The sequence below is a fragment of the Peromyscus leucopus genome, chromosome 4 (genome assembly GCF_004664715.2).
Source record: "Peromyscus leucopus breed LL Stock chromosome 4, UCI_PerLeu_2.1, whole genome shotgun sequence".
NCBI classification, from domain to species: Eukaryota; Metazoa; Chordata; class Mammalia; order Rodentia; family Cricetidae; genus Peromyscus; species Peromyscus leucopus.
Genome location: NC_051066.1, coordinates 76513734 through 76657912, shown reverse-complemented (window position 1 = coordinate 76657912; position 144179 = coordinate 76513734). Strand labels below are relative to the sequence as shown.

General features: G+C 46.7%; 1 protein-coding gene and 1 pseudogene across 1 annotated transcript; both read left to right on the top strand.

Moving 5' to 3' along the window:
* Positions 1–50094: 50094 nt before the first annotated feature.
* Prr5l (proline rich 5 like) lies at positions 50095–133486 on the top strand. Its single transcript, XM_028895025.2, has 9 exons — positions 50095–50670; positions 75464–75745; positions 77115–77195; positions 89943–89991; positions 102741–102798; positions 109618–109709; positions 115340–115480; positions 121363–121489; positions 132289–133486. The coding sequence occupies exons 2-9, from the start codon at positions 75582–75584 to the stop codon at positions 132687–132689; spliced, it is 1113 nt and encodes a 370-aa protein (XP_028750858.1). The 5' UTR covers positions 50095–50670; positions 75464–75581; the 3' UTR covers positions 132690–133486.
* Positions 133487–140212: 6726 nt separating this feature from the next.
* LOC119087812 lies at positions 140213–143370 on the top strand (annotated as a pseudogene).
* Positions 143371–144179: the final 809 nt, after the last annotated feature.

Genomic DNA, 144179 nt, shown 5'->3' with positions numbered 1-144179 from the left:
GATATAGGCTGTGGTAGTTTGAATGTAGTTGACCCCCATAAACTCATTCGAGTGGCACTGTTAGGTGTGGCTTTGTTGGAGTAGGTGTAGTCTTGTTGGAAGAAGTGTGTCACTGTGAGTTCGAGGCCAGCCTGTTCTACAGAGCAAGTTCCAAGGCAGGCTCCAAAAGCTACACAGAAAAACCTCAACTTGGAAAAAAAAGAAAACCCAGGTCAAGGAGAGCAATATACTTTCCTGAGTCTACCTGTTAGGTTTGGATGTAGTGAATTGTTTAAGATGACCCTGGGGTGGTCATTTATTCTAAAGAGTTAATTAGATGAGTTATTAATTCATATACAGACAGAGGATAACAACATGGTCTGTGGAGAGTTCAGCCCAGCACCAGAGACAGACAGCATGGTGGGGTTTCTGAAGAGAATCTCTGAAGAGAAATGGCAGAGAAGGGGGCCTCTTTTTATGCCTTTTTGGAGCTATGTGGAGGTATACAGCAAGAGCTCACAGCCAGGCTTTCTGATTCCTAGGCAAGAGACAGGGAAGGCGGTGGGTCCTATAACCTGCACAGTTTAAGGATTGACCTAACTGGGGTGACAGGAATGAAGACAGACACACAGAAAGGCTGTGATGGAATGGGCCAAAGTCAGCCTGGAAATTCACAGACCTTAACTTGCAGCACTTTTATTATATACACCTGTAGTGGCTGGTTTTGCATGTCAACTTGACACAAGCTTGAGTCATCAGAGGAAGGAGCCTCAGCTGAGGAAATGCCTTGATGAGATCCAACTGTGATCTCTCTGTGTCTCTGTCTCTGTCTCTGTCTCTGTCTCTCTCTCTCTCTCTCTCTCTCTCTCACACACACACACACACACACACACACACACACACACACACACACACTGGTCAGGGGATTCTCTCCTAATGAGAATTTGAGCTCATTCTGAAGGGTAATTTTGTGTCATCTCTTTTCTACAAATCTGCCTTCCTTTATTTCTGTCTCTCTTTTTATTGAAAATGGAATATTTTCTCATACAATATATCCCGATTATAGCTTCTTTCAGTTCCTCCCTACCTTTCCCGTCCTCCAGATCTATCCCCTTTCTTTTGTCTCTCACTAGAAAAGAACAGGCTTCTAAGAGACAACAGCCAAACATGGCAAAATAAAATATTGTAAGATGGAACAAAAAGTATTATACTGAAGTTGGAAACAGCAACCCAACAGGAGGAAAAGAGTCACAAGAACAGGCACAAGAGTCAGAGATGCGCTGTTCTCATAGTCAGGGGTCTCGTAAAAACATACCAAGCTAATAGCTGTAATATATATGCAGAGGACCTGGTATAGACCCATGTAGGCCCTGTGCTCACTGTTTCAGTCTCTGTGGCTCATACATGTCTTGCTTAGTTGACTCAGAGGGCTATGTTCTCCATCCCCTCTGAATCTTACAATCTTTCTGCCTCTACCTCTGAAGGGTTCCCTGAGCTCCTAGGGGAGGGATTTGATGGAGACCTCTAATTTAGACTCTCTTTCTTCATGATGTCTGGCTGTGGATCTCTGCACCCGCTCCCATCTGTTGTCTCTCTGATGACAACTGGAGAGGGTACCAATCTATGAGTATAACAAAATATCATCAGGAATCATTTTATTGATTTTTTTTAGGCCAGTAGTGTTTGGTTTTACCCTAGGTCTCTGGGATATCTAGTCTCTGGTTCTTGGTCACCCAGATGTGTGTGTGTGGGGGGGTGGTTTCCTTCTCATGGAGTGGGACTTAAGTCAAATCAGATATTGGTTGGCTATTTCCACAGGTTCTGTGCCAGCATTGCTCCAGCATATTTTGCAGACAGGAGAGATTGTAAGTTAAAAGTTCTGTGGCTGGACTGGTGTCCAGGTTTCTCCTTCGGTAGCCTGCAGAGTACCTTCCCACACCAAAGAGACTAGAATGTAGGGGTGAAGTCTCCATGTAGACACCAGCTTGATTTCTCCATGTTCAATAAGTTGTGTGGATGATGTCCTTGGCAATGGGGCCCCCACTGTCAGTTGGTGGAGAGTAATCCCTTGTCTTAGCATCAGCCTAGATTGTTCAGAGAGTTCAATGGGACCCCCAACTCTGCCAACAATTCAACTGAATGTAACCCAGTACCTCCACTTGGAAGACTTGCCTGGCAACAAGAGATGTCCAGTTGAGACTCCATATCCCCCATTACTAGGAGTCCTCATTAGGATGACCTTCATATATTTTAGGTAGTTTCCACTGTTCTTTGTTCCCACACTACCCACATGCCCCCAATCTCAGCTGTCTCTCCTTGTACTCTTTCCCTCCACCCCCCACCTGATCCCTCCCACTCCCATCCCCACTTGCCCCCATTCACCCAAAAAATCTAGTTCCCCTTCCCAGAGAGATCTGTGTGTTCCCCCCAAGATCCCTCCTCTTTACCTAACTTCTCTGGGTCTATTGATTGTATCTAGGTTATCACTTACTTAATGGCTAATATCCACTTATAAGTGAGTACATACCATGTTTGTTTTTTGGGTCTGGGTTACCTCATTTGGGGTGATTTTTTTTCTAATTCCATCCATTTGCCTGCAAATTTCATGATGTCATTTTTTTAACAGCTGAGTAAATACTCCATTGTGTGTATGTACCACATTTTCTGACAAGACGATCAAATTTAGATGACATCTTAACTTGATGCATCTTAAGTGATTTGATGCAGCTTAAGATGACATCTTAAGTGCTCGCTTCGGCAGCACATATACTAAGATGACATCTTAAGTTACAGCTTGAATGCAACTCTCTTTGCACAGGATTTATAACTGTTAGGTTATCCTGGGAGGCTCATTTGGGCTGGTAAGACCAGCTAGGAAACATTGCTCTTCAAAATTGTATGTCCTCACCTTAGCCCTTGTACTAAAACCTCTCTTTGTCCTCACCTTAGCCCTTGTACTAAAACCAAGTAAAAATTTCGCCATTTTGCAGACTAGGAAACAGGTCTGGCAAGATTAAGGCATTCACATGCTGTCACAGAGCTAAATAGGTTACTCAATCCTAACTCCACATGATTGCAGCTTTGTTTTCCCATAGAGCTGTATTTTGCAAATGGTTGTACATTGAAGGGCCTTGTTACAGATTTCCTATCACCCTCAAACAAAGCTGATAATATTTGACAGTGAACCCAAGACCAGGAGGAAGAATCTCAGCCAGGAAACTTCTGTGAGTTATGCAATAAATAACTACAGACAGACTGAGTTGCCTAGGTTGTTGAGTTATAAGAACAACAATGATTTCTAATTTATTTATTTATTTTCATTATTTATGTGTGCATCTTTGTGACTACATGTGTACATGTGAGTGTGGTTGCCCATGGAGGCCAGAAGAGGGTCTCAAGTCCCTTGAAGCTAGAGTTACAGGCAGTTGTGAGCTACTTGATATGGGTACCAGTGTCTGAACTTAAGTCCTTTGGGAGAGCAGTATGCACTCTTAACCACTGAGTCATCTCTCCAGTCCTGAGAAGTGAAATTTTAAAAGAAGATTTTTTTTTTTTTTTTATAAAACAAGTATGGCTAACTTGTGGAAGATTATTTAATGTATGCAAAATATTTATACTTGATCTCAACTAAAAAGCTGAGAAATGATCAAAATAAAATTTTAAACTACCTGTCTTAGTTACTGTTCTAGTGCTGTGAGGAGACACCATGACCAAGACAACTTATAAGAGAAAGTGTTTGATTAGGGACTTACTTACAATTTCAGAGGGTGAGTTTGTGACCATCATAGCAGGAACAAGTATCTGAAATGTTCAAAGAAAGTTTCTAGTTGCTGAACCTGTTAGGTTCACTTTTAGGCTTCCTGAGCTCATTTCTACCCATCATAATCCCAAAAGACTAAATCTCATTATTTTCTTTGAAAGTGAAGCTCCAAACATAAGCTATATCGCTGACAAGCTATATGACCTTGAACAGGCCATTAAGTGCCTCTGCATCTTAGTTTCCTTACTGGTGAAATGCAGAAAACAGGGTATCATAAAGATGATATATAGTTGGGGCAATGGTGGTGCATGCCTTTAATCCCAGCACTTTGGAAGCAGAGGCAGGCAAATCTCTGTGAGTTCAAGGCCCACCTTGGCTACAGAGTGAGTTCCAGGAAAGGTACAAGCGCTACACAGAGAAACCCCGTCTCAAAAAAAACAAAAAACAAAAAACAAAAAAAATAGATTTAAGGGTTGGGGATTTAGCTCAATGGTAGAGTGCTTGCCTAGCAAGCGCAAGGCCCTGGGTTCGATCCTCAGTTCAAAAAAAAAAAAAAAGATGAAATATAAACGAATTATTTAAAGCTTTTATTCTAGTTTTTGGCTTCAAGTAGCGTGGTGGCTAATCTTCATTGTCAGCATGATTAGATTTGGAACCATCTAAGAGACACACTTGTGTCTGTGTGAGGTTGGCTGAGCAGGGATCCACTCTGAATGTGAGCAGCACCATCTCATGGACCACACTAAATAAAAAGAGGAAAAGGACTGGGATGAGCATTAACCTTTCTCTCTCTCTGATTCCTGACTGAATGTGACCAACTGCGTCACACTCCTTTCTTCTGATAGACTATGCCCTCAAACTGGGAGCCAAAACAAACCCTCCTTTTCTTCTTTAAGTTACTATTACCAGGCATTTTTTTCACAAAAACAAAAAATGTAACTAGTATAGAAAATTCCATCAAGGAGTGGGACAACTACTGGGAGAAAGCTGATCATGTGGGTCATTGGTCTTTGGAGCTGGTTTACAGGAGGAATGGGAAAGACTTGGGGGCTAAAGGCTACAGAAGTCCTAAAACGCCATAAGCAGAAATGAATGGACCATTCTTGTGGGATTTGGGGGAAAACAGAGTACCAAAAGAAATGCAGGTAGTAAAGAATGTGTTCCTGAGGAGAACAAGGACATTCTTGGGAAATGGGCTACACCACATTCTATATTCTGGCACAGAGTCTGCCTGAATTCTGCCCAAGTCTGGAGAATTCAAGTGAAGCTGAATTCCAAACCAGTGAACCAAGTCATTTGCACGGGAAATATAAAGGTGGTAAGCTTACGGGCTGTAGCATGGTTAGTTCTCACTGCTCTTATCCAGGTTTGCAGTGAGAAAGTGGCAGAATGGAGCAGAAAGAAATGCGGTGAGGAAGGGACTGTGAGCAGTTTGAAGTCACAAACAAGGAGACCTCGGAGACAGCAGCTACAGTGAAGTTCAGTCAAGGAGAGGTCTTCTCACTCTTCACCAGGACAGTAAGAAAAGTGCCTTCCAGGCAAGACTGACTGCCCATCAAAGGCTGTGGTGGTAAAAATGCAGGTCTACCTGAACAGAGAAAGACTGAACCAGGAATGCCAGTCAAGGGATTTGCTGCTTGAAAATGACTGCCTACGGGGTGTTTCCCCGGCTAGCTACCAAGGCATACAGAAGCCACTATAATTGTGATAGAAGATGGCCAGATAACACCCCAAGCTGGCAGAACTTGGCAAGGCTGTTCACATGGTTTTGCAGGATGCAAAATACAGGAGTTACAGGGTCGTGGAGGCTTCCACCAAGGTTCTGGAAACATGCTGAGCCAGATAATGTGTTGCGTGTTTGAATTCCCTGCAAGAAGGACCTGACAGATAGAGTGTGAAGCTAAGAAGATGAAGCTTTGTTTGCTATGGAGAACTCAGAGTGTTTGCAGTACTGGTACCATGGAACATCTGTGGAGAAAACCTGTAGGCATACGATGGAATGAACTCAAGAGAGATGCTATGTGTGCTGCAGGTGACAGACCTGGATGAAAGGAGGGGGAAACACCCCACAGTGTTTCTGCCAGGTAATTCTGCAAACCTCAGATGCTTGGCCTCTAACCAAAGGGTTTGCTCTTTTCCCTTTGGGGTTTTGGTTTTACTCTGGTCTGGCTTTTCCTAGCCATGCCCCTGCCTCTGCTTTTTAGAGTGGAATTGTTTATTCTGTGCCATTGCACATTGGAAATATGAAAGTTTATTATTTTTGTAGAGTGGCTCAGACTTAAGAGATTGCCCTGAGTTTTCTTGGACACTTGAACAGTGCTGGGACTGTTAATACTTGGAGGACTCTCACAGATGACTTAAACACATTTTGCATTATGAGAATGCTACAGGCTCTTGAAGATCAGCGATAGAGCGTTATGGACTAAAAGTAACGTATTTGGATGTCAAGTTGATAAGGGGTTGACATGACAGTTAATCTTCTTTGTCAACTTGAAGGATTTTCCAGATTTATGCAAGGCAGGAAGATCCACCGTGACTATGGATGGCACTATCCCATGGGCTGAACGAAAAGGGAAAATGAATAAGTAGAGTAAGCCCCAGAAGTCACTGCTCTCTGTTTCCTGACAGGATGCAGTGTGCCTGGGTACTTCATAGTCTGGCCACCATGACTTCCTGAACTGTGGTGGATTATATCCTCAAAATTTGAGCCAAATAAACCCTTCCTTCCTTCATTCCGTACATTGTTATTGTCTGGTACTTTATGACAGAAAGAACACAAGAGACTAATACAGATAGGCTCATTCTTGCTTGGTGTTTGGGTTTTCTCTCCCATAGACTTTAAGAGAACTACACATAGAAATAGGTAACAATCATCATTTAGTAACAGCATAATTTATAACAATGATACAAAGAGCCCCCCACCATTCACACTTCCGCCTCACTCCTACTGAGAATATCCTCCTGTAACAAACATAGGCACACACCAGTATACTACCAAAAGCCACGTGCTCATCAGTACTACGTGCGACTTGGAAAAGGCAGTGGCTAGGAGACTTCTCAGGCATTAAGCAGGCTTGAGTCTGAGCCCAGCTCCTCTGTTGTAGCCTGAATGATTTTTCCTAACCCACCATAACTAATCCACTAAGGAATCCTAAAGCCATCATATCCCTAGTACCGTGCCCTCCTACTCGTCTCCTGCCTCTTCTCTGTAACCACCACCACCTCCTGCTGGATTCATAGATGTCTCTAGCTGCTCCTTCTCCTTCCTGTCGTGCTTTGACTATTTGAGACGATCAGTCAGTCGGCTTTGTCTGAGAGCAGTAGAAAATCCAAAATAAGCACAACATAGAAGGTTTTTCTCCTCATAGAAGAATGGAGGCATCTCACCAAGAGTCCATTATAATGTCTAAAATTCAAAGGACTGACAGTTCCAGGTCTTGGTGAGGATGTGAATCAACTGGTGTGCACATTCTCCAAGAGTGTGAAATAAGTACCTAGCGCTCGCTCCTGCTGCCTGGTCTCTCTCCAAACCTCTAGCCAGTTATCTCCCATGTATTTACTCGGGGTTCTGAAAGTCTCTGGAAATGTTGGTAGCAGTTTGGTTCACACTAGCCCTAAACGGTGAACTAGGCTCCCTATATCAAACGTCTATCAACTGGTGAACTGGCTAAGCCAGTGGTAGTGAATATGTAGGAGAAGATTCAACTTGGTCATAAAAAGGAATGGACTTGATACAGAAAAATATTTGTACATGGTGAAAGAAGCCAGACACAAAAGGGTACGTACTTTATGACTCAATTTAAAGTTCTAGGAAGTGAAAGCAGCCGATAGAACGTAGTAAACAGGGTGGCTTGGTGTGGGGGGAGAGGGGAGGGGAATTGCGGAGGCATAGGGTGTTTGATGGTGGTGGTGGTCTTTAGAAGGTTTTATGTATAAAACTCAGAACATAACAATCAGTATAATTTAAAGACCTTTTATGTGTGTGTATAAGTGCCTACATGTATGCATGTGCACCACATATGTGCATGGTGCCCTTGGAGGCCTGAAGGAGTCGTCAGATCCCCTAGTGCTGGAGTTGTGGGTAGTTGTGAGCCACTTGAGGAGGGTGCTGGGAACTGAACCTGGGTCCTCTGAAAGAGCAGCCAGTGCTCTTAGCTGCTGAGCCATCTCTGCAGCCCCAGTCAGTACGTTTGGAATGGATGCTGTGTTCTCGTATGTAAAAATGGAATGCTGCTGGTGTGTTAGTGCATGCCAGGCAAGCACTCCATCGCTGGGATGCATGCTCAGCAGTTCATATTCCACTGAATCACTTGTCCTCCACCCCGAATCTTCATTTAAGTCACCACCTATGTGAGGAGCTGAAGTCTTCCTGTAAATATTGCCTCAGTGCTGGGGTAGGAAGCGGAGTGAGTAAAGCTCACAGCCATAAATGTCACTGGAGAGTTCATCAGTTGCTATTTCCCTATGAGGAGGACTGAACTACTGAGTTGGAACAGGACGTGTGTGTGTGTGTGTGTGTGTGTGTGTGTGTGTGTGTGTGTGTGTGTGTAACAGGCTCAGGGGACAGCAGCTGCATGCTATGATGTGTTGACATTGTTCCTTTAATGGGCAGGACAGGCAGTGTTGCCCTGCAGGTTATTCTCGAGTGTGTGGTATTGATTTTGAACGCAGATACAATGGAGGCTACTTACAATAGTGCTTTGATGGGATAATTATAGGGCAGTAACAGACTCAAAAGCCTAGGTTCTCCACTGGGCAATACCTGCTCAGCCAACTGTACCATGAGTAAACATGAAAGCATTTCTTTATTCTGATTTCTTTATACAACGTGCCCTTGATTAGTGAAGCTTTGCCTCAGTGATTTCTATCATCAGTGGGCTCTCATAAATTTGTAAAGGAAATACTCTTATTTTGTTGAAGAAATAAATAGAATACTGGAAATGTGAACAGGAGAAGAGGTTGGTGTGCCTGGAAGAAAGAACAGGAGGAAGGAAGGAAGGAAGGAAGGAAGGAAGGAAGGAAGGGAAGGGAAAGGAAGGGAGGGAGGGAGGGAGGGAGGGAGGGAGGGAGGGAGGGGGGAGGGAGGGAGGGAAGGAGGGAAGTAGATCTCAGTTCCTGGAGAGAGCTGCAGCCCACACAGCACCTCCCCTGGGGTGTGTGTGTGTGTTTGTGACTCAGCCCAGTCCACTCATAGCTGGCATCATGCAGCTTTCCCTAGCCACCCACATGGTTTATTTAATAAGATAGAGTCTAATTTTAAACAAATGTATTTACAAAAACAAACTATGTGGGTCAGGAATTTTTCTGCTTCGTTCTTTGAGATGCTTAAGATAATACATAGTAGGGGCTGAAGGAATGTTTGTTGAATGAATAAATTTCATCATCACCTACGGGGAAATGTATTTTGCTAAGATGTTATAAATATACAACTGTTATAAACATAAATATTTATGATCTGATCTCTGGTAGAGTTCTTGCCCACCACTGAGACATTCCCCTAACCATGCTTCACCTTACTCCCCAGCCATCATAACTGCAGAAACCATCTCTTCACTTTCTTCTTCTTCTTCTTCTTACTCACTAGACGTACACCTCTGCTCCCTGGTGGTTTGGTCCATCACTGTATCCCTGGCCCTTTGCACCACATAGCGAACATCTGGAAAGGTGTGAGTACCTTGCTTAACCTTCAGCACAACCTGAGCATGGAAATTACTGCATCATTTGAAAATATCTCCCTGTGTTGTGTGGTATTCTCTGCTCCAGCTACAGCCATCTCACCTGTCAGTTTAAGACAGACTGATAAAAATATGTGACTTTTCTTCTCGGTATTATTGAAATGCACTGTAAGTGAGGGGACAGTAAAGAAACCACCAAAAATGGCTGATTTGGGGGGAGAACAGCCAGAGGCATTTAGAAGAGTCCGGAGCAGAGAGAAAAAGAAGCAGACTAGACATGGCCAGGGCTAAGGAAGCCGGCTATGAAAAAAATCACGCAAGTTATAAGGAGGATGAGCAGCTGTGGGGAGGGAAGCAACTGGAGCAGCCTGGGAGTTTAGGGTAGAGGAGGAGGTGAGAAGGGCCAGGATGAGGTGTGGAACAAGTACAGGCAAATGGGGGCTGTGGTGGTTCCAATGTAATTGCCCCTCGAAAGTTCATAGAGAGTGGCAATATTAGGAGGTGTGACTTTGTTGGAGTGGATATGGCCTTGTTGGAGGAAATGTGTCACTGTGGAGGCAGGCTTTGAGGTCTCATATGCTCAAGCCATGCCCAGTGTCTCAGACCACTTCCTATTGCCTACAGGTCAGGATGTTGGACTCTCAGCTCCTTCTCCAGCACCATGTCTGCCTGCACACTACCATGTTGCACCATGATGATAATGGATTAGACAGACCTCTTGTGGTAGTTTGAAGAAAAATGCTCCCCCAAAGGGAGTGGCAATATTAGGAGGCGTGGCCTTGTTGGAGGAAGTGTGTCACTGTGGGGGTAGGAAGTGTGGCACTGTGGGGGTAACCTCTGTGGAGGTTTCCTATGCTCAAGCAACACCTAGTGAGGTAGACCACTTCCTGTTGCCTACAGGTCAAGATGTAAGTACTCTCAACTCCAGCACTGTGTCTGACTGCATGCTATCTTGCTTCCTGCCGTGATGATAATGAAAATGTAAGCTGCTCTAATTAAATGTTTTTCCTTTGTAAGAGTTGTTGTGGTCATGAAGTCTCTTCACAGCAATAGAAACCCTAGCTAAGACAGGGGCTAAAGGAGCCTGGAGGCCTGCATGGGCTTTGATATGGAACCACTTCTGGTATATGTCAATGGAGAGCCATATGTCCCTTCTGCCAGAGGCAAGGGAAATGACTCCATTTGGTGGAAAGGAGCGTTAGCTTTTATCTGACAACCAGAAATCTTTCTGTAGTCCAGTTTGAACTGACTCAACTTTGGAACAAGTCAATGGGCCTGACCTTTTAGGGAAGATGGGATGTTCTTTGGATCTGATATACGTTATCTGTGCTCTATGGTGTCCTCCCAGATCTGCATGTTAGATTCTGATTTCCAGAGCAACAGTACTAAGAACCAAGGTGGTGATTGGATGGTTGGGGATTAAACAAGTGGATTAGAGTCCCTACCAAGGGGCTGGAGGGAGCCTGCTTGACCCTTTCCCCATCTACCCAGCACTGCATCTGCTGACCCCTTGACCTTGAACTTCCAGGCTCCAGAACTGTGAACAACTGATTACTACCATTTAAAAATTACTCAGTCTAAGATATTTTGTGAATGGATCAAGATAATATTTGTGTATGTTTTTTAACTTCTTAAAACAACAACAACAACATTCAGTTCATAAGATGGGCCCCAAATAGTTTTCAGCCCTTGCTCATTTATATCTCTCGTCTTGATGACTGCCCTCGGCCTCTCCCCCCCCCCCCCCCCGCTCTCCTTCTGAATTCTCCCTCCCACCTTCATTACTGTGAAGTTGCCGCCATACTGTTCTGCACCGTACTTTTCTGCATCGCGTTTTCAATTTGCTACTTGTCTGTTCATAGACCTTGATGGTTGCATCCTGCTCAGGGTTAAAGAACAGTCAGGGCGTTGTTTGTCAGTTAGGAGTAAGTTCAGTCATAAGTCAAGACTAGATCATAACACTGGTGTATAGCCAAGAACTTCCCTTTCTCTCCTGAGTAAGTCTGGAGGCAGTCTGACCTACCACTAGTAAGAGTCACTCCAAAGTTGGTTCCTTTCCCTTCTGTCATCCTCAAAATCCTGCCTCAGCTACCGCCACTGCTGCTGACTGTCAACCAGAACCAGACGGTGAGACCCTATGGCTGAAGACAGTCCAGGCTTTGGTTGAAAAACATTAGGAAATCAAGTGGGGACTGAACTGGAAGCTTCCTACCTGCCCGTTATTTCGCCTGGTGCTGGAAGACGCTAGGAGCTTGCTGGGAGAACTGTCCTCAACGGTCTTCCTGAGCTATGGACCCTGTGTGCCGTTTTACCAACTCAACAGGCACAAGGAACTCACAAGCACAATAGTGGTGTGGCTGCTAAAAGAATAACAAGTCACTTTCTGGTTGTATTTGAGGCCCCTGTCCCAGGAGGGAATTCACGTCTAGTACAGCAAGAATGGTTGAAAGCTGTGGCTAGAGGGATCATAGGCCCTCATGAGAAAGACACTGCCTAAAAAACAATGTGTGTGCATGTGTGCGTGCGCACATGTGTGTTGTGTGATATATATAGGAGTGCATGCGCGACAGGTGGAGGTCAGAGTACCACTTAGTGAGGTTGGTTCTATCTTGCAACCTTTACTTGGGTTCCTAAGATCAAACTCAGGTCACCAGACTTGCACAGCCAACACTTTTATCCCCTAAGCCATCTTGCTGGCCCCTTGCTTTGATAAATGGATACTGTACTCATCAAATTGCTTCCTAAATGTTCATGCTTACAGACTAGTGCGGCTGCTGGTTTGGTGAGAGAGGCTTCTGTGTGCAGTGGGTGGGGGTTACTGCAGAGACCCATAGCTGGACGGAAGGTTGAATAAGTGACTATTGAACTCTCAGTCACAGCTGGGACATCTACATTACCCACCCCAGTTCTTAGCGAGCGTCTTGGAAGGGGGTTCAGAAGGAACGTAAGAGCCGGAGGGTGCGGTGGAGTACTGTGAGATGATGTCTCCCTGGCGTGACATGCCTGCTGCCCTCTTGAACTTTCAGCTGTGATCCCTTGCACAAGATTGGGCCTATTAGCATTCCGTCATGGGTGAGGGAGAGGCTTCTGAGGGCCCTGTGCCTCCCTGAAGATTTATGGACAGTTAATGATTGCTTAAGGAGGGAAGGACATTGTCTCCGGTGGTGTAGCCTCTGGTAACTCACCCATACACATGCAAACAAGCCCTCATCTGTGCTCTTACTAATAACCTTAGTCAGGCTCAGCAGAAAGAAGAGCCCTCCCTCACGAGCTGAGATGACTGCCGACATTCCAGCCATCGTGTCTGAATTTGTACATAGGACTTTCCCTCAAGCTCAACCGGTCACGTGGCAACACTCAATCAAGAGAGAGACAGGGAAGTAGAGTCCCTTTGAGACCAATATAGCAGGTTTTGTTTTTTTTTTTTAACATTTATTTATTTTGTGCCACAGGACAACTTGTAGTAGTTGGTTCTCTCCTTCCAATCATGTGGTTCCCAGGATTAAACTAAGGTCGTCGAGTGGTAGTAGGTGCCATTATCCACGGAGCCGTCTTGCTAGCCCCCTATAATAGATGTTTTGTTAAAGATAAGGAAAGGGGCCTATCCAGGAGTTTTTCTCACAGCCAACCATTGACAGCCCTTTGCAATCAAGCAGCTTTCCAAAATTTCCGAAATTCTGTCACCTACCTGCAGTTGTGAAATCTGTCCCTTTAAGCTCTCTTCCTTATTGTTCCTGAAAACGTGGAGCTTGTCACTGTTTCCCGTGTTCACTCCCACCCCGTAACAACTTGACTTTAGCGCCCTTGTGCCCGCAGAACTTTTGTCTGAAGCGCATTGACTTGTACAACTATATAATGATGCTCAGAGAGAGCAAGTTGCTTACCCAAAGTCACACAGCCGGGAAGGGGTGGAGTCAGGATCGAATCCTGAGCTCAGGCTCTTACTGCGTTAAAAGGGTGATTAGAAAAGAAGGGTGACTCAAAGATCTGCTGACTTCCTTCATAAAAACTACGCCTGCCACTCTACCCAAACATGAAGCTTTCTCGGGATGGGATGCCCTTGACCCTGGCTACTGCAGGCCCCTGCCAGCTTCCTTGGCAGCTTAGCCGTCAATCTCGGTCCTCACTTCCCTTTTAACAATCAAATCTTACTTCGGCTGTAACTAAAAGAATTCAGGCATGGTAGCGCCTCTTTAATTCCGGCACATGGGAGGCAGAAGAAGGATCTCTTCGTTTGAGGCCAGCCTCGATAAAAAGCAAGTTCCTGGACAGCGAGAGCTTCACAGAGAAACCCTACCTTGAAAAGCTGGAAAAGAAAGAAAGAAAGAAAGAAAGAAAGAAAGAAAGAAAGAAAGAAAGAAAGAAAGAAAGAAAGAAAGAAAGAAAGAAAAAAGGCAGGCAGAGAGAGAGAGAGAGAGAGAGAGATATGAAATTCATCAGGAGGCTCTGTTTATCTTGGGGTTACAGAGCTCATATCCAACACTTGGGGTGGCAGGATGGAGTGACCCTGAGCCGAGGCAGCAGCCACAGCATCTGGCTCTATCCCCGACTCCCATGCTGTCTTTAGTTCAGTCCTGAGTTTTATTGTCAGTGTTTACACACTGGAACCTGTTGCAGAGTCTGGATTTGGGGCTGCTCTGGGAACGTGTGAAAGGGGTTGGGAATCGGGGGTCGGCCTGCCCATGGGCTCAGGCTGCCACGTCAAGTGCAGCATGCTTTGTCTGGGGCAGCACAGTTTCTTCTTCTCCGTTATACTGGACCACCTGCAGCCACATTAGTTTTCCTTACTGGCCTGCCTCAAATGACAATAATGGTACAGAGTGTATTTGTATTTAACGCTGTGCGCCACAGTGGAAGAGGTACTGTTATTCTCCCTAGGAAATTGAGGACCACATTAATAGTCGGTGCTGGGTCGCAGTACCTGGCATTTTGGCTTCCAAGTCTGCTTCAAAGCCCTAAACTACTGCCTCTCTTTGCAGGCCTTGCAGTGTGTGCCCCTGCTTTGAAAGGACAGAGAGCAGACAGGGGACCTGCCTTGATGCCTTCTGTGACCTAAGGCCCCCACACTGAAAACTTCAACCACGAAGCTCTTTTCCTAGGCAAACAGCAGGCCAGGAGGAAAAAGCTGTTTTTACTTCTTGCTCTGAGCAAAGTTGAACTTGAGCTGAGAGCAGGGTAGTGAAAGGACCAAGTGAGACTTGGCAGTGTCTTTGGGGACTTTGAGCCAGCTGTGGTGAACAGACAAGCTTATCTCTCTTGGAAAAGAGAGAGAGAGAGAGAGAGAGAGAGAGAGAGAGAGAGAGAGAGAGAGAGAGAGGAGAATTTAATTCTGTTCAGCCTGTGTTTTAACTCTCACTTGAAACATTAGCCCATAAATAAATGCAAACCATTTGGAATCCCGACTGCCTTCGGAGAGGCAGTGCGGCTGGGTCACAAAGAGGAACAGAGACACTCAACATCTTCACGTCACATCCACAGTGGTCACCAGGCTACCTGAGCCCCCTGGGCTACCCAGTTCATAGTATGACAGATGGAGCCTGTTGTACCAAGAGAAATGCATTTCTCTTGACAGCCTCCAGAAATGGAGCCATTTTAATATTCTGGTGCCTGAGGGAGAGTCGCACTTGGCAACCTCCATGGGTCCGAGGCAGGAAGACTTATGGCTGCTGTGGGTGTGTGGCATGGTACCCGCAAGCTATAAACTGAAGATGCTCATTGAACACTTCCCCTTCCCTGTGCCCAGAGCTGTGCATAAAACGACGGGTGGTTAAGGTGGTTTGAAGAGTCTACCACAGTGCTTGAGGGTGGGCTTAAATGGGTTGAAGTTAGCACCCTCTGGGCCCAACTGGGACATGTGGTCAGAGTGAGCTGTATTAAATTCTCCCTGAGCTACAGAAGTCAGGATCTGGCCAAATGACTATGAATAAGTTAGTCTGTGAACCCACGGTCACTCCTGCTCCACAAAACATTCCCAATAAGCACCAGCTCTTGCTCTTACCTCCCTTGCCATTCTCTTGTGTAAGTCACTTCCATCTGAAAGAACCAACCAGGAAACAGACTGAGGAGTGGGGGAGCTGGAAGGAAAAGCTCTGCCCCATGAGAAGAGGGAAGATATCATTATAGCACACTATTCCCGTAGAAGTCCAGGTTCCAATAAAAAGAAACAGCTTTTTAAAATCTCCAGGGAAGCAGGGCATGATGGCACACACTTTTAAACCCAGCACTTGGGAGGCAGAAGTAGGTGATCTCTACGTTCTAGGCCAACCTGGTCTACAGAGTGAGTTCCAAGACAGCCAGGGCTACACAGAGAAACCTTGTCTCTAAAAACCAAAAAGAAACAAAAACAAAAAATGGAGCCTCGGGCACTTTAAGGGTATGCAGCGTTACCTCACACTGGCCAGTCCCCAGTCCCCTGCCTTGATCTATGTTCCTCTGCAGAATGAGAAGAATGCCAATTAGTCCTCTTATCTGAGCCAAATATTTCCCGCTTTGATTTCTCTGATAAAACCTTCCTAAATGGAGAGCTCTCTACATGCCAAAACGGGGCTCTGTACAGAATTCCTGAGGTGTAGAAGATCTGGGGGGATAGTGGAGTGGAATGCTTCCTCCAGCCCTGTGAGCCTCTGGGGGCAGCACCCATGCTTGCCCATTAGGGTTCTGCCTGGAGACCCACTATCGCTCCCCTATTGACCATGGCCACACTTCAGAATGGAATGGAAAAAATAATTCATCAAACTCTCCCTCCAAGATCAGGTGATTTGGCCACTTTCTTTTTCCCATGCCATCTCTGTTTAAAAGCTTGCAGGTGCTTTTAAATTCCAGCCAGGCGTTGTGAACTGTACACCCATGGAAACTCCTTCAGGACAGATGAATGGAGTCCAGGAAGTGCTCTACTGAGTTGAACACAGGAACAATGTTGTTTCAATAGAGGGCATTGTTTTTTGTGAAAGAGGAGTCCCCCTGTTTGTTTTTTTTTTTTTAAATAAACATTTATGTTTTTATTATGGGGAGGAAAGGGGCATTCATAGTGTGTGGAGGTCAATGTTCAACCTGCTTCTTTCTACCGAGTGGGTCCCAGAGATGTAACTCAGGTCATCAGGCTTAGTGGCGTGCACCTTGACCCACTGAGCCATCTCAGCTATAAGAAAGAAAAAAAAAGGGATTCTGAAAGCTCACAACTAAGATTTGCAAGTTAATGTGAAGGGCTGATATATTGAAAGGCAAAGACCCCACGTGATTCTTCTAAGAGCAGCCTACGATCAGCTCTATAGTTGACTCAGAATTAATCCAGTTAAGTCAGAGAACCATTCCCAATTGTTTCAATAGGAAGAAAGGAAAGAAGAAACGAAGGAAAAGAGGGAGGGAGGAAGAAAGGAAGGAAAGGAGGGAGGGAGAAAGGAAGAAAGGGGTATAAAAGACAGAAGACAAGGAGGAGAGAAAAAAGAGATAAAAAGAAGGAAGCAGTGAAAAGAACGCAGAAAACTATGGCTCAAAATCTTTAAGGGAGTACAGATCCAAAGCATAAAATTCAAGTATTTAGCCAGATAGAATTTTTGCGTAAGAGTTCATACCACATAGTCTGTTGCATGCTTGCTGAGGGTACGGGGGCTGTCTTTCTTGTTTGCAGGTCTGTGATCTCCCTGAAGCACGTGAGCACATACTGTAAAATATTTATGTATGTATTATTATTTGAAGTTGGACCCCACAGGCAGCTCCCATGCTAAGCAGCATTCAGCCAATATTGCATCAGAAAAAGAAATCACTTTACAAATAGGTCATTTTAAATGCTTCAGATACCTTAACCTTTGAGAGATATCGGCTGTTTTGCTAATGAGCACATAAACATCAAAAATGAATTTTCACTGGTGAGATTCATAAAATACATAAGAAGACTTGGCCCCCTTTGTGGCTATTTGGATAATTTCTTCAGTGCTGGAAGCGGTGCCCACAAACCTGCCTCTGGATTGTGGTTCGATACCTTGGAGACCTAGTGATGTAAAGTGGCTGGTTTAGCAGCTAAAAGAGCAGAGCGCATGGACTTCCTAAGTGTGCAAGACAACGTGTAGAAACCACATCATTTCTGCTCATCTGCATGTTGTGGAAGAGTGGATGCAGACCTGGTTTTAGGTTGTGGGGAATAGCCTGCCCACTCTGTCCTCTTTTAGAGTGGCATCCATCACTTATCAATAAGAGCCCAAGAGCAGGGCACGTGGGCGATGTGCGTGGTCCTCACAGAGACATCAATCCCATTAGGACTGTCATCTGCTGCTGGAGGGAGCAGGTCTGCCTGCACAGCTTGAGTCACTTGTCCTCAATGAAGATGAAAACTGTAGTTGTTTGGTCCTAAAGCCTTGCTATTTCACCATGCGAGTTTCCTGTCTTGCAGGACAACTCAAAAATATATGAGCATATAAAATAGCTTAATCTTATCATTCGAAGAAACCATAGGAGGCTTTGCCATGTCCCCTCCAGACTTATTCACATACATATGTAGATGAGACTGTACAGTTAGTTGTGTGATAGGTCTTGCTGACTTACCATGGCATAAATACCTCTTCACACCCTTCAACATCACGAGATTGCCTTTAAGGACCCACTAGCCTGGCCTATGGCTATCCTGAACCACCTGCTTGTTAGACACCAACTCCGTTCTGATTCTTGGCTACCATGAGTAGTAACAATACAGTCATCTCTGAGAGTCATCTCTTGTTTACTTTTCTTCTTATTTCATCAGGGCAGATTTCTGGGAAGGAAATTACTGGATCAAAGGGCAAGAACAGTTTAATGGACATCGGGAGGCCCGAAATAGACTGTGGAGTACTTTGCCTTATAACGAAGTTGAGGGTTACTTTCCAAGACTGATATTTAAAACCAGTCTAAATTAAAACAAGGAGTATTTTGACCATAAGCAGGCTGGATAGCAGATTCATTGATTTCTATCCAGTAGGGGGCAGCACAAATACCAAGGGACACCCTCCTTTCCTGTTGAAGTTTGCCTCTTAGTAATATTTTTTATCATGATTGCTTTGTTAAAATTTAGCAACAACACGGTCCGGTCAAGTTTACAGGCAGGAGCCAGAAAGGAAAACCTAGTTTGCAAAGATTTATGGCTTTCAGGAATGTTCCGGAAGACTGTTCCAGATGGCAAAGTGCTGGAGATAAAAGGGTCTTTCCCCTGTGGGCTTGCACTGGGAGCTAGGAAAGCAGGTCATGGTGGGAGCGGCAACCAGAAGGAGGGCTGGTGAGACCTGCAATGGTATTCTCTGCCCAGCAAGAGGTGGGCTGACGGCTCAGAAAAGAATTTATCTTCCCAAACAGGATGGCAGGAGGAAGAAGGGAGCATGTGACTGCCAGCCTTCGGAAGACCTTTGGAATGGCAGACACAAGGTCAGTGACAGGAGGGAAGTGTGAATGAGTCATTGAGAAGTGTGCTGTGTCTCACCCTCTGGCAAGAGTCCTGGGAAGGTTGGTGAGGAGGGGCAGTGGGGCAGGACCTCAAGCCTGGTTGACAACCTAGAGATAGTACCGTGGTAGCATCTTTAAGACATCGAGCACACAGGTTTACCACAATTCCTATGGAAAAACAGATGTATTACCTGTTGGTTTCAGGACTCTGACCCACAAGGCGGTCAGGAGTAAGTATCTGTGAAGATTCCTTTCATAATTCTTTCTACTTTGTTCCAAGAGACCTTATTCTGCCAGTGACAGAAAAGGTTGTCTGGATGTGGTGGTGTGTGTCCCAGGTTGGTACTGGGAGAGTTTCTTAGAAGACATGAATGGGTCAGGTAACAGAGCGCATGCTCAGCAAAAGCTCTACACACAGGAGACATCCAGGAAGCACCAGGTGACCATGAGGACACAGGTGCCACTTGGAGACAGACTTTGCTTCCTCAAAGTCTAATTCCTCCTAGCCCTCCAGCTAGGGCTGGCTCAGACTGCCGCTTCAGTGAATTTACAGTAGGAGCTGCATGTCTGCAGTGAGGCTGTGTTTCTCTTGGGGCCCCTTGGATTCCTTGAGCACATCTAGTCCCATGGAGGCAAAAGCCTGAAAGCAAGCTAGTGGTCATTGATAGTGAAATTTGAGAATGTTTCTCTTACATTGTGAAATGATAGATGGAGGGCTTCAAAAATCATTTCATTAGTATTGCATATATTTGTTTGTTTACACATCTGTGTGTATAAACACAAGTGTCTGTGTAAAGGATAGAAAGAAAAAGAGATCGAAGCTAGGTATGGTGGCATATTCCTGTAATTACAGCACTTGGATGGCTGAGGCAGGAGGATAGTTAAGTTCAACACTCACCTGGGTTCCATGTAGAGCAAAACTTATCTCTCGAACAAAACAGAAAGAGGGGAGGAGAAATGGAGCAAGGGTAAGAATAGAGAAAAGGAAAGGGACATTAGACCTGTGCTCAGTGACCGAAAGGGTGTCCATGATATTTTCTGATATATCTCAACTACTCCACGGTAGTTGAGAGAGGAGGGCACAGGTCAAAACAAGCACTTTCTGCATTCGTGCATCTCTTTTTGCTTTGGAAAAGCTTGATATATTTCAGTGGGAAACAGTACCTGTGGCCAAACTTGATGATCCCCACCCCCAGGACCCACAGCGTGGCATAATGTCCTCTATCCTTTACACAGACACCCTACACAGATGCATAAATGGCTGGATCATAACTATTTTAGACTTTGTGTGACCCACGGCCTTTGTCATAATGATTTATCTTTGTACATCTGGCAGAAAGACAGCTATTGCCAATATACAGAAGAATAGATGTGACCGTGTTCCAATAAAACTTTATTGATAAAAGCAGTCAGTGAATCAGATTTAGCCTGCAGACAGCTTTGAGAAGACCTCTGTGTATTGTCTATGTGTTTAGGAAAGGCTTCAAGTTGTTCATACTTTGCGGAAAACAAAAATGGGGGAGTGTCTTAGTTAGAGTTCTATTGCTGTGAAGAGACACCATGACCACGACAACTCTTGTAAATGAAAACATTTAATTGCGGTAGCTCGCTTACAGTTTCAGAGGTTCAGTCCATTATCATCACGGTGGGAAAATGGTGGCATGCAGGCAGACATGGTGCTGGAGAAAGAGCTGAGAGTCCTACATCTTGCAGGCAACAGGAAGTGCTCCAAGTATCACACTGAGCAAAATTTGAGCATATGTGAGACCTCAAAGCCCGCCTCCATAATGGCACACTTCCTCCAACAAAGGCACGCCTACTCCAATAGTGACACTCCCTTGGGGGCTCTTTTCTTTCAAACTACCAAAGGGAGTGATGGGATGATTATTGTCTCCTTTTTCATTCCTGTTCCCTTTGATATGAAATGGAACATATATGTTGCTTTTGTAATCTCTTCTTTGAACCCCCAAAATGATGTGATTGAACAATTGCATTTCTCAGCTGTAGAGAAATTCCTTTGCCCGTGGAGTGGGAAAGTGTTGAATACCTTTAAGGGGAGTTTGTTAGCCACAAACTCCAGGAAACCTAGCCACTGCTGTAGTCTTGACCCAATTTTAGAGGACAATCACTGGGGTGGTTTGAATGAGAAATATTTCCCATAGGCTCCGGTGTTTGAAAAGTCCTCAGTTGGTGACGCTGTTCAGTGAGGTTTCAGGTGGAGGAAGTATGTCATGGGGACTGGCTTTGAAAGTGTATAACCTTGTCCCACTTCCAGTTCCCTCTCTTCACTTTGTGCTTGTGGTGGAAGACGTGAGCTCTCAGCTTCCTGCTCTGGCCACCGTGTCCGCAGCTCGCCGCCATGCTTCCCTGCTCCCTTCACCCCCATGATGGACACTTACCCCCTAGAACTGTAAGCCAAAATAAACTCTTTCTCTGTCAGTTGCTTTTGGTTGTGGCATTTTATCACACAATGATACAGTCACAGCAGCATGAATGATGTGGATAAATAGTGAGGCACATCCCATTGGTGTGTTGCCTCCCATCAAACCACATCTGGGGCTCTCTTGGTTGAGGTTCCTGGGATGTGAGGCAGATGTGGACAAACCAGGTAATTTCTCAAGACAGAGACTCTGAAGGTGAAGGGACACCCTGACAGGAGGCTCCCTTAGCCTGCAGAGGTGAGGGCAGCTGCTCCTCTCTCTCTCTCTCTCTCTCTCTCTCTCTCTCTCTCTCTCTCTCTCTCTCTCTCTCTCTCTCTCACACACACACACACACACACACACACACACACACACACACACACACCCCAATTGCTGTGGGATAGAAAGGAGACACATCCCAGCACCAGGCACATCTCAAGCCCTGTCATCCCCTAGTCTTATTAAACAGCCACTATGCAATGCCAGAGAGAATAGGTGACACATGTCCCTTTTCTAAAATATTGTAGAATATTGTAGAGCTAAGGAGTAGAGGGGGAAAAATCTTGCTGTAGCTCAGAGTCTGTGCTTTATGGTTCACAGACATGAATTTGCAAACTTGGAGAAGTTTATGAATCCCTCCATCCCTTCCTTCTCCTCTCATAATACTATGGTGATGATGGTAATGATGTTGGATAACAATATTGGCTAGAGATGTAGCTCAATGGCAGAGGTCCTACTTAGCATCCTAGAGGAGCTAGGTTGGATCCTAAGAACAACAATAACAAATAAGAATGGGCATCTCTTCAGGTTGTCATGACAATCAGATGAGTTGATCTACATCCAGCTCCTCTCATGGTGCATGCCACAATAAATAAGTGCCTTGTCAATGTTGGCATTTGCTGGCGTGGCTCTTAATGTGGGTATTACTGTCCCATTCCTTTTGTCCTTTCCTCTTCACCTGTGATGGGCAGGTCTCTCTCGTTAGCCTCACGGTACTTTGCCTTGTGGGCATGGATACAACCAAGCCGATTACCTGATGGTGTGGCTTTCTCTGGGCTCAGCTCCTCACTAGTCTCCTGCTTCTGACTGCAAGGGATGCACAGTGCTCTCTAGGATATACCCACAGAGTAGCTAGCAGGCTATCAATTGTGGGGAATGTAAACCATAAAGCCTGGGGTTTTCTGCCTCACCTCTCTGCAGGTCTAAACCTTCCCTTTTCTTCAGCCAACTCAGATCCCACCTCTTCTGTTCACCCAGATGTCTTCTCTTGAAACTTCCAGACACTTCTATCTACCTTGGCCATTGATAGACACAAGCCATTGCTTTGTACCCTAAATGGTTGTTTGTATGTTCTTCATGGCCCCAACATCTTAGAGAATTAAAATTTTGTCTTATACATTTTCATACACATAACCAATTAAGAGCTACTAGTGAGTGCTAAATTCAAGATCAGGCTGTTGATATAGTGCTAGCTATGTTTACATAGAAAGGACATTTAAATCAAGAAGTGATGTACAGTTTCATCCCAGTATATAGAAGGTGGAGGCAGAATTGAGAGCTCAAGGCCAACTTGGGCTACACACTGAGACCATGTTCAAAAACAGTAATGTTTTTAATACGACACTCACATAAGGTAGAATTGGTATCCCTGCTGTGTGGTAAGCAGGGTTCAGGAAAGTGCTAGAGTGGTATTTAAGAACCAGTGCTTTCCAATTCCCCCAGCTCCACGCAGAGTAAGTTCAGGGTAATATGCACTCTTCAGTGATGAATAGGAAATTCATCATTTAAAAAATTCAAAAAATTACTATTCTATTTGCAACAAGTTGGGATTAGAAAGATGGATCAATGGTTAAGAACACTGGCTGCTCTTCCAATGGACCTAAGTTTGATTCCTAGGACCAACAGGATAACTTACAACCATCCGTAATCTATGCCATCCTCAGACATGAGACATACCTGAGGTACAGAGACACACATGTAGGCAAAAGACCCACATATATAAAATGATAAAAATATTTTTTAAAAAGTATTCTAAGAATGCAATACATTTTTAAAAAGTGTTTCTAAATCCATCTGAGCTCGCTGGCCCTCCTTGGCATCTGCTTCTCCAGCAGGCTGTGGCTCACCTGGAACTCCACCAGGGCCACGGAGAAGGGAAGCAGGAGGCCAGAGTTTCCTGTGGGGAAGTCCAGGCCTGAATGTCCTGTTTCCTTCTGCTCAATTGTTCATGGGAGGGAAGGCAAGCTGAGTGTTCTTTCTCCGGAACCCCGAGGTACCAGCTCTTTCCGAAGCAGGAATAATGAGCGTGTCTGCCTTTTATGGGTATGGGGGTGAGGTGAGGTGCTGGGGGCAGTGGTACATGTCTGAGCAATTTCCTTTGTGTCTGCTCAGTGGCAAGGTTTAGCTCACTGCTTCCTACCTTTTAAAAAAGATTGTGCGTGTGTGTGTGTGTGTGTGTGTGTGTGTGTGTGTGTGCATGTGTACATCTGTGTGTGTGCATGCTTGTGTGTGTGCGTGCTTGTGTGTGTATGCTTGTGTGTGTGCATGCTTGTGTGTGTGTATGTGTACATCTGTGTGTGCATGCTTGTGTGTGTGCATGCTTGTGTGTGTATGTGTGTATGTGTACATCTGTGTGTGCATGCTTTTGTGTGTGCATGCTTGTTTGTGTGTGTGTGTGTGACATGTGTGTGTATAGGCTAGAAGAAGTTGGACTCCCTGCAGCTAGAGTTATAGACTTGTGAGCTACCCAGTGTGGGTTCTAGAAAATGAACTCAGGTCCTCTGAAAGAGCAGCAAGTGCTAACTGCTGAGCTGTCTCTCGGGCCTCACTTCCTAGCATTTTTAAAGCTCTTACAAAAGAAAAACCAACACTTAATCTGCACAAAGCTTCATGGAGTAGTCCAAAGCAGCTTCCAGGTTTCGGAGCTCATACTCTTCTTTAGTAACCAGAAAAAGTCCCCCAGAGGACTGAACAAAGCAGAGGGGCAGGACCATCTCTACTCTGAAATCTGCAGCTGGCTTTCCTCCATCCCACCGTGTGTGAGGATGCTAGAGGTTACTCCAGTGCTCTCCAGCACTCTGCCTCCCGAGTCAAAACGTGAATTCAAATATCTCTCAGTTCTATTTCCCAGACTGTTCTAGACTAACAGTCGCCATCTTAGAATCAATGTCATGACTTGTGGGTACGCACTAGCACAAGACCTTCGGCTCTGAGCTTCAAGATGCTAAGCCAGTCATGCAGGCCCCCCCCCCATGCCACAGAGTTCCCAGGAAGTCATGGAGAATGCCAATTGGTGGAGCTGTTGTGGAGACTAAATAACTGAATCCTTACAAGGCGGCAGAACCACAGCTGGCCCATGGTTCCGAGGCAACAGCAAAGCATCTTCAGCTTGTAAAGGTGTCTGTCTGTCTCTGACTGGCTCCCTTCTGTGCTGCTGGGCCCTTAATGGCCCCTACCTTGAAAAACAATTTCTTTCCAACTCTTTTGTGATTTGGGGACGCTTTCAATATGCCTGTGACTCAAGCTGAAAGAGAAAAGATAGAGCGATTTTGCCATTGTGTTGTGGTGACCATTTACCTTCCTTTATTCCTGCCTCTTTCCCATTTGAACCCGAGAAACCTTTGTACCCAGTGATTTCTTACCTTGCTTTTCCAAACAAAAGATCATCCTGTTTTCCAAGGCCTCCCACCGCTGCGGTAGATACCACCCTCTCATGTGTACACACTGCAGAAACAGCTGTGACCAGTGAATTTTTAAAATAATGTTCTTTGCCTTTTTACTGCACAAAGATGAACCAGAGCTTTCAAAGAATTTACTAATCAGATAGGAGGTGGGAAGCATACTGATAAACAGGCCTTTAGGGAGGGAGGTTCTGTGTCAAAATTAATAAATAATTAAGATAAAAAGGGAAGTGAAAGCCCCAACTGGCTTACTGTTATAAGGGGAGAAAGGTCATTAACTATCACACTGTAACTTCAGACATGTATGTCAATCTCCTATCAGCATTAGCATGCCAAAACGTACAGACAGACAGACAAAACCCCTCTTTGCATCACCTCTCAGCTCTACCTCATGTCATCTTCTTCTCTACCTCAGCGATGACAGTTTATTTCCAGCTGTGTTCAGCCATGGCGTCTTCTCTTTCTCTCCTTATCCAAACCGGAGCATGGAGAAGGCATGTCCTTCCTTTAAGAAAGGCCTGGAGACCGGCTGTATTGCACCCTCTGCCTCTACTGACCTGCTTCATGTCACCAGCATCCTTGCCAGGCAACTGCAGTGGCTTCTCTGGGACTCTCCCTGTCTCAGTCCCTCTTCCTTTCCTTACCCAGCTCAAAGCCCTCCAGCAGCTCCAGTTCACAGAGCTTTCCATGGTCCTCTACCCTGAACTTTTGTGACCTGGCAAAAGCTTTAGCACCCCAGGCGCCTGGCACTTGCTATTTTTCCACCCGGAATATTCTTCCCCTGGATTCTCAACCCCCATATCTTCATGCAATGCTGCCTTTTCAATGAGGCATGCTGGGATCACGTGATTAAAAATGATAAACTCCCTCTCTTCATACTCCAAGTCCCCATTTCCAGAACATGCTTCTTTTTTTCCATAATGACAAATGCCTTCCAACACTCCTCTCAATTATTTCGTTTCTAGCCTGTCTTCCCCACTTGAATATAGACTAGGAATTTTTTTTCAATTTTTTTTTTTTAAGTGTAGGGATGGATAATTTGCCTGCATGTATATCTGTGCATCATGTGCATGTCTGGTGACCTTGGAGGCCAAAAAAGGGCATCAGATCCTCTAGAAATGGAGTTACAGATGTTTGTAAGCTGCTGTGTGGATGCTGGGAATCAAACCAATGTCCTCTGGAAGAGCAGCCTGTGCTCTTAACTGCTGAGCCACGTCTCCAGCCCCTGAATGGGATTTTTGTCCCTTCTGTTCTGTTGTCTTTTTTGCTCTATTTGTGCATTTCTATCCAAGCCCATCCACAATAGGCATTCAACAAATATCTCCTGAAGAAACCAGTGCCTTTCAATGTCAGAACGTTCACAGGGTTTGGCTGTATAGAAGGGCATTTACTTTCATCCAAGGCTAACAGTGCCTGGGTGATGGGATTAGGGATAGTTTTAATTTCTGATTTTTGACTTTGCTGAATATTTTCTAATAGTCATATACTTTGCAATCACATATAAGCATAAAAGAGTTGTTAAAAAAAAAAAAAACAGCAGACGGGCTGGAGAGATGGCTCAGAGGTTAAAAGCACCGACTGCTCTTTAAGAGGTCCTGAGTTCAATTCCCAGCACCCACATGATGGCTCACAACCATCTATAATGAGATCTGGCAACCTCTTCTGTATACATAATAAATAAATAAATCTTTAAAAAAAACAGCAGAAAATGTCACAGGAGACATGTATGCAGACATGTATGTTTGATCTTCTCTACTGACTGTTTCCTTAAATAAAAACATTTTAAAAGCTGGACCTTGCCAGGCATAGTGGTGCACATCTCAAATCCCAGTATTCAGGAGGCAGAAGCAGGCCGATCTCTATGAGTTCAAGGCCACTCTAGTCTGCAAAGTGAGTTCCAGGACAGCCAGAGCTGTTACACAGAGAAACCCTGTCTTGAAAAACCAAGAATAAAAATTTAAAAAGCTGGCACTCAGGACTAAATATGGTGGTGCACCCCTTTAATTCCAGCATAGGTGGAGGCAGGCAGATCGCTATGAGTTCCAGGACAACCATGGCTACGTAGTAAGACCTTGTTAAAGTGTGACCCTAATTAGTTTTAACAATAAAAACCTGGAGTCAGATATTAGGGTGAAAGCTGAAAGAGCAGAGAAGCAGAGCAGCAGTCACTAGGAACGTCTTACTTCTATGAATCCTCAGCCCAAATGGGGGCCGAGATCCTGTCTCCACCTGCTTCATATTCCTGTCTCCACCTCCCTAGTGCTGGAACTAAAGACTTGCACCACCACCAACGGCTGTTTCTCTTCTTGACTGGTTCAATCTCTTGAAGCTCAGGGTGACCTTGAACTCCTGATCTTTCTGTTTCCTCCTCCCAAGTGCTAGGATTAAAGGTGTGTGCCACCACTGCCTGGCCTCTATGGTTAACTAGTGGCCATCTCCACCCTCTCATCTCTAGGCAAGCTTTATTTGTCAGAACACAAACAAAATATCTTATAATATCTTGTCTTGTCTCAAAAAAATAATAATGAATAAAAAGATAGGTTCAGAGATGTAGCTTAGTGCTTACTTAGCTTGCATGGGGCCCTGGGTTTGATTCCCAGTTCTGAATAAAACCCGTCTGTGATGTATGCCTATAATCCCAGAACTTGAAAGTGGAAGAAGAATCTGTTGTTCAAGACCATCCTCACTACATAGCATCCTCAAGGTCGGTCTGGGCTACATGGGACCCTAACTTTAAATATTAAAATTCAGCCGGTGGTAGTGGCTCACACCTTTAATCCTAGCACTTGGGAAGCAGAGGCAGGCAGATCTCCAAGTTTGAGGCCAGCCTGGTCTACAGAGGGAGTTCTAGGACAGCCAGGGATATATAGAGAAATCCTGTCTCAAAAAACAAACAAAAATTAAAATTAGCCAGGCGGTGGTGGCACATGCCTTTAATCCCAGCACTCGGGAGGCAGAGCCAGGTGGATCTCTGTGAGTTCAAGGCCAGCCTGGGCTACAAAGTGAGTTCCAGGAAAGGCACAAAGCTACACAGAGAAACCCTGTCTCGAAAAACAACAACAATAACAAAACAACAACAACAACAACAAAAAACAGGTTAAATAAAACAAAAGCCTAAAGTTGTAAAGATTTAATTAAAATATATAACATCATTTGTTGAGAGCTAATTTATTAGTACTTATTTACCCATATTGTCTTTGGGAAGCTGATTTGCTCATTTGTTCCATGACTGTGTATGATTTTACTACCAAGCACCGAGATCTGTATAAGCGGTTGGGGGATAAGAACGAATGAAGTGGATCCGGGAGGATTCATGGTCAAATGTGACAGACCAATGAAGGATCACCCTGTGCCACTTCTAAATTCCCACAGGGAATAAAAGAAGGGAAAGAAGCCAGAGGTGGTGAAAGATCAGCAGTGGGAGTGGCCAGAAAGCCAGGAGCGTGTTGTTCAGCAAGGGTAACAGACACAGATCCAATGGGATGAGGGCTTGGTGCTGGATGTGCCTGTGTTGGAAGCTTGGCTCACTGTGGCTGGGGTTGATTCCATCTTGCCTTTGTAATGAAGATCATAGTGGTACTCACCCACGATGTTTCTAGAGACCTGGTACTATGGTGCTGGGAGAGGCCTCTGCAATGCCAGGGGCCTGCAGAACACACCACAAACCTACAGAACGGTCACCTCCTCATTTGTATTGTTCTATGCCTAGGAGCAAAATCCTGCTTTCAGCAAAAGCACATCCAAAGGTTAGGGCAAGCCGTTAGAGTAATTTCCTTAGTTTGGATCATCTGATTGTTCTTTATTCACAGCCTGTTGGTGGTACCCGTAGTTAGCTTCAAGGTGTCTTTAAATACTACTGAGCCTGTTATTTCCTATACACACAGAGGCGATGAGAGGAATGCGCTACTTAAAAGAGACGCACTCTCATAATGAAAGTGGAGGTCAGGTGGTTTTTTTTTTTTTTTTTTTGAAAGCGAAAAAATGCAGAATGCTGCATGTGCCTATGAGGTGAAGCATTGGATGGTGGCAGTGATGCCACTGTGGCAGGTAGTTAGAAATGAGCTGGCACGTAGCAGCAGCCAAGACGCTGCTCCTATTCTGACTCTTACCGGGCGGTGCAAAGGGGCAGTCTTATAGCACGCACAAACACTGAGCTGTGCACAAGACAGTTACAGGACTATCTATCGCATGGGCTTCGCCAAGGCTAATGAGGTAGGTTTATAGGTACGGGAGCCTCTAGATAGGGCTTGCTTCTGGGAATAAGCTAGTCCACTGGGGCAACAAGGTGCCCTAGGCAGTCTGGCTCCACAGACCCTGTTTTCAGCCACTGAGCTATCAACAGCCTTCAAATACCTGACCTATTTTTAAGTAAAAAGAGCGTCTGTGTTATTACAATGGCTCTCTCATGATGACAGAAGCTAGGGCACGGACAGCAAGAATTTCAACGACGGGAAAGCCGTTTGACAAGTGCATCATTGACCCTTGAGTGGGTGATTTCTGTAGAGCGCTGGGAAGGCAGCCAGGCTGCAAGGGTTTCCAGGAGTCCATGGAGGGGAGAACGGGCAGAAACACAATGCATATATCACTCCTGGGAGGTTGGCAGCGGCAGATAAGAAGCGAACAGAATCACCACCGCAAGAAGCCAGCCACGTGGTTTGCTCCTTCCCTCTCCTGGGGTGGTCGGCATACCTCGGGAATAAGGAAAGGAAGTGGCTGCTGTCGGGAGAAGAGGATGAAGATGCTCGAAGGGAGGCAGGGTGACTCGGATACCTACGGTGGGATGGTGTTCAGCACATTCGCAGAAGGGTTTTTTCCTATGGGTTGAGGGAGACATTTTAGGCTTTGTGTGATGATTCCCAATAAGTCCAGGGTAGAATAGTCTGGAGCTGGTGATTTGGATCGCCAGTGGTCTGGACTCATGATGCTGTGGAGCACACATTCTCCTGGTGTGGCTGGTCCGTGATCCATTTGTTAGGTTTGATCCCACTGCTGTTGTCTTACAGACACGTGGTCTTGGGTGAATAAGTCACTTCATGTCCCTGCGTGTGTTGCCACATAAAGTGGCAGATTTGACCCAAGGATCAATGGCACTCCTGGCAGTTGCCACAGTCCCAACTTGCAATGTGAATGGAAGGGAGTTTACTGTTCCTTAGTGTGCGATATTTGTCTTAGTAAGAGAGAGAGAGAGGCCACAATGATGTACCTTGATGCTAGAGAGAGAGATGATTTGGTCAAAATTAACAATCTGCATTGCATTTATAAATGTGTGTGCTTATCAAATTTTGTTGCTTTGCAGTCTGAAGTCTAAGGTTGTTGTTCTCGATAGTATAAAAATCTTATGTCCTTGGAGCTGTTGGGATGGCTCAGCAGGGAAAGCAACTTTCTGCCAACCTAGGTGATCCCTGGGACCCACATGGTGGAAGGAGAAAACAGGTTCCTGCAAATTGTCCCCTCCCCTGCACAAGTATGCTGTGATGTGTGTGCCTCCTTTCTATAAAAATAAATTTAACATAAAAATTGTTTTTAAACTGATGTCCTTTAAAAAAAAGATCAATTAAAAAAATTATGTGTGTGAGAGTTTTGCCTGTATGTATGTATGTATGTATGTATGTACGTATGTACATCGTGTGCCTGCCTGGTGCTCTCAGAGTCCAGAAGAAGGCCTCAGATTCTCTGGAACTGGAGTGACAGTTGGTTGTGAGCCTCGGTGTGGGTACTGGGAACTAAACCCAGGTCCTCTGCAAAGACAGTGCTTTTCCCTGCTGAGCTGTCGTTCCAGCCCTGAATCTTATGTCCTTCACCAGCCACATCCACATGTTAGTCTCGGAGAAATCATGACCTACCACAAGCCTGTTACTGCAGAGCGGGGAATTGTCGTTCCTTGATTGCACAAGCCCACCTCTTGTTGGTGGGATCTCTGGTCTCCCTCCATGCCCAGTTCTCAGGAAGGAGACTGGTCTGTGTCACTAGCCATCCACCGTTAGCAGTATTTAGGAAGCAGATTTTTCCCTGATGACCAGAGCTATAAAATTCAAGTCAGCTTAGACTGGCAGCCGTGTCCAGCTTTTGAAGATTGTCATCTCCAGAGTTCTCTCTCAAGGATGGAGCCAACAAGGTACAAAAACAAAATTGAAAAAAAAAAATCTGATACTGTTTTAAGTAAGTTTATGATGGTTTTTGTGTTGGGCCCCATTTACAGATGTCCTTGGCTATGTGTGGCTACATGCCACCCACAGGCTGCAGATTGCCCACGCTTGGTAGAGTGCCTGCTATGGGAAGGTACCAAACAGGAAAATGAGGAGCTTAGATATCTGTTGTGTTGATCAAAGCCTGTGCCCACAATCAAAACACAGAGCAAGAGTCTGTGACAAGTATCTGCCTATCTAGGGTGTGTAGCCATTTGAAACATAGCTTGAGGGGTGTGGAGGGATGTGGTTACTGGGGACTAAAGGGCTGAAAAGGTGAAAGGTCTCATTATTGGACACTCTAGGAAAAGCTACATAAATTATGCTTGCATAGGGAGGTATGTGTGTGTTGAGTATGCATGCAAGGGTCAGAGGAGGACGATCACTCTGTCTTATTCTCTCGACACGTGGTCTCTCAGTGGCCCTGGAACTAGGCTGCCAGCTGGAAAGCTCCAGCAATCCTCCCGTCTCTGCCCCCACAGCACTGGGGTTACAGGCTCTCATATAGCTGCACCCAGGTTTTCATATGGATGCTGAGATCCAAACTCAGGTCTTCATCCTTGCACAACAAATGCTGTCTCACCAAGCTGTCTCTCAAGTCCAAGTTATGCTTCACCCTCTGTGCATGGTGTCACGCTAAACACTGGTTCATAAGTGGCACAGTAGCGCCCCATCCACCGCGCGCGCGCGCGTGCGTGCGTGCGTGCGTGCGTGCATGCATGCATCTGTGTGTCTGTGTACCTGTGTCTGTCTCTCTCTGTCAGCCTTTCTCTGTCTCTATCTCTGGAAATGTGAAATCTAGCGGTCTTTTCCCAAGTTAGACATTAAAGAGATACGCAGAAAGATATTTTGTTTTGGCAAGTGTAATTATATTTTCATAAAAATATTATTTATGTTTTTATTATTTTAAATAAATTAATAAATTATCATCAAATAATTTTCTCTACCACTCCTGGGTGTAACTGTAATAGAACATGTATTTGTCATGGGCAAAGCCCTGGGTTTCATCCTTAGCACCAAATAAACACATAAGAAGTTTATTGTTATTTAAAAAAAAAAAAGAAGTTTATTGTTTATGTTAGTTCCTGATATGTTTAGTAACAAGAGATACAACTTGGAAAAACTAAAGTCTTCAGAAATTGTAATTTTTAAGGTGTTCTTTTTACTAGAGGGAAGAATCCATCAAGAGTCATCAAAAGAAACAGTGTGATCGTACTTGTTTATTTTTGTGGGTAAACTGACAGAGGCTCCCTTTACCATGGACTGGAACTCCGCAGGCTGTCCGATGGCGTGAACGAACATGTGTACTTGTGTCTGCTTCCTTCCCTCCTCTCTGGAAGTTTGAGAACAGCAGGATCTGGATTCTGTGGGGGCATTTGGAGCTCTCTAAGATGGCAATGCTGCTGGAGTGGCCATCATGGTTCACACAGAAACCAGCTGTCCATTTCCCAAGGGGAACAGACAGAGGGAACCACACAAGGCAGAATGGGATAAAGTGGCTACTGAGGTTCTTCCTGTGGCTGAGATATCCAATAGAGTTGTTCCTTTCCAAATCCACAGTCACTGGGCTGAGGTCATAGGGAATAGATAGATAAAGTGGGTGTGAGGAGGCAGGAGATGCCTCTGGCATCCTGTCAGTCTGCAAGCCACTGGCGGAGTCCCTAGAAATTCTCACTCGATGCATTAGAAGAGGAGCAGGCCACCAGCTCCAGTGTGCCGAGGGCTTGCTCAAGCAAGGCATGCAGGAGGGCAGGGTGGGAATGGGGATGGCTGGTTCTCACTCCTGTACTCTGACTCACTGAAACTGGTCCCTCCCTTCCCTTGGGGGGCCCCTGTCCTCTTCTCTCAGCTCCACAGTTCTGATACGACTCCCTCCCACTTGTCTCTTAAAATTCATCTGGTAAAGGGATGATGGGATGCTTGACGGTTCACAGTCTCACATGTCACACTGGGAAAAGAAAGAAGGGGGTTCCTGGGTCAGAGCCTTGAATCCAAGGAACATTCCTGTAAGGCAGGGCATTTTAGATGCTGGATGAAAAGAATAGATGTAGTCAGTGAAGGCTGTCTTTCTAGCGCTTCTCAAGGCATACCTGTGGCTTACAATCAATCCTATCCATCTCTCTCTTCCTCTCCACCCACCTTCCCTTCTGCATTCCCGCTCTCCATTCTTTATTCTGTAAAAGGCTGTGTGCGCTCTCTGTCATGTCCCAGGCACTGTCTTGGCATTGGGAACCAGAGATAAATTACACCGTGTGAGGGGAGTGGAGAGGAGCAGGTAACCTGATGATTGCAACAGGCTAAGGGAGATACCGAACGGAGAGGGTGTGGATAGTGCCGGGCAGCCTGGGATGGAGGCAGAAATGGGAACAATGCTTTTCTCCAGCTCTGGGAGTAAGAGTGTTTGTGTGTGTGTGTGTGTGTGTGTGTGTGTGTGTGTGTGTGTGTGTGTGTGTGTGTGTGAAGGCCAGAGATCAACCTTAGGTATTGTACCTTAGGTGCAGTCCACCTTATTTTTTGGATGGGATCTGTCACTGCCCTGAGACTCTATTATTAGGCTAGGCTTGCTGGCCAGGAAACCCTAGGAACCTCCTGTCTCCACCTACTCAGCACAAAGAACGCAAGGAAGGGGTGGTGGTGGTGCACACCTTTAATCCTAGCACTCAGGAGGCAGAGCCAGGTGGATCTCTGTGAGTTCAAGGCTAGCCTGGGCTACCAAGTGAGTTCCAGGAAAGGCGCAAAGCTACACAGAGAAACCCTGTCTCGAAAAACCAAAGAAAAGAAAAAGAAAGGAAAAAAAAAAAGAACACAAGGAAGGACCACCAAACCTGGCTTTTTGTTTGTTTGTTTGTTTGTTTTGTTTTTGTTTTTGTTTTTCCGAGACAGGGTTTCCCTGTGTAGCTTTGCGCCTTTCCTGGATCTCACTCAGTAGACCAGGCTGGCCTCGAACTCACAGAGATCCGCCTGGCTCTGCCTCCCAAGTGCCAAACCACCAAACCTGGCTTTTTTTTTTTTTTACAAGGATTCTGAGAACTGAACTCAGGTCTTTGTGCTCACGTGGCAAGAGCCTTACCAATTGAGCCATCTAGGGGTGGTGGTGGTAGTATGAGAATAAAGCGCTCTAGGCTCAAGAGAGTCCATAATGTACCCAGGATCTGGTGAGTGGTGTGGTGCCACGGTCAGCACGGTTTGGATAGTGCCACCTTTCTCAAACACCAGACAGCCCGAGTGAAAAAGAGAAACAGGGAGAGGAGAAACAGGGAAGGGAATGTGAACGTGGTCTGTCCGGCCGTTCCCGTTGGCATACCAGGAAACAGAAAAAATTCAAAAGTTCGTGCACCATGACTGGTTCTTCTGGGTACCTCTACTTACATTTCTGTTCTGAGTTATGTAGCTTCTGTATATGACACACATGTCCCACGCTAGGACTCCTATCAAGGTCCCAGTCTCTGGGGCTGGACTGCCTGTTTCAGGCTGGGTTTGCAGATACTCAGCTCAGTACCACTTTCCGCCTTAGCTGGGATCGAAGCTCCCCACTGCTTCCTTTGAACTTTGGCTCCTGCTGCAAACAAATGACCCAACTCCCGGGGTCCTGTCTCCCCCACCCGCCCCCACGTCCTCTGCTGCAGTTTTGAAAGAGCAGGCATTGATGTGGGGAAAGTCTCCTGCACAGGAGAGACCGGGCTCAGCTCCTGGAACAGCAAGGAACCCACCTTTGTCAAATGCGCTGGACAGAGGGAGTTGGTCCCCTCACAGCCAGCCTGTCTTCCTTCATCTGACCCTGGCTGACAGCGAAATCTTCTTGCATCTGCTAGACCGAAGAAAACCAACCTCATGCAAACAAAAACCAAAACCACCCAATTGGTTATGAGCTTGCAGAAGGGCCAATAGGATCCCATCAGGCTAGGAACTCGACATTGGACAGTGATTAACCCACGTACTTGTTCAGCTTGGGAACTTTCAGGACCACAGCTGTCCCTGCTTTCCTCTTGGAGACCACGTTCAGCCACGTTTCATCTCTCCATTGCCTCTGCCCTTTGCTTCTCTCGAGGTCTCTGCCACTGGACAGGAAGAATGGATTTAGTGAAGAAGAGAAAAGCAGCAGTTTGAGTCTAAACTGCACCTTTTCAAATCCCGGCTCCGCCACTGAATTAGAGGCTAAAGTAATTATTTTCTGTGCCCCTCGGTTTCCCGGCCTGTGAAGATAGAACTCTACCTGTTTCTGGGGAACGGCTGTGGGGAAGGGGCTCTCTGAAGTTCTTAAAGTGTGCCACTCAGTAAGTGCTCAATCAAATTTAGCTATTGTCATTACCAAGCACCAAGAAAAGGGGTACCACACACACACACAATTTTCATTATGCAAGCTACAATATGGGCCTTTTGGAAGTGGGGTTCATGTAGTACAAGCTGGCCTCTGACTCAATGTGGAGCCCAGAATGAACTTCAACTCCTGGTCCTCTGGCCTCCACCCCCAGAATGCTAAGATTATAGGCATATACCACCATGCTTGGTGCAAAGCTGAAATGTGACCAGGGTTAGTGCACTGAGCAGATGTGACCAGCAAAGAACATTTTCATGTTACCACAAGTCCTGGTGGCCTCTGAGGTGCCAAAGAGCTCAGCTGGTCTCTTTGGAGGCCTGGTGCTTCTTGCTAGAGGTGTGATGTTGAGCAAGCTGATAAGTCTAAACCGTAGTTAACTTCCTTCTCTCTTTTCATCTCCTAACTTTTTTTTAATGATCACTCACTGAGCACCTACCCCATGCTACCCCCCATTGCACAGCTTCATGCTGGGTGTGTAACATGGGCCTTGAGGATTCAACAGTTACTTACTGTGGATGCACACAGAGTCGGGGTGGAGGGGGGTTGGGGTGGGCGGCTGAGCTGGGGCTGGCATCTCGTGTGCACTCAGATGTCCTTAGACCACACCACGGCCGGGCATAGGCTTTCCCAGAATGAAGCTGCTTGGCTCTTAGGAAGAGGAGCCTAAGCAGGACAAGGGGGAGATTGTTCAAGGTTACTCATTCTGCTTCTGCAGGGGAAAGCAAAGCAGGACTCTTTCTTCCTCTGTAAATTTCTGATACTATCAGCAGACTAGTCATCCAAGAAATTAAAACACAGAAAGCAGGGGCTACCAAGTAGACTCAATTAAGATCTCTCCTTGATCTTGTACCTTCCTCAGCCCTTCACAAAGCACATTTGACTGACGGAATTCTTTTGTCTTGGACAACGCTTCTCCTGCTCTGCTCTACTGAGTGCTTTTTCTTTAAGCTGTTAAGAGTGTTCCAAGTCCAGAAATTAAACTGTTGAATGTTCCTTTTCTGAAGACTACCTCCAAGGTCTTAATATTCTAATTCGTACTATATGCAGTCCCCCCCCCAGTCTTTTATAATCTAGGCTGACCTGCAACTTGTCATGTATCCGGAGATGAAATTTTCCTACCTCCACCTTCCTAGTTTGATGTTACAGGCATGCAACCCCCATACTGGGTTTATTCAGTTCTGGGCACTGAACCCAAACTTTGCACACTCCAGGCAAGCACTGGACTTACTGAGCTACATCACCAGCTGTATTCAGGATTTCTGAGAATTATTTAAGTATCTTGTTCCAGTAACAGTGGCAAAATCTTGCAGTATTACCCTTTCTCAGAAACAGCCATCTAGGGGGAGCTATCTCGACTTCTTTGGTGAAAGGGTGTGAAACACCAGGTTTCAGGTGGCCCAAGTGCAATCCCTGGGAGGAGATGTTGAGCGATGAGCTGGTCTGGGTTCCTACTGGGACAGGAGGACTATCTGCTCATGTTGAGAATAAACAGAGAGCTCTTTGTGCAGTGGCTGTGCACCCTGCCCAGCATGCTTCACTTTGTGCCAGCATGGGTAGATCCAGTTGGTTCTTGGGGACAACATCTTTGCTTTGATAGCTTTCATTTTCCGTTGCTATGAAATTCCCCTCATTCCTCACATCTGTCAGAATGGGTGATGCATTGGATGAGAATACTTCTTTTCTCCAAACAGTTCTATAAACTGCCTCTTGCAGAATTGCATGGTAAAGATGACTGAAGTTGGGAAAGACTGAGGAACAGGAAATAAAATAATGCGATTTGTGATTATTTCTATTTCCAATAGGCTATGAGACCTTGTGAAAGGGCTCTGCCATTTTTTAAAAGCCCAAGGTGGTTTTCTGTGAAATGGGGGTAAGAACATCAGCCATTTCACAGCTTGTCCAAGGAGGGAGGTTCTGCTAGCAAAGTTCCCTCAACGGTGTCCACATTGTTGCATGTGTGTGATTAGTATCAGCTATACTTGTTACCTCTATTTCATATTTGTGTGTGTGTGTGTGTGAAGTGGGATAAAAAGAGGAGAAGGTGGGGGTTGGAGAAATGGCTCAGAGATTAAGAGCCCTGGCTGCTCTTCCAGAGGACCAGGGTTCAATTCCCAGCACCCACATGGCAGCTCACAACTGTCTGTAACTCCAGTTCTAGAGGATCTGACACCCTCACACAGAGTATATACAGGCAAAACACCAGTGCACATTAAATAAAGAAATCTTAAGAAAAGAGAAGAGAGGGAAAGGAGAAAAGGAGGAAGAGAGACACATGGAGTGTATATTACACAGAGAATACAAAAATTAATATATTAATCACATCTCTTTTGCTTAAAGAGACAACTTAACAATGGAATTCTGGCCAGAGTCTTAAAAAAACAAACAGACCCGTATTACAGCTTCTATGTTCATTAATGTTCTAGTTTATATACCAATCTGTAGAGAACTCAGCTTGAGTTGATCCCCTAGATGTATCAGATGGATCTCTGTGTGTCACAGTACATAGCATACTAAATGGTGGCTATAAGGTGGTGTATGGGACTTAGATATTAAAGGAAGAGGCCCAGATTGCCTTCAGGGAGTGTGTGTGTGTGTGTGTGTGTGTGTGTGTGTGTGTACATGTGTACTGGTGTTCATGAATGTATATGCATGCATGTGTGTGTGGAGGCCTGGAAGTTCACATTGGGCGTCTTCTTTAGTCTCCATTTTATTGTGAGGCAGAGCCTCTCTGATTCCTGCTAGTGTAGATGGCCAGCTTACCCTAGGGATCGCTTATCTCTGCCTCCAGAGTGCTGGGATTGCAAAAGGGCCACTGCACCAGCCTGGCCTTTATGTGGGTTTAGAGGATCTCCAGCAGGGCCTTATCTACTGAGCCATCTCCCCAGTCTCCTTAAGGCACTTTGCATCGGGCTTCTGACTCACCGAGATGAAAGCTTCTGGCCGGAGTTCCACCCCAGTAGCCACACAACTCCTCCTGTCTCTCTTTGCTTTCTTCCTCCTTTCTGCTCCTCTTTCCCCAAACAGACCCAGGCAAACATGAACTAACGCTTTGCTCCATCTGCCTTTGTATGTAACTGATGCTCAGATCACTATCTGCTGTCATTTTCATGCTGTGGTTACATGAGTTTTGGAAGAATGGGGAAAATATGAACGTCCTGCTTTACTTTGAAGATGACTATTTTATTTACATTTTTTTGAGGCAAGGTCTTATATTATAGCCCTGGCTAGCCTAGAACTCACTGTGTAGACCAGGCTGGCCTCAACATCACAGAGATCTACCTGCCTCTGCCTCGCAAGTGCTGGGATGAAAGGCGTGCACCACTATACCCAGCCTCTCTATATTTTTGGCTGACTTATGGAGGTCTCCTTAAACTTCATTTATTATTCAGAATTGTAACACATATTAGACTGTGAAGAAAAGCTAGAATAAACTAAAAATATAGTACACTGTTAGACTGATAACAGAACTGGGGTTGTTTATCAAGGGAAACAAACATGGGCAATAGACACAAAAAGTTTTCTCATTTGGGGTCAGGAATGTGGCTTAGTTGGTAGGCTGCTTGCCAGGCAGGTAGGCCGAAAGCCCTGGGTCTGATGACCCCTGACATGCATAAAACTGCATGTTAAGACAACATTTATGAGGTAGGGGCAGGAAGATGAGGAGCTCAGGGTCATTCTTGGCTACACACTGAGTTGGAGACCAGCCTAGGCTATATGAGAACTCTGTCTCAAAATTGTCTTCTTATTTTGAATGTCATACCTAATATTTGCTTTTGCCATTAAAAATACAATGCTGTGTGTCAAGGACCATTGCAAATATTTCACATATGTCCCATAAGCTTCATCTGGACATCACTAAAACCCCGAGGAAAGCAATTAGCTATAACGGAGGCCCCGGTGAAGTTAGACTATTATAATTCTTGCTGGGAAGATGGGGTGTGGTGGTTGGAGTGGGAGAGAGTGTCCCTAGGAAGTGACAAGATCAAGGACGACCGTAAGAGTAAGCAGTGGCTGTAGAGCAGAGGGCAAGGCCATTGAGAGAGAATTTGAGGATCTGATCTGCCATGACGTCAGAAAGGTTCTTTCTGTGGATATTCAAATCATCAAGAGGTGTGACGTGAGCCATTGTTAAGGAGAGTGACCATAAACCCGAAATAACAGCTTGAAGGAAGGATGGGGATAACTCTGGAGTCAACAGTGACCACAGAAAGAAGAGACCATGGATAGAGTGGCCTGGCAATATCGTGTCCATTCTGAGGGAGGGACTGTGGTCTGGCAGGAGTGTGAATAACCAGGAAAACAAACATTTTAACTTCCAGCCCAGTAGTTCGAGGAATGCTGGAGAGGAACCAACATCATTTGGAGGATTTGTGAGGAAACAAGGAACAACCAGGATTCTAATCAGGACAGTCATTCTCCAAGTGCTCCAAGACCCTAGGCCATCTATCCCTAGGTCCTGGGCAGAGATCCTTGAGAGTAACACTACTTTCACAGAAATCTGAAGGTGCTATTCACCATTTTCATGCCAATTCTTTCACAAGTCTGCTGCTGTTCTGGAGCCACGTGTGTGTGCCAGTGCAAAAGGCTGAATGTAGAAATGGCAGAACCCAGCTGTCCTCTGTTAAGCTGGATTGGAGTCTCAGAGATACAGCAACCACTTCCCAGTGTTATCATTCTGAATAATCTTATCTCTCATAAAATACATGGTGATTTTGTTACTTTAAACTTACTCTATTAGTTTTAACTTTTAATTTTAAATACAGGAAGTATCGACAGATACTAGACAAATAAAAGCTTTTTAGGATCCTGAGTCACTTTTTTTTAAATGATTGAAAGTGTCCTAGATCAAAATATAGAGTGTCCTAGGTCTGGACATAATGGCTGGTAAGAAGTTGATGTTTACAGGATTTTGCTGGTGAGGAACTGTTGGACCCAGAGAACAGGGACGGGGCTCTTGAGAACAAGGAAGGGCTGGGGAATGGATCACAAAAGGGGAGAGAGAGAAAAAATGATAATTTGATTATGCCATTTAAGGGACCAAGAGACCCTAATTTGGCCTTATGGCTTGTGCAGATTGGCAGAGAAAATGAGTAGAGTGGTCAGGAGGCCACAGGGTCCCAGGAGACAAGGACCACACGGCACAGCACAACAGCCCCTGCTGGGGGTGGGTGGGACCAACCCAGGAGAGGTCAAACATCCCAACTATGTGTGGATTCCAGTTTCTGGTTTTGATGTCGGTGTCTTTGTTTGTTTGTTACAAGGTCTCACTACATAGTACAGGTTAGCCTGGAACTTAAAAATCCGGCTATGGCTGTCTCCCATGTCCTGAGGTTAAGAGCACGAACTACCATACCTGACACTTTAAAACTGCATTTCTCTCTCTCTCTCTCTCTCTCTCTCTCTCTCTCTCTCTCTCTCTCTCTCTCTGTGTGTGTGTGTGTGTGTGTGTGTGCATGTAGGGGTCAGAGGATAATTTTCAGGTGTTGTTCTTTGTCTATCCTATGTGGGTCGCAGCGATCAAACTCAAGTTATCAGACTTGGAGGCAAGGGCCTTAAACCACTGAGCTATCTCATGAGCCCCACAGACAGAACTTTAGTTTTAGTTTCAATTAATGACTAAAATTAAAAAAAAATAGCTATGTGTGTGCACGTGTGTGTATGTGTGGTATTCATGTGTGCACATTACTTGTGTGTGTGTGAATGAAGGTACAGGCATGCCAAGGCACACATGTGATGGTCAGAGGACGGCCTTGGATGTCGGTCTCGCCTTCTACCTTGTTTGAGACCAGGGCTGCTTCTTGTTTACTTCCGAACTGGAGCCAGGCTAGCTGGTCTGAAAGCGGGGATTCTCTTGTCCTTACCTTCTACCTGCTTGTGGCAACGCTTCCAATACAGATGTTTGTGCTCGGCCCCCAGCTTTTGTGTAGATCCTGATAGCTGAGACGGGACGAGCATTTTCACCCACTGAGCCCTGGCTTGCGTTAATTTATTATTGTTGTTGTTGTTGTTAAGACTTGCTTATTTTATTTTGTGTGTATGATTATTTCGCCCGCACGTATGTATGTGCACAATATTCGTGCCTGGTGCCTGCGGAGATCAGAAGAGAGTGTTGACCTTGTGGCACTGGAGTTACCCATGGTTGTGAGCCGCCACGTGCATGGTGGGAACTAAACCTGGGTCCTCAGCAAGAACAAGGGCTGGGCCAGCTCTCCAGAACCGCTAGCTTACACTCCTAAGAGGCAGTCTGGATGTCACAAGCTCATCTTCTCTTGTGATAGTGTTACCGCCATTTCCAGCCACTTGATATATGTCATGGGACCACCCACTGTTCCACGTTAGTGTTGGAAGTGTGGTGGTTCTTGGCTTAGGCGCCTCGAAATGCCTTCTGTGATGGTTGAGGGAGATGGAATCTCCTTTGTGGATGAACTTTAGTATGTATTTGGAATGGCCGCCCCCCATTGGCCCAGCCTTAATGGATAGGTGTGTGTTGACCTCTATTGTAACCCAGCATTTCCACAGAAAAACAAAACATTATCTATGGGCACTTGTCTTTCCTCATACACCTAGCATACCAGACAGTCCTGCATCACTGAGGCTACACTAGATCACAATCATCGGTGCTCAGTCCCTAAGCTTCCCCATCTCTTTCTTCCTGGTTTCTCACAGCCAAGTCCTAAAAGGACCACTGCGGATCACCTCTGCTCTTTAACTAGTTCATCCTGTCATCTGGTGAGATCATTCTGGGAACTAAACTCGAGTCCTATAGAAGAGCAGTAGGCACCCTTAACTGTTGAACCGTTTCTCCAGCCTAGTGAGAGCTTCCTGGAGTGGTGGCACTTGCCTTTAATCCCAGCACTCAGGAGACTCAGGCAGGGGGATTTTTGAGAGTTCGAGGTCAACTTGGTCTATATCTATATAGCAAGTTCCAGAACAGCCAGGGCTACATAGACCTTATCTTTAAGAGGGAAATAAGATCCATAATTTTGACTTTATGTGTAGGAATGTTTGCCTTCTTAGATGTATGCTTGTTAGTGACTGGTGCTCATGGAGGCCAGAAGAGGGCATCGGATCCCCTGGAACTAGATTCACAGATGCTGGGAACTGAACCCAGGGCCTCTATAAGAGCAGCCAGTGGTCTTCAGTTAAGCCATCTCTCCAGCCCTCAGTGAGAGCTTTCTAATGCAGAAATAAGATTGTGTTACAGAGGGCTGGAGAGACGGCTCAGCAAGTAAGATCACATGCTGCTCTTGCAGAGGACCTGTCTTCAGTTCTCAGCACCCAGATCAGGTAGCTCATAGTCGCCTGTGACCCTAGCTCCAGGGAATCTGATGTGCTCTTCTGGCTTAAGGCACTACACTTATATGCATAAAATCACACACAGACGCGCACATCAACACATAACTACAAATAAAACCTTAGAAAAGACTGTTACAGTACTCCCTCCCTGTCCTCAGAACCCTCTTGGGATCTCTTGCAACACTGACCTCCGGCGTTTCTTCAGACAGTCTTCTTTCTCTTTAAGTGGCTTTTTTTGGTTATGCCAGGGATGTGGCAGCTTCTTCTTCAGGCTGTTGTGTAACAATTTCCTCCAAGATTGAAACATTATATCCTACAGAGAAGCTCCTTAAACAGGAAGGTAAACAACTCAGAATAGTTTCAGGAAGTTCCCGAAACTGACCAGATTCACTAGGCCCCTCCCTGCCAGAGTAAACAATAAAAGCTCAGAGTCCCGCCTCAGAAGAGCACAGCCAAGCTGCAAACAAGACCCTGAGACCAGACCAGTGCCTGGAAGAGCCAGAAACCAACCAAGCTTCCTGGAAGAGGTTTCTATCAGAGTCACTCGGAAAGGACACTTTTCAAGCTATTGAATTGTGGGCAGGCTATGCAGTCTGCTCCAGGTTCCCAGCTTTGTGAGCTATCACGTGTGCTGGCGTGGGGGCTTTGGTTTGCACCTGTCTTTGAGTTACTTCTGCTCCTGTAAGTAACGCCTCAGTCATGGTCTTGTAAGTAACCGCAATAAAATTCATTGGTTCGTCAAAGTGGACTTGGATGGTATCTGTCCTTTGGTCTGTTTTGTGGTCTGTTGTGCGAACCCTGTCCAGGGTGAGTAGACTTGAGTGTTGCATCTCTCCAGGACAGACGTGGTCAGGCAGCACACGGGTGGAAGTAGCCTGTTGTGGCACTCTGCCTGTCAGCCATCTTTGTACCACTATAGCGCACACCCAAGACGATCAGTTTATGATGAGAGCTTTCCTTTGGGTCCTGGTTTCATTGGTTGGCCTTGTTGTGTGAACAGGGAAAGAAGGGACTGGGGTCGGTCCTGCAGTCCTCTTCCGGGGCACATTCTCTGAGATCCACCACTTTCTATTTGACCCATTCTCTTCATAGCACCACACTGAGGATCCAGATTTTACCAAATGGTCCCTTGTGGGACACTCAAGGTCCAAACTGCAGTACTACTGATCATAAAACCCTTCCATGACTTCCGGTGGTGACTGGATGACCATCAGGTCCTATCTGATGTGACCTTGACTTTGTCCCAGAATTCATTCCCCCCCTTCTTCACTTGTTTGTTATCTTTCAAATATGTGAGTGTTCTTCTCTGCTCCTCATCTTCCCAAGCTTATTGCTGACTCAGGCCTCATAATGTTCTCAGGAGTATGTCTCATCATATTAGTCTCACTCCATAGTTACCTTCTCTGAGAGATCATCCCTAAGGACCACACATAAAGCCCTTCTCTTTTCTCGTCACCAGCGCTCTGTTCTCTCCTTTTCACAAAATTCACCAGCGTTGAAACCTGTTATGGTCTGAATGTGTAGTATCACCCACAATTTCATGTCTTTGCACATCCCATTCCCAAATGGTGGTGTGATCTCCAGAGGTTGCGGATCCTTTGAGGAAGGAAACTTGGCTGTGCAAGTGGGTTCCTGTAGGTCAGCCTTTGAGGGTTATAGTGCAGCCCACCTCTAGTGGAGTGCTCTGCCTCCTGATCTACCAGCTCGTGAGAAGCCTCTGCCACATTCCTCCATTGCTCCAGCCACCCTGCCTCCCGGCTGTGATGGACTGATGTCCCTGAAACCATACGCCAAAATAAATCCTTTCTCTCTCAAGTTGTTTCTGTGGTGTTTCCATCACAGCGGTGAGAAAGTTACCCAATAGAAAAAGTGATCCCCTTCACTTGTGTGTGCTTGTCTCCTGGCCCTTGAAGGTAGGAACCAGGCCTTTGTGTTAATTCTTGCACCTCTAGTACTTAACACAAACCAACAGCTGGACAATGTTTTGTCCGATCAGCAGAGTTGGGATTGTGTAAAGGAATAATTGAAATGAAGGGATTATTTGTGTAGGATCTCTGTAATTCCATCTGTAATACCTACTTTTTCAAGCAGTCTCAGATTTAATTAATCACCAGATGTCTTAAATAGGAAGGAGGACACATCTTAATACCGAAAGAGAAAAAAGAAAGTTAAAAACCAATTTCTTAGAAATGCTCTGATGCTATCAAGGAAAAGGTAGAAGGTAATTTTTGTTGTTTGGTTATACCATCTAAATTCTACCCCCTACCCCAACAAACTTGGAGGTACTGAATTTTTCTGGTGGATGTTGGCAGGAGGCAGCGTGTGTGTGTGTGTGTGTGTGTGTGTGTGTGTGTATGTGTGTGTGTGTGTGTGATAAACCTTCCCTGGGTACCAAAGGTCACTGATTTTATACCTTGCAATTAGGTCAGATGCAGAGCACATTTCTCATATGGTCCTGTTTTTATGGCCGGTGAGTACTGAGGATTTCTAAGTGCTTGCTATATTCTATATGCAGGTTGGCACCTATCATGAATAACCACTTTAACTTTATTTTTATGACTGGAGCTTTGAGGCCTGCCTGAATGTACACATGGTTCAGAGACCTACCTATGTTCTTATAACCTCTGAGCCAAAGGATCTTGGAGTTTTAGCGTCTCCTTCCCCACATAAAAGGCAATCGAGGGAGGCTGGGGAGATTGCCATAAAGCACTTGCTTGTACAAAACTGGATTCGAGCATTCTATGCCTGGAATCTCAGTGCTGTGACAGCAGAGACAGGAGGATCCACCTCTAAAGCTCACTGTCTAGCTCCAGCATCAGTGAGAGACCCCATCTCAAAATAGGGTGGGGGCTGGGCGGTGGTGGTGCACGCCTTTAATCCCAGCACTCAGGAGGCAGAAGCAAGCGATCTCTGTGAGTTCAAGGCCAGCCTGATCTACAGAGTGAGATCTAGGAAAAGCTCCAAAGCTACCAGAGAAGCCCTGTCTCCAAAAAAAGGGTTGGGGGGAGCAACTGAAGAAGACAGCCATCATCAACCTCTGGCCTCCGCACACATGTGCACACATGTGCACATATGCATGCCTCCTTCCCCCAAGTGCACATACACACACACACACACACACACACACACACACACACACACACAGAAGAGACAAGACAAGGTCTGGAGGGATGCTGTTCCTCTCTGGAATACTTGCCTGATGTCGTATGAGACATCAAGGACACTGAGGTGGTCTAAACTGGAGAGCAGACCTGTATCACTAAAATTGGAGACAGTGTGACACTCCTGTTGGATACCAAGTCTGTAAGGCCTCGCGTAGTTTCATGCTGTTGACTGGAGTGATTCCTGTTATGATTCAGAGATGAAAGCAGGTGATGAAACAAGAGAAAGGTCTGGTGTTGACTTCACAGAAGCCCTGTGCTATTCTTTTCTCGCTTGAGGATGGTGTTGGACCACTCATCTGACTGTGGCCTGATTAGGGCTCTTCTGGGGTAGGAATGAGTAATAAGGCTGGGTGGGCAGGATTGCCACGAGAAAAAAGGAAACGCAGAGCAGCAGGCCTTTGGAACTGAAGGTAGTTTGTGTGCCTAGGGGCTGCCCCCACTAAAGGCCTTTGCTTCTTCCTGCCTTCCACTTGCTTCCCACTTGTCTCTGTCTCCTCTGTGGCTGCCTTTACCTTAGTAGTCCTCAAATGATGTCACTACGGGTAAAGCCTTGTTAGAAAACAATGGGCTCTCTTGCCAGGGGGAAAAATGTCTGAAGCCCATGACACTCTGTTGTATACTCTGCTTGCTCAGAGCTCTGGCCCCTCCTAGCACAGGCGGGCATCCCTCCCTCTCAAGCAGCAGTGAGAGAGGTGGGGAAATGGATGAACCCATTCCAGGAACCAGAGGAGCAGGGAGCGGCTGGGATTGTGGCACACTTGAAACTGGGTGTCCTCTCCAAACAGGGAGAAAACCATTGCAGAGCTGGTCCTGTGGCCCTGCGGACCTACAGTAAGGCTGACGGACATCACTGCTCCCAGGTCTTTCACGGCAGGCTGAGATCTCGGTTTTTAACACGACGTTTTCTGATTTTAAGAAAATGGAACAGCAGCATGAAGTTCAGTTAACACACATCTAACTAGTCCAGCTGTAGACAGTCTGCAGCTTCTATAATCTAGAGTTCTGACAGAATCATGACCTTTCACCTTTTCCTCCTCCTTCCTTTCTCTCTCTTTCTTTCTCTCCTTCTGGTCCTGAAAATGGAATCTAATTTACCCAATATATTTCGGGACTGATTGTGTCAAAGGGCAAATCTACGGCTTGGCTGAACCTAAGTTAGGTTCCCACCCTTAGTCCTAAAGGGGCTGCCTCAGAATTACCCTTTCCTCTGAAGCCTGGTTTGGGGCAAGTTCCATCTGAGAGACTGACATGGCAAACTCTACAGGGATATGCTTGATAAAGAACTAGCTAGCACCCCACCACCACCACCACCTCCAAGGGAGTGTTTGAATGGCATGATCTGTGTTGAATGCTCCCAACAAGACTCTGTTTCTTAGTTAGAAAAGGCAGCGCTCACTGGAGATATGTATATAAATTTGCAAAGTGACAAGCACTAGAGATTGACATTAAAGAAGTCCTGATTTACACCAAAATACCGGCTTGTCGTTTAAAGAAGATTCTGTTTACAAAATTAGCAACACTAAGTTGGGTATAGTGTGGTGGTGTGGATGTGGCTGGCCTGTAAGGCCATCATTCAGGAGGAGGAGGAAGGTGAACCTGGAGTTCAAGGTCATCCTAGGCTAAGGGAGTTGGACACCAGCCTGGACTTTGAGAGTGCTACCTCAACAAACAAACACTAAATTAGCAAAAGTTCAGGTTAGAACCTCTTTAAAGCCGGGCGGTGGTGGCACACCTTTAATCCCAGCACTCGAGAGGCAGAGGCAGGCAGATCTTTGTGAGTTCGAGGCCAGCCTGGTCTACAGAGTGAGATCCAGGAAAGTCGCAAAGCTACACAGAGAAACCCTGTCTCGAAACACGCCCCCCCCAAAAAAAAAACCCAAAAAAAAAAAAAAACAAACAAAAACCCAAACCTCTTTAAAGCTTGCTCCCAATCTTTGGATCCCTTTTCGTGGCCTCTCCCTTTTCCTTTACTGTGAATACTTCCCAGGAAGGTACTTTTTCCACAGGGAAGAAGGTTTCCTTCTTAGGCAGGTCTAGTAATTAATTCTCACTCCCCCACCCCATACATTGCACAATTCCTTGCTCATCAGAGGCAGTCAGTGTGGAATGAATTTATTCATGGATTTATTCCTGCAGTATATACCATGGAGATACCATGTGCCTGGTGCTGGTCTAGGAAGTCGGACACTATCGTGAACAAAAGGGATGGCTTTTAGATGGTTCTTTCTATATGTTGATAGACAGGAAGGGCAAATTAACTTAGGAAATTAATGTATGTGGTATGTAGTATATTATAAAGTAATGGGTGCTAAAGGGGGGAAGGAGTGGAGTGAAGGGCGTTGGGAAGAAGAAATGAATTGCAATTTTATTTTTATTTTGAGACAGAATTTCCTTACCCAGCCTAGGCTGACCTGGAACTTCAGATTCTCTGGCAACTGCTTCCTAATGCTTTGTTTACAGGCAGATAGAATACAGTAGGTCTCCTTGAACAAACAACCGTAGGGGAGGAGCCCTGGAAAGGGAAATGCCTGGGCTCAAGGCTATCCTTTCCTTACAGCAGGGATAACAGTAATAATAGCATTCTGTCTAGAGAGTTCCTGTAGAGATTCTAGGTACTTCCTCCTTGTGAATTCCTTAAATCCTTATCAATGACTCTGAGATATCTATTATGTTTATTACCATTTCAAAAGAGTAAACTGAGGCCCCGCAGCTCTTCAGTAACTGGATAATATCCCGAGGCTAGGAAGTGTGTATATATATATATATATATATATATATTATATATATACATATATATATGGTGTATGGAACCCTGCCTTGTAGCTGCAGGCTTTCTGGCCTTTTCCTTTTCCTCCTCTTCTTCTTTTCTCTCCCTCCCTCCCCCCTTTTGAGACTTGGTCTCTCTGTGTAGCCTCGAAATGTAGACCATGCTGACTTTGAACTTGCAGAGATCCACTTCTGAGTGCTGGACTTACGGGCCTTTGCAGCCAACATGCTGGCCAGGCCAGCTTTTGATTCTCCGTCATCGCCTAGCTCCCCAGGTTTTCCACCTCCTGCACTATGCTGTGCACCCCACCCCACCCCATACAGCTACAGAAAAGATTCTTTTTTTATAGATATTTTTATTTTCTAATTAATTTAATTTTACATATCAGCCACGGATTCCCCTGTCATCCCTCCTCCAACCTTCCTATAGAAAAGATTCTTAAGAGCGAGATTTAAGGACCATCTGGGGGGTTCTTCTCAGAGTCCTTTAGATTTCTCTAACATTCCTGGGGCTCAGAGACTCCTCCACACCCACACCTTAACACAAAGGCTTCATAGGGTTATGGTGACCAAAGCAAACCCATGCTTACTTTTAACCAAAAAAGGGCACATACATCTTTTCCTTCATCAAATGTCACTGTGGTTTTGAAGTTCACATGTTAATAATATGAGGTCGGACAGCGCTTTTAAAAGTAGTTCCTGCTCAACCACAGAATAAAATTATGCAAGCAGGGAGTCCTGCAAACAGCTGCATAAAAGTTTTTTTTTTTTTCCTTGAGACTAGGGCTTATATAATGCAGGGTGGAATAGAAGTCATTGTGTAGAGCACGATGCCCTAAACTCTTGGTCTTCCTGCCTCTACCTCCAAAGTGCTACATTGGTTCTCAGCCTTCCTAATGCGTCGACCCTTTAATACAGTTTCTCATGCTGTGGTGACTCCCAACCATAAAATTATTTCGTTGCTACTTCATAACTGCAATTTTGCTTCTATTATGAATCATAATGTAAATATCTGATATGCAGGATGTCTGATATGCAGGATATTTGATATGCGGACACTCGGAGGGGTCATGACCCACATGTTGAGTACCGCTGTGTTAGGATCATGAGTGCTCTACTACCAGCTCAAATTCTTAGCACCGACCAAATAACAACATCAAAATAAAATAATTTTACATTGTTTTTAAATGTTCGAATTGGTTGGTTTTCTGTGGTTTCAATTCTGAAGACCTGTCGTGTTCGTGACTCCTTCGCCTGGAAAGAGAATCCCAGATCCAAGTCGTTTGGCAACCAACGCTAAGAGAGGCAAACAAGTGTGGAATCGGTTTGAGAACCTTGCGCCTGCGCGCCCCAAAGCAGCAACAAAAACCTTGTCAGCCTCACAAAAGTTCTGCAGATCTCCTCTCCTTTTTATCTGATTGCACAAACACCTCTGGGCTCCTGGGCAGTTTCTTATCTTGTGGTTAACAGTGGGGATGCCAATCTCCTCTTGGGCGAGCTAAAGGTATCTCTGCGTTTCCTTGACTTGCAGCATCCTCCTCTGCTTTTTAGGACCACGAGCTTGCATTTCCTGAAATTGTGGAAGTGGATTTAAGCGCAGGGTCCCCCACTCCGCCTCCCCTTGTTGCTGGAGAGGAGGCGTGGGATGGGGTGAAGCGAGGCAGGGGCGTTGGAGAGAAACTAGAGCGATGTGCACCGGACAGGAAAAGTGGGAGGAGGTGGGGGGAGGAGAGGAGGCGGCCGTAAGTTGAGAGAGGAGGGAAACAGTCACCAGCCACTCCGGGAGCTACTCCGGAGAGGAACCCGAGCTGGATGCGACCAGGCGGAGGGCAGAGCTGGGAGAGGAGGACCCAGGGAGGGAGAGCAAGGCGAGAACCATCCAGATCGCTTGTTTCTCTCCAGCAAGAAAACTTTCCTGGAACGGCGGAAACTTTTTTCCTGCGCGCGCTGTGTCTGGGACGGAGGCGTGTGGCGGCTGTCCTCGGCTCGGCTCGGGTGACTCACGCCGGGGACCCCAAGGGGGTGAGTGGGGAAGTCCCTGGAGGGCCTGGAGTCATCCGTTCTGCAACTTCACAGTCTTGGAAAGGAACTCGCCTGGCGTGATCTGGGGGTGGGAGTGGGGGCACGGAGACAGAGAGTCTGAGAGGAGACTCCGCGTGGTTAAGGTGCCTTCGCATTGAATGCTGAGGGAGGGAGGTAGACCACCAAGAAGTGGATAGGGAAGGGACAGGCCACCCTTGGCGTAGTGGGTCACGGTGGGCGAGGAAGCGCTGTGAATGGCTTGGGGGAATGCTGCCGATCGTGGGACCCATAGTGAGCTAGGAGGCAGATAAAGAGTACGTGTGTCTGTTTCGTCCTCCCATGGCCCGAGGGGCATATCTGCAGAGCCAGGGTTGCTCACGGGGCGACTCAGACGTGAAACTGATCCTCCCAGCCTTCCCCTTATTTTCCTGGAGGGAGGCGTGGGAGCCGAGGCAGCACAAGGCGGCCTCTTGGTTCCGTGCGCTGGGCAGGCCACTGTAGCTAGGGGATAGCCCGCGGGAGACTTGGCCCCTGGTGGCGGGAAGCTCCGGACAGCTCGCTGCGGCTTAGCGCTGGGCAGCCACGGTGTCCCCTTTCCGCTTCGTCTTTCGCGCCCGCGGGGCGTTGGGCCGGGATTTCCTCCACGCGCCTCGTGTGCACACAGCGCGTTTTTGCGCGCAGGGGGCGCTGTGGGACCCGCGACTCAGGACGAGAGGTTCCCAGGGCTCGCGCCCAGTCTTCCCTGGACTGTGACCTGAACCATGCGTGCTTGCGAAGGGTCCTTCGTAAATAGATTCTAGGGTGTCACCTTCGTGGGCAATAGGGGTTTCCCCTATTTCTATGCTCGCCCTGCCAGGGATCACATGCCCCCGCCGCCTCTTCCTCCGCGGTGCCAGAAGCCCGCGTTTTGCTTGTCAGCACTAAAGTGGAGAGTATTTATAGACGCCACTGCAATCCTGCGGTGTGCAAGGTTTCAATTACTGCGCTGCGTCGCGCCCCACAAGACGAGATGCTTACGCGCACCGGCTTAGCTACAAGTCTGCTGCGGAGACCCGCATGGAAAAAAATCTCCAGGCATCCAAAACTTGGAGTTTTGGAATCCTTGCCCAGGCGATACATGCAAATTCAGAAACCCAAGATCATGATCACAGCAGTCCAGGACAATTAGGCTTCATCCTGTCCCCTCCCCCTGCCGTCTTTCAGCATGGCATCGATCAGCCTTGGAGACTGAGCCTTCGACAATCTCTTAGTGATCTTGACCACCTAGGGTTTGAAGTAATAGTATTTCTTGCCTCCACATACTGCAAAATGGCATTGTTAGTTCTGCTAAATTGCTCTGGAGGTAGGCGCTGTTACTGATTACACCAAGCTGCCAGTGAACCAGGATAGAAATGAAGCTTATGGAAATCAATTTAGCCACATTTTAAACTTAGCTCTTAGTGAGGTTCCTTATACACCTGAAGAGAGTAGGATGGTCTGCCAGGTCGAACTGGGCAGAGGGGTCCTCTCATTGCTCCAGAAAGGACCAGCGTTGCTGTGGAGAGTAGTTTCTGTAGCGTGTTGCCTTTCAGAGATGGCAAGCAATGGTTGACCAGGCTGTCAAGCTGTCTTCTGGTTTCTCCACTCCCACCTATTCTAGTTTTTTAAACACACTTCTAACAGTTGGACCCATCAATGTGTAAATGAAAGCTGGTAGTAGAAATAAGCCTGCTTGCATTAGGTCTAACCTGAGTCTAGCTGGTTTCTGAAGCGTTGAAGCTCATTTCTTTCAGATCTTGGAGGGGCGTGAATATGCATTTATTTCAATGGGTGTGGTTTTAGCAGTTATCTTTAATGTTGAAACGTCAAGAAAAACCTGCTTCTGAAAACAGGGAAAACTGTAAACACCTCTTCATACTTTATGATAACACTTTGCACTGAGCCTGGTATATTATATGCTCACCAAAATGGTGGAGCACTACTGCATGCCCACTAAATAGGTGAGCACACTGAGGCTCAGAGAACGTAAGTAGTCTGTCTTAGGTTATGTGTACAGGGGATGGAACTCAGAATAGATTGCCACTCTAGGTTTGGAGGCTGCAGATGTCTTCCCCTTCTCTGGGATTCCCCAGATGTTCACTACATCATCATATAGTTGATGACATTTGTGTGTGTGTGTGTGTGTGTGTGTGTGTGTGTGTGTGTATGTCTGTATGTACATGCATATTGCATTGCATATGTGTGTGTCAATGTCGGTGTCTTCCTCAGTTGATTTCTGTTTTCTTTTTGGAGTCAGGGTCTCTCACTGATTCTAATTGGCTAGTCAGCAAGTCCCTGGGATCTTCCTTTGCACAGCTGTACCAGTGCAGATTACAGCACGCCTTCAGGTCTGGCTTTTTATGTGATTTCTGGGAATCCAGATTCGGGTTCCCCTGCCTGTGTGGCAAGCACTCTACCAATGGAGCCGTTTCCCCAGTCCACGGGTTGTGTTGTTTCCAAATGGCAAGGAGCACACACTCACTGAAAAAGCTCTCCCTCTTGTCTTGGAATACCATTGCCGTGTCTACCTGAGAACTTGCAGAGAGGGCTTACTGGAATGTTCTGTCTTCAGCTTACTCATTAACTTAGTGTATGTTCAACATTTAATCTCCTCATCTGGAGAAGGTGCAGCTTGGAGCAACCCTTGTGATGCTTCAGCTCTGTTCACGCTACTCTGTCCTGGTGATAGGACTGTTTGTTCCTGTGATACAACCCTTGTACCAGGTGAAACAAATGCAAAGTCCTTTCTCTCTGTCTCTCTCTAGTCCCTTTTGCAGAACAGACTAGCACAGGATAGATTTGAGAAGTAGCATGTGAGTGTCTGTGAAGGAGCTCTTACAACGTCTGTCATCTTCGAAGGGCTCTGTCGATAGAGCTACCTGCCTCTATGCAGACTGTAAATATGTTAGCGGCAGGGCTTCTAAATAATGTTTGTCTACTCACACAGCTGAGAGAATTAATACCTCTGCGGCTGGAATATTTTTTATTTTTTGGTTTTCCGAGACAGGGTTTCTCTGTGTAGCTTTGAGCCTTTCCTGGAACTCATTGGTAGCCCAGGCTGGCCTCGAACTCACAGAGATCCGCTTGGCTCTGCCTCCCGAGTGCTGGGATTAAAGGCGTGCACCACCACCGCCCGGCTTTGTGGCTGGAATTTGAAAGGAAGATATTTTGTGTATTTTGTCCAGGATTCGGGGTTCAGAATTTGGAAATGAGGGTACCCCAGTAAGCAGAAGGCATTTGCTTTTACAAGGGAAGATTCCACATGGGAGTCAAGAAGGTGACTGGGGACATAGATGACAAGACAGTGACAAGCCATCAGAGATCAGCTTGAGATAATTCACAGTCTGGCAGACTCCCAAGTTCTCGAGATGGTTGTAGTGGTTTACATGGAAGTTTCTGAATCAGTTCCAGCTACGTGGGGGACTCTACAATGGGAAAAAGGAGGTCATCGGACTCCAAGGCCTGAAGGGCTAGTTCTGCGGAAGGAAAGGAAGACAGAGAGAACAAACTCTACATTGGTTTGGGCAGGAGTGGCCCTCGGTCACACAGTCAAATAAGACTTGGTGAATGACATGCCAGATGCAGCTCTGGGGCGGTGGGGTGGGGTTGGGGGTGGGGAGAGAGCAGTGGGAAAGTGAGTCCCCCACTCCTGGGAGTGCCTTTTGTTATTCTGCACCAGCCAGCTTATAGGCTGTAGATGTAAGGGAGCCTGTGAGACCTGTTTCCATTTTAATTGGACTTGGCCCTTTGAGGGAACAGTCACTCAATCTCTCTTTAAATATTCTTTTCTTATGCTTTGCCAGTTTATAGCTTTTGTAGATCAATGCTTGGATTTTATTTAGGAGAAAGAGAAAGAGAGGGGGAAAAAGCCCAGAGGTTAGTGATGACCAAATTGGATTAAATTCTGTCTAGCAGCTTTTAAAGAGATGCTGCTTGCTCTCTAATTACCATTAACTAGGAATTTAAACACTCTATTAAATTGAAGCTGGCTTTGAAAAAAAAAAAAAAAAAAAAACCCTGCAGTATTTTTTTTAGCTGTGACATATTCTAGAATTTTAGAAACTTTTACATAGAGTATAAATGTATAGAGATACTCACTGTATGTGTTTATCTGTCTATCCAGGTCTTACATTCCATAGCAAGTAATGCATGACATTGTTATAAAAATCAGGAGCTCACGGCCAAGTTCAGCCAGTTTCAGCAGCCTCTGGAGAACCCAGTTCACTGAGGCAGCCTAGGAGGGTGTTGGAGTATGATGCACTCGCCAGACGACACTTCCTCTTTTGACTGTGGTCTACGGGTGGACCTGGCAAACACTTGCCCGGCTGCTGTCCCGCATAATTCCCTGTGCAGTACGCTTGGTGTGTAATTATGTGTTACATCGAGTTGCGTATGTACACTTGCCTTTCTCTGTGCTCTCAGGCTCCCTCTCGGTTCTGAGATGTCAGTAGAAGAGCTTCACACACACCGTACCTCCTCAGGTTCCCGCTCACTCACCGGCAATGCCTTCTGGGTCTCACTTCTCTTATTACTTCACAGAGCTTTTTTTTTTTTTTTTTTTTTTTTTCCCAGCCTTGCTGGTGCTTTGGACACTGGCTGAGTTCTTGGTTTTGTGGAGGGAGCTGGGTTGCTCATGAATCTGAGGATTAAAGAAAAGACTGTGTTGGGTACCTTTGTCTGTTTAGGGGCACCGGGATAGTCATCAGTTTAAGCAGAGCCCGGAACAACAGCTAAAGTTTTGTTTCTGTCTCCTTGCTCAGCACTGGGACCCAGTCCTACCTCTGGCTCTGAAATGTGTCTGTGTTAGCCTGCTCTGAGCGGCCTCAGACCCTGTCCCAACCTGCTCCTGACCTCAGCAGCCTAGCTCCTCAGGGTAAATCCTTTCATTCTTGCTGTTGAGTGCTTCAGAAATCCTTTGGAACTGACTCATCCTTCTTTGGGGGGAGACCAAGTCAGGCATTTGGAGAACTCTGAAGCATCGGGCAGCTGTCTCCCTGCTCCGCTCATGGAGTCCTTTGGCTATTTTCCTTGTGATATCTGCAGGCAAAATTAGTGGGTGGACTTGGTAATCCTGGTGTTTGAAATGATTTTAAAAAACAACAAACAAACAAACAAACAAAAAACTTCACCTACCAGCAGGATAATAAATGTCTTTTAGGCCTCAGAGAAACCCTCATGGCATGCCCTTACACATACACACACACACACACATACACACACACACACATCTGCCAAAGGTCAGTGTCAATGCAGAGTTGTTATCTGAGCCCACTGTTGGTCTTTACTGGCATCGGGGAGACCACACAGGTTGGAGAGTTGAGGTTGGGAATCTGTTTGAGGCTCTGCCTTGAGAGAACACTGAACATGGCTTCCCAGTTGTTCTGGACTTCACCTTTGCTGTCCACAAATCTTGTCAAACTGACCTCCCACAAAGGGTCATCCAGGTTGGCCAAGGATGAAGTTCAAAACGCACATAGATCTGTTGTGTGGTACTATTCCTGGAAGGATATGCACAAATGTCTGTTCACATAGGGAATGAATGACCACGCAAAGTAATGATATCTTCAAAGTCCAACTTGTTGAACCAATCAATGAGCTTATGAGTTCCTTACGGCATGGAAGACTCAAAGACAGTTGTATCACCAAAAGCCTACCCCAGCATGGGGAACCCTGGAGCTCTCTGCATGACATTCAGGCAGATTGACAGGCTGGACAGTCTCTTATTCTTAGCAGTCTTTCTTGGTTATCTAAGTTTGTTGGGGTGGGTGGGGCTTGTGAATCTAGAGAGTTTCAGTAACGTCCTAAGACTTGGAAGTTGCTTACTTCTTGAGTCTTAAGGAGCCCCTGCCCTTGATGGGATGTTTTAATTCATAAGAAATTGCTGCATAGCAGGGTCACAAAGACATCTTAGGACATTACAATCTGTGGATCTAGTGGGTCCCATGTAGACCCATGTAGTCTACATAGGACCCTGTAGCACCCCACTCCAGAGTGCTATCAGTCGTGTAGCATCTCAGAACATGTGTTTGTGCCCAGACGCCAGGGTTTGAAGCGAGGTTTCTCCTCCTTGGCTCTGCTGACATTTTGAGCTGCAGAGTTCTTGTGCTGGTGTGAGATGGCCTGTATCTACTGGATACTCAGGGTGTCCTCTGCTCTGGGCCCCACAGTGGTAACAATCCATAGCATCTCCATACATGCTGGCTGTCCCCTAGAGAAATTGGACACCCTTGCTTTGGTTGAGAATGTTGGCCTAACCCTATGTTATCAATGCTAGATGTATGCATACTAGAGTCATCTGGGACAAACCAGTACCAAGCCTCAGGGTTAATGTCTCAAAATCCCCAGGAGAGGGTCCAGGAATCTGCTTTGTTGCCCTTTATTCATGGTACTGTTCTTGGTTTCAGTTAACTATAAGCAACCTTAGTATGAAAATGTTAAGTGGGAAATTCCAAAAAAAGAAACAATTCATGTTTAAAAATTATGCCCTTTTCTGAGTAATATGATAAAGTCTATGCCGTTCCATGATTTGCTGCTTGGGTGACTCATGCCTTTGTCCAGTGTGCTCTCCTTTGATGGGTCATTTCTGACTATAATCTAACATTCTGCCTCCGGCTGTCTGGACCGACCATCTTCTGCAGTAACCTTGGTGCCCGCTGCAGTGAGAACACTACTTTTGGATGTTTGCTGACAGACCCTGAACTCTATGCGGTAGTTTCTTTAGTCTTCTTTATGGCCCAGTGGCTTCCTCCGCTTAGGTCCTGGCACACACTGGCGTGCAGTTGAGTTACATAGACTTTGGCCGACTTGTGACTTCTGTGAAATTATTGCCTTGAGATGGCTCTGCTTTGCCGAGCCTCTCCCCTGACCTATTACCTGGGGAGGTGACTTTCTCTTCACTGCTTCTCTTAGGAAAGAGCATTTTATCTCTGAGGGAAGACCTACTTTTCAAGGAACAGCACGTTCAACATGGAGCACATTCCCAAGCACTTCATCATGCCATTGGCTGCCAGGCAGTAGCGTTTGACCGCTCCTTCACCGTTTTATATTTATTATATGTCAGAAATGTAATTGCTCCATAATGGTGCGTCTCAGCTACTGTCTGCGTCTAGACTTTCTGGCTTACCATTGAGGAGGCTTTGCAGAGTCACTGCAGATAACATTCACGGGCCACACCCAAACCATGTGCATACCAAGAAAGTTGATGTTTAAGTGGGGCCATCAAGGTGAGTAAATAAGAAGTGTGGTATTTCCCACAGTTTCACTTAATTTGCACCAAAGAAGGGGGTTTGGGGGGGGTTAATTATGCAGTGGGTTTCTGGTCCAAGTAGTACTGTCATAGTTATACTTGTAGGTGAAACTAAATTACCAGTGTCCTGTGTCTTCCAGATAATTGGTGACCTCTGCTGATTCAAGGTCAACCCCTGAGCTTGTATCCTGTTTGCTCGGATGTAGAAGAGTGTCCACACTTGGACTTCTAGATTCTTGGTTTGGTTACCAGGGAGTTGCTGAGAGTTGCTCATCTTTCCCATTGGGCCTTTTCAATCTTGTTTGTAAGACCCAGTGTCTGTCCCCAAGCCTTTTGTGGTAGAGACTTTTATTTTGTTTTCGTTTGTCCATTTTTGAGATAGGGTCTCACAGTGTAGCACACACGGACTTGAACCTCTCAGTGCTGAGATTACAGATGTGAGCCGCCCCACAGACTTTCAAACCTTGGTCCTTAAGAAAAGAAGTGTGCTCTGCTATGCAGTCTGCCTCTTTTCCCTACTAGGTTTATAAGTGCCGCTGGCCAATCAGCGGACGCAGAACTCCTGGCCCACGTGGTTCTGGTCCACAATGTCCCTGTCAATGGTAATGCTTAGATGGGTACATGCTAGATCCTCAGTGAGGAGAATTTTTCTGGCCTCTCTGTAATGCTGTTCCTGGGGACTTAGAAAATTGTTCTTAAGTCACTCATTCAGAAGTACCTCAGGTGCTTTTAGGGTACCCAGGGCTGTGCTCAGTATCAGCTTACAGTGTAAGAAGACAGGTGGAACCTTTGCTTTGAAGGACTTTCAACCGTTCAGGGCTGGTCGGACTCAGAACAATTGATACAAAGACTGTGACTTGCTAAGTAAGTGGTCTGGAGAAGCAAGGGCTTCTCCGGTGAGGGAGAATGGATGAGGTGGGAAGCTCAGTGATGCTCACAGGGGGAAGGAAGGGCGGTGTGCAGCTTCATGGCAGCCTGTGCAGCCAACGAATGCATGTGTAAAGCAGAGTGTTTGCGAGTCCAGACACTGGGGTCCTGTAGGAGCGCTCTTTAGGACACGTTTGCTAGTTTTCTGCTTTTGGGCAAGTGACTCTCCATGCCTCAGTCTCTTCATCTTACATTGTAGATATTACAAAGCAGGTATGATCTGATAAAGCCAGCTCTTTAGATTTCGGTGGAAATGACCAATGATAAGAAATGCAAATTGGCCGGGCGTTGGTGGCGCACGCTTTATCCAGCATCGGGAGCAGAGCAGGCGGATCTGTGAGTTCGAGGCAGCTGGCTACCAAGTGAGCTCCAGAAAGCGCAAAGCTACACAGAGAAACCTTTCGAAAAAAAAAAAAAAAAAAAAAAAAAAAAAAAAGAAATGCAAATTGAGGCCTGGTCCATCACAACCAGTCTTTAGTGATAGTTAATATTAATCAACCAAGAGTAAAAATGACAGTAAATTACCATGTTAAGCATTTTATTTGATGAAACAGTCTCACTCTTTTTTTTTTTAATTGTCATTTCTTTCTTTTTCTTCCTCCTTCTCCTTTTCTTGAATGTTTATTTGTTTTGATTGTTTGATTTTTTTCCAGACAGAGTTTCTCTGTGTAGTCCTGGCTGTTCTGGAACTCACTCTGTAGACCAGGCTGGCCTCGAACTTACAGAGATCCACCTGCCTCTGCCTCCGGAGTGCTGGGACTAATGGCGTGCGCCACTGCCTGACAACAATCCTACTCTTAATAGCAGCCCCTTTCTGACCTGGTTTTCATCCGGTGGCTCTGAAGTGTGGATTTGGTTTCTTGCATTGGCTCGGAAGGCTTTGCTTTGCTTTGTGTCTCTGGGATAGCTGGGCTGCTGCAGGCTCCCCGTCTCCTTGAGTCTCTGTGTATAACAGAGAGAGATGATACTGTGTTTCAGCGGAGGAGTAGATGATGGAGTGAGCTCAGACAGAGTGGATCTGATGAAGTGGTGCGTTGGAGCCCATCATAGCTGGTTGTGGGCCGTGTTATGTTAGGGATCAAGTTCTTATGTGTGTGTGGGGTCTCTCTCAGAGGTGCCTACTGTCGACACCTCTGTGTAGGGTCAGCAAGTAGGAGATCGCACAGCTAGCCAAGCAGAAGAAAATCCTGGCTAGTGGGAGGCCAAACCCTTAGTGAACTGATAAAGTCAACAGACCATGGGAAGAAAAGCGGCTTGCCCTGGTCTGAGAATGCTGGGGGCCGTAGCTATGATGGATAAAACAAACACCCAGTGTTTGGTCTCTGAAGTGCCCAGCCAGCTGAATAAGTTTGATTAGTAGTTAGCAGTTAGAAATTCCGTGAAAAAAAAATCTCATTAAAAATATCTTAGGTCTAGGACATGGCTCAGTGTAGACATGAGGACCCAAGTTCAAATCCTTAGCAGCTATGTAAAAAGCTGGATATGGTCTTAGAGGAGTAAGATAGAGAGAAACAAATCAGGGCTCCCACTGTAGACTTCTTCCTCTGTCCTCTGCTTGTGTGTGCATGAGTATACAGCCACATAACCATGTGAGCACACCACACACACACACACACACACACACACACACACACACACACACACACGGCAAATTCAGGGAAAGTTCAGGAAAAATTGGGTTTATAGACAAATTTCTAAACAGTCTTACTATATATAATATAATAATATTTAGGGGTGAAAACCTGAGAGATCAGGAGAATAGGAGAAACCACAGCTAACCTTACCTCACCAACTCCGCAGCTTCCAAAGGTGAGCTACTTCCTGTCTACCCACGCCTATATGCCTTGCTGTTCTGCCATCTGATTTGCTCTCTCTGTCCAGCTACATCACTTCCTCTTCCTGCCCAGCTCTGTCACTTCCTGTCTGTCTGTACAGAACACCAAACCTCCATGGTTAACTAGTATTTGAATTTAAGGTGTGTGCCACCACGCCTGGCTCTGTTTCCAGTGTGGCCTTGAACTCACAGAGATCCAGACAGATCCCTGCTTGCCAAGTGACACAGGATTAAAGGCGTGTGCTACCATTGCCTGACTTCTGTATAGTGACTGGCTTTTTCCTCTGATCTCCAGGCAAGTTTTATTTTATTGGGAGACACAGTATATTAGGGAACATCACCACATGGGCTAATATCCCAATATCAAGAGCTAATTGGGTTGTGCAATGACTGTCTTCTTTGACCTGGGTAGGTGCTATTTAGTATGACAAGTAGGTTGCCCCTTGCTCACCCCTGTAGTGAGAGTTGGCCAGTTTTGGTCAGTTTGTGATGTATGATGAAAAAGAAGCGGGGTGGAATTGCTTGATCTTTCCTCTTCTCTTCCATCAGCGATTTCTCCTAGCCTCCCGGTCCTTCCCCACAGCAGCCCTGCTGTGGGAGAGCTGCTGAATAAACTCAGTGAACGTGCACATGAACAAGCAGACTGTCATTGTTAGCCCTGACTCGAGATCAGAAGCCAAGTTCTGGTTCTGACCACCTTGAACAAATCACAGACCCTTTCTTCATTTTCTTTTCTTTTCCTTTATTTTTTTTTCTCCCAGGGCCTTAGAAGCCACTGTTGGTGTCTTTGTTGTTTGAATAAATAATCCAGGTTTACATTTCAAATTCAGAAAGTACAGAAAAGCATACAGAAAAGAGACTTCCCTGGTGTGCCTGCCACCCGCTGAAGCCCTAAGGGGAACAAGCATGATCTGGTCCAGGGTTCCATAGTCAATTTATGCTCTGAACTGAAATATTAAAAAATGACCCCCCGTGTGGTTCTATGGTGATGGCAGAACCATATGCACATAGCTGTGTGCAGTCTTCTTTCTCTCCAAGCCTCCCTGGATAGATCCATCACATCATAGTACACCCAGTGGGTGGGGTACCACACGGCACCTGAGACTACGGGTCTTTTAAAAAGTAACAATTTTGGGCTCTCACACAGGTGAGGGGACCGTCGGGTAGGTGCCGCTACTTAGAATGAATGTGTGATGGGCAGGTGGGAAGGATGGAAGAGCTGAGCGGGCGGGGCGGGGGGGGGGGCGTGGGGGGGCGGGGAGGGGGTGTGGTGGGGGGGTCAGGTGTGAAAGAAGACTGAGGGTGACAGGGAAGCATGCCATTGCCCAGTGGGGTTGGCGGGGTGTTGTACAGCAGCCTGGAGCTTATGTAGATGCAGGCTCAGCCCCTGAATACACCTCCCAGCCTCAAGATAGCCCTGGCTCTGGGCAGTGATGCAGGCCTGAGATGAGGAATGGTTCAGTTCCCAGATTAGACCTCCTCAGAGGACCGACGGTGGTCTGTGATGCCATTGAGGGCCATGTGTGGGTCAGTGGTCCTGATGCAGCAAGGGTCCAGGTTGATGTCTGAGGCCTGTGATACCACCTAACACCATGGTGGATACCTATGATGGTCTGTGCTGGGGCTTGAAGCCATGTTGGTGTCCATGGGCTGTACCGCTGCTGGGGGCCATATTGGTGTGAGTGGCCTTCACTGCCACCTGAGGCCATGGTGACGTCCATGTTTCGGGCTGCCACCAAGAGCTCTGTGTGGGTCCTTAGCCTTACTGCAGCCAGGGGCAGTGTTTGTCATCTGTGCTGTTGCAAGAAACTCTGTGGAGGACCATGATCCGTCCTTCCACGGACTGTAAAGGGCAAGTTGGTATTCTATTTACTATGTGATTTTGATTGTATGTTAATAATAAATTGCAGAGTCAGATCAGAGCTAAAATTCATTCTTCTGTGTTAGTTCTCGAAAGAGCTATTTTTTTTGTGTTTTTTTTTCTGCTTTCATTGTTTAAAAATGTGACTGCTCGTACTTCTGATGTACAGCTATTTAGCATATGTCTCAATGCTGCTGTTCTGAAACACAGAGATCTATGGTAAGGCGTGTGCACACGCACACTCTGTCTATAGCTAATAGCTTGACTGGCAACTTTATTTATTAACATACAAAAAATCACAATAAATTAGAATAAAAAAAGTTACTTGGCAGTGATGCTGATGATTGTCGACACACAATTAAGAAAGAGGGACATGGATGGCTTCTGTGACAACCCCTGCCCGCCCCCTCAACACCTCTCAAAAGTAACAGCCTAAACAGGAAGCCATTGAAGTGAACTCTTATAAAGTGTGATAAGGATGCTGAAATGTAGCTCTGTATACTTGATGACTTCCGGTAGGGGTGCTGGAGGGAAAGGACTCAGTTCTATTTGGGGACAGGCCACCGAGAGTTTGACCGTGCTCCAGTGAGTCAATAGATAACACAAATTGGACTTTTTTTCTTCTTTTTTTCTCGAGAGGGGAGGTCACAAGGGCTGGGGGGCCATGGAAAGACTGGGAAGTGAGTGTGATCAGGGTGCATGCTGTCAAATTCCCCAAAGAGTCAATAAAAATATTTGTTGGAAAAAAAAAAAGTAGCAACTTTGCACATGTTTACAAGGCTAATGGTGATAAGACCACAAGGGTGGTGAGGAGGAGGCTTTTTGGGGGTGATGAGAACTCATCAAGGGTGAGGGGGAAAGAAGGCTCTCCTGATTAGAGGATGAATTGTGGATTTGAGCCTGGAGAATGGGATGGGAGCTACTTTACGCAGAGGGCACAGCACGTGGGAAGGCCCTGGGTGCGGAATCTTGAAGGTGGTGGTGGAAGTGATGTGGCCACTGAGTTGGTACGCGGCAGCTGGAGGTGAGGGTGTTAAGATGGACCTAGGATTTATTCTCAGAACCGTGGGGAGTCTCTGAAGGTGTTGATGTGACAGAGGGACATAAACGACAGGAGTGCTGTGGGTCCTTCATTGTTGGATTCTTGTCCCATCACGCTTTCTCATGAGTGTGTGACCTAGATAAATTTGCCAGGGTATAACCCCACATCTTTCTTTGTGTGATGGGGATGGTTAACAGAACCTGACTCCTGGTCACTGGAGCGGCCAGTGCAAGGGCTTTCATGGACTTTGGGTGCTACACAGTATGAAATGTGTGACACATTTTGATTTGAGTAAATGTGAGTATAAGTGTCCCTAGTTGGCTACCTGTTGCTATGATAAAGACCATGACCAGAGGCGACTTAGGAAGGAAAGAGTATACTTCATCTTACAGTCCGTCATGAAGGGAAATCAGGACAGGAACCTGGAGGCAGGAACTGAAGGAGACCACAGAGGATTGCTGTTCATTTAAGGCGGCTTACTCCTCACGTATTGCTCAGTTTGTTTGCTTATATACCCTAGAACCACCTGCCTGGGGGTGGCACTGCCCATCGTGGGATGGGTCCTCCCAATCAACCATCAATCAAAAAAAAAAAAAAATGCCCTATAGATTTGCCTAGAAGCCAGTTGAATGAAGGCAGTTCCTCAATTGACATTTCCTCTTCCCAGACAACTCCAGCTTGTATCCATAGACAAAATGCTAACCAGCACAGCAGTTATGGTTGTCTTGAGGCCTCTGCTCCTCAGTCTGTTTGTGAGAGGAGGATGTGCACAGGGCCAGTGCCTGCTGTCTGGCAGGCCCCTAGGAACTAGCTCTGCCCTTCCCATCATCATTACAAAGTTGCTCTGCCACAGTCAAAAGGACAGGTCCGCCGAGTTACAGTGACTGCGAATGTGGGGCCCAGTCCTAGCGAGTCCCTGCCTTTCAGGGAGACACTGGCTCCTGTGTTCAGGATGCCAGGCAGGAGCTGCTGAGCTCCGAGGAAGCATGTGAACTGGGCTCTTTTCTGTCTGCCTTGGAACTGGATTCTTCTCTTGTTCCTGGGGTTACATCAGACTGGGTGGCTCTGTCTTTGACTTTGTTATTTACACTCAAAGTGGATTTTTCCTGGAAGCCTCCAGTCATTACCAGCTACACACTTCTTTATTTTGAGCTGTTGTGTCATGATTCTACTTCCTTTTTTTTCCCCAGAGGCCAAACTGGAGCCTTAGAGGGTTGCATTTGCATGTTCCATTAAGTGTAATATCTTCTTTTGCCCTTGTATTGGTGTGTAGGGTCCCTGTATCATTCCCCACCACTGGGCCCTGTCCCCAGGCCCTCTCCTTAACCCTGACCTTATGCTTTGTATCTTCATCCCCAGACCCTATCTTGTTCTTGTCTTCATGCTCTATTTCTCCAGCCCATTCCTAGGCCCTGTCCTCATCCCCGTCCCTCTCCCCATTCCCATCTCCACCCCTGCCCTCATGCTTTATCCCACCCCTGTGCCCCACCCCATCCTCATGCCCCATCCCATCTCTAGCCGAGGCTTTTCTGAATCCCAGCCAATCCTGCAGCCACTTGTAAATAATCTCCCAGAGGCTCATATTAATTATAAATGCTTGGCTGATGGCTCAGGCTTATTCCTAGCCTTTACATCTTAAATTAACCCATTTCTATTAGTCTATGTATTGCCATCTGGCCGTGGCATTACTGGTCTGCTGGCATGTTGCTCCTTGGGCGGCTAGCTGGTGTCTCTCTCTAGTCTGCCCTTCTTTCTCCCTGTATTCAGTTCGGCTTTCCCACCTAGCTATATTCTGCCCTTCCATAGGCCTAAGCAGCTTTATTCACCAACCAATAAAAGCAACGCATATTCGCAGCATGCAGAAGGACATCCCACATCACCCATCCTCATCCCTACCCTGTCCTCATGCCCTACCCCCATCCTCATTCTTACCCCTGTCCTCATGCCCCATCCCATCCTCATCCCCACCCTCATCCTCATCTCCATTCCCATGCCCCCTCCCCATCCTCATCTCTGTCTTTATGCCCCTCCCCATCTCCATGCCCAATCCCTGCCTCTGTGTGCCATCCACAACCTGTTTTCTTAACCCCAAACCCCAGCCCTGCCAGCTGTGGGGAGAAAGTGGGGCAACAGATTCTTTTCCAAGAATCCCTGTCATGGACCTCTGGTTAAGAGCTTGGCAAAGAACCTATGTGGGGCACCTAGAGAGCCACTCGGCCAGTGATGCCTCTCTGGGGCTCAGTGACCCTCCAAGTGGCTTTGTGAGCCACACACCCTAGCTGTGTCCAGAACTGAAGTGGACCATTGAGCACCCAAATCTACTAACTTAAAGCACTGTTACATGGCAGTTTAGGTAGCTTGGTCCTTAGAAGAGAAATTGTCAATGCAGAGACAGACACTGGACTTGAGCTTTCTGTGTTGGTGGTGGTGATATGGGCTGATGTGTGTCCCCATGCTGAAGCTGTAGCCACTGTGTGTAAAGAGCATGGTTAGTTGAAACAGGGCTGTTCCAGTCGGCCTAGCCCAGTCTATTAGTAACCCATAAAAGGAGCCATTGAGTAGCTGGAGACTCAGGCTGTGAGAATATGGAGGGAAGACCCATTGAGAGGGTGGACAACTGCAAGCCAGAGTGAGAGGCCTCAGGAGAGACCAACCCCATTGATTCCTGGGTCTTGGATTTCCGACCTCCAGCACTATCAGGAAGTCCGTTGGTGTGGTATAAGGCAACCTAGCTGCGACGTTGTGTTTGATCCGATTCAGCAGATGAATAGAGTTGTGGGGGTGATGGTGGTGATACTCATCAACAGTGGACTGCATTTACCAGACTCTTTCTGGATGTCTTCTTTGCATCACTACGCCTAGCATCATGCTTGTTCTGAGTCATCTGCCCAGGGTCCTACAGAAGTGGTAATACCACCCTGTCTGTGTCTCCTCCCCCACCCTGGCCCAGGAGAATAAGTTTTTATTAAGGATAATGCATATTTGAGCACACATAACACAGATGGCAGATACAGCTTCTCCAAAAGACAGAATTGGCATATACGCTTATTAGGACAAACAAACACCAAGAAGATAAAGAAATCAAGTACCAGAGGTAAGATTGAAATAATGGTAAAATACGGGCTGGAGAGATGGCTCAGAGGTTAAGAGCACTGACTGCTCTTCCAGAGGTCCTGAGTTCAATTCCCAGCAACCACATGGTCACAACCATCCGTAATCAGATCTGGTGCCCTCTTCTGGCCTGCAGTCATACATGCTGTATACATAGTAAATAAATAAATTTAAAAAAAAGAAAAAAGAAAAAGAAAAAAAGAAATAATGGTAAAATACAATAATGGCCATTTGCTTGTTTTCCCCAACCTAACATTTTTATTATTTATTTGGGAATTTTGTACAGCGCACTCCTATCACACCCACTCCCCATCCTTCCCAGGTCCACCCTTCTACCCTTGCATCTCCCTGCCAAAAAACAAAACAAAAAACAAGTCTAATTTGTGTTGCCCATATACTCATTGGTCAGACTCCCAGTGGCCAGCCATTTAAAGAAAGCTGACACCCCCACTCTCACCCCCGCTCCGCCCCTTCCTGCTGGAAGCCATCCACTGAAGAGCTACACGTCAGCGTCTTTATCATAATTTTTAAGCGTCAATAGCTTCCTTTCTGGATTGTTCCTTTTGGGGCAGGGGAGGTTGTCTGGAAGCCTTCAGTGTCTCTCAGTCTCAGTTATGAGTCTGCACTCATCGATACCACTGCAAAGGAAGCTTCCTTGTCCAGAGCAGCTGGTGGCAGCTTGGATCACGGATATGAACTTGGTCCCCAGTGGCGGCACAGATCACACATTAACATGGTCTTTGGTGGCAGCACAGACCATGGCCATCAACATGACCTCTGCTGTCTGTGTTTTGTGACTCAAGCTCCTCTCTGCCTTGTCCATTCCCTGGACAGTAATAGGAACCATGCCCTGTACTTCCCAGCCAATATCTCTGATCGTCACAACATTTCATCTACAAGGAAACTCTCCCTGTTCCTTCTTCTTGTTGGGCACTGTAGTTCAGATAGTCTGAGGCTATGCATGCAGTAAGTATTAGGTTCCAGTAGCTGCTGTAACAAGTTACCACAACCTTTGTGACTTAAAACAACAGAAATGTATTTACCCACAGTTCTGGAGAGTCAAGGTCCAGAGTCAAGTTATATTGGAGCCCTGTTCCTTCTGGATGTTCTGGGAGACCGTTGTTTCTTTCCTGGTCCTGATTCTGAGAGGCTCCTGGTTTCCTTGGCTTGTAGCTGCATCACTGCTGTCTTTGTCTCTGCCTTCCCATCTTTTGCTGTGTTATCTGTCTGTCTTTTTGCTCCTTCGTCTTCACTCCATTTTTTTTTTTTTTTTGAAGTTGCATGAATTGCATGTAGAATCCACAGATCCTGGATAATCACTTGCTCTTAAGAGCTTAACTTCATCATAGCTTCTGCCATATCAGGTAATAATTAATGAGTTCTGGGGATTAAGACATAAAAATAAACCTATTGTGGTAGCAAATACCTGTAACCCCAGCACTCAGGGACTCAGAAGTTCAAGGTCATCCTCAGCTTCACAGTGCATTCAAAGCCAACCTGGGCTGTGTAAAATTTTGTCTAGAATATATGCTCAGGTCATTCTTTCTGCCTGCCTGTGAGCAACAGAAAGAACCATAATGGGCCAGGTGGTGGTGGTACACGCCTTTAATCCCAGCGATCAGGAAGGCAGAGGCAGGCGGATCTCTGTGAGTTCGAGGCCAGCCTGGTCTACAGAGTGAGTTCCAGGACAGGCTCCAAAGCTACACAGAGAAACCTTGTCTCAAAAACCAAACCAAACCAAACAAAGAACCGTGATGTTCCCCAGGCTAGAGTGACACAGCCTTTTGGTGTCTTATCCACTGGAACCAGAGACATCATCACCCCTTTAGCCCTTTCCTATGTGCTATTTCTGGACTGCTGTGTGGGTGGATGTTAGAGCCACAGAGTGAAGCTGGCTAAGAACCATCAGACCCAGCCATCAGAAGCACATTAGGGCCCCAAGACCTACAAATGGACTCATCCTCTGCAATCCCAAAATTCTGGAATCTTCCTAAATGTCCTTCCATAGGGCAATTCCTAAATAAAATGTGAGTTCCCCTAGGTGGGTTGGTCCATCTGCCATTCTAATAGTAAAGCAAACCAACAAAGTGATAGGAGATGACTGTAGTGTACTAAGAGGAAGAAAGAATTACCCACCCTTGTTAAAATAGTGTGTCTATTAAAAGTGAATAAGGGCTAGAGAGTTGTCTCAGTCAGTAAAGCGCTTGCCACACAAGCATAAAGACTTGAATTTGCTCCCTAGAAGCCATGTAGAACAACCAGATGTGCTGGTGTGTGCTTGTGATTCCGATGTTAGGACGGCAAAGACAGGCAGATCCCTGGGACTCACTGGCCACCATTCAGTCTAGCTGAATGAACCAAGTCTAGGCCAATGAAGGACTCCCTTTGAATGAAGGACAAGGTGGTATGTAAGCTGCTAAGAGAAAAGCTATCAACAGCTATGAACTCTGTGAGCCACAATAATGACTGTCCTGGCAGGGTAGGCCTGTGGATTATTGCAGCCATGGCATGAATGTTATGGGAGTAACAGACTCTACCTTCTGATTGTATCTAAGGTATCCATAGTCCACAGGATCTGACTCACATGCCTCATACTAGAAATCTGGTCCCATATCCAGACAGGGGAACTGTTAGGCCTCAAGTGTAAAACGACCAGGTTTTTTTTTTTTTTTTTTTTTTTTTTTAATGCTGAAAGCCTTTTATTGAAGGGAGAAGGTCTTAAATACAGACTTACAGCACAATGGGAGAACCCCGGAGGGCAGAAGTTCTCTACCGATGTTTTACAATCTTGCATCTAAGCTGTTAGTGCCCATTATGCAGGATACACAGACAAGGAACTTCCCTTAAGCGTTCAGGAGGGTGGAACCCGGCAGGGAATTAGCAAAATGACCAGTTTTTGCTGAACGGACATAGTATCCAACTGCCTTCTAGAGATGTGTATCTTTAGCCATAGATTAGTGAATCTCAGTCCTCGTCAGAGAAGCAATTTTGTGCAGTAGATGGTGTTAATGCAGAAACCCACAAGTGGCCAACGTGTAGAGAATACTTGTGGAGTGATCATTTGCACATGGGACATCTGCGTCACATTCTGTCTCCATAAGCTCAGGGACAACCGCTCTAGAGGGGAGTGGAAAGATCGGAAGAGGCAGAAACTGAGGAAGAAACAGTATTTCCTAGACATGATAGAATCCCCGCGCTCATGAATTCATAGCAGCTTCAGCTGCCTGCACAAGACCTGTCCAAGGTCAAGCCAGTCAGCGTGCCAGCATGGACGAGGGGAGGGGAGCACAAGTATCATTCCCAGCTAAGGACCTCTTGAAAGCTTCTTGGAGTTCTTTTAAAATCAAGGTGGACTGTTCCTGAGGAGGAGTGTGACCCCTGATGGTGACTTCAAGCCTCCATAGGTGCATACTCCTACAGATTTAGACACACGAACATGGAGACACAGACACAGTTAGGTGAAATCAAAATGCACTCCTCAGCTGCCCAAGCCGTGTATTAGGGGTTTAGTGGTTCTATGTGGCTACGGCGACGTCATCGATAGCATCAGGATGTGGACTCTCAGCTTTCGGGTAGCCTTTCACTTTTTCTGTTGCACACATCATTGCAGTAGGTACCTATTCCATGCATGGCCTTGAGGTACCAGCCCCTAGGGTGTGGCCTCGGGGCTAGCTTAAGACCTGAGGGGGCACGTAGACCTTGCTCTCTCTCTCCCTCATGGGCTTGGACAATGTGGACTGACTCAGGTGGCAGAAGCAGCGTGGGACTAGAGGCAGCAGGGGCCTGCCCTGCCATCAACCTCCAGGACTCTGTGATGATTTTGCCTATCCTGTTTAGTGAGTTTTTCTCCCCAGTTTATATCATAATAAACTCCCTAATACACTTAAGCAGACTCCCTTGGATTTCTCGCTATACACCATGAATCTTTTCTTGTTATTTCCTGTAGAAGCAAATATGCCCTTACCCAGAAAGTGAGAGCATGGCTTTCCAAGGCAGTGATGTATTCCTCAATCTGCTGGCCGTTCTCTGTCATAATTGAAGTGTGTGTTTGTGTGCATACACACTTTTCAAGCGTGAATCATAACGAGAAACTTTTGAAATATTTAAGAAACAAAGACAAAACCTATCACCTGGGATGGTACATTTGGGGACCAGGATTAAAGGTAGAGCCTTTCTTGATCGGCCCTGGGCTACTTACAGCCCCCCAGTCCTGGTTGAGTCACTCGGCCTCAGTTTCTTCATTAAGGGTGGAATCCCTGCTCTGCCTGCTTCCTGTGGTTGGGTGTGATATGTTTGTTTGTTCGTATGTATGTATGTATGTATGTTTGTATGTATGTTTGTATGTATGTATGTATGTATGTATGTATGTATGTTTGTTCGTATGTATGTATGTATGTATGTATGTATGTATGTATGTTTCCTTGTTTATAGAAAAGAGTCTCTGGTAGCCCATGCTGGCCTTGAACTCCCTATGCACTTCCGATCCCCCATTTCCACTTCTGCAATGCTTGCATTACTGACATGTACAATTACGCCGGTTTATGGGGTGCTGGTTCATGTTACATGGACACTCGGCTGGAGCTGCACCCCTAGCCCAGGGTTGGGGGAAACTTAGAAGCAGGGGATGTATGAATTAGGGCAGTGAAGCCTCAGTACCTAAAGCTGTGTGTGTCACCAAAGGCATGAAGAGACAAAGTCCATTTCTGTGATAGTGTCAGGGTCCCGGCTGGAGTGGATGTGTCTTAGAGTCTGGGGAAGCCCCTAGCAACCAAGAGAAGCATTGCTATTTACCCCTGCTGTGGGGGCTGGGCAGTCTTGATCCATTACCAAGCAATATTCTTTTATGGATTTGGTCAGGACTGTGTCACACTTGCTGCTTGTTGGGCACTGTTGTAAAAAGTGCTTTACAAATACTTCCGGTACCCCGAGGAGTCACTGTTGGTGTACCCCTTTCCTGGGCAGAAAAATCAAGCTTCAGAGGTCAAGTACCTTGTCCAAGGTCACATAGTGGGTAAGAGTGTCTGTCTTGTCTGTCTGACTGACGGCAAGTCTGCATTTCTTCATGGTGTTCTTACTCTTACTCTGTTCCTTCTGTCCCAATCATGTGTGGCCGTGGAGTTGATTTGGGTAGATTACTTATCTTGGGGGTATGAGATTTAGGTTTTGATATGAAGGCTGGTGACTGACATTTCAAACTCAGTACCATTGATTCTGGGATTCTGTCTGAGTTTAGTAGTGTGGAAAGGGGAGATGGGCTGTGGTGATAATGTGTTCCTCAATATATCGTACACCCTAATAAGCTTATCTGGGGTCAGAGAACAGAACAGCCACTAGATAGACATGAAATGTGCCACAAAATGGTGGCACACATGCCTTTAATCCTATCACTTGGGAGACAGAGATCCATGCAGATCTCTGTGAGTTTAAAGCCACACTGGAAACAGCCAGGCATGGTGACTCAGACATTTAATCCCAGGAAGTGGTGGCAGAAAACAGAAAGGTATATAAGGCGTGAGGACCAGGAACTAGAGCTGGTTAAGCTTTTTTAGGCTTTTGAACAGCACAGTTCAGCTGAGATTCATTCTGGATGAGGACTGAGAAGCTTCTACTCTAAAGAAACAGGATCAGCCGAGGAATTGTCGAGGTGAGGAAGCTGTGGCTTGTTCTGCTTCTCTGACCTTCCAGCATTGACCCCAATACCTGGCATCAGGTTTGTTCTTATTAATAAGACCATTTAAGATTCGTGCTACAATGGACTGGGAAGGCGGGCTGATTTAGACATGGCGGTGACTTGCCTCTAGCTAGCTGGGTACCCTCAGGTTGGTTACTTAACTTCTCTAACTTCAGATGGCACTTTGTGAGGGCTGAATAAGTCACCTTGGTGACAGTGCCCTGTATGCTATCAGGCAGCTTGCCCACGGTTCATTCATGTTTAACTCCACCTGTGTCTCGAGCTAAGACTTGTGTGTTCAGAGTGAGTGAATCTCCTGCCTGCCTTCAAGGTCTTCCCACCATGGCCTCCTGTAGCTGCAGAACTTCTCAGGCCTGGCGCTGGGGAATGGAAGTTCTAGGCCGTGTTGGCGTAATCCTGTGTTTGGAGATTTTGGACAAATCTGTTTGCTCATTTGCTCCACATTTGTTGGTTCTAAATGGCTGCACTCCTAGGCCCTGTCTGTCTCGTCTTTTCTGATTCGTCATATCTGGGTCAGGACGAGCCAGTGCTTGAAGGGCCGGTGCCTTAGCAGGTGTACACACGGTGTGCCAACCTTTCTTCAGGCCCTTGTCGGCATGTCCTAGAGCATCCTCCTTTTGGTCTCCATGCGGCTGCTTGGCTGTGTGACAAGCAGAGATGGTGTGGACCACATCTTCTCTTCATCTTGTCAGTAATTGAGAAGGAAAAAGTGTGGGGGCTGGAAACAAGTCAGAGGGAACTAACTTCTTGCTGTGTGTGTCCTCGATTCGGGGTGTGGGCACTGTGGTCATTGTCCCTTGGGCTCAAAGTTACCCTTGTTTATAATGGTGCAGGCTGTGCTCCTGGAGCTGTCCCGTGTGACCAGGGCTGCCTCGGGTGCTGTGCCTTTGGAAACCTGTTGAAACCCTCTCCAGAACTTAACAGGCTTTCTGCAACATTTATTCGTCAATTTTGATAGCTGTTGCTTTGCTAGGTGTGCAGGGTTCCCAGTCAAAAACTATTGAAATGGCCCACGACACTGCTTCCCTTAAGGACAGTAGTTACAGGGTTAGGAAGTGGGACGAGCCATCCTTCTTCTGGCCCTCTCGGTCTTATGAACCAGTGTGAGTAGGCCCACTGCCCACACAAAGCCACCAGCACCCTGTGCCTTCCTGACAAGTTGCATTGTCGTGGTTCTGGCTGTGGTGTCTCTCTCTTCCATGTCCACCAAATGTGGGACTTTCCTTGCCAACCTGCAGGCTGACAGTCTTCCTTTGCTTTCTTGCATGGTCTCAGGGACTTATCTGAGTTAACTTGGCCCCAAGTAACAGTAAAAAACAAAACAAAAAAAAAAACAAAACTAAAACCAACCAACCAAACCAAAACAAAAACACTCGGTGAGTGAAATCTGCTAAGCCCCCAAGAGAAAGTGCCTTTGGCCGTTTCCTGCAGCACTTCAGTCCGCTGAGGTGATTGCAGCGATATGGTTCCAAAAGTGATGAGAGAGAGTTAGCACGGAAGGAGCTAACTATCCCTGAGGCCCAGGGCTCTGTCACGCTGCTGGGCATGTCAGCTGATCTCATTTCATCCCTCAGGTCCTGTGACGTTGGTACATTAGCACCTGAGGACATTACACTCAGTGTCTGAAGTCATGAAACTTGGGAGGGCCCGAGTTAACTCCTGAACCCCAGAATCAAAGCTCGTTGCAAAGCCATTGCCTTCCTTCCACCAGAGTTACCAGAGCTTGTGCTTTGCCACAAGGAACAAGATTTTTGTTTGTGTGTGTGGAACTGGACATTGGCCCCAAAGAGCTTAAGGCGTGCATACATGCTGAGCAAGTGCTGTTCCTCTGAGTTACATTCCCAGCCCTCTTTTTACTTAAAACAAATGTTTATTTACTCTGTGTGTGTGTATGTGTGTGTGTGTGTGTGTATGCTGTGTTGTGCACTTGTGGAAGTCCGAGGACAGTTGTGGAAGTTGGCGCTCCCCTTTTATCACATGGGTCCTAGGGATTGAACTCTGGGTTGTCAAGCTCGGTGGCAGATATCTTTACCTGCTGATCCACCTTACTGACACTTTTTATGGCCTTTTCCTTTTTATTTTTCGATGGGGGTCTAATTAAGGTATCCAGGTTGACCTTAACACACTCTGTAGCCCAGGAATGCTTTTGATTTTGGATTCTTCTGCTTTAGCCTTCTGAGTTGCTGAGATTATAGGTCTGCACCAGCCCTGCTCAGGAACAAGATTATATAACCTGACTGAATTAGTTGGATTTAGAAATGCGTAAAGCAAAAGGAAGATCATTCTGGTAAAGGAGACCAAGAATTGGCTTAAAGCCTGGAAAAGGGCCTGGGGAAGGGTGTTAGGACAATTACATGGGACCCCTGGGACAGTCCCATGGCCGTCATCTTATCTCCCAGTCCCGCAGTGCCTGGAGCTTATAGGCTCAATAAGTATTTATTGAATGAACAGGTACAAGAATAGTCATTTAGCAGAGAGTATGAGTCTCCTGAAGGGCAGGACCTGGGCCTTAGAGATTTTGAGTGCTTGACATGTTACAATGATTGTTACACATCGAACAGTAAACATGTCCTGATGGACTGAGTAAACACATGGCAGGTAGGAAAGGGATGGCAAGATGTACCTGAGGGAAGGAACTTATGACCTGAGAAATATTGAACAGCACATAGTGGCTGATGGGACAGAGAGTGGAAGGTCTTTATTGTCAAGGAAAAGGAGCGTTTACTTTTTCTTGAGGCATTCGCAAAGGCTGTCTTTCTGTTAGGGCTTGGTGTGTATCTCAGTCATAGAGTGCTGGCCCATGCTCCAAGCCCTTGGGTCCATGCCTAGCACACACACACACACACACACATACACACACACACACACACACACACACACACACACACACACACACACACGCAGAGGGGGGAAGGGAGGACAGGAGCCTCAGTGTCAGGACAGGCTCTTGCTGTGTCTCTCTCTTAATTGATTTTAGGATCATTTAGCTAGAGAGTCTAGCCAACATCCTTTAGTTATTTGTTTTCAGTCAGGTTCTCAGTAGAGGCTGCCTCTCATTTCAGGTGTTGGCTCAGAGTGGGCTTTTAAAGAAAGCCCAGAAGCAGCGTTGGGAGAAGCCTTTTCTGTGGGTGGCCAGAAACGTCTGGTCCTGAAGACACAGCGCAATCCTCACCTGGACTTATGACCCGAGGCCTTGCTCCCCTCCTGCCCATTGAGTTCCACAAGATGGGCTCCTTCCGCCGCCCCAGACCACGATTCATGAGCTCCCCCGTGCTCAGCGAGCTGCCCCGCTTCCAGGCTGCCCGGCAGGCTCTGCAGCTGAGTTCCAACTCTGCCTGGAACAGGTAAGGGCCTGTGGGTCCATCAGCACCAGCAGGGAGGGGTCTGGGACGATCTGGGGGTGGGCCGAACATCTGCCGCTCAGAGGGCTTTGCTCATGAAGTCTGATCATGGTGCAGGTGGTGAACGGGGCAAGCGCCCTGTCTTCATAGAGAATGGAGCTCACTGTGAGTTCTAGCCTATCAGGGTCAGTTTTGCCAGGCTGGGACCATGGAGTTAGAATTTACAGTTACTGTTCATGCCCTTAACACCCTACACTGGGTGAGTATCTAAGGGTGGGGTCTTTCAAGTGACCTCATATCACCCATTTCCTCTTTAGGAAGTTTTGGTGCATTTCTGTGCAAAGCTCAATGAGGGGGGTGTGCCACAGTCTCTTCCACCTGAGCCACTGGTGCTTGGGAGAGGAGATGCAGCTTTGCAAGGTGTCCAGCAGAGCTTATGACCCAAGCCCTGAGCAGATCAGCCAATCAGCACTGCCCTGTAAGTCTGTGGGCTACTGGTTTCCAAATCTGTGCTGGCTTCTGGATGAATGAAAGCATTACTGAATTCTCTGTGTGCTTTTTCAGTGACTGGCCATCAGGCACACTCAGCTGATGCAGCTCAGCAGGCCTGCCTGGAATGTTCTGGCATTCTGAGAATCATTGTCCTTTGTCAAGTTCCTCAGCGCAGACAAGATTATAATGAGTTCTTCGCCTGATAATTTGGGCGGAGGTCCCGGGAGTTGAGTGGAGTTGAGGCCCGACTGTGGCCCTTTAAGAGCCTAACTCTCCGGGTGGTGGTGGTGGTGGTGGTGGTGGTGGTGGTGGTGGTGGTGGTGGTGCACACCTTTAATCCCAGCCCTCGGGAGGCAGAGCCAGGCGGATCTCTGTGAGTTCGAGGCCAACCTGGTCTACAGAGTGAGTTCCAGGAAAGGCGCAAAGCTACACAGAGAAACCCTGTCTTGAAAAAAAAAAAAGAGCCGAACTCTCTGCCAGTATACTTCCCTCCCTGGGGTGAAATAAAAGGGTAATGAAGGCCCATGGAAAATTCTGTTCTAACAAGGCTAACAGTTGCAGTTTCTATGTGAGAAGATGGTGACTTCCGGGTTGTAAGAGCAGACAAACAGGGTCAGCTCCTGCTGGCAATGGATGCTTTCTGGATGTTTGCAGGCCCCAGTGATGGCACTTCTCAGAGAGCTGATCCATTGCCTATCTCCATGTGAGCAAGGGAAAGAAGCTCTCTGGGACTTACAAGGGGCCTTTGAATTCTTTTGCCTCAGTCTCCTTAGTACTATTGGGGCATTAAGGAGAGGGGCAAAAGATATGGCTGCTGTTTGAAAAAAATGGCCCCTGGAGGCAGACCACCTAACTGGGATGTGTTTCTGTCTCTTTGCAGCGTGCAGACAGCTGTGATCAACGTTTTCAAAGGGGGCGGCTTGCAGAGCAATGAGCTGTATGCACTGAACGAGAACATCAGGTACCTGGCTGGCCTAAACCAGTGCTGTGTTTCCATTAGGAGGCTTAGCATCCTCCCCACCCACCACCTTGCCTTGCTTAGTCCTTGCTGCTTCTCTGCTTGCTGTTAAATTGTTCTTGTGGCTGTTGTGTTGAGACTTTACCTTCCAGACTTCTCATTCTGTTAGGATGCCTATGCTCATGTATATTATGCACTTCGTGCTGGGGGTACAGGTTGATAGAGGGTAGCTGGTGCTGATTCTGTAAACATTTATTGAGCACTGTATTAGGCAGTATGGCTTAGTGTTTGGAGCCAGATTACTTGAGATTTATACTTGTTAATAAAAGATATAGCAACAAATACTAGAGTATGTCCTTGATGGCCAGGTGCTGCAGCAGACATATGTGGACCCTGCTTTCCTGGGTTTTGTTTTTGTTATTGTTTTGTTTTGAGACAGTTTCAGGTAGCCTACACTGGCCTTGAGCTAACTATATAACTGAGGATGGCCTTGAACTCCTGATCCTCCTGTGTCCACCTCCTGGAGTGCTGGGATTACAAGTATGTGCTAACCCTAACCCTGGCTTATAAAGTGCCCAGGGCCTCTTGCACAGTGGGTGAGCATGCTGTCCACTGAGCCGCATCCCCACCTCACCTTCTTGGAATGTACAGCCGGATGGGAAGATGATCATCAGTCACCCAATCACGGGCTGTGTGATGACATGGCTGGTATGTTGAAAGCATGTTTTTTGTTTTTTTTTTTTTTTTTTTTTTTGTTTTTTTTTTTTTTTTTTTTTTTTTTGGTTTTTCGAGACAGGGTTTCTCTGTGTAGCTTTGCGCCTTTCCTGGAACTCACTTGGTAGCCCAGGCTGGCCTCGAACTCACAGAGATCCGCCTGCCTCTGCCTCCCGAGTGCTGGGATTAAAGGCGTGCGCCACCAACGCCCGGCTGTTGAAAGCATGTTAATATGACTTGGTCTTGCCAAGAGTCCAGGGACAGTGAAGGTGATGCCTCTGCTCTGATCTGAAGGTCAGCAGGGATTCATTAGGGAAGAGGGGAGAATCAGCAGGTGCCCGGGCCCTGTGCTTTCAGTGAAAGAGAGCCCAAGTACATAGGGTGCTGGAGGTGGGGTGGTGGCACAGTCGGGGTTGTGTCTTGGTGAAAGGAGAGAGGAAACAGGGCTCAGAGCCCCTGGCTCAGCTGGGGCTAGGAAGTTGAATTAGCCAGCCTTTTAATTCCTCTCTGCGTATGTTAAATGCAGAACATCTAGGCTCAAGACCCAGCCCCACAGCGGGTTAACAACAAACAAGGCTTTTGTTCAAGCCTTGTTTACATTGAATCAGGTCTGTGGTGAGGTCAGCTGGGTGTTGAGGAGCTCTGTTTTCATTCAAGCCTGTACCGCACACAAGCAAACGGTTATGTTACATTTCTACCTCCTGTTCCGCACAAACGCAAACGGTTGTGTTACATTTCTACCTATGGACTTGAATTTCATGTCGCAATTACATAAATGTGAAAAGAGACAAAAGAGACCGTCTAGCCCAAGGCCTCATTTTACAGGCAAGGAGAGTGAGGTCCCAAGGAGGTATGGTGTCAGGGGCAAAGCTGGGTCACCAGCCTCAGCCTTGCAAGAAAGAGCCCAGCTTAGTCCAAGTGCTGAGTTCCTTGTGGGTGGGGGGGGGACAGTGGAAATATAAATAAATAATCCAACGTCTCAGGAATGTGCTAATTGTTTCTCACTTCAGGACACAGATCCTGACATTGTACTTCAAAGATCTTTGTGGGCAGCTAGGAAGGTGGGAGCCAACTCTGATGTCACCTGCCCCCATAGTTCAGGGAAGCAAGCAGCCCCCAGGTGCCAAGGGACCTTCTGGATGGGGAGGCCAGCCGGGGAGCATGCAGAGATGCTCCCCAAAGACCTGAAATTAAGATTTTTTTTTAAATGTAAAATTTCCTCTCATTTTTGTTAATTTTAAAACTTATTTCAGGGCCTCTCTGTGTAGCCTTGGCTTTCCTGGAACCCACTATGTAGACCAAGCTGGCTTCAAACTCACAGAGATCTGCCTGCCTCTGCCTCCTGAGTACTGGAATTAAAGGCATTAGCCACCATGCCAGCTCTTTTACAATTTTAAGCTTTATTATTTTTTTATTATTTTTTACTTGGTGTATCTGACTTTCAAAGGTTGGTTTAAAAAAATGTAAATTTCTCTAAGTTTTGGTGCAGACCTAACAAAACACCGCTGTGGTCTGAGTGTGGCTAATAAGCTACCCATCACTAAGAAGAGCCATGGAGTGTATGGAATGACGTTTCTGTTGCTGAAATGTGTTGTGTCCTAGACAACTTGAGGAACCTCCTATGTACCCACACAGCTAGCTTTTCATTATGTAATTTATAGATGAGAAAATCATGAGAGAAACCACGTGACCTGCCTGCCCATGGTTGCACAACTCTAAAAGTGGGTTCAGATTTGAACTCCTGCCTGAACACCTGCATCTGAAATCCACACTAGTCTCCTTGGATTACTGTGACAAGTACCACAGGCAGAGGGGCTTAAACAGCAGAAATCTATTTCTTTATGTTCTGGAGCCCAGAGGCCAAAAGTCAAGGTGCTGACCAGCTCAGTTTCCGGTGATAGCTAGCTTGTGATCACCACCTCACTGTGAGCTCACATGACCTCTTCTTTGTATGTTCAAAGGTGGACAGCCAGCAAGTCCCTAAGAAGGACATCGGTCTGCCTTGAGGACTGTAGCTGAGCACCTCCCAAAGGACCCACCGTACTATCCTGTGGGGAGGGTCAGGGCTTAGAGGCAGGAACTGGGGCGGTGTGCGGTGTGCACAGTTCAGCACACAGGGAAACCTCACTCTGCACCACATGGTGGTGTCCGGGAGCAGTCTCTTTCTGGGGAGATGGTTGAACTGATTGTCCATGACTTTTTTTTTCTGCCTTAGTTTCTTTCACAGGGCCTTGATGAGCACATCACTTACTGTGTGGTGACTCTACTCCCTGCCTCCCGAGAAACTGTGACCCTTATTACAGTTTAGGGGTGCCACCAAAGGTGCTCTGTCTTCAGCCTGGTGGGAACTACAGGGGTTGGTGTTTGGAACAACAGCCCAGCCTGGGTGTGAATTCAGCCTAGGATAAGCTGTAGCTTTTAGAATGCAGAGCTTGGCCTCTGTTTGCCTCTGGGAGGTCTACTCTTTGGCTTCTCCAGCCTAGTGGCTGGAGTGGAAGCAGGCCTCCCTAACAGAGACACAGAGTAGACCTGGGAGTGTAAAGCATGTCCCAGGTATATATGTGACCTGGTGTCTCAGTTATTGTTCTGTTGCTGTGAACAGACACGACCAAGGCAACATTTATAAAGAAAACATCTAATTGGGGGTTTGCTTAAAGTTTCAGAGGGTTAGTCCCTGATGTCATGACAGGAAGCAGACAGGCATGGTGCTGGAGGAGTAGCTGAGTGCTTTATATTCTGATCTAGAAGCAGCAGGCAGAGAGACGCTGGGCCTGGCATGGGCTTTTGAAACCTCAAAGCCCAACCCCAGTTGCACACCTCCAACAAGGCCACACCTCCTAATCTTTACAAACAGTTCCACGAACTGGGGACCAAACATGTAAACATATGAACCTCTGGGGTCATTCCCATTCAAATCACCGTACCTGGACATCTCAAACTGTATAATGCAAGCCACCCAACATGTTCCCATATCTGCAAGTATCTGTAGACACAGCCCCTCCATGGATCTCAGCACTGAAGTGAATGTGCCACTCTTCCCACAACCTCACAGACACGGGACTTTGAATTTCCTTTTTCTTCTCCTGAGCCCTGTTTGCAGGACAGATCTATGCTTTTAACAGGGTGGAGGGCGTAAAGGTGACAACAACACAGGACAGTAGGAATGTTGGAAGGAGGCTGTGGTAGGAGGGAAGGCCGAGTTGTCCCCAGACTCATTCTTCAGTTAATCTTGACAGTCCTACTGTGTGGCATTATCTGTTCTAGGCTCAATAGAATGCTTTAATGTAAGAAAGCCAGCACTGCTGAATTCAGAGCCCTGCAGATCAAGACTAGTTAAGCCCCATGAGCTTGGGGAAGTTGCTTAATTTTTTCTGTCTGTTTTTTGTTTCATAAAATGTGGGTGATAGCAGCACCAACCTCATGGCAGTTGTGGGGATTGTGACCTGGCTGAAGTGGCCTTAGTACAAAGTCTGGTACAGAAGAATGTTTCACTAATGTTAGGCATGCTCTATTCTGTTATGATGTGTGCTGGGGAACAGTGCTGTGTTAAGTGCTGTGAAGGATCCCACAGGGTAATGGGATGAATTGTCCCAGGGACAGAATGAGCATGACATTTCCCCGGTGTTTTGAATGAGGTGAGCTCACTTTGAACTTGAGAGTTGCATGGACTGCTCAGAGTATGCTTGGAACTAAAGTTTGGGTGAGGCTGAATTCTTCCAAGGACAGACAGCTATTTCTTCTTTCTGTGGAGACCAAGTCTAAGAGGAAATGACTCTCTCAGTTCTCCGTTCTATTCAGCCAAGCCTTTTGATGATCACCCAAATCTAATGTCAAAACCTGAATCCTCTCCCTTGGGTCTGATCCCAGCCAGTCTTGGCCCCCTTTTCCACTTCATTTTCCCTCCCCCCACCTCTTCTTCTTCTTCTTCTTCTTCTTCTTCTTCTTCTTCTTCTTCTTCTTCTTCTTCTTCTTCTTCTTCTTCTTCTCTCTCTCTCTCTCTCTCTCTCTCTCTCTCTCTCTCTCTCTCTCTCTCGTGTGTGCATGCATGTGTGTATATGTGTATGTATACACTTGATGGGTGGGCATAGGTTGATATCAGTGTCTTGTTAATTTTCCTTATGGCCTCCTTGGACACCTGCACAAATGTGATTCACACACACACACACACACACACACACACACACACACACACACTCATGGATTAGGATTTTAACCTTGTTTTTGAGACACTGAACCCAGGCTATATCTATTTGACTGAGCTGGGTGACCAATGAGATCTAGGAAATCACCCCAATCCCAATGCTGGCATTACAGACCCACACCACCATGCTCAGCTCTTATGTGAGTCTTGGGATACAAATCAGATCCTCATGTTTGTGCAGTGGGCATTTTCCTGACAGCTTCCCATGGCCCTCTTTCTGACAATATAGTCGAGATGCACCTGGGAGGAGTGGATGCTTGCAAGTGGGAGCCAGCGTGCAAGACGGCCGGAAGTCAGGCGTCTGTGTAACTGGATCGTACAATGCAGTCTTTGCAAATGTGGGCCCTTAAAGACGTGTCATTGAAGACATTTTCTTTGTAGATAGCCTTTGAAGCTCGTACAGGGAAGAACTTTGGTCCAAGTGTGCCTAAGTTCTAAAACAATATTGAATTTATAAACAAGTGTTTCCAGACCTTAGGAGAAAGTCCATCTAAAACAGAGTAGTCAGCTTTTCCCAAATAAAGTCAAGGCACCTGTTTTGTCGATATGAAAGCCATAAATCAGGATAGTTTCTATTTGCAACTGCCTTAGGAAACAGAACAGAACATGATTCGATATCCTCAAAGGAAGGGATGACCTTTCTGAATAGACTTATTTTGGCCAGATTGCCAGTCATCAGTGCTGGCTCAACCACACACCTTCCTGGAGCTTGGACGCGGTACGAGACAGGGTTTCTCTGTGTATCTTTGTGCCTTTCCTGGAACTCACTTTGTAGTCCAGGCTGGCCTCGAACTCACAGAGATCCGCTTGGCTCTGCCTCTAGAGTGCTGGGATTAAAGGTGTGCACCACCACCTCCCAGCTTTGGATGTGGTTTTAACACTCCAGCCTTACCCCTGACTGGAGGTCTGAGTTTTAGGAATCTTCTGGAAGCAGGGGTGGCTGAGTCCTGATTTGGATCACATTCTTCCTCAGCAAACAGCTTTTTTTTTACTCTTATCTGGCCTGCAAGGAGAGTGAGCAAATCAAGATTGATAGACGACACTCACTGGTTTTTGTGAGAACCTGGGTTGGCGTTATAGACGGAGGGATAATTGATGCTGTTATCCACTTACTGAATGTTTATGGTGGACTCTGCCGGGTCTCTGACATGTTCTGGGGCAGCCATTGAGATGGGTGGCTCCGAGCTTACAGCAGAGAAGAGCTAGGCAGGGAGCTGTCATCTGCTGTTTTAAGTGGGGTGGCAGCAGATGGGCACATCATTAGATTGGGGACAGGGTTGATTCCTAAGTTGGAATCTGAGGGTTGAGCAGGTGGCAATCAGGTACACAGGCAGCTGAGGACAAAACTGTCTTTCCACTTCTCACCCTGTGCTCTCAGCTCCCAGGGAGGACTTTTTCTCTGCAGAAATAAGTACTCAGAGCGAAGGATTTTTGGAAGCCAGAGATGAGTTAGTTGCAAGTGGGAGCAGCTGGCCCGAGGCAGGAAATGGACATTTTCATTCTCTCTCCAGTCACATCACTTCTGTTCTTGAGAAGGAAGGTGGTGGCATAAAGGGAACCCCGAGTTTTTTAGGAGAGGAGGCTCCAATGACTGTTTGCTCTCTGGCAGGTCTGGGGTGAGACTACCGTCTGAGGAGTCAGTTGGCTGCTCGAATCCATAGGGAATTCCGCCTTAGAGGTTCCCATTTCTCTGAGCCTGCTGACCTTAGTGGGGACCACAGCTGGGAAAAGCTTTGCCGAGGGATGGGAAGTGGGGGAGCTGAAGTCCCACCCAAGGGTGGCTGATGGCACTGACGTCAGTGTCAGGCACGGTTCCCTGAGGCAATGATCGTAGCAGGTGCCTGCCGAGCACAGGGTGACACCCTTCCAAGGCTGTGCGTATACTCACTCTTGTACAGGTGTCATGCTTAGACGATGGATGTTGTCTCCCTGTTGTGTGGATGAGGAAGTACAGGTGCACAGAGGTGGACTGCCTCACTGGGGTCATCTCTGCAGAAAGTGTTGGCATTTAAACTCGGCCCGCCATGTTGTCAGAAGATGCTAGGGTCCTACCCATAGCACTGGAAACGGCCACATTTGACACTTGGGTGTGGCTTCACTAATTAGTAGATCTTGAAGTAAGTGGGTATACTGAGGATCATGTCTTTAAAAATAAAACCCTAGTTTGGGAGGAACTAAGATAAGGTCTGCCTTTTCTTTTCTTTGTTTTTGAGATAGGTTTCATCATAGCCCAGCTAGCCTAGAACTCACGTTGTAGAGCAGGCTGGCCTCAGACTGTCAGAGATCCACCTGGCTTTGCCTGCCACATTCTGGATTAAGGACTTGTATATCACCGGGCTGGGCTCTTGAGGCTGCCTTGTGAGCTCGTTGGGTCTGCCTGGTCTTGTGTTGGCCCCTTGTGCTGCAGTTGAGAAACAGCCATGTTTGGGGGACATGAAGGTCCTTTTTTTTTTTTTTTAAACTGGAGCTGAGGACCAAACCGAACCTAGGGCCTTGTGCTTGCTAGGCAAGCGCTCTACCACTGAGCTAAATCCCCAATACCCCCCTCCCCCTTTTTTTTTTGACAAGAAGGTCCTTAACAAGAAGTGCCAACTGGGAACCAGTACAGCTGTGTTGGTCTGAATATTGTTTAGAAATCTGCCCTTCTTCCCTAAAATTCAAGATTTCTAGACTTTCTGGAAAGTTCCAAGCTGGCCGTATTAGACTCACAGCCTTGCCTGGGGTCAGTCATAGGGTCTGAGACTTACCTGCTTGTTTTAGAGAAATTTTCCTCAGCCCTCAGTGTTCATATTCCCTCTTTGCCCAGCTTGCCTTCTTCCTCTGCAGACAGGGTGTACCACCTCCATTTGGTTTCTCTGAGCCTTAATCTCCACAGGCAGAGGAGGGCAGCCTAGGAGACTCCCACCTGGGAGGCTGTTGGAGCGTTCAAGTGTGTGTAAGCTATCTCACACGGTGTGCACCTCCTAGTTAGCAGTTTAGCATGTGCGTGTTGTTGGGTGTTTCCTTGCTCCTCAGTGTTCCCACTGATACCCACTGGGGTGCAGACAGAGATGTGTGGAACTGGTAGCACTGCACCCCATTTAGGGAAGATAACTCCAGTGCATCCCAGTGGAATAGGCCAAAGGACCTTGAAAGGTGAGCTTTCTTATGCTCCTGCTTAAAAGGCTGCTGCCTCCACACTAGTCCTGTTGTAGCTGCTAGGTGGGGTTCCTCAGAGGAAGAACGGTCAGGTTGGACGGACACAGCTGTGGCATCTGGTTTGGAGCCCTGCCTGGAGGGCCTTGCTGCTCCTGGATTTTGAAGCAGTTGAGTTGGGTCCCATAAAGGGACCTAGGGAGAACTTGGGGTGGCCAGATAGTTAACACCCACTATTACTCTCTTGACCCATCCTGGCTGGATGTCGGAACTTGCCGCCAGTGGAATGTTAACCTGGGGAGACATAAAGCCAGCGGACAGGCAGAGGGACCTGACTGACCTGCTCCTCCACCCGTCCTGTACATGCAGTGTGTGTGTGTGGGGGGGGTGGCTGGTGATTGAGATGGCCTCTCAGAGTCCCTCCTGCCCTGCGCCTCTGCTGGCTGCAACCCAGCTTTGGAGCCGCCCGCTTTACCTCCAAGCCAACATGAGTGGAGCCTGTTGACAGCATGGTGTGAAGGAGGAGATCAAGGGTCTGTGTAATCACCGGAAGTCCTGTGAACCAGGGTGGCGGCTCAGCGGCACAGCCCGGGCAGGGATGGGTGTGTGACACAGTGTAGCCCAGTAACTTCTTCCCCTTTTTCCCCTGCTGTGGCTCCTTTTGGCTTCGAACTGAACTTCATGTTATTTCTGCTTTCACTGGGCTCACATGTCTGTCCCACGTAAACGTTTCCTTCCCACTGCTCAGCTGCTTGTGGTGGAGCGGCTGTGAGCGGAACCCTGCTGTCAAATGAAGCAGGGGTCTGGGAATGTGAAACTGATGATGTGGGTGTGACCTGGACCAAAAGGCCCTTTCACATCAGCCTCCTGCTGCAGCAACCCTTTCCCTACATGAGCCCTACCCTTTAACCCTTTGAGTGCTGTGCTCTGGGGTCTACCATGCTGTGCCAGTCACAGGTTTCCCAGTTCCTAAATCTGAGGTTGGGCAAGGCCTGCCTGCTGTCCTGGGCAGGACTCAAGAGAAGGGTGGGATCGCAGGACTGTCGTAGGCTTCAGGGTCAGGCAGACCTGGCAGAATCCTCATGACTAGCCTTTGCCAAGCCAGGAGCTCATCCACAAAGTCATCTCAAAGATGAACTCACTTCCCTCTTGCGGTCATCCTGCTCTGTGGGGATCTCACTACCCACACATTCTGTGAGGACCGGGAGGAGGAGAGTCGGGTACATTTGCTTGCTTACTGCTGTCGGTAGCAGGGAAGTGGCCATCAATATTCAGACCTCGACAGCGGCTCCCAGGTTTAATGAGCTGCTGTATCCGAGGTCAGCTTCTTGGTCACAAGCGTGGCTGTTTCTGAGCCTCTGCAGACGCTGCTTAGGCTAAAATACAGGAATACAAATGTTGTGCATATCGGGAATTGACACTCAGGAATAGCAAATCGACTTAGAAAAAAAGACACCATCCTAGGTACAGTTTGTCCTTCTTATTTTAATAATTTGTTTCTGCAAATAATTGCATGTCTGTTGACAAGGAAGAAACCTTAGGAAAACCGGGAAAAGTAGAAGGTAGATTGCAAGATTCTGAGCCGTGTAGGAACCTGTGCCGAGGTACCGGGAACCTCCTCTTTCTATGCTTTATGCATGAACTCAATAAACTTGTGATCCAGAGTGTGGTGTGACTGTGTGCATGCGTGGGTCATACACCACGTCTGTATCTGTGTGTGGTGTGTGTATGTCTCTGTGTGTGTTTACATCTGTCTGTGGGTATGTGTGCCTGTGTTTATATATGCGGTGTGCAGGCACACGCCTGTGTGAGCACCAGAGGACAACCCTGGGTGTCATTTCTTAGAAGCCATCCATTTTGTTTTGAGTCTCACTGACCAGGCTCACCAGTTCTAACTGTCTGGCCAGCAAGCCCCGGGGGGCCTGCCTGTCCCCACTTCCTCAGTTCTGGGGTTACAAGTGCACGCCACTTGTTTTTGTTTTTTTAACTTGGGTTCTAGGGTTCCAACTTGGGCCCCCAGACCACTTTTGGAAGAAATCTCAGCTTTTGAATGAGGGCGTGGCCAGGGAGGAGAAAACCCTTGTTTGAGTTCTTTTTCCTTTCCTTCTTTTGACCAGCATCATATTTGACACCCATCTAACAGGTTTCTAGTAAATTATTATGGACCAAAGAATTAATTAGCGGGCTTCCCATTCTCTCTGCCAGCTGCTCTTTTCTGTCTTAGTGGGGAGGATGTGCAGAATGTGCCCGTACGAGGGCCATGTCTACTAGATTTCACTGGAGATGGCAGTGTTACCTGAGTTAGGGGCTCTGGCTGCCCGAACAAGCTAGGCCTGTCATCAGCAGCTAATTTAAAAAGCAAGTGATGGTGAAAAGCAGAAAAAGGAGATTAGTTCAATAGTCATGTTGAAAAGGGAGCAAAGAAAAGCCAGGCATGGTGGCACATGACTTTAGTCCCAGCACTCGGGAGGCATAAGCAGGAGGATCTTTGAGTTCGAGGCCAACCTAGCCTGGTCTACAGAGCAAGTTCTAGGACAGCTAGGGCTGTTATACAGAGAAACCCTGTTTCAAAAAAGCAACAAACAAACAAAGAGAAAACAACAGACAAAAAAACTCCAATAACAACAAAAACACACACACACACAAACAAAAAAACAAAAAAACAAAAACAAACCCAAAACAAACAAAAAAAGAAGAGAAAGAGGGAGCAAAGAGATCTAGTGACTTCCCAAGTCTATCTTTGGGGTCCTGGCATAAGATTTATTTAGGCTGAAATAGAAGGCCAGAGGTATGCATAATTAAGCAGTCTTGGTGAAGGTGTGGTCCTGTCCATCACCGACCCATCATTGTCTCAGCCCCACACTGTCCTATACGGTGGTCTCACAAGTTGACAAACTACTTGTACTCTCTTTCTGGGAGACAAGTGCCCCTTTGGCTAGCACCAGGGTTCAGCACTTTCCTTATTTGAACATGGCATTCCTGGGGAACTTCCGATTTCTTGAGGACTACTGTTTCAGTAGTCTGATGGGTTATGGGTTATGTATGTATGTGTGAGTGTATATGAATGTTTGACTGTATGTATATATGTACACCACATATGTGCCTAGTACCCATGAGATCAGAAGAGGGCATAGGAGCCTCTGGAACTGGAGTTACAGTTATATATTTATGGTATAATCTTGGAGACTCTCTTCTGTGGCCAGATGACTTAGGCAGGCTCTTTGTTCCACCCCTTACTGTGTTCTTAGACAAAGAGTCCCCTCCTCTGAGCCTCACCTGCAACATCTATAAGAAAGGGGTAGAGAATACAGACTCCTGAGCCTCCATGTGGGTGCTGGGAACAGAACCTCGGTCCCTTACAAGAGCCCCAGCCCAATAGCTTTTGATAAGTCTCATCTCTCACAGACTTGCCCACATCTTGGAGAACCCCTGGGGTGTATTGCTGGAGTGGCTCTTAGGTTGCCTGCCATTACATTGAATCTCAAAATGCTTCATCTACCTAACATGCTTCCTGCTATGGGAAAAGGTGGTATTTTCCATGTGTTTCAGCTTTCCAAGCTTTTCTGGAAATTTTAAACATGAGTGGTTCTCTCTTGTTATGTCCCCAAATTCTTGTTCCCATTTTATGTACATAATGAATGATATTTTGCTGTAGGCACTTGTCTGTTCTTCAGAGACATGAGTGAGCATGTTTGAAGGAAAGTTAATACCCAACAAGACTGTCAGAAATTCAAGTATTTGCTCCTTAATAACCATAGCAGGTGGGAAGGGCAATGAGAACGTTGAAGTCAGGGAGACTTTGTTCCCTAGAGAAGTTACTGGATTCCAGGAGCCAGTTTTTCTTGTTTTTTAGCTTTTTCTCACATTGTCTGGATCAAATTCAGGATGGATCAGTAGGGATGGGCCCATTATTTATCACAGGGGGAAAAGGCTGCTGTCCAAATCTCTACTTATTTATATTGTTAGCACTTAAGATGCTTTGACAAACTTTGTGGATATATTTACTAGCATACTATCTATCCACATCCTCGGACTAAGAGTAGAAACTATGAGATCGGAGACCTTGTGTATCTTCTTCACCTTGGTGGTCCTGGTGCTGGAACAATACGTGGGAACCTACAGGGCAGCTCAATCAATGTGTTGCCTAGGTAACCGGAAATCCAATTCTCACTGTGGTCCCTTTTGTAGATTGCCTCATTACATTTATGATGAATGGTGAGACCACCCCATTATATCCTCAAGGTGAATTTCAAGTCTGGACATCTTTGGAGTTAGAGGAGAGGAGAGGTGGAGTTATAGGAAAAGATATTCAGTTTGCAGAAGGTCTAGGTTTGAACCTTGGCTCAAGGGTTAATGTGTAGGATCGGGGTGGGCATGCTTTCTCTATCTACAGTAGTTGTAGCAATTGTACCATCCTGTATACACTTGGAATCTTTGGATGGGGAATGTATGGAAAGTGTGTTTTAGACTATAAAATGTTTGTAAATGTTATCACTGCAGTAACAATGTGGGGATGAGGGGCCCTGCCAGGACCTAGGAAAAAGTACTTCCTCCTCAGGCCTAGATTCCACCCCTGTGCTGCTGGTTAAACACACTGTCGTCAATGATAAGCCCTTTGTCACCCTCCTTTGGAACTGGTCTCCAGGAGCTGTCATCCCACCAACAGCTGCCTGACTATGTTTTTGTTGCTCTCTCCCCAGGCGGCTGCTGAAGAGTGAACTTGGATCCTTCATTACAGACTATTTCCAGGTAAGCTCCACGGGACCCGGCACCCATCATACTTGGGGTTGACACGCCCACAGGGGTATCAGTGCTGCACATTTGGATGTTTCTTTGATGCTACAGGTACATGAGCTGCTGTGGCTACAGAGGGCTCCTGGGCCAGCCTGATCACTCTTGTTCAGGGAGGTCAGGCCCCTGCAGTCAGTCTCAGGCTCTTGGGTCTCAGGACTCACTTATATTGTTAAAAATCATTGCTCGTTTGGGTTCGATCTGTCTGTCTGTCCTTACCATATAAGGAACTGTGCCTCAGCAGCTTTATAACGTGTCTCAGTTAACTTACAGAAGAATACACGGCACTTCTGTGAGGAAAAAAAGAGTTTGCAGAATAAACTAGAAGTGAGAAGAGTGTTCTTGGTCTTGTGTATGTGCAAACATCTGCACGGCCTGCTTTCTAGAAGGCAGTTCTTTGTCTTGTCTGCTTTCATTTTCTGTGGGTCGTGTATTGCATGTCACATAGTCCAGGACAGCTGCATTGTCCAGCTCTGGGACACAGGGGGGAAAGGCAGAATCAGCTTACTGTTACTGAAGACATAGTTTTCACCCAGGGGACCCTGAGTCCCACCACTGCCCTAAGCCCCTCCTGTCCTATGTGTGGGCTTTAGTTGGGTTAGGTATATGTGTCCTTAGACAGATTATTTCTTGTCACTAAGGCTCCTAGTCTGTTCCATTGAAGGCAGAATTGGATTTGACAGTCTGACTTCCCTTCTGTATACACATTGTTGTGAGGCTACGAAATTCAAGGTCCCAGGTCTCTGCAAAGGACAGTTTGTAAGCCATAGACCTAAGCTGCTTCCTTAACTCTAACCAAAGGTGTCTGGGAGCTGCTGGGTGACAGGGAGTAACCAACTAGGTGACACTCCCATTAAGTCAGTCTCTACTTCTCGCTCATTTGCTAGGGTGGGCTTGGCAAGCTGCTTCCTTTCTGTCTGCCTCAGTTTCCTCGCGTGTGAAACGAGAACCTCATTTTACCTTCGTTTTGTGGTTCGCATGAAATAATAGCGGTGGAGAACTCAGGCTAGCTGCAGCAGGCAACGTAGCATGGTGGTCAAGATCATGGGTCACTGAGGCAGGCTACCCAGGTCAGGGCCCAGCCCAGGCATTTGCTGAATGTGTTACCGTGAGCAAGTTGCTGTATCAGTTTCAGTTTCCTCTTCTCCAAAACCAGGACCTAACCTTTAGGACTTACCCATATAGTGTTAATGTAGGGACTGAACAGTTATTTACAAAGCCCTTACTGACTAGCACAAAATAAGAGAGTAATAGTGTTTGTTAAATTTATGCTGCTTCTTATTTATTATGCTGACATGCAAAGCATCTATTTGAATGGGAAAGGAGTGAAAAAACTACATATGATCTTGTTTGCAGTTTGTTTTATATTATTTTATGTCTAAGTAGGACACAATTAAAAAGCTTTTCGAAGAGAATTTTGTTAAAAACACAAAAATCATTTTGTTTTTCTACTCAAGTGTCAGGAAATGTTAAGCTCTTTCTCTCTCTTCTTCTTTCTTTCTTTCTTTCTTTCTTTCTTTCTTTCTCTTTCTTTCTTTCTCTTCTCTTCTCTTCCTTCTCCTCTTCTTCTTCTTTCTTTTTTCTTTCTTTCTCTTCTTTCTTTCTCTCTTTCTTTCTTTTTCTCAAGACAGGGTTTCTCTGTGTAGTTTTGGTGCCTGTCCTGGATCTCCCTCTGTCGACCAGGCTGCCTCCAATTCAGAGATCCACCTGGCTCCACCTCCCAAGTGCTGGGATTAAAGGCGTGCGCCACCACTGCCCAGCAGGAAATGTCAAACTCTTATATGTCCACTTTTAAAGAATGACAGATGTCAGTCAGCTTAACACCAGTGCATATATACATGTGCATGTGTATGCACACTTGTACACACGTACACACACACACACACACACACACACACACACACACACACACACACACACCAGGAAACATTCACTCTAAACCTGGACAGACCAAGATCCAATTGAAACCCGGATGGAGTTCAGTCTGGCCATCCTCAGGTGCTTGGACCATAGCATCTGTTATGTGGGGAGGAAGCCTGAAGACTCAGAATGTGATAGAGTCACGACTGTGAATCATCTCAGTTGCCCTTCACTCAAAGGTCAGCCTCTACCTCACTCTGCCCCCTGTGGTCTCTATTGATTGATTTGAAGCAAGGCTGCCAAGAAGAGTTGTTTTTTTTTTTTTCACCAGTTCTGAAGAAGCCTGCTGGGCCTGGCTGCTTTCTGCCTTGACATTTCAAAGAGACAGGGTCCGTGTGGTTTCAGTCGAGTCTTAAATGTCAGCTGTCTTTTGGTGTTGGGGGCTACCCCTAGGCCAGTAGGAAGGGTGTGTCTGGGTGGGGACTTGTGCATCTGGGAAGCCCTGAGGTTTTGGGAGGGCGCCTAATACTGCATACAAAGATGCCAGATACTTCAAAACTAATAACCACATGTCATTTCCTATCAGGATCCTAACCAGAGAAGCTGTGGGGTGAATGCTGAGTCTTCTTCTTGGGGTGTGGTGTGGGGACTGATTTTCAGAACTTTGAATCTGGGGTTTTCCTTATTTAGGGTGCTAAACTGAAAGAGGGCTCTCCTAGACACTCTTCTAGTGGAGGTGTTAAGTGTTTTTTTTTTAAAGTTGTGGGTGTACAGGCTCCCCATGGTGTTTTTAAGCATTCTCTGTGTCTCTGTCTGTCTGTCTGTCTGTCTGTCTGTCTGTCTGTCTGTCTGTCTCTCTCTCTCTCTCTCTTCTCTCTCTCTCTCTCTCTCTCTCTCTCTCTCTCTCTCTCTCTCTGTATATTGGCCTTTTAGGAGGGTAGGAGAGATTGTCTACCAGACATACCAGAAGTGACATTTGGTGACCTACACAATGGCAATGAATGAGATTGGGCTTAGAAAGTGTTTCCCTTTAAAATTTTTTTTCCTCAGCCCTGCTACTCATGCCAGAGAGTCTTGGACTGTCTTCTTCAGGACTTGGCAGTCTCCTTATATAAGGAAGGGGAGCTGGCCTTGAACTTGGTATCTTTAGCTAGGGATTCATACGTGACTGGCTAGGGTACTGTGGCATTATTTTGTTTGCTGTGAGTTCATTTCTGAGTGGATTTTCCACTTGTGGTAAGTGGTGCTGCTACTGGTTTCTTTTAATATACAATGACAATTTTGACAAGTAGTTTTGAGGAAAAAAAAATAGCTCACAAAGGACAATGGTGTGGGTGGCCTTGGCGATGGCCCCCACAGTGAAGGTGGTTCAGGAGCCATGCATGTGGGAAGGCCGGGGCTGGGTGCTGCTGAGGAGGCTCCCAAGGCTGCAAAAGAAATCTCCACAGGAGAAAGTCAGGTTCACAGAGGCAGACTTGGCTTCCCAACAGTCTCATTTCCAGGGGCGAAGCCATAAGAGGCTCCAACAAAGGACCTGGAGGGAAGTTGGGGCCTATGAGAAGCAGAGTCCCAGGCAATTAGGAAAGTCCCTAACCTGTGGTGGCTCAGAAGAATGTAAACAAACTCCTTGGGCCCTGTGCTCTTCCTGAGTGTGAGGCTCAGACCCCCATCCCCAGGCACCTGCATTTGGAAGTGAGATCTGCCCCTTCTTGGGACCCTCCCCTCCCAGTGAGAACTCTTTCTGTCTGAGGCTCTGCTTTTGCGAGCATTTTCGTTTTACGGTTTTAAAGAAAGAGCATCCACAGTGAAGAATAATGAAAATAACCTGAGGTGAGGGCTGGGGCAGCAGGTGAAGAGTGGTGTTTATCTCTGCTCTGCACACAGAGAAGACAGCCTGTTCGATGCGCGGGAGCCTGAATAGATTTCCATGAGACACTGGCCAGAGCAACCTCTGACATTTCCAGGATGGATTCCCCTCCCCACTTTCCCCTGTGTGTTTTGAATCGCCTGGGAAGAAAATTGAGGTTTCCAAGTAGCACTCTGCCCTAGTGACTGCTTGGAGGAATAATTGGCTCTGTATCATGCTTGAAAACAGCTATTATAAAATGATCTGCATTTTTGGATTGCCTCATAAGGTATCTCTGTGGTTCATAGTTGAGGGGCAGGGTGTCCAATACCTTACTTTCTTAGTTCTGCATCTGTGGGTTGTACTATTTCCTAAAAACTTTGCCCCCAAGCCCAGAAGATTCTTTTTTTTTTTCTTTTTCTTTTGGTGGGATTAAAGTTTTGCTTCATATAGAAACTTGCACTAAAGTCAAAGGCTCTGGGTGATTTAGTGTTAGGGAGGAGGGAAACGTGTGTGTGTGTGTGTGTGTGTGTGTGTGTGTGTGTGTGTGTGTGTGTGGTGTACGTGCATGCACATGTGAATATATATATATAGGTATGTGCATGCATTTGTTTATCTGATTGCTGCAAGAGTTCCGGGAAAAGACTGATCATCACAGTGTTATGGAAATGTGCACTTGGCAGTAGCTGAGAGAGGAGATGATGTTGAGGGGTCCTAGACAGAATGAAGTTTAAAATGTAAACAGTGCAGGAGTATAAATGAATCTACTATTAGCAGCACACACAGCGCATTGCCTGATGATGGGAATGGATGGCAGGGTCTTCAAATCAAGCCCAGAATAAGTAAATATAAATAAATACAATAAATAATTATGGAAATGGGACGAGCCTGGCGGTGGTGGTGCACACCTGCAATCCCAGCACTCAGGAGGCAGAGGCAGGCGGGAGACCAGCCTGGTCTACAGAGTGAGTTCCAGGACAGCCAGTGCTACACAGAGAAACCCTGTCTTGAAAAACAAACAAAACAAAAAACAATATAAAAAAAAGAAAAGAAAAGAAAAATGAGACTTGTAGGGGATGGATGGGACGGGGTAATGAGAACAGCCCTTGTGATTTCCAAATCCAAACTGAATGGGGGAGGAAAGAACAGCTTTTCCTTTTTGATCCATCTTGGAAAGACTTCTGTAATGAGCAAGATTCCCCAAAAGGAAGTGGAGATTGTGAGGTGGCCATCAGGGAAGAAGGGTAATTCCATGCATACGCTGTAGGTTAAAAATGGGGCCAGTGCACAAAGGGGCTTTGACAAGGAGGCTGGGGGAGGATTATGTTTTAGGTGAGAAGGTCATTCGGATTGAGGCTTGACTGGTATTTGGGACAAAGGTGTAGTGAAGCCTGTAAACATCCGGATGGCCTAGAAATTCCTGGGGGCCACTCTGACCTCTGAGGTGGGGCCACCTAAGTCGGGGGGGGGGGTACAGAGAGTATTCTCTGCCAGCCAGGAGTTACCTTTCAGCAGATTTTTTTCCCTCAGCCTCTGACGCAGTTGCATGAAATCTGTGCAATTATTCGAATATTTTTATCGTGCTTTTCTCATACTTTATGAAACTAAGTGGAAACATGAGTCTTGAAATTGATAACGCCAGGCCTTAATAGTCTTTAGATAAAGATGAAAATCAATAGGTATGCTGAGGTAATGGATCATTGGCTCCATTGGATTTGGGTTACTGCATCCTGAATTGTGAAGGCAACGAATGCATAGGTACAAAACACTGAAAAGAAATCACCTGGAGGTAGACTCTGAAGGGGTGTGGCTCTGGGCTTGATCACCCTTCCTAGCTCTACGGGAGCAGGATTCAGAACTTTGAAGTCATGTAGGTTTGTTGTTCTGGGAGAACACATTTTCAGGAGCCCGTTATGTATGACATTGAGCGATTTCTTATAGATCGGAGAAGGACTAGAATGAGCCAGAAGCAGTGAGAAGGCAAAATAAAGGCACAGCAAGCCGCGGCAGGTGCTGCACACGGGGTGTTAAAATGAGTAAAAGTGGTCAGCTGTCCGATGGTCATGAGAAGTAAAGGTTGTTGTGAATTCTTGTCTAATATGGGAGGCTGTCTTGAGAATTATAATGAAGCCTGGGCATGTGACTCAGTTGGCAGAGTGCCTGGCAAGCGTACGCGAGGCCCCGTGTTCAATTCCTGATACCCCAGAAGCCAGGAATGGCGGTACATGCCTGTAATCCTATTTGGCATGGAATTCTTCCTCCTGGGAAGGTGGGGCTGGCATTATTCTTCCCCAGCCTCCTTGATTACTTTCTTTCCTGGGTTCCTCTGACTGGGTTGGGAGGTACCCTGCTTGATGTACACGGTTGACAGGCTGTATCCACACATGCCTGTCCTCTTCTCTGCTCATCTCAGCACCCCCGTTGAGCCCCATGCTACCCAGGATAAGCCCATCTCTTTCCTTATCAGAGGCAGATGGCTTGGGATGCTTTCCTCCTCATCCTTGTCGGAATTTTTCCCAAGCCTCATTTTTCTGTGTGCAGCCCATTTCTCTGTGTCTTAGGGGGAAAAATGTCAGCTCTTTCCACTTCCGGATCCTTCTGCCACTTCATTAATGTGCTGTTTTGTCCGTGGCCAAGTTCACTGATGGTGTGCCAGAAGGATGTGTTAAGTAACAAGCGGCCCATTGCCAAGTCCCAAGTCATTTCCTAAGGAGCTACTATTTAATGAACTGGTGGTTTGTGATTGGAAGCTGGCTGGCTGGAGGGTGGTAGGGGGAGCCTTGGGGCAGTGAGAGGAAAGTAGAGTCCGGCTATCTCAACGCTGCTTAGCAGCAAATGTCTGCTAAGAATCTTCTGGATTCAGGCCCTTGTCAGGGATGGAAATTCTTTGAGGTGAGGTCCAGGAAGAACAGATGCTTAGAAAAGTAATATGGAATAGTTACCTCTCTCTCTTATTCCCTTTCTGATCCTCTCTCCTGTCTTCTCTCCCTCATGTCCTTCTCTCTTCCTTTCTCTCCCATCCTTGGACTTTTTTGTCTCTTAGAACCTGTGAGCAGACCTACGTTCCATAAATGCCAAACTGGCATCTTCTCAGGTCAAGTGGATAGTGGTGGTGTGGGCTTCATAAGCTCCAGGGCCCAGTGCTAAATCAAAATGTGGCTGTAGATGGGGTACGGACTTCCATTTCTTTCCCGTGGGTCTGCTGTTGCTACATACAGAAGTCAGGTAACCCTTAAGAAGTCTTTGAAATCTCAACACTGTGCCACATAGATCACAGGGTGGGGATGGGGGTGGGCGACAAGGCCCACCTGGCAAATGTGTCCCAGCAGTGCCAGACTCTGGTGGGGATGGGTGTCATCATGCTTCTGTTCAAGAATTAGTAGACGTGTGTCTAACCCTAACCTCCATGTACCATGCCTAGATCTAGACTTCTACTAACATCAACTCAAGTCTCCACCTCAGAGGTGGGATGACAGCGTGGTAGGTCAGGGTGGGGACGTGTGGGTGTGGCCCAGACACTGGGCCTGAAGAAGGCCTGCAAACTCTCCTGGGAGGTGGTGGCTCCAGACTTCCCTGTGCTTTTGTGTTACTGTGTCCTATCATACCTTACAACACACACACACACACACACCACACCTCACAACACACACACACACCATACCTCACAACACACACACACACCACACCTCACAACACACACACACACACACACACACACACACACCACACCTCACGACACACACCCACACACACCACACCTCACAACACACACACACACGCCATACCTCACAACATACACACACACACCACACCTCACAACACACACACACACACACACCACACCTCACAACACACACACACACACCACACCTCACAACACACACACACACACCACACCTCACAACACACACACCACACCTCACACACACACACACACACACACACACACACACACACACACACACACTCCCAGAGGTGGCAACTGCAGGGCACTGAGCTCCCACCCTAGCGCCCTTCCAATGCTAGGTCCTAAGGGATGCAGGATCCACAGGAGTGCAGGTATGTGACTACAGAGTGACTAGAGGAAGACTCTTGATCAGTGGGGCCCCAGGAGGGGAGTGGGGACTGGAGCAGCCCTGGCGGCTGAACAGAGAGAATGGCTGTGGTCAAGTTGGTGTGTGACAGAGAAGGGGGTCAAGGCAGGAGCTCTCCAGAGAAGGGAAGCTGGGTGCTGGGCTGCCCCTGAAAATCCTGCAGGATGCAGCAGGCACTGAATGAAGGATTCCTAGTGGAATCCGAGCTGCATTCCTGTGGGTTGGAATCTGGGGAAGGAAACTCTAACCTAACCTCAGTTACGGGAAGATCAAAGCGTTTGTGGCATGCTTTTCAAGGGGTTTTTAGCTTCTTGGAAAATGGAGCCCCTTAAATATCAGCAAATCTGTGTGTGAGCAGACTGTGGCGACCGCAGGCTCCGAGCAGGGAGAAGCAGTCGGTGACCCGAAAGGCTCCTGCAGACCCTACGTTTTTGTTTGTTTTGATCCAAGCTACAGAATTTCCGTGCTGTGTATCATGAGAGACTTCGAAAGAATGTTTTCTGTGTCATTTCCCCCTAAGCCAGAAATAACTCCCTTTCCTTGGAAACACATATTTTTCCTTCCAGTATCTCCTCGAAGGGAGAAGACGAAGGGCCAGGAAGGAGGCTCTGGGCCAGCTGCTGGAATTTATTCCTTCTGATTTGGGCAAAGGAATTTTTACCAGATGAAGAAAGTGGTGACAGATTTAGGGACCCCATGTCACCTCCCCTAGCCCCTTAAAGACATTCTGTTTCTTATCTTGACTCCTTAAAAATACAAAATCATTCTTGTCACCAAAATAGGCAGTGGATTAAGTTCAACAAAGTTTTTCCAAGCATCAGCTCTACCCAGCGTTGTGCTGGGAGTGGAGTACTAAAGTTAGAAGTGGTCCTTGTCCTCCAGGGTCTGAAAGCCTAATGCATACATTTAGTGTGTGTGTGTGTGTGTGTGTGTGTGTGTTAGATCCGAGTATTTGTGGATGAGTATCTTTAAGTGTCTGTGTACATGTGGAAGTCAGAGGAAGGATGCCAGATGTCCTGGCTCTCACTCTCCACCTTAATCCTTTGTGGCTGAATCTCTCACTAAACTTGGAACTAGACGGGCAGACTACAAACCTCAGGGAGAGCCTCCTGCTCTCACCCTCTACAGCGCTGGGGATTTGAACTTAGGTGCTCACGCTCGCCTAGCAAGTACCTCTCCCCCACTGACATATGTCCCTAGCCCTGGAAGTATTTATTAATTCATGTTATAACCGGACTGATTTTTATTAACGTCCTTTATCATCCTCATTTGCTGCTGCTTCCCTTAGTGTAGCTAATTAGAGAGATGGAACAAGATGATATAACCCCGTTCTGGAAGGAGTCTTGGTTGCACTCGAATATGTGCCTTGGAAAGGTGACTAAGAGCTTGCCCATTGGTTCTGGAGGAAGGCTGGGGTACCCGTGTTGACAGGAGGAGTCTTGAGCAGCACGGAGGTGACATTCTGAGACCCTCACCTGGACTGACTCTGAGGAAGTACTAGGACAGATCCTCCAAGGTCACAGTGGAATTGGTGCTCAGGTGGAGTGACTGACTGTCCTTTCCTCTCATTTGAGGAATCTTTCACATCCACCTTGGCTGCCAGGCCGTCTAGACCAGCTGACTTCGGCCTGTGTTCTTGCTTTCAGACCCAGAGGCAGGATGCACTTGCTGGACCAGAGCTGGAGAACAGGTTGGGGCTCTGTTTTAATTGCCTGTTCAGGTCATAGTATTTTGTGATGAACAGTTTTTTTTTTTTTCCTCCCTTCAACAAAATTGGCATGTTCCAGTATGGTGTGATTTGAACTGAGATTTGAGGTTCATCTGCCATCTTGAAATTAAACAATGGCCAATTACATTTTAAAATTGGGTCATAGCTGAATCTCCTTGGGATTTTGGAATCTGGATCATGTGTAGCTGTCATAGACATGTGATAGTGCTTTTCATAAACTGTGTTGTTGGTCAGAGGTTGGAGAGACGGCTCAGTGGGTAATGTGTTTGTTGTGCAAGCACGAAGACCTGAGTTTGAATCCCCAACACCTATGAGAAAGCCAGGCCTGGTTGTGTGTGCTTGTGACCCCAGTGCTGGGAAGGCAGAGGCAGGAGGATGCTGGGGGCTTGCTGGCTAAATGCTCTCGTTGAACATAGTGATCTTTAATTTCATCAAGAGACCTTATATCCAAAAAAAAAAAAAAAAAAACCAGTGGAGATGGAGGCAAGTGCACCCCGCACAGACCCATGCATGCCTACACACAGACGCCCCGAATCTCTCAGGACGGTTAAAGTCCTGTTCATCACGGACTTTCTTCACTTCTCACTCCCGGGAAGCCGCTAGGCTGTTGCCACCTCCATCACTAACTGCTGAGGATACACGGTGGTATGTGTCTGTAGTCATTGGCTTTGCTAACAACATGACGGTATGCCAATGGTATCATGATAATGAGGATTTTAAATGTTCCCAACACAAAGAGATGCTAAATATCTGAGATATGCCAGTTACTGTGAGCTCCTCACTACATATTATAATACATGCACTTAAAGGTCACAAATACACAACTATTTTATGTGCCCATTAAACTTTTAAAATATGGGGCTGGAGAGATGGCACCTTGGCTAAGAGTGCATACTGCTCCTGCAGAGAACCCAAGTTCGGTTCCCACCACCCACATTGGGTGACTCACACCTACCTGGAACTCCAGCTCCAGGGGATCTGATGTCTCTGGCCTTTGTGAGAACTGTGCTCATGTGTTCACACTCCCCTCCCTACCCCCCCAGACATAGGCACATAATCACAAATAATAAACATACATTTTAAAAATTAAAATATATTAAATCAATTGAAAAACATAATAAAATAATACAATTAGTGAGGAAAAAAAAGAAGAAAACTAGTGAAAGCTAGGAGGGGCTGGAAGCACATACCTGCTATCCCAGTTCTCAGGAGGCAGAGGAAGGTAGTTTACAAGTTTGAGACCAGCCTGGGCTACATAGGGAGACCCTGTCTATAACTAACCGACTAACAAACTAGATAAATATGTAAAGTAACTGAGTAGGACCTGAACCTATGTGGTACTCACATTCTTCAAACTCAACTATACACACTGCTGTCATCACTGACTAGTTTTTGTGTCAACTTGGTACTGACTGGAGTCATCTGAAAAGGTGGAACTTCAATTGAGAAAATGCCTGCATAAGATTGGACTGTAGGCAAGCTATACTTTGGGCATTTTCTTAGTGACTTATGAGGGAGGGCCCAGCCCATGGTGGGTGGTGCTGTCCCTGAGCTGTGGGGTCCTTGATTCTGTAAAAAAAGAAAGCTGAGCAAGCCATGAGGAGCAAGCCAGTAGGCAGCACCCCTTCATGGCTATGGCTTCTGCGTCAGCTCCTGCCTCCAGGATCCTGCCCTGTTTGAGTTCCTGCCTTGACGTCCCTCAATGGACTGTGACTCAGGATATGTAAGCCAAATAAACATTTTCCTTGTCAAGTTGCTTTGGTCATGGTGTTTTATTACAGCAGGAGAAACTCTAACAAAGATAACTGTATTAGGAACTTGGTTTTTATAAAAAGCGGTGTGAGGAGAGCGTTGGGTTTTGTTGTTTGTACACCGCCTTGCTGTCTACTTCCCCCAGGACAGAGCACAAGTCTTTGATAACCTAATGAGGGAGGTCTGGAGAGGTACCAGGCCATCAGTGATCTCAGAGTTTCTGTGACTTCCTTGGGGTAGTTCTGTGTGTTAGGGACACAGCCCAGAGTGAAAAGGGCTTAGTTTTCAGAACCAGGAAGGGCAGTTTTGTTTCCTGGGCCTGCAGCCGTTAGTAAGTGAAGACAGAAGCTGGTTGTGACAGGAAAGAACATAGCCTGCCTCTCTCTACAGCTCTCCCATGCACACCCTGTTGTTGATGGAGACATGCTCACTGCTGCCCAGGAGTTTGCATATGATCTCTTTCTACTGTGTTAAGTGTAAGAAACTCCAGGTGTGAGAAACCCCACATTTATTCTTTTTAAATTTTTTTTTTTTTTTTGGTTTTTCGAGATAGGGTTTCTCTGTGTAGCTTTGCGCCTTTTCCTGGAACTCACTTGGTACCCCAGGCTGGCCTCGAACTCACAGAGATCCGCCTGCCTCTGCCTCCCGAGTGCTGGGATTAAAGGCGTACGCCACCACCGCCTGGCTTATTCTTTTTAAATTTTTTATTTATCTTTTAAGTGTGTGTGTGTGTGTGTGTGTAAGTATGTGCACAATGAGAGCAGGTACTTAGATTGTACCAGGCAATTGTGAGCCACATGATGTGGGAGCAGGGATTAAAACCTGGGTCCTTTGGAAGAGCAGAGCCACTGAGCCACCTTCCCAACTCCCTGAATTTATTTATGTATCTATTCTTTTGAGATGGGGGTCTTCCTTTGTCGCCTTGGCTGTTCTGAAAAAAAATTTCACAACGTAGACCAGGCTAGCCTTGAACTCACAGAGATCCACCTGCTTCTGCCTCTTGAGTTCTGGGATTAAAGGCGTGCACCACTACACTTGCCTTTGAACTTATTCTTAAGAAGAAAAAAATCTACCTCTGTTTAATTTCCCATTTGCCAAGACTCTCCATGTGGGTCGAAGCCATCCAGGACCTCGAGGACACTGGGCTCAACAGCGAACTGGGCTGGGCCCCGTCTGTGCCTCTTAGTTTGAGAGATTGGGTGGTGACTGCGTTCGGTGTTTGGCTTACTGCCCGTTGGCTGCGTGGTGTCTCACAGTCTTCCTCTGAGTTCTTGCCCTTCCAGGAGGACAAAGGGCCTCTTAATCGTCAAGGCCTGACTGGCCCAAAAGGCCCGCAAAGTCTGCACTGCACGTTGGAATCGGAGGAGGGCTGGCCACTCCGCCTCAGAGTCTCCCAGCTCTTGTGCTCTTTGTTCTCTCTTGGCAGAACCAGCTTCTTGCAAAAGGACTGTCCTTCGTGGAGGAGAAGATCAAGGAGTCCGAAGGCAAGTACGAGGGAGGCCCTGGTGCCCGGGGCCGTGACTCAGCCCCCCATGTTTGCACAGCTGAGATGCTTGTGTCCGAAAGCAGCAGACTCCCAGTGAGTGAGTCACATCTGCTTCTTGCTGCATCCAGGGGTCTGAACCAGCTGCCCCTGTCTGTGCCACCCAGACTGCCTTGGCAAACCTGGATTGGGATGGGGTGATGTATTGGAGGCCTGGGTAAGGGGTTTACACGCATGTGTCCGGGTGGTGTCCTTTGAAGGGATGCAGGCAGCTGCTTAGCATAGATGCTGCTGGTTGCTCTGGTCTATGCCAGGCTGTTCCCTATCCACTGTTGCAATATGTTTCTTGGAATCACAGTAGACAGAAGTGCTCCTCATTTGGGGGAACGTTAGGACCAGCCAGCTCCCACTCAATGGGATGTGGTCTGAAAGATGAATAAAGTTTCCTGGTCTGTCTGTGGTTTTAGAATCCAACTGACGGAATGGAAAGAAACTGACTGGAGAAGGGAGCTGGTCTCAAAGGAAAGAACTGACTTTGAGGGAAAGGGTTTCTGGGGACTCAGCTTAGCTTGTTCCTTAGTTTTCTATTGACTTTTTCTCCTCCTCTCCCCCTCCCTCTCTCTTCCTTCCCTTCCTTTCCCTCTCCCTCCCCCTCCCCCTCATCTCAGGTTGGCCTCAGATGGCACAAGATGACCTAGAACTGATTCTCTTGCCTCCATCTCCCAAGTGTTGGGATTGGAGGCATGCAACACCATACTTGGTTTATACTGAGCTAGAGATGAAATCCAGGGCTTTGTGCATACTATGTAGGTACTCTAGCAACTGAGCTACATCCCCAGCTCAGATTCCCATTTTAAAGTCATGGAATGGGGTGAGGGCTTATATATAAGGGCCATATAACGCCATACTCTGCACACAGTCAGTCTATCTGTTCTTTGTGCTCTAGCCCAATGATCTCAGTTTAGGTCAAATGGATGTTCAGACTCAGGCTTCATATGGCCATATAATGGAGTACATGACTTCAAAAACATTCTGATGTGTGACAACATGTATGAACCTTGAGGACATTGTGTCCAGTGAAAGGTATTTTTACACACACTTGCATACACATTTTTTTCTTTCACATTTAGGCTGTGGTTTTTGTTTCTCTTAAGTCTGCAAATACCCATTGAACCATGTAGTTGGACTTTCTTGTCAGACTTTCTTTGGACCACCAGCCCTCAGATAATGACACAGAGACTTACTGTTAATTATGAAAGCTTGGCCTTATTGGCCTGAGTTTAGGCTTGTTCCTAACTAGCTCTTATAACTTAGTTAACCTGTTTCTGTTAATATATGCTCTGTCACATAGTTTTTTTTTTTTTTTTTAATCTCTCCTTCAATCTGTATGTCCAACTCCTCTGTGTCTCCTTGGTGAAATCCTGGTGCCTAGATCCATCCCTTGAGTTCTTTGCTCTGCCTGGAAGTTCCGCCTAATCTCTCCTGCCTAGCTGTTGGTTGTTCAGCTTTTTTATTAAACCAATAACAGCAATATATCTTCACACAGTGTACAAATATCCTGCAATAAAACCAGGGCTTTAAATTCTTTGAAACTAGGGCTGGAAGGATGGTTCATCAGGTAAGGATGCTTGCTGTTCTTGCAGAGAACCTCGGTTCAGTTCCTAGCACCCACATCAGGCACTTAGGAGTGAGTACCTGTAACTCCAGCTCCAGGAGATCCGACTCCCTCTTCTGGCCTCCTTGAGCACCTGCACCCATGTACACATGCGGTTCATACACCACACAAACACAACATAAAATTAAAATAATCATTTGAAATTAGGATAAAACATACGATCTAAAATGTCCCCCTGTCGCCACCACCTCACAGTTCACAGCACTAACTTTTCTCATCTTTATGTTGTGGTCTCCAGTTCTTCACCTCGAAACTAGAAATTCCACACCATTGAGCACCCATGGTTTTACAACCACCATTCACACCTTGCTTCCAGAGTTTTGACTAAGAGGGATCATACAGTAATTGCGTTTTTGTAAGTGGATTCTTTTACTGGACATAATCTCTTCCAAGTCTGTATGTGTTGTCACCTGTCAGAAGATACCATGTGTTTTTGAAGTCATGTACTCCACTGTATAGCTAGATAACATTTTCTTCATCTGTTCGTCCATCAGTGGTACCTGTTTTGACCAGAATTTAGTAGTTCTGTGCATCTGGGAGTCAGGTTAGTACACAGATGTGGAAGGTAGCCCTCAAGGGAGGGACAAGAAGTACTTGTTCCTGGCCACTCCGCTTGTATGTCAGTCTTCTGGGATGTTGCTACAGCTCCTGGAAATGTGTAAAACCAGCTCTATAAAGCAGGCATTGAGTAAGAATTAGATGTCAGGGTTGGGGATTTAGCTCAGTGGTAGAGCACTTGCCTAGCAAGTGCAAGGCCCTGGGTTTGGTCCTCGGGGGGTGGGGGGGATTAGATGTCCTTAAATTAGAAAGGTAGAAGTATGGATATAAGTGACTATCATCAGAGATGGACTCAAGAGTGGAAACTCAGAGATAGAGCTTAGATGGGATGACCAAAGATCATCCAAGATTTTGTGCTTGTAAACCCAAAGCACGGACCTGGTGATGCATTGCAGGCATTCCCACGAGACTTCCTAGTCTTAGGGTTGTGGTGTTGGAGCCCGTTCTGTACACAGAACAGGCACAGAAGGACATGTAAGAGACATCCTCATTTTCAGACAGAATGATTCATTGATTTCATGTATTAGAACTTCAAGAATAGTTTTGTTTGGTTGAAAGGGTTCTCTTGTCACAAAAAATAAAATTTAAGAATGACCAGGATGCCCTGTGCCATTCCTAGGTGAAGGTCCCCTGACACTTCCTACTTGTACTTGGGTTTGTTATTGTGTTCAGCCATGCTTGACGGCAGCTGCTGGACAGGAGACTCCATGTTGTTGGTAGTCTTTCCTACAGCTGTGCTGGCCTTGCTTTTCAGGATGTTTTTGATAGCAACCTGTGTGCTGCTGCTGATCTGATTCCTAGGGTATATCAGAGGGCAGATTCGATGACAGACATCTAGAACTTTCCATTCACACCTTCACCTTTGTAGGGAGCTGACTCTGACTTAGTAGACTATTTCTGGACATGAAGCTGTCTGTTTCCTTTACCTCTTTCTTCCTTTGTTGGTCTGTGCCTGCTGCTCTGACAGAACACTTTTTGGAACCTTCTTTCCTTCCTGACCTTTATAGCCATCAGTCAGATCCAGCCTCCCAGCACGTACCTGTCAGCTGCAGGGTGGAAGGACTCCTTTAAGCATCCATGAGGCCTCCATCTTTGCATGGAAGTTGGCACAGCCCTGCATCACAGGGTTCTCCCCACTCCCCTTCATTATAAAAGGCTTCAGGTAAGGGTCGTGAACAAAGCCACCAAAATAGCCTTCATTCCTCTTCGGGGTTCAGTTTGGATTTGGGAAACCAGATGACCCTTTGATTCCCCTGCCTCATCCCTGCAGTGCATGAGCATTGCGTACATCTGCAAGGTGGTTCTGTGTGGCTGATCAGTCACTTACTGGATGCCAGGTCCTTTGCTAGACGCTGAGGCTGCTAACCTGGAAATGGGAACAGGTATGAATCAAGTCACCATGTGTTAGTATGTCAGTTGTGTGTGAGTGGTTGGGTATGAGTGTAGCCAAGACTGGTACTACTAACATACACAGGAGGGGATTTGATTAATTGGAGGAATAAAGTGAGAATGTAAGAATAAAATCTGAACCGAAACAAGGAGGATTAACAGGCAAGTTGGACAAAGACGGAGGGAAAGAGAAGTCTGGACAGAGGAATTACCATAGGCAAAGGCTCTGTGGTATAAGGAAGCCTGGTGAATATGAGGGGCTGAGATCAAGCCTGCAGAGCCACAGTTCAAAGACTGAGGGAAATCTAGCTGAGGATGAAGACACGAGAGAAGGAGACAGAGCCTCGTGGTTCTGTAGTCTACATTGTAGAAGTGTCCTTCTCCTAAGAGAAAACAGGGAATGTCCCTACTCACTAGAAAGGCTTATTGACTAGAATGTCACCTATTTGGGTCAGATAGGAACCTCCTGCCCCTGAGAGACCTGGCATGTGCAGAAACCTACACATTTGGCACTTGCCATTGCTTGCTATTTCTGGCCTTTACCTGGCGGTTTATTGATGTGTCTGGCTTGGTGCTCTGCACCTAAAACGTAAGAAGGACAAACCTGTCTCAGCTTCTCAAGTTCTAGCCTGGGTCAATTCCAGCAACGCTTGATGAATTTGCTTTGCCAGGGAAGGCAGACCATGGCATGGGTCTGCGTCCAGCCTGACCTCCCAGCAGCTGCTGGCGACTAGCTGTGCCCTTGTTCTGTGCTTTCTCCCCAGCTACTGCCTTTATTGGCCATTAAATTAATAGACGGGAGACACTAAATGAATCTACCAAGGTTCGTTCCTTGGAACTGGTGGTGTTGTGCCAAGCACATCTCTGGGTGTCTTGTCTTGGCTGACCCAGTTTCCCTGCTCAGGATGAGCAGACAGTAGCCCATAAGCTCCGATATCTAGGTCATTAAGCAGCAGCTACTTCAACCAGGCCCTCTCCTCTCACATCCCTTCAGTGGCATGAGGTGACCTGTGTACTTCAGCCTGTGGGTGGCATTTGGCTTCCTGGTGCCAGGGGTGAGCAGGCACCGTCAGGAGGTGCCTCCTAGCTATGGTGCAACCGTGGGTGAAGGTGATACTGTAGGTCATCTTACTGCTTCTCACCTGACAGCTCAAACCCAGAATCAGGCCAAGGTATGTAACCGTGCCAACAGAACAGTGTATAACTGCAAACTGATCAGTGTATACAACTGTGCAAACAGCAGTGTATAACTGTGCACACAGATCAGTGTGCAGCTATACAAACAGCAGTGTGTAACTGTGCAAAAAGAGTAGTATATAACTGCAAACAGGTTGAGTGTACAACTGTGCAAACAGCGGTGTATAACTGTGCAAACACCTCATTGTACAATTATGCAAAGAAAAGTATGTAATTGTGCAGGTATATAACTGTGCAAACAGAGCAGTGTACAACTGTGCAAACAGCAATGTATAATTGTGCAGACAGAACAGTATAATTGTGCAAACAGATCAGTGTACAATGGTGAAAATAGCAGTGTATAACTGCAAACAGATCAGTGTACAACTGTGCAAACAGCAATGTATAACTGCAAACAGAGAAGTGGATAACTTGTGCAAACAGATTAGTGCACAACTATGCAAACAGCAGTGTATAACTGTGCAGGTGTAGAACTGTACAAACAGAGTACTATATAACTGCAAACCAAAGAGTGGATTAACAAGTGTGCAAATGGAGCAGTGTATAACTGCAAACAGATCAGTGTATAACTGTGCAAACAACCTTCAAAACAATCAGATAAAGACCATGAGGTCAGGGACCCCAGCTTTGCCTTTGAGCTGTGTGTTGTTAGCCTAGGTCCTTGTGGTTTCTGAGCCTGTAAGATGGGGTAACGGGGCCTATTCACATCGTACTGATCAGTAGTTTAGCACAGTGTCTGAAGATGCTGGGAACACTCATGGATATCGATTGTCATGTGACTGTAAACCTTTATCTCCCTTTTCTGAGTTTGGGAATAGAAAAGCACATTAGTGTGTTTCCAGTTGAGGCTTCCCACTTGAATTTTGCTATTAAAAAAAATACCCAAGGTCATTTTCTAAACAAAGAAGTTGACTTGGCTCATTGATTTGGAGGCTGAAACACTTTGGTGTGTCTTCTGGTAGGAGCCTCATGATGGGTGGCCTTGTGGTGGTAGGTAAGTGTGGAAGGAATCACATGGGAAGCCAGGAAGCCAGAGCAGAAGCCAGAGACCAGCTCTGTGGAGGCCCATCAGAGCAAACCAATCTGAGCTTGCTTTACCCAGCAGGGCTGCATAAGGAGATGATTTGATCAAGGGTGTGTTTACCAGGTATTTGGAAGGGTCTACACTTGGCTGTATGGTGTGCTTTGATCTAGCAAGGGGGCATTGTTATAAAAAGCCCTTTTGAGTAAGCAGAAAAGACCAGTGGGCATTGACCCAGGTCCTCCCGAAGCTATCCTGTGTTTCTGTCTTTCTCCTCTTCGCTATCTTTCCATCTAATATTTTCTTATCCCTCTCTCCTTCTCATAAGAACCCTTAAAAAGGTGGGAGCTGGCCTCCCACACAGCTCATATTCAAAACCCTCACCAAAATGGTCTCCCTCTGGAGCCTGACACTAGTCTGTTCCAAGGTCAGGGCTCCCAGTGACCTCTGACTGGGTCACACCTCTTAAATATTCTTTTCTGCCATCCTTACTATAGAGCACAGGCTAGCCTCAAACTCACTATACATAGCCCAGGCTGGCCTCAAACTCATGACCCTTTTGCTTCTACCTCCCAAGTACTGGGATTCAAGCGTGCACTCCCCACCCTCCACCCTGGGGCCTGAGCTTCCACCATGTGAACCCTGGGTACCACTTCATGGTACACTGACCGCTGTCATACTTTGTGGCTTAAACACCCTCTCCCTGGTCCTGCAAAGGCTGTTCCTCAACTTACATTCAGGATCTCACCAGCGATGTTGGATTTCAATTGCTGTGTGTATCCTATGAGGAACTCTCCTGATGGCCTTAGCAGGGACAAAGACCCTGGAGCACTGTGGCTGTGATCTCTGGGTGTCAGCAGCTCTGGGCTACGAGTTCCCCAGTGAATGCAACTTCACATTTGAGGAGGAGCTGTCCTGTGGCCTCTCCTGGCAGTGATGACATTTTCTCTTCTTTCTCTCATCTTCTCTCCCATGTGTAGGTGACAGTCGGATTGAGGTTCTGGCTGAAGTCTGGGACCACTTCTTCACCGAGACTCTGCCCACCCTGCAGGCGATATTTTATCCGGTTCAGGTTAGTGTCACTGGGATGCAACAGCCTGTCTCTTCCACTGACCTTGGTGATCAGGCCTCTTGCTAAGAGGGGGACAGTCTAGAGGTGGGCACCTTGGTGAGAAAGGGCGCTGGAGGGCTTCTGAGGACTCTCTGGGTCTATAGTTAGCCCCTGACTTCAAGTGAAGAGAGTCTTATATATAACCAGCAGTTTGGAGGGTCTTGTTGGTCTTGTGGTTTGGATGGTATATATACTGAGCAGGGTGGGTTTTCTTTTTCCTTCTCCGTTCTTACTCCACCTCTCCTCACTGGCATTCTCTTTGAAGTGCAATTTTAAAATACTTTATTAGTGCACATTGATCAGAAAGTCTTGTTTTTTTCAGATAGCTTCACGTGTGTCTAATGCACTTTTATCACATTCACCCCCTTATACTCTGCTGCCCACCCCCACCCCCACCCCGGTCTCCTTGAAACACACATTAAGCAAGTTACTGTTGTCTGGAAGTCATGAGGAAGGATACCGTTCCTTGCTGTCTGTGATGGACTCTCACCTGAAGAACTACACGATCTAACTGTGCTGGGCGAGGAGTGGGGAATGGGCAGGCTGGAGTTGTGCAGTGTTAGTTCGGGGGTGTTTAACTTGGTACACAGCACCATTCATTCAGTCCCTGAAAGACGTGGGATTGGGATTTAGGGCTGGAGAGATAATACAGCAGTTAAGAATTTGTAATGGTTTCTAGAGGTCCTGGGTGCAATTCCCAACACTCATGTAGGATGGCTCACAACTGCCTGTAACTCCAGTTCTAGGGGAGCCAATGCCCTCCTCTGAACTCCATGGGTCCCTGTACTCATAAGCATAATAAGCCCCCACAGAGACACAAGCCTATACATATAATTTAAAGGAATAACGATAATAAGTGTCTTTCTAGAATGTGGGAGTTAGGGAAGGCTATTTGACAGTGAACAGCTTGCCATGGCAAGCATGAGGCTCTGAATTCAGATCTTCATCATCCGTTTAAAAGTCAGTAGAGCCACACATCCTGACCTCAGTGGTTGCAGGAGACAGGCAGGTCTCTGAGCCCTGCTGCCCAGGCAGTCTAGTTTAATTGGTGAGCTATTCCTCTCCCAAATTGCTCTCACATACCTGCAGCTTGCTCACAGTCCTCTCCCCACCCTGGGGTTAAGGCTTTTATTTTGCCTGGTCTGGCTTTGTTGAAGGGTGAGTGTAATAAGCAGACTGGAAACGGAGCCACCAGCAATGGTTGGAATTCCTCATTCCACAGCAAAGGCCTCAGGAGATTGTTTGCACTCACGGTGTTTTAAAGGAGCATGGGATGCCTTGTGCTCCATACCCAATATTTAAAATGATGTTTAGTGACGTCACTTCCCATTGCAGACTTGCCTCTCACAGCTCCTGCAACACAGTGCATGTAGTAGCCTGTAGCCTGTTCCTCTCATCAGCCTCTATCTGGACCAGTGGTGCTGGAGACCCTGCAGCTTCTGCCCCCACAGATACCCTTCCCCTTGCAGTGGTCACCCCTTAGTGAGCAGCAGGTCCTCAGAGAGACAGACCTGAGGGTAGGGTTCGCCGATGTAGCAAATAAATATACAAGGTGTTGCCTTAACTTTGAATTTTATATAAATGTCAAAGAATGGATTCTGACACACGTGTATATGAAAACAGAATTTAACCTGTATCTTGTGTTTGATCTGTTTATAACCCAAAGGAAAGGGATGTGCAAATCAGGGTCCTTTGTGTAGCAACCGCTACACAATGGTGATGGCTATAGAATGTGGAGTGTGGGTCAGGATGGGCACGGAGGGGCTCAGAGTCAGGCAGGAGCACAGTCCTCCAGACCTAGGATGGTTCTGTTTTGATTCTCTTAAAAAAGCAGTCAGATCTGGCAATATGAAGTATTGCTCATTTCACTTTTCTCACTCCCAGCAACTAAGTGGCCCTCGCGCCCTGGCCACCTTCTTCCCCTGCTGACCTTAAATGGCATCTGCCTGTGCAGACACATTGATTGTATTTGCTAGCTGAGACTGAGTGGGAGAGGCATGGATTCAAAGCATAGACGGACTACTCAAAGGGGGTGAGGGGGGCCTATAACACATGGGCACCAAGGTAGAAGGCACCCAAAGTGGGTGGCCTGTACATTGGGTACCATGGAGGTGATTTTCTGTTCAAAGGACCAAGATAGACTTGCTTTTGCTTTTGAATGAGTAGGTGTCCTTTCTCTGCCGTTTCAGTCTGAGGACACCCCCGGGCCCTGGTTAATGGCTGTGAATGGAAGTCCCAGGAAGCAGCGATTGACTTGTTTCTATTGGTATAAACTGGGCACCTCATGTCTCCCTTCCAGTGCATTTCCTGACAGTCCGAGAAGGCAGATTTTGCCTGCGGAAAAGTCTTTGTGGCTGCTGGGGCTGTAGACATAAAGCAGCCTGGATTGAAAGTGGTTCAGTAAGAGACGCTGCCCTAATTGTTCGCATCTGTTTTTCTCTGGCCTGGCCGAGCCGGTGGGTTTGGAATGGGTTGCTCTTGAATGCCCACCATGTTTGCCCACTCCAGCAGCCATCTCCATCCCCTCCATTGTGTGAGAAAAGGTGCTCTCAGATACTCACTGGGAGTGTGAGCCGGCTCATTCTTTTGAGAGGCTAATGTGGCAGTATCCAGAAAACGTGTGTGTGCCCAGGTGTGTGTGTGTGCACATATACATGTGTGCACATATATGTAGAAGCCAGAGGCCAATATCAGGTGTCCTTACCTTTTTGAGACAGGGTCTTCCCAAGCTTGTTATTTCATTGACTTGGCTAGACTATCTGACCGGGAATCTTCTTGGCTCTGCCTGTCTGGTTTCGAGATTACAGACTGCATCTGGTCTTTTGAATGTGGGTTTTGGCAGCTAAAACTCAGGTCTTCAGGCTTGTTCAGCACTCACTTTAACCACCATCTCCCCATCCCTTTTTAAAGGTGGTTTTGATAGTGTCTGTTTTCTTTGAAAGAGTGGTAGCAATCTGGATACACTAACCAAAGTGTCCAGAGAATCATGGATAAACACGTTTACTACAGAATTGTTGTAGTATAAAAGGCATTTTAGTTGAAGAAATGGCAGGTAGAGTACACTCACTTATTAGAATACTGTGTGGCCTTAAGGTAAGATGGGGCAAGGGAAAAACAAAGTGGGCTGATACGCAAAGATATCCAAGTTAAACTAAGCTAAATAAAGGCATGCAAAATACGGTTTCTATGTGTGTTCAAAGGTTATGTGTGTAATTCTATAGAAGTAAAAACTTTCTAGAAAAATCCAGAAGATAAATACAAGCCTTTGAAGGGTGGTTTCTTGTATGGATATCCAGAAAGCTACGGAAGGTGACTTTTGCTTGCCCGAACCCTGTCCTAACTGAGTCGTAACCTAGAAATATCGGTTACCTAATGGTTTAAAAGTGGAATCCAAAACAAAATGACAATGCACCAGGAGTCATCCCTATGACTGGCAAGTGGAAGGCCCCCAGTGCCTGGGTGGCCTCCAGGGGCTTCCTGTTATGCAAAGTAGTTCTGCAGTTGCTGATCGGGGAGGGGAGTTCTGGCTTGCCTTCCTGTTCCTTGCTGTCTCCTCTTTCCTCCAGACTGACATTCAGACTAGTTTCTAAATGTCTACTTGCCCTTGTCTGCCTTTTTCTCTTTCTCTGCCTTGCATGACTTAAATCAAGCAGTTCTACTAAGGATACCACAGAGGGAGCATGAATGAAAGTTAAAGAGTTCCTATCCTCCCCCAGCAAACTCTGTCATCAAGTAACCTGGCATAAACAGTAATGAAGGCTAGTGTTGGGTCGGGCATCCTAGCCATCCAGCTATCAAGCATGGGTAATCCCAGCTTCTCAGCATTTTAGGTAGTGAAAGAATAAGAGTGTATGTGAGGGACGCAGTAAAGAAACCACTGAGATGTCTACTCCGGATTAGGGGGAAGTTTCTTTTATTGTGGATAAGAGAGAGAGAGAACATCCAGAGGCATCTGGAAGAGTCCAGAGCCAAGAGAAAAAGAAGCAGACTGGACATGAGCTAGGGAAGTGGGGAGGGGAGAGGAGAGAGAGAGAGAGAGAGAGAGAGAGAGAGAGAGAGAGAGAGAGAGAGAGAAGAGAGAGAGAGAATGGTGGGGAAGAGAATAGCAGAGATGGGGGGATTGTAACAAGGAAACACCTTGCCATTATAAAGGGATCTGGACTAGCCTGGGAGCTAGCACAGTGCAGGAGGAGCTAGGGGAGTGAGAAGGGCCAGAACTCTAGTGTGGGGCCTTGAGATGTATAACAAGTACTTGTGAATAAGGACTGAGGGAGCCTGGAGGCCTGCATGGGCTTTGATATGGAACCACTTCTGGTATATGTCAATGGAGAGCCATATGTCCCTTCTGCCAGAGGCAAGGGAAATGACTCCTTTTGATGGGTGAAAACCCATTCCACAAGTTGCTAGGGAATGCTGGGTTTTATCTAACAGTCAGAAATCCTCTAGTCCAGCTTGAGCTAAGGCCAAGAATGTCATTTATAGACATATGTACTCCCTGAGACCTAACAAAGACGAAGTAAAAGAACCTTTGATTTGTAATTTGTCATCATTTTAATGCTATAGAAAGAAAAACAACAACAACAACAAAAAACCCTTTGAGGTATACATTGCAGCATCTCAGATGGCTTTGAGGGGACCATTGAGGATTGCTGGAGTCAGATTACTAGAAGGTTACTAATACCACAGACAGACAAAGAACAGCATGGCCGGGCCTCTAAGGAGAGTCCAGGCCCCAGCTCCACAGACAGACAGCATACTGCAAGCTCTGAAGAGGCCTCAGCTGATTGGAGGATGCCCACCCGTGTGGAAAGAGCTGCTGGTTTGTCCTGTCTGCTGGTTCCTGTGCTGGTCTCACTTGGAAGTGCCATCATAGGCACAGGGAAGAGTCATATTTAATCAGGACAGTGCAGGTTAGTCAAGTTTATCCCTCCGCATGACACACACATGCAAATAAATCTTCAAAAATGTAAAAATGCCTCTCCCAAGTCCTAGGGTTCCAGCAGATGAGTTTGAGAAGGACACACACAAACCACAGCAGAAGTGGAGCTGACATGCACTGTTTACATCTAAGTGCTTAGGGTCCTGCCCAGCACACAGAGTCCAGCAAATGCAAACCCTCGTGACTCTTGGTATTTTTCATCTCCTGCCTACTACTCCAATAGCTGAAGTAGTGACACTTTTTCTACTTACAAATCACTTTTTCCTTAGTTACTTGTGATTATGTAAGAGTCTAACATCTTATGTAACCACGTAAGGGCTGATGTTGCCTGACCTGTGATGAGCACTTAAATATTTAGCAGATGAAATTGAGAAAGCAGCCTTGAAGTTGGGGAAGGATGGGGGAGAGTATCTGTTCGCATGGCCCCTATTATATGTGTCTTGTATCGTCTTTGGGTTATCAAAACCATGCTGATCCATACCTTGTCTTAATGCCAGAGGAGACAAGACCTGGGTCTTCTGGGACAGCCCACAGGCTTTGCACATGCCTGTCCAGTCCATCCTGAGTGCAAACACTTCCCCTGAACTACTTGAGGCTGGTGGGGATCCAGCAAGCACTCACCTCTCACCACCCCACCTGTCTTCTTCCCTAGGGACAGGAGCTGACCATCCGCCAGATCTCCCTGCTGGGCTTCCGGGACCTGGTCCTGCTGAAGGTGAAGCTGGGCGACTGGCTGCTGTTGGCACAGTCCAAGTTGCCCTCATCCGTTATACAAATGCTGCTCATTCTGCAGGTGAGCGCTGGCGGAGGCCTGCTCCTCAGGCCAGCCGGCAGTGAAATAATCCAGCCCTGATGGAGGTGGGGAGGCGGTCTAACAACAGAGCCAGGTAGCTGAGCTGTGCATCCTTCTCCTCGTCCGTCCGTGTTTCTTGATTCACTGGCTCATGTATTTGCTGTACACCATCAGGCCCCTAGTGCTGTACTCGGTGCTGGCATTGGAATAAGGGGGAAAAAGACCTGGAACCTGATTTGCTGGGTGCTGTGGCCTTCTCAGTCCCTGTGAAGGTGGGATTTGGGTGCTTGCATTCCCTCTGTTCTGAATGCTCTGTGGTCTGGGACAGTCAAGGCATATCCTAAACATTTCCCTCATGCTTCTGACCTCAGCACCCAGCCCAGGGTTTTGAGCACACAAGTAGGTGCCAGCTAGTGAGGAGTAGACATCCTTCTGTACTCTTCAACTATGTCAAGGGGCCAAAGAATGCAAATAATAACAAAGTATCTACCATAGTTGAGTCAAGATAGACCTAGAACTCCTAAATGGGCATCATGGCAAAGCAAGACCATGTCAGGTCTCAGAGCCACCAGCTCTGGTCACTTTCTGGTCTCAGTTTGGATGGTTCTTCCTTATTTTTTTTGTGATGCTGTCTCTTGTGGCCTTGCCTGGTTGCTGCTAGACTTGGTCTTTCGCTGTGTGTGGAATTATTTGGATCAGATTACACGTGACGCGCCCTGGTGTTTGTTTCCAGCGAGCCACTACCCAGATGGCTCCAGGCTGTCTTCTCATCCCGATCCTAAATCTGCAACAGGAAGATGAGCTAACACTTCTCAGGCTCTGGTTGTTTGCCAGGTGCAGGCACAAGGACTATAAATGTACTGTTTTCTTAAACAATCCAAACAACCATTTTATGAGGTCAGCGTTGTTGTTATTCCCATGCTCCAGAGGAGGAAACAATAACAGGACACTTCTGCGCTTGAGTGAAATCCCTCAGCTGGGAAGAGGTGCGAAGATTCTGATACTCAGAACATCCTGCTCCCTTCTTGGGGCAACGGATCTGATCGGTGCATGTTGGGTTTGGGGATTCCTTTTGCCCAACCAGCTGTGACCTTGAATGAGGTCAGGTGGAACCCACATGCCCTGGGGAGTCCGTTCCCATGGATGGCTGTGCAGTTCTCAGGTTCCAGTCTCCACCAGGCTCTTGATGACTGGAGGAGTGCCACCAGCCCCACCTCCCCCAGCTACTATGCTTTTGGCTATCTTGAGGCGGTCTTTCTGCATATTCCCTTTCCTGTAATCAGAAAAGAGGAAGGGTCATCGCAGAGATGACGGTGGGTATCAGTCTAGGTCCGGCCTTTTTGTAGGAGGGAAGAAAGGGATGGGCATGGCAAAGTGCCTGCAGCTTGCATCTGAAGTACTGAACACAGAGCTTAGCTCCCACATATGGAGTGTAGAAAAGGAGCCCCTGAGGATTCTGGGAGTAGGGTTAGGAAGCCGGGCTCCACTTTCAGTTTTTGTGTATAACCATTTGGGGAGGCATCCAGCGTTAGTTACTTCCCCTTTTGCTATGACAAAATACCTGAGAAAAACAACTTAAAAGAGGAAGGGTCATTTAGGTTACCAGTCATCACCGCACAGAAGCCGTGGCAACAGGAAGGTGCGGCAGCTGCCCACACCGTATCTTGTATCTGTATCAGCAAGCAGAGAGGGATGGATGTTGGTACTCAGCTGGGTTCCTCTTTCCATGCAGCCTGAGACTCCAGTCCAGGGAATGGTGCTGTCCATGTGTAGGGTGGGTCTTCCTACCTCTATAACCTAATCTAGATAAGCCCTCACAGACAGGCAGGCATGCTCCCCAGGGGGGTTTCCATTCTGACAGTCAAGTTAACTACTACACATCCCTTTCTATTTGTGGATGTGGTTGCCCTCTGAGGATTTTTCCCCACTTGCAGGAGGACCTGTTTTTGTTCATGAAAGCCTTTTGAGGGTCTGGGTCCTGTGTAGAACAACCTGATGACACATGTCACCACCCCTTAAAGCCCCTGAAGATGCCCCAGAACTTCCATCTACTCTGCCCTGTCCAACTAGCCCACCATGCTGTGTGTCTGCAACTTTTTCCGTCTGATCTTAGGAAATCTGCTCAAGATGGTCCCTGGACCTTCAGCCCCTTCCACCTTTCCATCAGGTATTGGAAGCTGGCTTACCTGGTACTCTGGCCTTCTTGGTCCCTGCGGGGCTGGGATCTGGTACTCACTTTCTCTCTGCTCTAAACGTTGTCTGGAACAGTCAAAGCAAAATCTTAAGCTTCTTCCTCACGCTTGCACCCTCAGCACGCAGCCCAGTCTTGATCGTAAAAGTAGGTGTTCAGAAAGGGAGCCAGCTAGTAACATTTTACTGAAGAGGACCCAAGTCCATGGCCTTGGAGGACCATGGTGGCTTCTTATAAAAGAGTGAACTAGAGAAGCTCCGTGGCTATGCTGAAGTTCTGGAAAACTGGCCAAGGAAACAGTCTCTGCTGTGAGTCAGTCTCCTTGGTTTTTTCCCATGTCAAGGTGGTGGACGATCAGAGATGGTAGCTAACTAACAGGGTACAGACCGATCTATGGGAGCTGGACCATTCAGCCATTCCTCATTCACTCACTCTTTCCTCTTAGCCTTCCTTCCTTCCTGCTCCTAGGTACAGGAAACACCCCAAGAACTTGTAAGATGGTCACACTCTTGGCATCTTGGCCCACATCATGGTGGGGCACTTGGCATCTTTTCCCTCTGCACCTCCTGGGACTAGATCTCCTGGACCCTTCCTCCCTTGGATCTCACAGACCTGAGGCAGGAGTATGACAGCAGTCAACGTAGGTCTTTCCTCGGTCCAAATCTATTTTCTGGGGCCTGAGGGGCAGCAGCTTGGGAGTCAGAATAGAATGTTCAGGGAATAATCCACTCTGGAGCCACACCTGCTACAGGGAATGTACTGTGAATTGTCCATTCTTTCCTAGGCCCTTACTCTCCACAGGACATGAGACCTGGCAATGATTTCCCCTAAATAACCTGACAGATACAAAGACAAAGAGCCTTTCTCAGACTTCAGCACTCTCTTCCCACCAGCCTTCCACACATTCTTGAGCCAATCCCTCCCTTGTAGGAAGACACAAGGGCATCTCCTGCTATAGGCACAGAGCTCCTGTTCTCAAATGGTTCCCCCGCCCCAGATGATGAGGGAGGCCTTCCGTTAGTATGGGGCCCTGCCCAAGAGGCAGGGTATGTGACATTGTCCTTGGAGGGCCCTGTGCCTAGTTTAATAGTCTCCCATCTCCCACTCAACATTCTTAGGAATTTTTGACTGTAGGGCTCAGTGTCGTGTTTCGGTACTGGGCCGTGAAAAGTTGTCTTTTACGGGCTGTGTTTTGCTAAGTGGGCTAGCATGGGCTAGCGGTGGGGCAGAAGGCTGAGGATGCCCTCACGGGCCGTCTCCTTGTGAGAGCTCCCTAGCTCCAAGCTGGCTTATCATCCATTTGCCTTCTGCCTTTTGCTGCTTCTGTTTCCTGTCACTTCTCTTCTGGGGGAAAAGCTAGAGAAGAAGTTGATGAGAACTAGCAAGAGAATAAAAATAAAAGAAGAAGAAAGCCTTGATTAGGCTTTGAGACCTAATAAAGGTGGTTTATGGCTTGGAATTGCTCTGCCCTAAGGCCTGGTTTGGTTCCTGCCCTCCTTTTTTCCTACTGCCTTGAGTACCCCCCCCCCCCAATCTGGTTTGGGCAGGCCTTCCTAAGTAAAGCAGCTTATTTTCTTATCCTTTTCATTTCCAACGCTAAGCATTCTCATGCTTGAGCTCAAGGGGAGTGGAGAGCAGTGTGTGGCGGCTCACCTTGCCTATTCCCACGGCCACAGTCAAGTTCATCCCAGTGAATAGTCACTTACTCTGCATTGGTCTCTTTCCTCTCTTTCTAGTCCCAGACTGCAAGCTCTGCATACACCTGTAGCTTCTTCTTAGGTTTTTTGTTTTCTTAAACCACCCAACACCCAAGCATCTGCATCTCATTTGATGTAGCTGAGGAGGACCAAGGGAGAACCCGTTTCCTAGGAACCACATCTCATCCGTCCAATCCCTGATCTGCAGGAGTGGGCCCAACCTGCTTCACTCCACAGACAACTCGGGGCCGTGGTGAGCTTTGTGTTGTTTTTAAGGAAAGCCATTCAGGGTCTGTTTTGGAGAATTTGAGAAGATAATCTTTCTGGCTATAGAGACCCCTGGAGCCTCCTTAGGCCTTTGTCCTCTTCCTGGTGGTCTTTGCTACCCCTCATCAGGAGAGCACATTTTCACACCCTTTCCAGAGTGAGAAACAGTTCACAAGGAGCATGCTGGTTTTTTTTTTTAAGTGTAACTGTTACTTTTATTTATTGTTATGATTATTTATTTGGTTTTTCTTTTTTTTTTTAAGGCTACATACTATATTATTCCACTGATATGCAATAATATCCAGAATACACACATCTTTTCTTACTTATTTTATGTATATGAGTGCTCTATTGAAGTTTTGCCTGAAGAGGGCATCAGATCCCACTATATGATGGTTGTGAGCCACCATGCGGTTTCTGGGAATTGAACCCGGGTCCTCTGGAAGAGCGGCCAGTGCTCTTAACCACTGAGCCATCTCTCCAGCTCCAGCTGCTGGTTTTCTAGGAAGCAGGTTTTTACCAGCCTCTTTCCCGTTTTGGCTGCCATGCATTTATTTTGGTTGGCTTTTACCCAAGGCTTAGTGTGAGGGCTCCGGCCCTGCTGGACTGCTGAAATCAGACTGAGGACTACTCTTCCTCTCTCCTGCCCTGGACTTTTCAGTGCTCTTCCTCCATTTTCTAACCTGGTAACAAGTGACCGTCACATGGGCTCCGAGCCCGGTAGCTTGGGTTCTAGTCTAGGGGGCTTTTTTTGTTGTTATTGTTCTTCGTTCTTATCATTTGTTGGCTGTGTTATACTAGGCAAGTTTCCTAAGCCCCCTCCATTTCTGGTCATTGGAAGGATTGCTCGAGACAGGGTTTCTCCATGTAGCTTTGGTGGCTGTCCTGGATCTCACTCTGTAGACCAAGCTGGCCTCAAACTCAGAGATCCACCTGGTTCTGCTGGGATTAAAGGCATGCACCACCACCGCCCAGCTCACATATAGTGCTTTTGTAAAGTGCCTGTGTACTGTGGGAAAGTCCTCCACTCCTCTGTGGGTGGCATAATTGTTGGACCTTCCCACCTGCCCCTTTGGAGCCAGAGTTAGGACTATGCTATATACACTGTCCTGGGAGAACCCAGATATTGTTCTTAGAAGGCCCAGTTTCTGGTTTGTTTTTGGAGGCAGGGTTTCTCCATACAGTAGCCCTGGCTGTCCTAGAACTTGCTCAGTAGATCAGGCTGCCTTGAACTCAGAGATCCACTTGCCTCTTCATTTCTGGTTTAATTAATCTTTCATCTTCCACTCAGCATCCTTATTGATTTTTTAACTCAGGGCCCTGAGTCTCCATTTTGTCCCGGGTCAGAAAAAGCTGTCATTTGTGTTTTGCTAGGCAACCTGGCAGAGTGGCTGAGGATTGGAGACTGCTGCCTCTGAAGCGGTCAGTGCAAGCTGTGTCCCCATGGCCCGTGGACCTGGGAGAGCCACCCAGCTCCAAGTCTTGCATTCATCCTTCCCCTCCCTCCTGTTCCTCGTCTCCATTTCCTGTGCTCCTTCATTCTCATCCATTGACTTGGGACAGACGACCAGGGCTTCTGGCTTGTTTCCTTCCTTCTAACCACCAGGAGCCTAACTGTGACCAACACTGCCTTGTACCCAGAGGAGGGCCACTGGGAGGCGCTGACAGGTGTCCACCGCTGCGACACTTCTCACTAACCTTTATCTGTCCTGGGTCTTTATTTGTAGAGTGTTCACGAGCCCACAGGCCCAAGTGAGGGCTATCTGCAGCTGGAGGAGCTGGTGAAGCAGGTGGTGTCTCCCTTCCTTGGCATCAGTGGGGACCGCAGCTGCACAGGCCCCACATACTCACTGGGTAAGAAGATCATAGCTCTGAAGTCCAGAGGCTTGGGGGTAATGATACCCACTACATGGTCCTGAGCACCGACTGTCTGCCTAGCGCTTTGTGCCAGTGAAGGCCGGTGCAAATCTTGGTTTGTTAATTACAGATGTTCCTAGGCCGTGTGGCAGCAACCCTGCCCCTCTACCAGTCTTTCTCAGAGACTGATCCCAGGCCCTGTAGTGGTTCCTGTCTTATCCATACCTTTGATCTTTGAATGTGCCTGGACATTAATTTTCTTGTATCTAATACCAGAAACTCTGTGTGTGTGTGTGTGTGTGTGTGTGTGTGTGTGTGTGTGTGTGTGTGTTTTAAATTATGCCAGCCTTAGTCTGGGTTACTTTTGTTATCATCAAACACCATGAACAAAAGCAACTCGGGGAGGAAAGGGTTTATTTCACCCACCATTCCATGTAACAGTTCATCATTAAAAGCAGTGAGGGCAGGAACTCAGGCAGGACAGGAACCTGGAGGCAGGAGCTGATGCAGAGGCTATAAAGGGTTGCTTTTTACTGGTGTGCTCCCCGAGGCTCGCTCAGCCTTCCTTCTTATAGAGCCCAGGACCACCAGCCTAGGGATGACACCACCCACAATGAGCTGGGCCCTCCCTCCCAGCAATCACTAATTAAGCAAATACCATACAGGCTTGCCTACAGCCAGATCTTAAGGAGGCATTTTCTTAATTGTGGCTCCCCCTTCTCAGATGACTTTAGCTTGTGTCAAATTGACATAAAACTAGCCAATACAACACCCTTCGCTCATATGAGTGGACACCCACCCATTATATTTCTTCCCTTGAAGCTACCATGTCGCTTTCACAGCCAGATCTTTCATCCATAGGTACTGCAAGGTCTTTCACTGCAAGGGTTGGGGTTCCTGGGTTTGGGGATACATTCTTCTGTCCTAGTCTCTTTAAAGTATCCAGAGGGGAGTCAAATCTGGTCCTTCTCCCAGTGAGAGCACAGTCTAGATGGTCTCAGAAGTGGCTGATGATGTAGTACCATCTACTGTAGAATAGTTCCCAATAATACCACGGTCTTGGTAGAAACAGCCCTGTGAAAGGCTTGTGATAAAGACTCTGGTCACTGCCTGAGATGTAAGCACTTAACGTGCAGACACTCACTTGCTTATTTCTGTCTTCAGTGTCTGCAGTGGTGCCCGACATCTAGCCATGCAGCAATACAGCAGGTATTCGAGCATGATTGTTAGATGCATGCAGGCAGCTGTACTCCCAAGCCCGGGCGGCCGGCACCCACAGAAAGGTGCAGAACAGGAAACATCACCTGGATAGGAATCTCTCGGCCGCCCTCTTTCTGCTGTGATAGAGTTGTCGTTGAGCCAAGGAGGCAAGGAGCAGTCTCAAGGGAGCTTGCTGCCCTTCCTGGGTCTCTCGGTGTAGTAGGCTGAGCCTTCTGCTGGCAGTTTTCCTGGCCCTGGTTCTGTCTCTCGGGGAGTACCAGCTTCACCTCATCCACAGACTGGAGGAGGCTGGCTCCAGTCAGCCGACCCCCAGGTCTTTCCACAGCCTTGATCTCTGCTCTCTTCCTCACCCCCTTGACATAAGATCAGAAAGCTATTGAAGGAGGACAGCCTCCCACCCTCTGCCCTAAACTGGATGCTATATTTCTGCAGTCTCCATGGAGCCTACCCTCCTTATTACTGCCTGGGCTCATGTCATTTCAGGGATGGGGACCCAAGGAGATGTCAGGATGCCAGCAGGTTAGCTGAATTATGCCAAGAACTCTACCATAGTCAGGGCCTAATGCCAACAGAGAGGAAGAAAAATAACTTTTCTTCAACCCCCATAAGCTCTTAGTTGGAACAGATCCCTGTAACAGATTAACGAGAAAAACAAACAAGTGTATTAAAACATGTGTTCTCACATGCAGGAGAGAATCCAGGGAACAAGTACTTTTCAAACAGTTGGCTTCGAGTCCCTGTTTATGTAACATCTTTAATAAAGAACAATAATTTTTGAGAACAGGGTCTTATGTAGCCCAGGCTGGCCTCAACCTTACTCTGTAGCCGAGGATGGCCTTGAATCTCCAGCTTGGGCCTGCTTCTTCATTGCCTTTCCTTCACTAATCTTTCATGTTTTAAGAATTCCTTTATTGTTTTATGTGTATGGGCTTTGCCTGTAGGTGTGCACTTGGGTGTCTAGTGCCCAAAGAGGCCAGAAAAGGGCATTGACTCCCCAGGAGCTGGAGCCAACCTGTGCTGCTGGGCATTGAATCTGGGTTCACAGGAAGAGCAGCCAGTGCGCTTAACTGCCACTCCATCTCTTCAGACCCCCACTTCATGTTTTGAGGAGGCATATTCTGGTTTCCCAAGCCTGAAACAAGGGTAGATATAAGAACTCTAAAAGGAGCTAGCTACCTCTGGCTCTCCAGCCCAAACAGGAATAATACACACTTTTGTCAGATAAGGCGAGTCCTGAGACTTTATTCTTGTATGAAAGACAGTGTATTTTTTTAAAATTACATTTATTTTATTTATTTATTTGTGTGTGTGTGTGTGTGTGTGTGTGTGTGTGTGTGTGTGTTTGTGCGCATGCGGGCACTCATGTGTGTGAGTGTGCATGCACACACCTGTCCATCCATCCATCATGCCACAACCCTAGTATGGAGGTCAGAGAACAGCTTATGGGAGGCCATTTTCTCTGGTGACAGGCACCTTTACCTGCTGAGCTATTCTGCCAGCCCAGTCCTTATTTTCGAAAGGGACTTTGTCTTAAAAGGGACAGAGGGTGGCCATGATCCTATCTGAGCAATTTAAAAATTATTGTTATTCCAGTTAATAATAATCTCAGCAGATGTGTCTCAGCTTCCCTGCCAGCACCTTGTGTTGCTGCAGATATGCTAGTGAGCAAAATGGGATCTGTTCCTGCCCACAGTCCAGTGAGGGCCAGGGTAAGGCAGACTCACCTGCGTATGGATGCTCTGATGGGGAAGCACAGGGACCCCCCAGACAGGACACTGGGGAAGGCTTCCTGAAGGAAGTGAGGTCTGTTTGGGGAGGTAGAGGATGTGCAGGAGTTGGCTGGGAGACTATCCAGTCAGGGAGGACCACTGGGAGGACCAGGAGGTTGTGGGAGGGCCAGAGGATGGAGCACTTGAGGAGCTGAAGGAGCTTCAGAGGTTCGGAGTCACTAGTGGCAAGAAATAGTGCTGGTCACAGGCCAAATAGTAGGCCCTGTGCTGGGCGGGCTGTGGAGTAACATCACCATTCCTGCGTTATAAGGGCTAAAGTTGCTGGGCTCTTTGAATTAGGACCCCAAAGCTACGATGTTGGAGCTTCTGCAGCTGCCCTTGACAACCCCCCATCCCCCCATCTCAGCACTGTCAGCATTGAGGACACGAGTTCATTGGGGCATAGTAGTATGGGTGATCCTGACTTTCTATCCCTTGGTCCAGGAGGTGTCCCTGGCCAGACCTCTGCATGGTAAAAGCTGAGGTGACCTTCCCTACCCTTTGGGGACAGAGACCTCTATTGATGGTGAAAGTACCGTTCATTCAGTCTGGGTATTAAAGACAATAATTGAGGGGTTGGAGAGAGGCTCAGAGGTTAAGAACACATACTGCTCTTGCAGAAGACCCAAGGTCAGTTTCTAGAAGCCACCACAAGCCACTGTAACTCTAGCTCCAGGGAGATTACAACACCTCTGACCCCCCATGAACCATTCACTCAGGTGCACACCCACACATGGACACACATATATATTATACACACATAACTTTTTAAAAAATGGACAGTGAAAAAATTTGAAGAGTCACGAGAGATCCTTTTATCTGGGGCAAGGCTGTGCCGTGGCTCCCGAGCCCAGAGCAGCATGAGATTTGCCTTCAGCCAGTGGCCATGCTGCACACTCCTGTCCGGGCTGTTGGCAGGAATGCATGGCCTGAGGAGGGTGGTGCTGCCGTTTCTCTTGGGGTCCCTGGGAAATGCCCCAGCTTTGCAGGCCAGAGCGGTACTTACCCTGTATCCCTGCCGTGTGCCCTGCATCTTCGACTCCGGAGATGCTGGGGCCATGACTTGCTGCACCTGGACCTGTACCAGGACAGGGAGTCTTGCTTTAGAACAACAGATAAGTGATCTAATCCAAGGCCCCAAATGGAGCGTGAGCGTGAGCGTGTGCGTGTGTGTGTGTGTGCGCGCGCGTGCGCGTGCGTGCATGTGGTGTGCAAACCCGCCCCTCTAAAGCCTCATTTTTTTTTATTATTATTTATTACCAGAGGACAATGGCGGTATCAGGTGAGGAAGGCAGCGTGAAGCTAAAAGAACAGCCAACACACTCTGTGGAGGCCTGACCCAAGCGCTGCCTTTCACGTTACCCAAATTCCTGAGCTGCCTGAGGTTTCCTGAGCCTCTCAGGGCCCCTCCTCTGCCGCAGACTTTCGGAGACTAGATTCCTCCCTCACAAAAGCCCGAGCCTCCCACACCCTCCCTCCTTTGTATCCCTGGGGCCCCTCTGTAGCCTGCCCCGTAGCTGGACACTAGCTTCTCTGCATGACAAAGGCCGTTTGGGCCTTTCAGGTTCGGGACTAGAGCCGGAGCCCTCAATGGCTTTGGTAGGCAGGGGCATTCTGGGAGCCGAGAAGATCAAAGGCCTGTTGGGGAGCCAATCCCCCAATAAAGGACCTCCCTACACAGGCTTTGCCTCTCGAGGAGTCTGAAAGGAACTGTCGTGGCTGGCTTTCACAGGGATGAAAGGCTGGCTCGGTTGGGGGCCTGTGAGCAGGGAATAAAGGCTCTGCCGGCCCTACCTTGTGGAAGTCAAGGAGGAAGGGAACGAGGCCTGAGAGCCGGTGCCAGCTGAGGTGGCAGACCAGCCTCTCCCTGCAGGAGTGCCCCATCGCCAGGACAGCCCAGTCTTTAGGTCTCAGGTGTTCCTAGGAAGACAGTCACAGCCAGTCCCTCAGTGGGAGACCCTGTTCCCTTCCTCTGGGGACATGGGACTGCCATCCCTGGTACAAAGAAAAAGAGGGGAAGAAGATAATGAGCCCAAGGGTGGGAAGCTAGCTGCCCGCCAGGTCCCAGCCTTTGGTGTTCAGGCTTCCCAAGGAGCCCCGGTAGGGTTGACTGATGGAGTCACCGTTCTGACTTATCTGAGGATTAGCTCTGGTGACTGGTAGCTCACCAAGGAAGCACTGTGTGCCAGGACACTTGGTGGCGAACCATGAGGCTCCTGTGGCCTTGGCTGTGCCAGTACCATCTTGGGAACCCAAACGTTCTTCCAGAAAGCAGAGGCCTCTCTTGCAAGTCACTGCAGCGTAAGAGAAGAGGCCATGTGGGAAGAGTGGGGCCTTGGTGACCAGTTGGGTCAGGGATCCGCTGTGTGGTCTGGTGTTAGTTCCTACCTTCTGTGACCCGCATGCGGCTTGAACACCAGCTCTGACCTGCTGGAGAGAGCAGGAGGAAGAAACCGTGCTGAGGGCGGGGCCAAGCAGTGTTATGCCATGTTGTATTATGGACCCCTTACAGGCAGCTTGTCCCCCACTCTTCCTCCAGGTGTGAGGTCACCCATTAATCTTTCTTGGGACTCCAAACTGTTATTCATTAAGTGGCTCTGTTTCCCGTGCGAGAAAAGCCACAACAAAACCCACTATAAGAGTTTATTAAGGGAAGGGAATCGAAGGGTGATTAGGCATATGGAAAGATCATGCAGGAAGAAAAAGGGCAGAGGGATGAGGAGTGGGACCCGCCTTTATAGATACACACACACACACACACACACACACACACACACACACACACACATGCGCGTAGATTACGTGATCACAGAGCACAAGGATAACGCAAGGCCCCCGGATGCCAGCGCATGTGGGGTCATGGAGTGGCTAGGAATTCTAACACAAACACTTGTCATGCTGTACTGTCATTAGACTGTGCAAGGCAGGGGACACATTCTTCTTTGTACCCCAGGCCCTAGAGAGGTCTGTGTGTCCCCGGTAAGCACCTCAATCTGAAGTGCTCTCTCTTCAGGCAGTAAAGTACTGGCCATGCAAGGACTCAGACCTAGTCCCCCAGAATCCATGTCGAAGAAGTTGAGCATGGTGGTACACCTTTAAGCCCAGGTACAGGATCGCTGAGGCTTTTCCGGCCAGTTAGTCTAACTGAATTGGTGAGGCCCTGGTTCAGCGCGAGAGCCAGTCTCAAAAGAATAAGGTGGAGAAGTGATTGAGAGAGATACAGATGGCAGCCTCTAGGCCTTCCTTCGTATGCATGTCCACACACGTGTACACATATATAACACACACACATACACACACACACACACACACACACACACACACACGATTACCTGGGTTTCCAGGATACTCGTGTTATCTCTGCTCTGACATTTGTCACATTGATATCAGGGAAACCGGGATCCCCCCCTTGGGATTCGTGAGCTCATTAATAAAATAATTTTAAAAGAAAGTTGAGCCGGGCGGTGGTGGCGCACGCCTTTAATCCCAGCACTCGGGAGGCAGAGCCAGGCGGATCTCTGTGAGTTTGAGGCCAGCCTGGGCTACCAAGTGAGTTCCAGGAAAAGGTGCAAAGCTACACATAGAAACCCTGTCTCGAAAAACCAAAAAAAAAAAAAAAAAAAAAAAAAGTTGAAGAACAATTTTATTGGAGTTGAAATGAAAAACTCCTATTAGCCGAAAGAAAGAAAGAAAGAAAGAAAGGAAGAAAGTCAGGTGGTGGTAACTTAAGCTTTTAATCCTAGCACTTGGGAGGCAGAGGCTGGTGGAGATTTCAGTTAGAGGTCAGCCTGGTCTACAAAGTGAGTTCTGGGATAGCCAGAGTTACACTAAGAAACCCTATCATGAAAAAAAAAAAATCCAAAAATAAAAGGATTCAAAGCTGGTAGGGGTGGAGGGTGAGTGGATCTGGCTTGACTTAGGGAGAGGGGTTGGAGGTGAATATGATCAAAACATCATGCATGGAATTTCAAAGAATGGAGAAAAATATTAAAAGGAAAAGAGAAAAAAAACCAAAAACAAAAAAAAAAAAAAAAAAAAAAACCAATCCAGCACGGGCAAGCTGTAAATCTCAGCCTGGGGGAGGAAAATGGAGGAGGCAGGGGTCAGGGTGCGGACATGCTGTTTCAGTTACTGGGATGGAGGTACACCGCGTGGCAGCAAGCAGCCACATGACAGGGCTGGAGCATTAGAGAAAGAGCAAGGAAGCCTGTGGTAGCAGAAAACAAATTTGTGTTCCAGTCAACATCTCAACATGAACGGGGTGGAGGCCAGGGAAAGTTAAACCTTCTCAGAGAGGTCGGCAGACCCAGCTGAGCTTCAGGCAGGGGCGGGGCTTCTGAGAAGGAAATAGAGCATCTCACCTAAGGGATGATGATTCTGCCTATCTCTTTAGCATGGCTCAAGTTGACCCTGCTTTGCTAGGGGTAATCCTTGGCCAGGTCATAGACCCTGGCCAACTAAAATAGTAAGTCTCTCAGCAGACCAGAGATGCTTTCCTCTTGACCAGAAGCTTTCCTGTAATGCCCCGTTACTGCTACTAAAACAACCTGACCTCTTTCTAGCTCGTGAAGGCCACAAGCAGGAGCTCTGCTGTGGGGCCCCAGACTTGAGTCTCTGTCAGTAATTGTGACTGCAGACTTCATGTTCATCTTCTGCCACACACAGGAAGGAGATGGTATTGGGGAAGCATCTCCTGGGCACAGTACCCAGCGCTTGTTGGGCGCCCAGCACATAGCTGCAGCTGGACTTGGACCCCCAGCCTCTGCACAGTCAGTGCAGCATTTGGCAAAGTGTTGTTCTGGAAGTGTCTGCTGAAGGCTAAGGCAGCATGGTTCCCCCCCACACACACACCCCCACCAAGACTGTCTCAGTCTCACTCTGGCTTCAATTCTCAGCTCTTTTCAGCTGCAGCCAAGTGGACTTTTGTTAATTCACTGCCTGTGGAACCCTTCAATGACTTGACTGCAGTGAAAAGTGGACGACGTCCAGAAAACCCTCAGAGACACCTTTTCTGGGCTCATTCCAGCAGGTTGAGGCCCGTGAAATATCCTTCAGCCAGAGATGCAGTATGTCTCAGCGACGCACATTGAGTCTGCATTCCCTCAGCTTCCCCTGTGTCCTCTCCAACCCCAGCCCCTGCTCCAACTCTGTCCTCTTCATGGATGGCGGATCTGTTCGTCTCAGGTTTTAGCCACATGTAACAACTCAACCTCATAGCAGTGTGGTACTTTCTTCCTCAACTAGAGGACCACCCAGCTCCTGGGCGCGTATGTGTTCACAGTTGAAGCGGGAAAGCTCCCGTCTTCTCTTGGCTCTGGCTTCTGCACACACCCCACCTTGGCAGATCGATGCCTTGCCTCAGGAACAGAGAATGACTTCTAGTACATGGCCTCTGAAGCTGTTGGGCCCAGCTTCCGCCAGGCCGATTGTGCGTTTTCCCTACAGCCAGCCCACAGTGCGTGGTTGCAAAAGTAGTGTGAGCAATGAGTTGTTCCCAATGGCAGTGTTTCGAGGATGGTTCTTTAGCTGGGTCCTTGCTGCTGTGAAGTCTTTGGTGCTTCTGTTGAAGAAGTGTCCATTTTTATGATCATGAAAGCAGCCCATGGCTGTTCTCAGAAATTGAGAACACTAGGAATGGCTGTTTCTGGGGGGACAAGTACTATGCACAGATTCTTTTTTTATTGTCCGTTGGCTTTCCGTATTTAATTCCTTCTCCAAGACACCAGCCTCTTGGTGAGCACCCATGGGTAGGGTGGCCTTTCTTATTACCTGAGTTCAGAGGGTGCTGGCTCAAGTCACCCGAGTCCTGCTCCTCCACAGCCCATCCCATGAGTTCTGTGGTATCAATGACTGATATCCTGAGCCCATTGTCCTCTTCCCCTTCATCACTGTGGGTCTCTCTCCTGTGAACCACCTCTTTTCTCTACTCTGACACTGGCATTCACTTTTCCCATGTGTCTCTGCACCCTCTCTGGCTTTTTCTCTGGCAGCAGCTCCTGTTCCACCTCCTGCGAGGGCCCCTTCCTGAAGCACACCCTCTTCTGTCCTCTCTCGTGTGTGTGTGACACATAGCCTCTCCCATGTGTCACAGAGACTTCCATCTGTCATCACAGGGCCCTCCTGGGACACACTTAGCCAACCTGGATGGGCACAGCTTCATTGTTCCTATACGTCGAGTTCCTGCAAGGCTGTGACCCTGGGGCTCATCCAGCGACTTGCTCAGGCTGTTCTCACCATTCAGAATGTTGTCCTCCTCCGTCCTCTTCAGGACCTTCCACCACTCTGTATGTCTCCAGTGTATGTCCTCGGCCAGGTTTCTGATGGTCCTAGCCATTTCTCCTCGCCTGTGAACCCCACTGGCTTGTCCTTCCCTCAAGGTGCTTTGCCTGTAACATTTCTTGGTGGCTTTGTATGGGTGCCAGGGAAAGCAGGGTCCGGAGTGATGCCAAACTCATCGGAGCCCCAGATTGACTGTGCTCTAGCTCTGTCACCTTGGGTAAATTCCTACCTCTCTGATTCTTTAAAGTAGACACTAACAATGTCTCCATATGCTGTGATTTAGGTTCAGCTTTCTAGCAGGAGTCCAAAATGCATACTAAACATTTTTAATTTTTTTTTTTTTTTTTTGTGGCTATGAGATTTGAACCTAGGTCATCATTCATGCTAGGTAAATGCTCTAGCATTAAGCTACACCACCAGCCTTGTCTAAACTCTATATTTTGAGACAGAGTCTCACTTGCTCAGATGGGCCTTGAACTTGCTCTGTAGCCCAGGCAGGCTTTTAACTTGGGATCCTCATGCCTCAGCTCCCTGAGTAGCTGGGACAACAGGCTTGTACCACAAAGCCTCATGCATAGAAAGCTTCCGCAGTTTCTGGAACACAGTGCTGAAAAAGCAACAGTTGTAGACCCCAGGTTGACACTGGGAGTCTTCTTGAGTACCTCCACTTTATGCATGGCCACAGGGGCTCTCGGTTGGACCCAGAACTCACTGATACGGACGGGTTAGTCCAGCTGGGTAGCTTGTTCCAGGGATCTCCTGTTTCTGCCTTCTGAGTGCAGCCACCATACCCACCTGGTATTTACATGAGTTCTGGGGATCTGAACTCTGGTCTTCACGCTTCTGCAGCAAGTGCTTTATCCACTAAGTTATCTCCGCAGCCCCTGGGCTTTTGTTTGTTTGCTTGGTTGGTTGGTTTTTGGTTTGAGTTCGTTTGTTTTGGGTTTTGAGAAAGGGTTCCTCACTGGCCTGGAACTTGCCAGATAGGCTAGGCTGGCTGGCCAACCAGTACCGAGGATCTGTCTGTCTCCACCTCCCCATCTCTGGACTTGGCAGCTCACTACATCTGGCCTTTTTGCTTGGATCAGACTCAGGTCCTCATAACTTGCAAGGCAACCGTTTTCCTGAGACAGAGACACCCCAGCCCTTCTGACCCTGCAGACGTCACCTTCTGAGCAGGGTTCTGAAGCCCTGGCTAAGGTATAAGTCTTCAGAGAAGAGGGTTTTTGTGGAATTAAAGGTCGATTCAGTGAGGCTCAGGCAGCACCTGGAGAAGGGGGCGTGTGTGTGTTCACTCCATTCAGAAAAGTTTTAGGTGAGCATTTATTGTGGGGTTCTGGTTGACTGGATACAGGATCTGGTGTAAACAGGTAAATCTGCGTGACATGAAGATGGTCGTGTCCTCCATTGTATTCAGTGAGGCCCCACCTAAAGCTGTTCCCAGAGGCTCTCCCTCCCTCTTCTTCCATTTTGGTCACTGTGTTACCTTCCCCCAGTCACAGCCATTGTTGCCTTTTCCTCTTGCAGCCAGGAGGCATTCCAGGATCCGGCCCAAGGTGACTGTCCTCAACTATGCCTCTCTGATGACCTCCGTTGGACGGCCACTGAATGAGATGGTCCTGACTCCGCTAACAGAGCAGGAAGGAGAGGCGTACCTGGAGAAGTGTGGCAGCGTTCGGCGGCACACAGTGGCCAATGCCCATTCGGACATCCAGCTGCTGGCCATGGCCACCATGATGCACTCAGGATTAGGGGAGGAGGCTGACAGCGAGGATAAGCACCTGCTCCTGCCACCCAGCTTCCCACCGCCACACCGCCAGTGCTCCAGTGAGCCCAGCATCCCCGATAGCCCCGATGAACTGGAACTAGAAGATGGAGCAAGTGGCAGCCAGGAGGACTCCGAGATGAACTGTGCTTCCCTCAGCTGAGCTGACATCTCCAGGATTTCCGCATCCCTACTTTGTAGCCAGGATGAGGACTGTGTGGATGTATCTCCTCCATGGATCACCAAGGGGCTCTTGCTTTGAGTGGCACTGCCTTATTTCTTAGGGCACAAGCCAAGTCTCCATGCCCCCAGGAAACACCTGTAACCCTCTCCACTGTGGTGTCTGTGACTAGCTCCTCATGCCACTGTTCTCCTGACTTCCAGCCTCACCTACTTCACCTGGATCCTCTTCTCTGGGCCCTTCCCATCCTATTGGACTGGCTGATGCTCCTAGTATATAATGCTCTGGCATTACTGTCGCAGAAGCTTGGACCACACATGAGCATCTAGAATGTGCCAGCTCTTGCTGTTCCCTTAATGATCCATGAAGCAGAAGCCAAGGGGTAGAAGGAGTAGCAAAGGTTCTGTATAACATGGAAGTCAACTATAGCCCTTATCACTTACTTTAATTGCAGTTTCCTTGAAAGCATTATCCTACTCGTGGGTGAGGGTCCATCCTTACGTATGTCCAGATGTCATGTGCTGTCTACACAAAGGGCTTTAGCCTAGCAGAATCTCTGTCTTGGACTCAGCCTCAGCATGTCCCTCTTAGGCTTCTTCCCAGTCTCCAGGAATGAGCCTTCTCAGTCACTGGTGCCTTACTCCTCTACTTTCAGGAACTGACTGACCACTTTCCTGTTGTGCATAAGACAGCAACTGACCTAGTCTGTACCTGGATTTCACTTGAATTTGTAAAACGTGTATTGTTTAAAAAAAAAAAACAAACCATGTTCGTGAATATTTGCACATAGGACCTTGCACTGCTCATTTCCAGTGGAGTGTTTGCAGACTAAACACAGTGGGCCCCTTCAAAACGTGCTGAAATAGCTCAGAACAAGAGGCTGAGTAGCGGACAGGACTCACATACCTCAGAGCTCTGGGGGAGCCAGACCTGTGTCTGGAATGACCTGTGTTCTAAGTGTCTTGGCTTCTAGGGAAGGCTGTGCCGGAGTCAGAAGATTGCCTCTTGAGCAGAGAAGTTGAGTGACTGGAATGTGTCTGGGCTTTGACATGGACAGAGAGGCATGGGCATGTGGGCACGTTTTATTTGGAGGAACATTTATTCTCTGAGATTATAGAAGTACGCAGAAATGTCTGGGATTCCTGTCATGTTTGTCTCAGGATGCTATTTGAGGCAGCTTGCTTTGTTACTGTGCTAGGTCTTTATTAATGTTCTCTTCAGGTTGGCGAAGGGGAACTTTTTTGTCTATGTTGAATCTCTGGCTTCCTCTTTATAGTTGTCTGTTGGTCTTGCTAATAGAAGCTCAGAAAAACATAGAAAGTTTCTCCTGATCCTGCTCTTGACATGTGCTGCCCTTTCAGGATCTGGTCGGTCTTTGGAAATTTTGTGGATGGAATCTCAATATATAACCCACCAATAGAAGAAGAGGCCATGCAAGCTCATCTAAGCCTTGATAGTGTCACCCTTCTGGGCAAAGATCTGAAATATGACCATAGCTGTGCTTTGGATGCATTCTACTTTAAAAATCTAATTTTAAAAAATGTTTTAATTTTGTCCTTCCAAGAGAAAATGACAGAAGAGAGATGTCTACCTGTCACAGAAATGCCTAAATGTCACACACTGTGCTCATGCACTTGCACACACACATGCACCCATCCATGTACACACAGTGTGTAAACCCATATATGTGTATACGCACACGTGTGCGCGCGCGCGCGCGCACACACACACACACACAACACAAAGAGAAACGTTCAAATTCCTTTGAGAATTTTAAGCAAAAACTCATCTTTCTGTATGGGGTGTCTAAAGTCTACAAGTTGGGGGCTGGAGAGATGGATGGCTTGGTGCTCAAGGACACTTTCTGCTCTTGCAGGAGACCAGAAGACATAGGTTCAGTTCTCAACATCCACATCAGGCAGCTAACAGTTCCAGGGGATCTGATGCCCTCTTCTGTCTTCTGAGGGCACCTGCATTCATGTGATGTGCATACATATATGCATGTGCATGCACACACACACACACACACACACACACACACACATACACACACACTAAAAAGAATTTTTAAAATAATCTCCATAAGGTAATTAATGTGTATTAGTGGGCAGAACATTGCAGTTTATTTAACTTAACTGATGGCTAGGTCCTTGTTAGTACACCAAGCACACACTAGAGATTATTTACTGATCCAGACAAAGGAATTAGTCATCTATGGGCTTGCTTTTTTCATTGATAAGATTAACAGTGCATGTTTTAAATATGCCTTTTTCCGTATCGTGGATGTCTCTGTCATGGACGGCAGTTGTCAGGATAATACATGGACTCTGGTATAGAAAGTGTACAGGCTGTTGAATGTCATTGCTGCTGACCTTAAACAGTTTACAAGTTTCTCTTTGGACAGACACACCTGGTGTTAGTACAGAAATATCCCAGACTGTACACATCAATATTTTATGGCATTTGTTGGCTTTGGCCATCACACCTATTGCAAGGGTGTCATCTGTAGCAGTTTTAACCAGTCCCCACCCCCCACCCCCATGCCAGGAAGATTCTTGGCTATCATCTATGCCAAGGGGTTCCCTAGGTTGTTTAGTGGCAGAGTAACCCAGCTCTGGGCTCTGAGTGAATCACAAACTAAACTTTTTTATTGTCTGTTTTCAAAATAGATACAATAAATGTCGCTTTGTTTATGCCACGGGTGCTGTGGTACAGAGTGCTTCGAGTGTGTATTGTCTGAATTTGCAAGCACAGTAAAGCTGGCCACGGTGCATTCTGCCCTCCACACTCCCCGCACTGCCCATGTTCGACCTGCTCCATTGTCCTGTCACCTCCTCTCCAGAGCCAGGCCTTAGCCCTTGTTTTTTTTTTTTTTTTTTTTTTTTTTTTTTGGGGGGGGGGGGCTTCTGGACTAGGTAGGCAAGTTTTTCTGGAGAAGCATCTCATCTGTGGAAGGTAGAAAACACTAAAAAAGCCCTTCAAGAGATTTTCCTTCCCGAGTGTTTGACCTAGAGGGAATGCTTACTGTATTATATTTATTATGGGCTCCTTGCATATTCCTTTTTGGTTCTATTTGACAGAAGAAATTTATAATGTTTTATTCTCTGCATAAATACTTTTAGAAGGGCCGTATTAGTTTGAGGCCTCAGAAGGATTAATAAAAGTGTTTGGAGAGGTGCTGTCGCGGCTGATTAATTATACTGTAGTTGTACTGGTAGATGGTCGTTGGACATTCTACCTCAGTGGTGATGTAAGGCCCATAAGCAGAGGAATGTGGATAGTCTCTGGAAGCTGCATAGGCAAGGAAACATCCTTGGGAGCTCCCTGAAAGGAACATAGCCCTGACACCTTGGTTCTAGTCCAGTGAGAACCATGTCAGACTTCTAAGTTACAGAACGATGAGATTAACACCATGTGTTGGCTTACAGTCACTGGCACATCCACGGCATCATGGTATACCACTGTGCACATCCATTCTCATGGCAAGTTACCCATTGTACCTAGGGGAAGCTTCCACTGCATAAGCACTTTTCTTGGTGCTAGGAATACGGTGCTGGAAAACTGACCGAGGTACCTGCTTCCTCGGAGACTGGAGTGGCTGGAACCCAAGCCCCCAGTCTACTGTAGCATCTTGCTCCAGGAGGCATCCTGGCTTGAGAGAAAAGGAAGAGCAGAGCAGCCAAGCCCAGAGCGATGAGGTGAGTGATGGTTTCATGGTTGCCAAGAAGCTGAGGATGGGCCGCTTCCAAAGGACATGGACAAGAGCTGGGCAATGAGAGTCCAGTGTTCCTAGGCAGGGGGGTTGCACACAGAATAGACTTGGTTGGTTTTCCCCCTCTTCCATGTTATTTATTTAAGTGTAGCTTTAAAACTGAATACTTAAAGCAGGGCAGTGGTGGCGCACGCCTTTAATCCCAGCACTTGGGAGGCAGAGCCAGGCGGATCTCTGTGAGTTCGAGGCCAGCCTGGATTATAGAGTGAGATCCAGGACAGGCACCAAAACTACACAGAGAAATCCTGTTATGAAAAACAAAAAAACAACAACAAACTAAAAAACAAAAACAAGCAAAAACCCTGAATACTTAGTAAACATAATAATTACGAATTTAACAAATCATATTATTTGCCATTAGCGCCAATAAGCAAGTTAAACACCCTTTTAAGGATTTTACATTTTTATGACAGATCTGATTATTACATTTATAAATCTAGCAGATTTTAGCAAAAAACTTCTGAGCATCCTTTGGATAATGCTTAGTCCTGTTTACGAGCTCAGCCCAGCACTTCACACACTTTCAAGTGAATGTACAGATTTAATTTACCTCCTTTAAATTCCTCTTTTTTTGGCAGTAAGCAAAGGCATCCTACACCATGAAAGCTGATAACCTGAGCTTATGAGGAAAACTGGAAGTCTATTAAATGAGTTTATTTTACTCTATGTTAACTTAGATGCCACCATTAAAAAAAAAAACATCATGAGTCTAAGTCAGTTCCCAATTACATATTTTAAAAAAGTGGACTTATAAAACTGCCACTAGTGGGCTTTATCCTGTTAAATATCATGTGTGTCAAAAACACCCGCTATATACAAGTCCCTTCCTGACCCCCAAATACTAGTCTGTGCTATTGGTCTCCTCTTCAGAGTCTGAATCCCAGCCCTCAGGGCCCTCTCCAGCCTGTGCTAGGTTAGCAACTCGGGCTTGCCTCACTGTAGGGTGGGGGCTGACGCCTGGAGTGGCCACTTGTGCGAGGCCACCGCACTCCCTCTTGGCAGTTTGATTTTCTCAAAATCTTTCATTAAACCCCGTCCTAAAATAACAGATATGTGGGTCAGAGAGATGGCTCAGCAGTTAAGTTTAAGCGTGCCTCCTTCTCTTCCTGAGGGTCTGTGTTTGGTTGCCAGAACCCATGCTAGGCAGCTTTCAGCAAACTGTAACTCAAGCTCCAGGGGATCTCACACCCTCTTCTAGCCTCTGTGAGCATCCACCTACATGGTATGTATATACACACACACTCACTCATATAAATAAACAAATTAATAAAATAACAGATGTGGCTTTTGCCCTCTTATTAGACCCTGACTGATGAACCAGGATTGAAGAATATATTCCCTCGAGAAGATCACAGTGTTTCCAGGTAACCAAGGTTACTCACTTAGGTGTGGACAGAGCTGGAGACACTCAAGGGATTCTTCTACCCCACCTAAGGACCCTGCTATAATCTTGTGTAATCTTGGTAACTGCTCCTCAGCATTCTCGATTTACAGGTGAAGCACGGGTGACATCCATCTGTTCCCAAGAAAAAGTGGGTCTTATTTATGGCTCTTTAATCAGCAGTTTCGTACTTTAGAAATATTCTCATAGGCTTTGTTCCTATAGAGTGCAACTGCCCAACTCTTCAGAATGCCTTTCCCACACATCACTCATTAGGTTGTTTTTTAATTTGTCTGGCTTCATGGGCTCAGTTTACTGATCTTTGAAAAGAATTCTAAAGCAATGGGAATACCTTCTTTAGTTGAGCAGTGTTCTGATTAGAGCCTGAATTCCTAAATTCTTTCATATTCTCACGGCCATGTCACTCTTAACAAATCCAGTCAGATACTAGCTAAATATCTCGGATAGCTCTGTTGTCTGTAACTTAATTCTATTTTCTGTAGACTGCTGTAGGATCAAGTTTACTTGTCTACCAAGAAAAATGTTTCCTACCTGCTTGAGCAATCTTGAGCCGGACTAAATGAATGGAATCAGCATAAGGCCTTTGGTTCTTCGAATGGGGGAAGGTTTGTGTCAGATTAATTTCTCTGCCAAATAATGGTAAAGCTAGTGGTGAAAAAAAATGTATAAAGCAAATGTTTGAAAGAATTGGCAATGTGTCAGTCCAGGTGGCATCTGAGAGGGTCTGGTTCCTGAGAGGATGCAAACATGTTAGACAAGCTCAACCTGGTCACCCCCCCCCCAACAAAATTATGGGGTGACAGCAGACAGCAGCAGACTCTGGACTGAAGTGAAAAGCTGTGGCGGAGTGGGAGCTTGAAGAGAAAGTGATAGAGATGAATGACTAAAATCCACAGACAAGGTCTCCCTCCCATTAGGCTGATTCCTAAGCAGAGAATGTGTTACGATTAATGTGCCAAGTGTCTCCCAAAGGCTGGATGTTGACTTGGTCACTAGCCTCTAGATCTGTTGAGAGATGGGACCACTAGGCGGTGGGACCTAGCAGAAGGAAGTCGGATCACTGAGGGTTATGCTCTTGAACGGGAAACTGGGACTCCAGCCTCTTCATCTTTCTTTTTGCTTCCAAGCTACCATTGAGTGAGAAACTTTGTTCCTACCATGTATTTCCACTGTGATGTACTGCTCACCACAGCATCCGAAACAATAAAGCCAAGTGGCCATGTGCTGAAGCATCTAGAGTGTGGGCCAAGACAACTTTCCCCTGCATCTCAGGTATTGTCATAGCAAAGGGAAGATAGCAGGGTACCCCAGGCTACCAAATCTAGCTGAAGGGAAAACAGCAGCTACCATGATCAACAGATGAATTCATCTCCATCCTTTGATAATGTTGAGGAGATTCAGATCCTACCAAGGCTGGGGCTTTGGCATACATTCTCAGTACTGGATTGAGTCTTACTCTAAGGATCATGGCCAAAACAAGATCCTGGAGTTAAACACAACTGTATTAGTAATTACATTAAATGCAAATGGACCAAATAAGTCAATGGTCAGAGGAGGGTAAAATTTTATGAGAGATACAATTTATTATTTGTTTATTTGCTTATTTTGAAACAGAGTCTCACTCTGCAGCTTTGGCTGTCCTGGAGTTCACTATGTAGATCAGGCTGGCCTTGAACTTACAAAGAGATACTTGCCTCTGTCTCTTGAGTGCTGGGACTAAAAATGTGTGCCACCATGTCCAGCAAGAGACACGCTTTAACTGTTAAGAAACAGGCTGATCGTACAATAATGGAAAGAGATATAGCATGTAAAAATAACAGCAAGAGAAACTGGATGTTGCCAATTAGAAGGATGCAAATTTCATAATGATAAATGGTCAATTCAAAAGGAAGATATGAATTATAATACATAAATTAGCATTTATTAGTCATCAGCTATAGGTCAAGGACCATTATAAGTATTATGCATTAGTTGTTTTGTGTGGGTCCTCTGAGTAATTTTATGAAGCAAATTTTAGTATCCCAGTCTTACTAGATGAGGATGTTAAAGCCCCAGTTCCTGAGGTCACATAGCTAGACAGAGGTACAGACAAGACATGATTCAAATCTGGCTTTGTCTGAGTTCCTGTGCTTATAGCCACAGTATCAAGACAATATGCCACTCTTGTAAAGATATGTAGGTCAATGGAACAGACCAAGAGATGAGAAATCTTTGTATTTATAGTCGATTGTTTCTTCTTGTTGTATTGTTTTACAAATGTGCAAGGCAGTTGACTAGAGAGCTGTTTAAAATAATTCAACAACTTATGGTTGTTGTTGACCCAAGATACTCATGCACACAGGTGAGTTTAGACTATTGCCAGCACCACACTTTCAAATGAACTCCATGGGTAATAGGTTTAACATGAGAGCTAAAATGATACATTTTAGAAGAGGACAGGAGAAGACAGTTGAAACAATGAGCTAAACAAAAAGCTCTTCCAGTCTGTAAAGAAACACATCATCAGACTTCACTAAAATAAAAGAAAATTGACAGTTCAAAACACACCACCAAGACAACAGACTAGGGGGAAATACTTGCAAAATAGGTATTTGTTAAGGACTTGCAGCAAGACATACAAAGAATTCTTAAGAATTCTTAGAAATAAGACAGTAAATTCAATGGGAAAAAAGCAAAAGTTGAGAACAAGAAGTCCACTGAAGAAAACATGTAAATGGTTGACAAGCTCTCGTGACATGAAGACTGACTTTACTGGGCATGGGTGAAATGTTAATTTTAAACCACAGATACCACTTCACACCTCCTAGAACAGCTGGCTACAGCAAATAAGACAGACAGTAGCAAGAGTTGGCAAGAATGTAAGCAAATGGGAACCTTTGTCTACTGTTGGCCAAAATGTAAAAATTTCTAGATTTCTACCCAAGAGAAATGAAAAAGTACTTCTCTCTCTCTCTCTCTCTCTCTCTCTCTCTCTCTCTCTCTCTCTCTCTCTCTCTCTCTCCCTCCTTCCTCATGTATATGTATGTTCAGGTAGTGTTATACATTGACCCCAAACTGTAAACAAATGGGACGCACACTACGCAGCTGCTGGGCTGACTTGGGGTTCCCTGAGAGGCTCAAGCTCACACACGATCCTCGGCCTCAGTCTTCCTGAGTGCTGGGATGGCAGACACATGTCATCATGCCTGGCTCCATTTTGGCCAGTTTTAAATCTACAGTTTTCTGGCATTAGGCAAATCACATTGTCGTACAACTCTTGCCACCATCCACCTCCAGAACGTTCCAGAGCATTGCCATCTTCCCAGCTGAAACTCCCCACCTATGCCGCACTGACTCCAACGGCTCCTCCTAACTGCCAGGCATCATGGTACTTGTAGTGATTCTACATCATTCCTGTCAGCGGGGCTCTGCGGCGCTCATCCTTGGTCATGGGCTCAGTTCACTTAGCATGTCTCTAAGATCCCTCCATACAGCAGATTTTTAAATTTGTCTCTCATTTTTAAGACTATTCTACTGTATGCATAACATTTTGACCTTTCATCCAGTTTGGATGTTTGGGCTGGGTCCCCTCCCCCCCTTTTACACTTGTGAATGATGTTTTGATTAGAGACACCCGGACATTGGAGAATTTTATGGTATATAAAACATCCTTCAATGTAATTATTTAAGTCAAACTAATTACTTGGTTTCAAAATTTAAAGAATCAGTAAATGAGATGCTATTATAAATAAAGGGATGAATGACACATTTGTCCTGTGAAGTGAGTTTAATTAACTCACTTTACAGTTCATTTAGGAAGTTGGGAGCATAGGTCAGTGGTAGGGTACAGGCTTGACATGCATGAGGCCCGGAGTTCAACTTTTGACACTGAAATAAAACTTTGTGAGATAATTTCATAACAAGAAAAAGATATAGTCTTGTTTTTAAAGAGAGAAAACAGCAGCAACAGAAGAAGAAACAAAGTGGATGCTGGAAATCCCGCTTGACAAAAGACATCGCTACATCTTAACCTTACTTGAAATAAGAAGGAACTGAAACCCGGAAGGGCTCAACTTCAGTATTTATTCCAAGGGGAGATTTCATTTCCAATCCCTCCCTCCCCTCCGGAGTCAAAACAAAGTTACAAACCAGCACCAGAGGGTCAGGGCTTCATCCATATGCTCAGTGGCAGCTTGGTGACATACACTTGCAGTCTTAGCTCTGGGCAGGCTGAGACAGGAGAATCCCTGACGCTCTCTGGCCTGTCAGCCTAGCCTGCTTGATGAATTGGCTACCAAGAGACCCTGTCCCCAAAACCAAGGTGGATGGTGCCTGAGGAATGCCCCTGAGGATGTTCTCTGGCCTCCACACACATGTGCCTGTACATACATGACTGCCACACCCCTCCCCCCACCACATACACATACACCCAGAGAGAGAATGTTGAATTGGGACATCTAGCCTTTTAGTTCCTGTTTCTTGATGGCCATAGTTTAATTCCAGTGGATATTGTGTCACAGAAAGCAGAGGATGTTTTTGATGTTTAAACAAAGTATGAATTTTCCAATTAAGAACAGAAGAACAGAATTTGAAAGCTTAGTGAGCTTTTATGATAAACTTCTAAGAGAAGTTGTTAAGCATGACTAGTTTAGAAGCAAAGATAGAAGTCACTTAGTTAAATGGCAGGAAGAGAATGGTGTTTGCAGTGGGGGCCAATGCCACGGCCGCTCCCTAACGCCAACGCTGCCTCGCTCGCTCGCTGAGCTCCAGCGAAGGAGAAGCGGGTTAAGTAAGGAGGTTTCCATACTAAGGCTCATACAAAGCAGACTGTCCGCAAATCCACTGGTGGTAAAGCGCCCAGGAAACAACTGGCTACTAAAGCCGCTAGCAAGAGTGCGCCCTCTACTGGAGTGGTGAAGAAACCTCATGGTTACAAGCCTGGTACTAAGGCACTCAGGGAAATCAGACGTTATCAGAAATCCACTGAACTTCTGATTCACAAGCTCCCTTTCCAGCATCTGGTGTGAGAAATTGCTCAGGACTTCAAAACAGATCTGTGCTTCCAGAGTGCAGCTATTGGTGCTTTGCAGGAGGTAAGTGAGGCCTATCTGGTTGGCCTTTTTGAAGATACCAACCTGTGTGCTATCCATGCCAAACACGCAACCCACATTGTACCAAAAGATACCCAGCTGGCATGCCGCATATGTGCTTAAGAGTTCACTTTGAGGGGAAACATTTCATTTTCCAAAATTCTTTTCCTCTTCTTCCTGTTATCAGTAGTTCTGAATGTTAGATATTTTTTCCACGGGATCAAAAGGTACCTAAGTGTATGATTGTGAGTGGAAAAACAGGGGACAGAAATCAGGTATTGGCCATTTTTCCACTTTCATTTGTGTGTGAATTTTTAATATAAATGCAAGATGTAACTCATCAATGAAAACAAAATGTTTCAGTGAACACATTTCAACAGTACAACTTTATAACAATTATAAATAAATCTGTTAAAAATTTCTGGACAATGCCAGCATTTGGATTTTAAAAATATAAGTAAATTTCTTACTGATGGCAACTGAATGGTGTTGGTAGCATTTTTATCACACAGTAGATTCCATCCATTCACTATACTTTTCTGAGTTGTCTACATTCAAGTACATGTTTTTAATGCTGTCTGTCTTCTGGGCTATTCCTGTAAGTTTGCTGTTAAAATACATTTAACTAGAAAGAGAAAAAAAAATGACAGGAAGAAGTGGCAGCAGTGAGTGCCCCACAGAAATCCAAGGAGTTCAGACATAAACTCGGGATCTCCAGCAGTGTCTCCTCCCCCAAGTCATGGTTCTTGGTTTTGAACATAACTGCTCCAACCTGAATTCCCACCCAGAGGTGTAGAGTCCATTTCATAGTCTGCTGTCTTTATTCACTTAAAAAAAATATTGGGCCAGAGGCTGGAGAGATGGCTCGCTGGCCGCTCTTCCAAAGGTCCGGAGTTCAATTTTCAGCACCCACATGGTGGCTCACAACAACCATCCATAACGAGATCTGGTGCCCTCTTCTGACCTGTAAGCATATATGTAGGCAGAACACTATATACATAATACATAAATAAATAAATCTTTTAAAAAAATTATTGGGCCAGGCATGGGTGGCACATGCCTTTAATCCTAGCACTCTGGAGGCAGAGGCAAGTGGATCTCTGAGTTTGAGACCAGCCTGGTCTACATAGCGAGTTCCAGGACAGCCAGAGCTACATAGAGAGGCCCTGTCTCAAACAAATAAACAAACAAAATAGTTAAAACTAGGAAATAAGGGAATATTCAAACAC

Coding starts and splice junctions, on each gene's coding strand:
- Prr5l (XM_028895025.2), top strand. CDS start 75,582: ATGACCCGAGGCCTTGCTCCCCTCCTGCCCATTGAGTTCCACAAGATG. Junction 89,992..102,740: donor TCATTACAGACTATTTCCAG/GTAAGCTCCACG, acceptor CTCTCTTGGCAG/AACCAGCTTCTTGCAAAAGG. Junction 109,710..115,339: donor CGATATTTTATCCGGTTCAG/GTTAGTGTCACT, acceptor CTTCTTCCCTAG/GGACAGGAGCTGACCATCCG.